Source organism: Dermacentor albipictus, chromosome 5 (genome assembly GCF_038994185.2).
Source record: "Dermacentor albipictus isolate Rhodes 1998 colony chromosome 5, USDA_Dalb.pri_finalv2, whole genome shotgun sequence".
Lineage (NCBI taxonomy): Eukaryota > Metazoa > Arthropoda > Arachnida > Ixodida > Ixodidae > Dermacentor > Dermacentor albipictus.
In genome coordinates, this window is record NC_091825.1 from 63,053,682 (window position 1) to 63,179,311 (window position 125,630).

Here is a 125,630-nt window from a genome sequence, read left to right on the forward strand (position 1 = left end):
TCATTCCCAGTACTCGGATGGAGTCAACCCTGGGGATTGGGTGACCGTCTCTGGTGCGGACAGTGATGTTGCGCTCGGTGGGTGGTTTCCATGTGTTAGGCCTTTTGCCTCTTGGTTTGGGCTGTACAACAACAACTCCGATTTGGCGGAGGAGCATTTGAGGCCCGTGTGGTCGAGGTAGGATTCGGCAGTTTCGACTGCCTCCTGCAGAGCGGATTCGATAAAGCCATCCGACCCCGCGGAGCACCAAATGGTGATGTCGTCCGCGTATACCGTATGGTTGAGGCCTTGTATCTTCGACAGGCGTTCGGAGAGCCCAATCATCACCAGGTTGAACAGCGTCGGCGAGAGGACGGAGCCCTGGGGGGTGCCACGCTGTCCGAGCTCGACTTCTTCCGACGTGAGGTCTCCGACACGGAGCACGGCCTTGCGACGGGTTAGGAAGGAGCGGACGAACTCGTAGAACCGGCGCCCGAGCCCTAAGGCCGTGATCGCCTTTAGTATTGCCGAGTGCTGGATGTTATCGAAAGCCTTCTCCAGGTCAAGGCCAAGTATGGCGCGGGTGCCCCAAGTAGCCCCGGCGTCTATGATTTGGTGTTTCAGGAGAAGCATCGTATCCTGAGTCGAGAGCCCGGCTCTGAAGCCGATCATGTGGTGTGTGTAACAGTCCTGGTCTTCGAGATACCGGCCGACTCTGTTGAGTACGACATGCTCGGCCACCTTACCCACGCACGACGTTAGCGAGATGGGGCGAAGGTTATCGACGCCAGGCGCCTTGCCCGGTTTCGGAATGAGGATCGTCTGGGCTAGTTTCCAGGCATCAGGTAACTCGCCCCGCCCCCACACGTCATTGATGGCGTCCGTGAGGTACACGACCGAGGGGTCGTCTAAGTTCCGCAGGAGCTTGTTGGTTATGCCATCGGGGCCTGGGGCGGAACGGCCGTTTAGTTCATGGAGAGCCCGGCGTATCTCTTCGACGGAAAAATCGGCGTCTAGGAGACTGTTGTCGGTACCGGTGTAATCGGGATATAGGGTCGGCGGGCCTTTGGGTATCGGCAGGTACTTATGCACAAGCGTTGCTGAGAACCTCATGTTTAATTTGGAGAAGGACATCCTGGGTCAAAAGCTTGGATCGGAAACCCAACATACTATGGGGAACTCGCTGATCTTGGAGTTAATTCTGTATGTGCCATTGCCGCTGCACAGCTGTCTCATGCTCCAGGTCCGTCGGCTGGTCCACCCTATTCTGCATGCTACCGATATCCAGCCATGTGGCAAACCGCAGACGATCGGCCAATCTGTTTTGCCTGCCAGCGTATCGGTCCCGCTGCTCGCCATTGTAACATCCTGTGATAACAGAGCGACGTGACTGAGTTGGCTATCTTGTGCGCATGTCTTCCGTGTTGAACCCGTCGCACGTGTGCCGATAAGCGATAAATCGCGCTTACATAAACCCTTGTTTTTTGTGCAATAAAGCAATCTTGCAAAAGCTGCTGCTCCGTCCACATCGGTTATTACACATCCCTACTGTCTCCTCTCCTCTACAACTGCCATTCACCAGTCATTATCGCCCCTATCAGAGCGAGCGTCATTACCAGCCTTCATGGGCGCCGCAACTGCCAAACAATCACGCTCGTGCTGCTTGGAACAGTGCCTCGTCGTCATTCCGACGTCTCCAGTCCCTTTAGCCACCAGGCCGTCCACCATCATCCCTATCGCAGCCGGCTCGTCGCCCGTCGTCCCCAATGCAGCCCCGACGCTCATCTCCGGAAAACTAAGCGATGCAGCTCCCAGAGGTAATGCTGCATTGACGACACGACCGCAAAACCATCCCACCAGTTTGCCGACCAAGCAGAGCTTGATGGACGTTTTAGTGGATGTCGTCAGTTCCCCAGCACTCACTGACACTGGCGCGCACTGTAGGGGTTGAGCGACGGACTTCGGGATGAAAACAAACTTGGGAGTATTTATTTTACATTTTGTACAGAGAGGTGAGAGTCAATGAACCGTCGTACAGTCATTACGGGCCGGTAGCAACTCGGACGCTGCGGCCCGCGGCAAGACGTTCGAGAGAGGTGAATCAGGGGAATCAGGGAATCAGGGAATCGCCTTGGTCTCTCTGGAATGCTTCTTTTAAACCCTTCGAGGACTGGAAGTCGCGTCATGTGTGACCAATGGGAGAGTCCGCTCAGATGACGCCATTTTCAGCCAATGGTTGGCGCCCGTATCGCGTTGTCACACCCGGCGGCTCTCTGCGGTCTTGCCTCCCAGACTTGCAATGCACTTCTTCTAAGGTGGAGAAGGGGGGAGGGCGCTCATGCTTCATTGTACGAGGGCCCACCTGCTCCCGGTGGTACGGCTCCGCAGTGGTGGCCAATGCCTTCTTCAAAGGCGAAGAGGGGTGACGATTGGGCTCTATTGTCCGGGGGCCCCTTCTAATCCCGGCGGCGTACGAACTTGTTTGCAAGCGTCCTGCCTCAGGAATGTGGCACCTCTGCTTCTGCATTCCTCAATTAGCTGTGCTGCGATTCGAAGTGGTTTGGGGAACTCGAAGTAGCCTCAGGAAACGGCGCCATATCTAACAGCTCGCCCTCGCCCCGGTTGTTCTGAATGGCCGGTGAACTCAATTCGCTGGCCATGAGGAACGCTGAAAGAACCTGTAGGGTATTGGTGTCGAGCCTCGAATGACGAACTTCGGTATCCTTGGCCCTGGAGAACAGACGTCAAACAAACAAAACAAGACAGCGCTGCACCACGTGCAAGCGCAGGCTATTCACCCCTGACTCGCCAGGCTATTACTGAGTCAAAATGAACCCTGATCTTTTATTTCCCCAATTTTGACTAAACAGTTCCAACCACCCTTCCAAACCGCTATCCATTTCTCCCCGAATGCCGACAAGACCAGAGTACTATTGTTGTTGCAAAACAAAGGGTCGTTAACGATGCAAACAACAAATGAAAACAGCCAAACATAACTTAAGTGGCCTAACTACACGAACAGCATGTTTCCAAGCTATCGCAGTGGCGTACTTATCGCACGTAACGGTGCCACTGAACAATCTGGTCAACCTCACAAGTACGTAATAACAAGTGCACTAGCCTTGTGGTCACTAAACAAAACGCGTACTTGCGTTGTAGGCAAACTTTTCATTTACGCTTACTCACGTTTCTTCCCTGAAAGTCCTACATGACACGTGACTTAAACGAACAATTAAACTCGCGGGACTTCCACACTCCGCAGAACTCTTAAAATGATGCGTCTTCTACTAACTCTTTCCACGCACGCTCACTAAAGAAGTCAGAATACGGCTGCCCTCAACACACACCAGCAACGCAGTCATAAATCTGCTTCCTTCCGTCCACACAGGACACGCGCTATTGGAACTAAGAACGCTTCTCAGTGCAAATTATGCACTCACTGAAAATCTACGCGCTTAACCTTAGAAAATTCAAAACACTTAAAAAGAAAGAAGGTTAATAACACACGCGCTTTACCATAGGCCTTTCGACGATAACCTTGACCTTCAGGTTACTCACACACACACAAAAAAGCCTATCTACTCATTAATGAGCATCTCGCGAGACTACATGTTTACTTAAAACGCATCTTTCAAATATCGAGCTTCTCAAACCAAAACATAAACAAAGCTCATACCTTAAACGTTGAAAGAAATCCCAGTCTCAAATCGCGAAAACCTTCCGATGCTCAAAATAATAATAAAAAAAAACACTTCATTTCTACGGAAGCGCTCTTGGCCTACCTTTCCAAACGTTTTCGACTGACTCATACTTTCAGTCGGACTCGAGGTGGGCGCGGTTTCAAAGCTACTCTGGCTGCCGAGGAACAACAAAAGGGCTGATTCCCTATCAGCTCCCCCAAGACGTTACGGTCTCCTGCCAATTTGCGTCCTGGCGCCCCGCTTTCAACATGACCTCGACTGACCGCGTCGCTATTCCCCACCTGGTCTCATCTTGCCACCTTGCGCTTCTTTGTACTGCGCGCTGAGCTTCGAAGAGAACGACGGAACGACGAGGAATTTAACTGCCCCGTGCCCTTTGTCCGCGTCCGTGCAGAACAAGCTTCGCGGTCCCCCTTTGACCGGTGGCTCGAACGTTCTGGATGCGTCAACATCGTCCTTGACGACCGCACCTTTTTCCTCGCGCCCTGCCTTTTTGGGTTTCTCGCCATCTTTGGCGGCGCTACATTAGTTACCGTCTTTCGGTCTTTACCGCGCTTCTTTTTACTGCGCTTTCTCTTTGCACTCGCTTTCCTGTCGCCTTCTCGTGCCTCGTGCTGGCCGGTACACATTTCGTCGGCCCGGATCGGTCTCTTACCCGCACAGTCTGAGTGATTTACATTTAAATCAACACTCTCTCTGCCTCGACTGGCGGACAGCTCAACCGACTCTGGCACAATGCAGCAGGCTTTACTCGAGTTAGACAACTCGCACTCTTGCGAACTGCCCTCTGCTACATTGCCCAGCTCACGCTGTGCATCGGCACACTGCCCGTCGGTATCGATCGCTGTCTCACGCGCACAGTCCGAATGATTAATAACTGAACCATCCCTATCTAGGCTATCTAGACTGGCGTAGAGCCGCACCGATCCCTGAACAATGCAGTTGTTCTCTCGTGGACTACGGAGCTCACCATCCCGAGAACTACTCTCAACTGCATCGTCCAGTTCGCACTTCACTTCTGCACGCAGATCGGACCTGACATGGGTGCTCGCGTCTGTCGCGTCAACAGTACCCTTTTCTTCGCTAGCAACCTCGCTAACATTACCAGCGACGCACACGCGCGGTAACTGTGCCAATTTGTTCGCAGCTGGCCTAGCTGTCTCTACAGTCATCTGTTGGCACAGCACCTCGTCGCTCTCCTTGCGGCTTTTAACGGCCTCTGTTGCCACTAAGGCATCGTTAGCAGCTAGCCTTTTCCCTTCACTTATGAATCTGCAGCCAATCTCACAGGCACTACTCTTTTCGTCCGCTTTTGGCGAAAATCCGCTCGATGCTGCCTCATTCTTTCGCTCTGTACTACCAACGGAATTATCAGACAGCCGTTCTCTCTGTGCCATCAACTGATCACAATACTGTATTGCTTTGATCAGTGCTGCCTTCTCTCTCTCATACATTTGCTCACGCTCACGTTCGCGTTCATTCTCACGTTCGTGACGCTCACACTTAAGAGTAAGTTCTTGAAGCTCATGCTTCCGTTCATTCTCGCGTTCTTCACGCTTACGCTCACTCCTAAGTTCACGACGCTCCCGCAAACGTTCACGACGCTCACGCTCCCGTGGCTCCTGTATCACCTCCCAAGCAAGCTCAATGCTTTTGCCATCATTGCCCCTATCGTTAATCGTCTTTATGATAGCTGGTGTTTTCATCCGTTCGTACGCCTCAACTCCCAAATCGTCGCACACCAACAACAAGTCTAACCTCGTCAACCTTCTAAGATCCATGGTAGCTGCCCCGGCCGGTGGCTAGAACTGTTTTCCTTAATTTGTGCAAACACACAATGCAACAAACTCCCGATTCCCAGAAATATCAAAATGAACACACAACATTTGAGTCTGGCGAATCAAAAGGAAAAAAAAAACCACGCGCTCACTTACGGTTGCAGCACCTTGCCATCCGGTTCATTTGTCCGCTGTTCCCAGTTCCTCCAGACTCCCTGGGTCGAAGGCTCGCTCTTCTTCGCTACTCCCAGTTTCTTCGGACCTCTTTCGACGAAGGCTCTCTCTTCTTCGCTCTTCCCAGTTCCTTAGGATCTCTCTCGACGAAGGTTTATCCGTAGCGCTGCCACCAACTGTTGCATTCGGAGGCGATCTCACCACTGCCAACCGGATGTAGGGGTTGAGGGACGGACTTCGGGATGGAAACCAAAGCTTGGGAGGGTTTATTTTACATTATATACAAAGAGGTGAGAGACAAGTAACAGTCGTAAAGTCATTACGGGCCGGTAGCAACTCGGACGCTGCGGCCCGCGGCAAGACGTTCGAGAGAGGTGAATCAGGGGAATCAGGGAATCAGGGAATCGCCCTGATCTCTCTGGAATGCTTCTTTTAAACCCTTCGAGGACTGGAAGTGGCGTCATGTTCGACCAATGGGAGAGTCCGCTCAGATGACGCCATTTTCAGCCAGTGGTTGGCGCTCGTATCGCGTTGTCACACCCGGCGGCTCTCTGCGGTCTTGCCTCGCAGACTTGCAATGCACTTCTTCTAAGGTGGAGAAGGGGGGGGCGCTCATGTTCCATTGTACGAGGGCCCACCTGCTCCAGGTGGTACGGCTCCGCAGTGGTGGCAAATGCCTTCTTCAAAGGCGAAGAGGGGTGACGATTGGGCTCTATTGTCCGAGGGCCCCTTCTAATTCCGGCGGCGTACGAACTTGTTTGCAAGTGTCCTGCCTCAGGAATGTGGCACCCCTGCTTCTGCATTCCTCAATTAGCTGTGCTGCGATTCGAAGTTATTTGGGGAACTCGAAGTAGCCTCAGGAAACGGCGCCATAGCTAACAGCACGTATCCGTGATGAGTGCCCACTTGCGATGACGTCTGCACAAAGTTCTCACACCCGCTGCATCATGCACACTCCGCGTCGCCGACGGAGGAACGCCTACCGTGCTTTTTACACCCGTAAGCAAACGTATATGGACCACGGGGTCGCCCAAAAAACTGAGTTTTTCTTAGTTAACACGCATAAGCGGAAACTGACGAGTGCACTAGAAAATTTATAACGCCGAATTTGGACCACAGTATTTAATTTCTAGTTGCGTTCAGCGACAGAGGAGAAAATGAGTTTTATCGCACACTCCCTGGTCCGTATATTTTTGCTCACGGGTGTATGTGCACCACTCGCATTCGCATCGCGGGGTGCCTGGCGGCTTTGTTTGCCGTTTTGGAGCAATTCCCTTACGACTTTCACCTCGGCTTACTTTCTCGACTTTTTATCGGGCCATTCAGCCCTCTTTGACTGCGCGTGTAGTGTCATTAAGGTTGAACTGCCCCACGGCTGTTTTAGTCCACCACTCACACAACCACAATTATGCTTTCCGAAAGACATCCGCCTATCGCCTAAAGCCACTACGCACGTCATTTCACTGTCGTTCCCATCTGTTTCTGACAGCTTCTATTACTGTGTCCCACCGCTGACGTACTGCTTGAAAGAAATTCGGTCATTCCCCATACCACGCTCACTGTTACAGGCAATCCGATTTCGCTCCCTTTCCTTAATTTTAACTGCTCGATTCAAATTCTTCCCTTGGTGGACATCTCACCTGTAATCGATTGCAAGATATCGGCTCTTGACGCAGAAATTCCGTAGCCCTCTACTAAAACATCCGACTCCCTCTCTCACAGACAAAATTTGCAAGATAATTGCACCTGATCATCTTCCGATACATGGTGCTGACTTCCGCTTTCTCTTGGAAACTTACCACGACATCTTTTTTTACCTTGTCTGCCGCCCTTTAGCCCAGACGTCGGGGGTCACCCATCGTGTTTACACCGGAGACGCTAATCCGATATGCCGCGAGCCGTACCTTGTTTCACAGGCTGAACGACAATTGATGAAACGAGAAGTCGATAAGATGTTGACTAAAGGCGTTACCGAGCCATCTCGCAGTCCGTGGGCGTCCCCGGTTGTCCTTGTCAAGAAGGACGGAAGTTGGCGCTTTTGTGTGGATTACACACACCTCAACAAAATCACACGCAAGGATGTCTGCCCCTTGGCGCGTGTTAATGACGCTTTAGACTGCTTGCATGGCGCCAAGTACTTTTCATCGATAGACCTCATATTGGGCTATTCGCAAGTATCTGTAGATGAGATGAACCGTGATAAAACTGCTTGCGTAACACCTTACAGCCTCTGCTAATTCAAGGCTACGCCATTCCGTATTTCTAATGCATTGGTACCTTCGAAAGGATGATGGACTGTTTACTTCGCGCCTATAAATGGCCCACATGTTTGTGTTATCTAGACGACGTCGTAGCCTTTTCACCAACTTTCGCAAGTCTCACGCGTCTGTCGGCTATTCTGGCTGTTTTCTGACGCGCCGGCCTGCAACTGAGCTCGTCCAAGTGCCACTTTGGACGCCGTCAGATTACCGTTGTCGGCCATCTCGTCAGTACCGCTGGCATTCAACCCGACCTTGACAAGATTCGCACTGTCCAGAACTTTCCTGTTCCGTTTTCCTCCGCAGACGTAAGAATCATTGTTGGGCTATGCTCTTATTTCACTCACCGATTTACTTAGGAAGGACGTTGCTTTCACATGGGCCTTCCTCAAGCCAAAGAATTCTCCGCCCTTCGCTCCCCATTGCTGGCTCATTATGATCCATCTGCTGCCACTGGACTTCACACGGACGCCAGCGGCCATGGAATTGCGGCCGTACTTGTTCAGTGGCGGCGTAACCTGGTGCGCCTAATTGCTTACGCCAGTCGCCTCCTCTCAACCGCCTAGAGGAATTTTTCAATTACCGAATGGGAGGGGCTGGCGTTAGCTTGGGCAGTTGCCAAATTCCGCCGCTATTTGCGCAGCTGCACATTTTGCATGGTTACCGACCACCACGTCTTTAGCTGGCTCTCCTAACTTAAAGACCACACTGGACGATTGGGTAGATGGGCGCTACGGCTCCAAGAATATTCATTTGCTGTTTTATACAAGTCAGGCCATTTGCACAAGGATGCCGACTGCCTCTCCCGTCATGCTGTCGACCACACCGAATATGATGCGCATGACAGAGAGTATTGCGTCCTGGTCATTTCTGATCTGCACTAGATCCGCACTAAACAACGGTGAGATGTCTGCTTACGTGCTTTTATCGATCGTCTTAATTCTCGACATTCATAGCCCATGCTGCGCGTGTTATTGCTCCGCGACGACGTTCTCTGCCATCGTATCTTGCGCCCTGAAGAACCAGGATTTTGTACTCGCTGTACCACGCTTGTCAACAACTCGAAGCAAAGAGTTGCTTCAAGTTGTTGACAAGTTCAACTTGGCCCTGCCATGTGCTAGTCACCTGATTAGCTCAGATGGTAGAGCGGCTGCCCCGGAGTCTCGGTGGACCCATGTTCGAGTCCCCGATCAGGACAAATTTGTTCGCAAACTTCGCGGCTTTTCTTTCGAGGAACCCGTATGGGGTTCCTTTGTAGAAATTGCTACAATTGGGTGGATGTCTCATTTTTCCTTCATTAATTACCTCTCTCCACCCTGCAGGTTTCCGGAGAACTATTACGTCAGTATATATTTATGTCAATTGTATATGAAGGGTTAAAAGGAAGCGACAAAATGATATTTCAGGCACGCCGTGCTTGCCTATGTACTATCTCCGCAGAAAAAAATCTGAGCCCTTATTTCACCGAAATAGCGCTTACTCTAAAACTCTTCTTACGAACACGTGCCACCAAATCGCTATTTAGACATCATATTACGGAACGCGGTCAGCCAATGGAAACGAACACTTAGGAAAGAGAAGCTTTTCTGAATCCGGCCACTCGCCTCGTTCCAGTTAACGTGCGCGGAACGTTGCTTTAGCTGGAACCTGTTTCGACACAGATGAAGAGCGTATACGTGTAATAACGGCATTCCTGCTGCTCTTAGCCACTACATATATTTGTTCTCATTTCCACTAAATCTTATCTACCTTAATCTTAAAATAGCGCATCGTTAAATAAGCGAACGCCACCACAAGAGAATATCGAGAGCTCATCCTTCAGACCGTACAATACAAATTGTCTGAAAGGTGGCCACAACTTAGTGCAGGATGTCGAGCACCGCTCTCTTTAGCCAGCGATAGCCAACTGAGAAAAGAATAAATAAACCCTAGGTGTTTTCCTTTCATTAACAGTGATGCGTATATAACTCACGATCGTGCGCACGAAGAGACGAAAGCAACGTACTTTTTTTTTTGTAAACAATATACCCGCCATGCCGCGCCGCTTTCGGCGCTCCCATTCATCAGCGGAGGCGAGCAAAACTTTTCATCTGAGCCCCGCCGAAGCCGCGCCAGCGCTTGCGTTGTTCAGCGAGCGGCAGCCACCAACCAAAGCATCTCTTCTTCCCGGTCCGCAACTTTGTAAGCGTTAACACAGAAGCCGCGGATAGGCGGCACGAAGTGCCTCGCGTTTTTCTTTCACAGCGTAGAGCATGGAAATGAGATCGTCGTGAGGGCGCCAAAAAGGGGGCGGGCACTCGGCCCCGCGTCCTCTTCCCTTGCGAGTCGCTTCTCGCATGCATGCACTTTACTGCTCGCGCCTCACTGGGCGGCACCGCTAAGCACGAATGCACAGAATGCTCGAGCCCCCGCTTGTTGATGCAAAGCCCCAATACACAACGTAGCCTTTGTGAAGTTGAGCGAAAAACTTGGCGCTATGCGAACGGTAAAGAGCCGGCATTTTGATGGCGATAAGCTCGGAATTCTTGCCACAGAGTTGTTATCCGCTTCAATGTTCTTTAATACGCCCTTTGTAGAACACAGGTGGCGTCATTTGCGCAGTTTAATCTCGGTGCTTTATATGCTATGAGCCTGCAGAAGCTCAATGAGGCCGTTCATTGGACCTTGTCGCTTCTAAGTCCGCGGCGCGTGAATGCGCTCATTTTTGGCTGGATTATTGTGGCGTTGTGATCGTCGTGATCTCGTGAAATGCTTCGTCAGCGAACGAGAATATAATGAGCTATTTGTTCGGACAGGCTACGAAAAAAAATAAGAGATAATCGACGGAGTTAATGCGCTTGTGATCTTCTAGTGACCATGGAAACGTGCTGCTACATTGAGACACGCTGCTGAAAACAAGACATTCACAGTGGTATCAATCGCGTACTGTCTAACACCGATTTCATGGTGTCACTTACCACTCAGTGGTATTCCACCGCCTCTATTTTCATGAGTTGCAGCTCCGTCGTATCAATACTTTCGTGTTAGTTTGGAGTGCTTGATTGCAAGATCTGGTTTCCTTTCCTTCATTTGAGATGTGCGTGACGCGAGCTCTGTCGAATTTGCGTCTGCACGGGAACACATGCAAACAGCCGTTGAATCCTAAGGAGACCTGTTTCCGGCCATCGCCCTTGGTTTCAGCTCAGCCGACTGTATGGCGGATTGATGACTTAATCCACGTTATTCAGTAGCACTTGAGCGAGTGTTCACATCTTGAGGAGCCCAAGCCTAGTATACACACTTTCAATAATACGTGTATCAATACTTGCCGGCTCAAAGTCATAAGCCTAAGTACGTCAGGTTTGAAATACCGTGGCCCATTGAGAAATAGGTATCGCACAGAACAGTGTAGAGTCAAGCTTCAAAATGGCAAGAGTAGGAAGGCATCTGAGCTCGTATAAGGTATGATACAACAGAATGTCCTGCGAATATACTAATGAGTCTCCTAAAGTTAGTATCTTGTCGTTCATATATACCGTCGACCACTAATTTATCGTCGCCTACTGCAGATGCCGCCATCGAACCTCCTGATCCAGGATATATTGGGAGAGGCGGTTGTGGTTGAGATTATGGCGTAAAAAAAGAGGGTCGCTCCAGCTTACGCCATGGGTGTGTCTCGAGATCGGCTTAGGCTACCTGGGCGTCGCACGGAGGCTAAGCAGGCCCACGCCGTTGTCCGTGCTTTATTGACGAGAGTTGCTTGCTTAGAGAAGAGTTGGAGAAGAGGCGCTTAAAGGAATAAAACAGGGGGTTTACTTACACTTGTACAGGCGAATTAGAACAAAGTTATCCACTGTGTAAGGCATCTGGGGGGATACGTCAAGGGTATTCTGAACGCCGATATTACGCTCGAGCCGCACCAGTGTCCCAAGCCGCGTCATATGCAGGCAGCACATGGTGGCGTGCGGCCAGGCGCAAAAGGTCTCAAATTTTGGTTTACGTTCAGAACGCACGGCACGGTTGAGAGCTGCCAACCATTCGGTGGAACAAGAGTGTTCGAGGTCGGACTGTTGCCACCAGGAGACGACACTGACACAGTTTTCGTCGATGCGGATTCAAGCTCCCGCGTTATAGCGAAGACGCTATACTTATACACTGTTGCATTCCGTCCTGCGACTCCACGTGTTGCATTGGCAGTGCGACGCACGTTTGAAACACTGCGCAGTTGGTATACCTGCCCCACTTCTTTTTTATGTATTGCTGCCCCATCATGTTCCACCAACATGTATCGCTGTATACGCGGGGTTGTGTCCGACGAGATGGCGCACTTTTTATAGGTATGCCAGCGACAACTAGCTAAGGACGCGCATTCGCGCGCGCGCACAAACACACACACACACACACACGCGCGCGCGCACGCGCGCGCGCGCACGCACACACACACACACAAACACACGCACGCACGCACACGCACACACACACACACGCACACACAAGCACGCACGCACACGCACACACGCGCACACACACACGTTTTAAAGGCAATGAGTAAGCGGTGTGTCGTGGCACAAGCGTTGCACGCCATAGTGCCGTGGCACTGACTTTTCACGCCCTTCATCTGATGGTTCGATTATAGCGGAATAAGCTGTGTAGATGCACATGTCACTTCTCTTCATCACTGAGCACGCATGCTAATCTTCAAGTAGGGCTTGTTGATTTACTAGCACTTTGCTGTGCACGTTTTTTCAATAGCTGCAAAGTTAAAAAGTTAACCTATCATTGATTACAAATGATTATGCCTCACATTGAAGCAATGTGTATGTATGATAGTGACTTTATGCAGAGATTCTTATCAAATATGTCTTCAAGAGGCAGAAGGTTTGTATGAAAAGGAATAATAATTCATATTCATTACATTACCCATATTTAGCACTGAACTCACATAGTGTGCACGTATCTTGTTCAATCTTAAAATACCACAACTAATACTAGTTCTACTATTTCGCGCATGCTTTAAGAGATGACACAGGTTAACGGGGAGACAGCGGGCAGCAATGCCAGTGCAAGAAAGCCTGGGAGGCCAATATGCTGCCCCTTCACTACTTAGCCATACCCCATTACGCATTTCTGAAAAACGGCACACGAAGTCGATGACTTCATTGCCACACGACCCTCGCGTAAATAGAGCCCACTTCCTGCACTTCGTCTGCTTCCGTTGGCAATCACACGCATTAGAGAGATCAGGAAAGGCACAGTGAAATGCTGTGTTCGACGAATGGCTCTGCGGGTGCTGTATAGCTGCAGTAAAATTCACAAAAACACACACAATATAAGAAACTGCCGCTGCAACCTAGGGTCCTAGGCCTCGCGCTCGAGCTTCGCTTCGAAGAAGCGTAATGTTTATGTGGTTGCTACAGCAGGCAAAACACAGGCAAAATTTGCCGGCAGCTTTTCTTGACGTCAGCATGGTCACATGAACGGTGGGCCACTCATAACCGCATGCGTGCAGTGCGGGTTGCGGCATGGTACGTCTTGAGCGTATATCGGCCTTGAGGGCACCAAGCTACATTCTTCTGGGAGGCAACACGCAAGATGTCTTCTTAACTGTCACGCGCATTCATCGTATCACTACGTTATGGAAACAAGCGGTATTGCACCAATAAGGTTGTGTGTACACGTTGCAAAGCACCCACCTCCAATAATGAGAAAGTTCACGGAATCATACGCGCCACCCCAGACAATAAGAGCGAGCTCAATGACACATGCTAGCCTGAAAGAACGCCACTCGCCAGAATGGCCAACCACTTTACTGGTTGAATGAGTTGCCTTAAAAGTGCAACGCTTGGCGTCAGCAATTAACATACTCTTGGGTGCGGCAGGCTCGGTCGGCTTTTTGAACAAACCAAAAAGCGCTTTTTACCACTCCTTGTGCTGGAATCTTTAGCAGAAATCATGGAAAACGTCTCGACGTGGCTTTCTCACCATTAACCCCACCGAATAACCGGCATCTGAATGTCACACAGGCCTGGGAAGACGAACTTGGAAACGACATCGTGGGCGAGTCACTTGAGTAGAACGAAGACACACCCTTCATGCTGCAGGAGTGACGAACTTATCAGCTTTTCAACGTTCATGCTGGCTATGTGGAATGCTTTTCATTTTGATCATTTCAATGACACTGGCATCTGCCGTCCGGCTAACGCGCCAGGGCTAACAGGCACCAGAACGTGAGTAGCAGCACACCATCTAAGTGTTGAGAAGGCCCTACTGGTAGACACTACATCCCATTTTATTGCCAACATTTGTATTATTTGCTGCAGGAAAACGATATATCGAAAAATAATAATCGTATTGATCGACAGTTCGGTCAGTTGGCATCGTATCATATTTGTTGCTGCCGAAAAGGCGTCTTTCGCGCAGCGACTAATATGCCAAATAATGATCAACCGTGTCATAATAGAAAGGAGTCCGAGTTATACACTACAACCGAAAAGAGCGTTACATGGGTCATACGCGGAAAGAGCAATCTTCAACATGGCTTGAAGACAATGCAGCAATATTGTACCGCATCGGCTTGGGTCAACTGGGAATGTTATTTTCCAACTGCATGGTTTCTCTGACCTTTCGTTTCAAGCAATAGCGTAAGATATGCCTGGTTATACTGTTCATTTTATCACCATTGTGAATAGCTAAACCTGCCTCAAAATTCCTCGAATGTCTTCACTTCAGCAAAAAAATTACCGACGATTACGTTACTTCCTGATGCGAAATTTGAGTGCAGCAAATGCGAGCCTTTGTTTGCGTTTGGACTCGGCCTCGGCCGCGCGAACGGTAGAGTCTTCTCTGCGACGGCGATGAGCTTCTGCTTCAGCCTCGCTTACTGCTGGTTGCTCTCGACGGCTGCGATGAGCCTCCGCTTCGGCGGTGCGAACGGCAGGGTCTTCTCGGCGGCGGCGATGAGCTTCTGCTTCAGCCTCGCTTACTGCTGGTTGCTCTCGACGGCGGCGATGAGCCTCCGCTTCGGCGGCGCGAACGGCAGGGTCTTCTCGGCGGCGGCGCTTAGCCTCTGCTTCGGCGACGCGTACTCCTGGATCATCTCGACGGCGGCGACGGTAAGCTTCTGCTTCGGCGGCACGCACCTCTGGATTCTGACGGCGACGGCGCTGGGCCTCTGCTCTGGCAGCTCGTTTAGCAGCAGCAGCAGCAGCAGCAGACGGAGGACTTCCATCGGTCGTCTCGCTCATGGCTCAGAAAGAACTGGCAGATAATTTCGCAGTGGCGAACGGCAGCGGCAATTTCGGCTCGGGTGGTGCACATATACAGATCCGCTGCCACCGATCTGGCTCTCTGATTGCCACCGCACAGGGCGAACGACAGCGGCAATTTCGGCTCGGGCGTGCACATATACAGATCCGCCGCCACCGATCTGGCTCTCTGATTGCCACCGCACAGGGGTTGCATTGGAGGAGGAGCGAAGAAAGGAATTAAGTTCGAGCCGGCGCTTTGACAACCGGAGACTCGCAGGAAGAGGGGGGAGGGGGGCGGCGTGTACACCCAGCGGCAAACGATGGGGGCAGAAGCGCGCGCAGCAAGCGGACAACACGATAAAGGGAGGAGGGAAGAGATAGCAGCGACTGACTGATGCCGCTGACGCCGATAGTGAGTCAACCCCAGCTGCGGAGTTGGTTTCAGGGACAACGCCGCCGATGCCGACACAAACAATATGATACCCTCGCTTCCGCAGCGCTAAGAACCAGGTCTAGCCGTGGGAAGGTGGTCACGTATTCGTCGACGTGCCGGGGCCTACGTGAAATAACCGGCGCGTCGGCAACTGAAGAGCACCCTATCCGCCACACAAGAACAGGGGGGGGGGGGACCCTTTCCTCCTCTTTCTGCATGGCGGCGACGGTGTTCTATGCAGTCACGTTATCTTGACTCTCTAGCGGCGTCAGCGGCATCCAGCGGTATCAGTCGGTCGCTGCTAGCGCTGGGGGGATGAAAGGGGGGCGGAGCTGGTTACGAGGCCGACGACAACGCCGACGACGACGCGAAACCCAGGAACGGACGCTAAAGAGCTGCGCTCTAAAAAGGGTCGCCGTGTCCATAGGTCTCACAGGAGTTAACGACCACCGCAGGTTCCAGCTTAGCGAGCCACAGGGCCGCGTCAGCCTCTAGCACGCCGCTGCGCGCGAGCTCAAGCCGCAAGGGGCTACCGAGCAACGCACACAAGAACACGGTATTGCCCTGTGGCGACGGAAACCGTTTATTGTCAGGCGGCACCCGACACTGCACGAACGCCCGCTCCTGGGCGGTGGTAAATCAAAGTGTTCCCGCACCAAGGGCGAAAAATACTCTCAGGGGCGCCTATAGTACGTCGCTGCGAGAGCAAAGGCTCAAGCTGAGTCACGCCGCTCCGAAAAGACCCGGTGGCTACGCTACTTGCTGTCACGATAACAAATGGGCCAACTCGCGAGAGCTCGGGCAAACGCCTTCGGCTTTTGCTTCCGATAAGTGCGGCTCGGCGCACTACGACCTCGCGCGAGCACTAGGCACCCGTTCTTCCGCTTCGCATCCGGAAACAAACAACACAAGGTACGCCCTCCCCGAACGGGCAAAGGTGGCCGACAAAATCCCCAAATAGGCAGATTTTGTTGGTGGGAAACTGTTAAAGAGCCCTGGAAATACTTTTACGAATATCAGACACGAACAGGCAGTCAGAGGCAGGTGGGGCGACAACAAACGCCCATCAATAACTTTCCGGATAATGTGTCCACGACAACCAAAAAATAATCTCTAAACCTGCCTTCGACTTCTTTCGGCTGCTTGCCTGAGGGGCCGGCAGTAGCCACCTTGCTCGTCGGTTCCTATTCATACGATCTTTTGGCGCCCGTTGACCGGTTATTCGCCGAATCGAATAATGCCACACCATCGCAGTGTATAATGACCGAACATAGATTCCAGAAGATTCAAAAAATTTGAAAATTGATCATAACGAGCTCGCCACACCGAACTCGACTATCACGTATACCATGACGGCGGCACGTTTAATGGCTTACAGAAATAATTTTGAGTACAATTCATGCACTTCATTGACATTGTAAGAAGTAAAGACCGACGCAATTTTAAACTTGCCGCATACCTCTGCATGAACAGGAAGTGTCCTATAATTGCTCTCATTATTTTACCTACACGCCGAATGAGGGATCATATTTCTATAGCGCTTACAAACGCGTATAATCGGCTGTCGTCGTATTTTGCGCCATCTTCACATATCCAGAAAAGCATGGCAAGTATTATGACATTATTTTGACACAAGAGCAAGGCAAGGAACCAACTGTTCAGAAAAAAAAAAACTTAATAGCACTCTTCATTGCAAGGGGACTTACCAGTTACTACTTAATTACAAAATAGTCTATACTTGTGTTATTAAATACATTTTGCTGGCAAAACAAATACGATTGCCCCTCGCCTAAACAGAGGTGCTGAAAAATTTGCACACACCGAAGCTGAGTGCAAAGCAAGGTAACTGACCAAAAAAATATTTGAACTCAAGCCCTTCAGTACAAGTATTTCACCGACACCAGGCTGCCCTCATGACGAATGGGTCGAGTGACGCTGCTGCTATGTCAGTCCACTCAGGCTTGCACAGAACTGGTTTAATCATGGAAAATGAATGCCTGCTCAGAAAATGAAGCTACATTCTTGTGCTCACCTGCTGTCATTAAGAAACATGAAAAACTTCACAGAACTGGAATTTGTGGTGTTAGAACATCACAGAGCCGCGCGACACATGTCATCCAGGGCTTTAGCTATCTTCGTCTAATGCTTGGTTGACCTGGCTTCATGCGTCTTCCGTTCGTTGCACGCTTGATGAAGCTTCTCAGTCTTATTTTTCCCATCATCATACTTGGGATTACATCCAAAGCAGACGACCAAGCGCGATCCGAGCTGTGATATTGCTGGGCGAGCGGCCAGGGTGAACAGAGGTAAACTCGACGGACGAACGAATACTACTACTTCCCGCCCTTTGCTCGATTTAAAATTGACGAAACGAGAAATAAAAGAAAAATGTTAGAATGTCCGGCAGTTGCTTCGAGCGCGCATGTTCCTTGAAACCGAAACTGTCTATCCATAAATTTTGCTTAACAAGAATGTCTGCAAATTCAACACGCGAAATTATGTATGGTGCTCTTCTAAAAGCTTAACACTTCCTTAGTGGTTAACTATGAAGAGTAGCAGTTTACATGTGGGAAGAGGTTTATTGGCGGCTCCTAATGCAAAGGCACAGCGACCGGGAACGGCTAGACAGCCCGAAGCACTGTCCAAAAAGACGCCAGCAATAGACAGCGTGATCGGAGCCGAGCCGAGCCACGTGTTGGCGATGCGACTGTGCCGCGAGACGCGTCTTCTTCTTCACAATCTCCCCCCGGACAAAAAGAGCCATCCTGACGCTTTAAGAGAGAGAGAGAGAAAACATTTATTAGAACCATCGAGGTGGTTGCTCTTGAGGTCGAGTGGGTGGTGTCCTCATTCCAGGACTCCACTGGCCATGGCTGCTCGACGTACTTGCTGGACGAGAGCTTCTTGTCCCGCCAGGGTATCGCCGGTCAGCTGTACCTCCCACCGCTCAAATTGCGTGCTAGGCGTCTTTAAGTGTTGAGGTTTGCCCCCGCACCCCCATGAGATGTGGAAGAGTGTAGGGCGTGTGTCGCCGCACCAGGGGCAGATGCCGCGATATGTATGTGGGAACATTCTACTGTATTTGTGTAGGTTAGGAAATGTGTTTGTCTGAATAAGTCGGAGAGCTACGGCATCTTCAGTGCTGAGCTTTCTGTGAGGCGGAGGATACATCCTGCGGTTGAGTCGCTGGATCTCGAGTCGGTCGCAGTAATTGGACGGCAGGGGCATGAAGGTAAATGGTGGGGATTGATGAGACGATTCGTCTTGCCCCTCTCGGTTGATTAGCGCTCGAGCTAGGGCGTTCGCCCTCTCGTTCCCCTCCAGACCCGCGTGGCCCGGCGTCCACGTGATTTGATGGTATTCTTGCAGCCTCGGGCCTAGAATCTGAGCCGCCAGCAGCGGTGTTCGTCCATTGGTAAAGTTACGGCAGGCCTGTTGCGAGTCGGTAACGACATGGACTTCCCTGCCTACCCTGTCTTCTTGCTTTATTACCAGTGCCGCGGCTATGGTCTCAGCCGCAGCTGGGGTCTCTGCCCTTACGGAGGCCGCGAGGGTCAAGGAGTTGTCTCTTCCGTTCACGGCGGCTACCGCAAAGAGGCCCCCTACAGGGTACGCCACCACGTCCACGTACGTTACGTACGGGTCACCCTTGAATTGTCGGCGCTGTCTGTCGACGCGAGCCTTGCGTCGTCCTTCATGGAGTTCATGGCTCATGTGCTTCGGTATCGGGTTCGCCTTGATTTTGCCTCTGACCTCAGGCGGGAGTGATCGTTGCCCATCGAGGGCACGGAGCTCCGTTGCCGTTCCGGTCTGACGCTTTAAGAATCGGGAGGCAGAGGGTCGTGGTAGGGCTTGAGACGAGAGACGTGAACAATGTCACGTCCACGCCGGCGCGAATCTTCAGGTGGTGACAGTGGCTCAATTAGAATGTTAACCGGGTATGTTTGCTCTGTGACTCGGTTGGACCCTTCGAATTTGGGGACGAGTTTTGAATACCCCGGCGTTTGGAAAGGGACAGACAACCACACAAGAACGCCTAGAGCGTAGGTGGTGTTTGGAAGCGTCTCGGTGCGGTTTTCTTTCTGGCGCTGCTGTTGCTCGGCCGTAAAGGAGCGCGCTAGCTGGCGGCATTCTTCGGCTTGTCGGGCGACGTCGGACACAGGTAGACACTCTGAGGCGTCCGGACGGTATGGAAGGAGCGTGTCGATGGTATGCGTAGGCTCGCGGCCATACAGGAGGAAGAAAGGTGAAAATCCCGTAGTGGCCTGGATCGCGGTGTTTTACGCGAACGTGATAAATGCGAGGATGCGGTTCCAGTTACTATGATCAGATGTAACGTACATCGAGAGCATATCACCAAGTGTGCGGGTTAATCACTCTGTGAGCCCGTTAGGTTGGGGATGGTATGCCGTGCTTCTCTAATGAATAATATGGCATTCCAAAAGAAAACTTTCGATGACTTCGGAGTGGAAGGTGCGGCCTTGATCACTGAAGAGTTCTCGAGGTGCGCCTTGTCGAGGCACGGGGCGATTTAGGACAAAAGAGGCTACATCTCGCGCTGTAGCAATTGGTAAAGCAGCAGTTTCGGCGTAGTGTGTCAAATGGTCAACAGCAACTACGATCCACCGATTGCCGTCTGGTGTCATATGAAGCGGGCAGTATAGGTCGATGCCAACGCGATCGAAGGGTGTGGCAGGGCACGGGGGCGGCTGCAAGGCGCCAGACGGGCGTAAAGGCGGCCATTGACGCCGTTGACAATCAAGACAGCACCGAACAAATTTTTGTACTAAATTGTACATGCCGCGACAGTAGTAGCGGTGGCGAATTCGTTCGTACGTTTTGAAGACTCCGGCGTTGCCACACTGCGGATCGTTGTGGAAAGAGGCACATATTTGTGACCTTAAGCTGTGGTGAATCACCAGAAGCCACCGACGGCCTTTAGGAGTGTAATTGCGTCGGTGGATCAGCTGGTCACGAATGACGAAATGAACTGCTTGGCGTTGGAGGGTTCGGGATACAGGGATGGTTGCTGATCCAGATAGATAGTCGAAAACAGAATCGATCCAAGGGTCACGACGTTGTGCGGTCGCAAAGGAGTCCATGTCGAGAGGTGACACGGAATGTGTGGAAGTTGTTCCGCAGGCCGAGTCTGGAGGTAAAGGTGAACGGCGCAGGGCATCTGCGCCTGAGTGCGCGCGTCCGCTGCAGTATACGACACGAATATTGTGCTCCTGGATGCGTAGTGTCCAACGGTCCAGGCGGCCAGTGAGACCTTTCAAATAGGCGAGCCAACAAAGCGCGTGGTGATCTGTGACTAAGTTGAATGGGCGCTCGTACAGATACGGTCAGAATTTGCCAAGTGCCCATGCTAAGACCAATCACTCTTTTTTAGTCACGCTGTAATTGACCTCAGTCTTCGTCAGCGAGCAACTCGCACAGGCGACTACGTATTCGGGGTAGCCGGGCTTTCTTTGGGCGACGACGGCGCCGAGACCGAACCCGCTGGCATCTGTATGTACACCAGTTGCAGCTGACGGGTCGAAATGGCGAAGAATAGTTGGGGAGGTGAGAAGACGCAGCGTAGCAAAGGCGGAGTCGCATGCAGGTGACCAGGAGTAAAGGGCGGCGTCACCGCGTAGAATCTGAGTAAATGGCACCATGATCAATGCGAAACTCTGAACAAAGCGCTGGAAATATGAGCATAGGCCCACAAAGCTTCGAAGTTCTGTGATGGTCTGATGTCTCGGAAACTCAGCAACTGCTCGAAGTTTTGCAGGATCGGTTAGAACGGCGTGCTTGGACACAACGTGGCATAAAATGGTGAGCTCTCGCGCGGCGAAGCGGCACTTCTTGGGGTTGAGTTGGAGGGCAGCATTAGTTAGGTCCAAACATCTCTGAGTCGGAGCAGGTGAGTAGGAAAATCAGCCAAGAAAACCGCGACATCGTCAAGATAACACAGACACATAGGCCATTTGAGGCCATGCAGCGTGTTTATGAGTCGTTCCAAAGTGGCAGGGGCGTTACAAAGCCCGAAAGGCATCACGGTAAATCCATATAAGCCGTCAGGCGTAATGAATGCGGTTTTCTGACAATCGGCCGCAGCCATCGGGACCTGCCAGTACCCTGAATGCAAGTCAAGAGACGAGTAGAATTCTGCTCCCTGAAGACTCTCGAGGGCGTCGTCGATGCGCGGCAAAGGATAGACGTCTTTGCGCGTTACCCCATTTAACCAACGGTGGTCGAAGCAAAAGCGAATAGACCCGTTCTTCTTGCGAACGAAAACAACAGGAGATGCCCAGGAACTGTGCGAAGGTTGAATAACGTCACGGCGCAACATATCTTCGACTTGGGTGCTAATGACACGACGCTCTTCGGCAGAGACGTGGTATGGTCGTGACGTAACGGCCGGTGTGAACCGGTGTCAGTGTAGTGCTGCACTTCCGACGTGTGGTCCAGGTGAGGTTGTGAAACGTCGAATGAACTTCTAAAGTGGTGCAGGAGATCAAGAAGGTCGGCGCGTTCAGCAGGTGTAAGGGTATCGGCAATGGCAGTGGAGAACGCATCCCTGGACGCCTCCGCAAGCGCGGAAATCGACGATGCTTGGCCGGAGTCGACATCAAAAGAGTCTCCGGGGACGTCAACCAAAGACAAAGTGCCAAGGAGTTCCAAGAAGCCATGTCATTCACCAACGAGCAATGTATTAGGCGCACAGAGGGGATTGCAAAAGTATATATTGCTGCTGCTCCCGGCCACGTCAAGCGTTGCGAAGGGTAGTGGGGGACATTTAGGGCTCATGAAGACGTCGGCCGGTGCGAAGAGGGCCGTTGCATCAGTGATGGCATCGCAAGAGACGGGTACGAGGGCGAAGGAGCCAGGTGGAATATCTGTGTCCTCGCGCACGGTAACTTTAGAAGGGCGGTCACAATCTTCGTCCAAGGGTGCGTCACAAAGGGAAAATTCAGCTGCGGCGCATGCGTAGTCGATCACGGCTTTATGTCGGGATAAGAAATCCCATCTGAGGGTGACGTAATGTCAGCAGGAGGGAAGAACAATGCACTCCACGATGTAAGCTATGCCTTGAATAAGCACACGTAAAGTACAGGCTGCGTGCGGAGTGACGTGCTGCGCGCGTGCCATACGAAGCGACAGTCCAGAAAGCGGCATTGTCACCTTGCGCAGCAAATGACACAGTTTGGCGGCTATCACAGGAACGGCTGCGCCGGCATCCACAAGACCGAATGCAGGAAAACGTTCTACACAAATTTCGACCCCGTTAGCAGGACAGGCGCGAGGACTTTGACAGTTCGAATGGGGCGCAGTTCTTGCCTCTTGAACTGCGACGTTCAGTTTTCTTGGTCAGGTGGTGTGGGTCGCTGACGCATTGGAGAGAGCGAGCGTCGGTGAGAGGGTGGCGAGTGACGCGAAGGAAATTCTGGGAGGTCAACAAGAGCATATGGTTGGGGGGAAGGAGCGGCGTATTGTCGAAAGGGCTGGCTGCTGTACTGCAAGGGCCGAGAGGCATCGCCGAACGCTTGAGGGCGACGGCGGCAATATCGGGCGACGTATCCGGGAGTGCAGCAAGAATAACAGATGGGACGATTGTCAGGCGTCTTCCAAGGATAAACTCTTGGTGCGGTCCAAGACGCAGCATGGGATTCCGGTGGCACCGGTTGGGACTGGGTCGCGATAGACGCCGGCGGACGCCTGCGTACTGCCTGCGCATACGGAAAAGACGCGGCCACAGGCAGTACTGGCTGCGCATAGATGAGAGGCGTGGCGACAGGCTGCACTGCCAGCGCAGCGTTGACATTTGTGGCTGCAGGTGGATGGTGGCGTGCAGAAGGGACAACTTCAGCGACCTCTTCGGAAATGAGAGAGCGGAGCGTGTTTGGAAGACAGGAGGTGGGCTCATGGGTGAAGGGACTAAAGAAAGTTGGCGGGAAACTTCCTCAAGCACGATGTCCTTGACCCGCTGAAAGAATGAGGAGTCGTACATGCTGTCAAGGCTCGCCAACGAGTCGGCGCTTCCCAGAGCACGCCGAGTCGAAGCGCACTGCTTTCTTAACTCATCGTAACTTTGGCATAGGCTGACGACGTCGGACACAGTGCGCGGATTCCTGGCGAGGAGCATCTGGAATGTGCCGTCATCGATGCCTTTCAGTATAGGGTGAATTCGCTCAGCTTCGGGCATTGCGGCGTTGACTCGCTTACAAAGGTCCACGACGTCTTCAATGTAGCTTGTGAACGTTTCTGCCGTCTGCTGTGCTCGGGCGCGCAAGCGTTGTTCAGCGCGCGGCTTGCGAACAGCGGGTCGGCCGAGCACTTCCGTAAAGGTTGTCTTGAAGACTGACCATGTGGGTACGTCACTTTCGTAATTGTGAAACCAGAAATTGACGTGAGTTAACTTCGCTGGATCACCCCACTTGTGCGCGCTCACCCGTTCACATGACGCGTACCTGTCTTCTACGTCTTCGTCGTCTGCACCGCTAAAGATCTTGGGGTCCCATTGTCGTGGAACGTTGGTGCAGGTAACGGACTGTGGCGTCGGTGCCGTTTGGGATGAGCTGTCGCTCATGGTGGGCGGTTGCATTCTTTATCGCGGCTACAAGGTCTTAAGTGACGGGGTTTGAGTCCCAGCACCTCCACCAATTGAGAAGAGGTTTATTGGCGGCTCCTAATGCAAAGGCACATCGACCGGAGACGGCGAGACAGCCCGAAGCACTGTCCAAAAAGACGCCAGCAATCCACAGCGCGAGCCGAGCCGTGCCGCGCGTTGGCGATGCGGCTGTGCCGCGAGACGCGTCTTCTTCTTCACACATGGAAGAAAAATCTTCGTATTTGTTGTCAACATTATAAATCCGTGTTAGAGATACACTGCCCAGCGAGGCCTTCATCATTGTTATTATTTGGCGAGTTGTTTTAGTCAAATGTGGCCACTGTATCAATGCGTAAAAAGAATAGTCAGGTGCGGATTTTGTACGAAAAGGCTTGCTACTCCTTTCGCCCTTCTTTGAAACAGGAGAAAACGCACAGGCTGTTAACACGACGGCGTATCATGTAGAGGATGCATATACTTCACGAATACCATAACAGCAACCGCCTGAAAGAAACTTTCTTGGTTAAGATCGAACACCAATCAACTGCACGCGATGAAATGTTTCATAATGGCCCACAATAGGCTCTATCGACAATATAGCACATTCATGCCACAACGGAAGCAATCAGTTGCTATGGCGAGGCGCGCATTGTTCGCTACACCCAGCAGTTCACTACAACTTCGAAATGAAACCATAAAGTAGTTCTTTACAGCGCCAATTACACCTTGAAGGCCCCTCGCCTTCGCTCAGGGGGTCCGCGAGCTGCAACCAGCACAACAAAGGACCAGTGGCGCAAAGAACAGAAACCGCTTTAATTTACGATGTAATGAAGCATTCAAACAATTACCGCAGTTTCGCGGCCGATAAAAGAGAGCAAGGCGAAGAAGCAAGTAGCAGAAGAGCGAGGCAACCGAATGTACAGGCAAAAGGGAGCGACGAAAGAACGGCCGTTACAAACTATCAATCACCACAATCTTACGGTCGATAAAAGAATGCGTAAGGCGGAAAAGCAAGGAATCACCGAACCGGGCGCGCAGACACAGTCGCAACAGCGAACAACAAAACCTCTCTTTCACGCGTACACAACGCAAAGACGCTTTTCCCTCGCTCCGGACGCTAGGACGGCCCGCGATATATTACACGTGTGTGTTTCATTTGCAATATATTGCATTACCCTCGTTACAATACCTGTACATTCCGTGTCACTTGCTGCGGAGATTCAATAAAAACAAACTCGCATTTCGGCTGTTTACGAACTCGCAGAAGGCTTCGTTGCATGTATATTCCAACTCGTTGGATCTGGAGCGTTTTTTTGTGTGTTTGCTTAGAAGGCTTCTTGATTTTCTGCTCACCCCAGCCGACTACAACTTCTTCATATCCTCGTAGATGGTACATGCGTTGAGGTATATCATCATCAACATCACGGTCATCAACCAGTGCCGAGGGCTGCGACCGAAGAAGACGACATCGACGAATCTGGCAACCTCCCCTCTGTGCCCATTCTGTGCATTAGATGAGACCATAGATATTTTTTTTGTTATATTGCCGCCGTTTTTTTTTCTTTAAGCGAAAGCATTTTAGAACCAGCGTTCACGCAACATAGTTTAAATTTTACATTTTAAGTATCATTTATTTAGATGCCTCCTCTCTTGGAAACTACCATAGGGGTGTCTGCTCAGCCGTGGAGGAATTCATACTTGTTTCGACACGATTTTCCTAAATTCTTCCTACATATTTTTATCCGATTCCGCATGACACTTTTATCAGTTTTTCTAATGCAAACATATCCCCAATGCGACCTAAATCTTGTCCAATCCCTCACAGTGGGTACGCGCCATCGAAGACGGCTATACTATCCCATCGTGCATGGTCCGGCACAATGAGTCGCCAGGAAAATCGGGTGAGGCGTTCTCGCTCGACGCCGTGCCATAGGTCGCCTCCTCCACTGCAATCCTCTACACGTATCCGGAGCTCCGCGATGACCGCTGCATCGGAGCCACCCGCAGCTGTGCCCTCCGGCAGCCGACAGACACCGTTAATCGCGCCCACCGACACAGATCCCTTGGCAGAGTTGTCGACACTGATGACGTACTCGGAGGAAATGTTAGACCACCTCCCCACTGCCGAGGAGGCCCTAGCCGCCGATGAGGTCGAGGATGTTCAGATGGTTGAGCAGATGCAACGTCAGGCAACATCGCTGATCTGGCGATTGGAGTACGCCAAAGACCTTCTCGAACTGGATGTGCGGGACCTCGACTCCAAGCGCAGTGGCTTGAAGCGCGAGAATAAGCACCTACACGACGCCCTCTGTCATGAACGCGAGAAGCTGCTGGCGCTGCGTGAGGTCAACAACGATATCGAACCGAGCGGTGGTGCTCAAACTCCTCCTCGCCCTCCCCCTCGGCGTAACAAGCGGGACAAGCCCAAGTAGGTCCGTCACTGCCTGTGGACGCCGCCGACTCCCGCCCACAAGTGAGAAGTAGAAGAGGACTTTTATTTGTTTGGGAAGGTTCGACGGATCGATCGGCATGCGGGATTCCAACTTTGGCCTGACTTTGCAGTGGATCCTGGCTGACCGCGGCGATATGCTGTATTGGGAATTCCACCTTTCAGGAGCTCCAACCAGAGAGATTGTGACAATTTCAAGAGCGTGAGACCGGTCAGTCGTGAGCTACCCAAGCATCTTTAACTAGACAGGCTCTCCGCATCGGCCAAGGACACGGGCGGCAGTTCACAGGAATAACTGAAAGACCGGGACCAAAGCTGCAAAGCTAGCTACTGAAACTTGGCTAAAATAAAAGATGAAACACAAAACAGCTTCTCTTTTTATTGCGATAGAAATCATACGGACGCTTCAGGGTTGCTCGCAGTGCTTGCGTTGGCACCGGCGATACCTCGATGTGCTGTCCTGGCAATTGGGGGGGGGGGGGGGGTTAGTCGATATGTGTCCACCTAGTGGAGGACATGTCCATTTGGTCTTCTCATGAAGTTCTGATTACCCAGGCTGTAGTATGCGTCAGAAGGATACAGGCGCCCCCAACCATTCAGCACTTCAGCAGGGGTGCTATGCAGGATGCGCCGTGTTTCTCGTTCACCCGAGTTTTACCCGAGTTTGCTCGACGGCAGTCAGTGAACCGAGATCCGTGCAGGCAAAAAAATATGTAGACAAAGAGCCGCGTATGACAACATGAGCGCACCCTGCGCGGCACGCTGCTCCCACGTTTCAAGCGCAGAAGGCTGCACAACGAAACGCGCCAGCGCCACGTATTGTTATCAACGGATTATCGCAACTTAGCGATACCGTGACTGTCCCGCTGTCTGTCTGCACACTTGCCGTGAGCCGCTTGCCACGCCTTTCCCGGGCGCGTCAAGGGCGTGCCTTTTCTTTCGGGCGCTATCTTTCTTTCCTCCATCGAATGCGAACAGGGTACATGCGGCGCATTCTTGCACCTACACTTTCACTCAAACGAATACGTTAAAATACAACAAATAAAATAACGAACAGTTTTATTTCTCTAAGTATCTGTTTTTTTGTTTTCAACACTAGAAATTTGTGCTGACAAACGGAGATCGAGCAAATTATTAAATTTTGCACTTCTTGCCGTGAGTGGCGACAGTGAGGCGAAAGCTTAGAAGCGGTACATTGAAGCGGGTCGAACGCACGAGGGCGTTCATACGGTGATAAGTCGCCTAGGGGCGCTGCAGAGCTATTCTCAATAATGTCGGTCATGATCCATGGAGGGTCATGGCCACACTTTTTCTATTAGGGGAATAGAAACGCAGCGCCGCGGTACGGCTGTTCATCGCAGGCGCTTCACTAGGCCATTAAGGCCCCCGCTTTACCAACTAAAAACGACACAACGGCTGTCGCTGCGAAATGGCGGTATGTTATTTTAGAGTGCGTAGTGACGCAGTTCAGTGAAAATGTACCAGTTTATCTTTGTCCGCGAAGCCTCTGCGATACATTGCGAAAAGTGCGTGCTTCCCCAGCGACACAATTCATCGCTTGTCATCGCTTGCCCAGTGAAGGTGCCTCTGAGCGCATGTACGCAGTATATGAGTGTGTTGTGCAGTCGAAGGTGCTTGCAGATTACCTCTGCTGGAGCCAGCAGCGATCGCAGATGGATATCGTAACGACACCGGAGCACTCGCATTTTGGCGGGTGAGGGCTCTTGTGTGCAGTTATGAAATTAATTTCGAACGGAGATAGGTGTTGGAACTGTTGAGTGCGCAGTGCTTGTGATGAAGAAATGCCATTGCACTGGGTCTAGAAGAGCGAGCGATTCTCAGACGCTGATCGTGTTCACGACGCTGTGGCTCCGTTTCATCACCGATGACAGAGCAGCCATCTCAAACGACTGCTGCAATAGGCACTCCTCAGCATCGTCGTCCCCCTCGCCGCATCGACGACTTGTAAGCAGCTACAGTGACGTGCCGATAATTATTTATTGCGCGCTACGCGCCACAATGCAGGCCATGAAACCGTGTTGTGCGGCCATCTCAGCCCGAGAAGATGTATGCATAAGCCAGCGACAGTCAACGCTTTGTTTTTGATAGTGGTGCTCAGTACATCACCGATGACAGTGCGTTGTGCGCGTTTTATGTCGGCGGTCAAGATTGTTGATGCCTCTCAGCTCGACACCGCGTCGCTGTTGCCGGAAGATAAGTTGGGCGTGGCCCAACTGTAGTGGGTGCGCGCACAAGAGTTACATGCCTCGCGCGGGGCGTGACCTCTGGTTTTGATTGACAGGCGAACTCGTGCTAAACTCGTACATCGCGAAACCCCCTCCGAGTTCAACTCGGGAACATGGCGGCGGCAGCAGCAGCCTGTTTCATTGCATCCAGCGGCAGCAAGCGTCACTATATATGACCGTCCGGACCCGTTCACCTACATGACCGACGGGGAGTTTCAGTGTACTTTTCGCCTGTCGAAGACATCAGTGCGCTGGCTGTGTGACGACCTAGGCGACGACTCGTCTGCGGAGACAGCGTGGCGGGCTTCATTCGCTCACCGTCGTAGTGCAAGTCATCTGTGCGCTCCGTTTCTACGAGGCTGGCAGTTTTCAGAGAAGCGTCGGCGCCGAGCGTTACATTGGACGTCATCAAACTACTGTTAGCCACTGTGTCAGAGATGTGTCTGATGCGCTTATCGATGCGGCAGTGCGTAAGCGGTGGCTAGCATTCCAGAATACTGCGGCTGAGCGGGCATATATAAAAGAATGCTTCCTACTTCGTGGGTACATTACGAACGTAGTCGGGTGTGTCGATGGAACGTACGTAGGAATTAAGGCGCCTTCAATGTCAGCGTTACTGTGATTAACATTGAAGCAATGTTTAGACACGCCATATTGACAAATTCGTCACTTCTGTGTAGCCGACTTAAATTTTGTGTTAGCGTCATCTCACACGAGGCTGCTTATGAAACTGACTTTTTCGCTGGTTGATGACTTTTTGCCGATTGTTCTACTTGTCTGTCAGGGTGCCTTCCAAATGGCTCACTTTCTCGGGAAAGAGGTTAATTAAGTATAAATAGATAAATGGATATCACAAATTGTGTGAAGCAACCTATGAATCCTAATCTCATGAAGAACTTGCGGTTCTTCATTGGTGAAGTTACTTAGTATGCACAATGCTGAATTTTGGTCATGCGTAATCTATCAGCCGCACTATGAAACAGCGAGGCATTACACAATTTGTTGCAGCGCGAGATGTGGATGTTGCGCCAAGCCGGTTGTGCCTATGCATTTGTGGCGAAATGAAAATGCATTGAGAATCTTAGTGTGTTGGCTTGCATGAAGAAAATACTACAGATTGTTTGCTCTGTTCACCGTCGATGCATGTGCCAGAGGTTCAGTGTATCTTATTCTTTTTGGGGGGGGGCAGCGTTATTCTGTATGGATAAATTGTATATTTTCGTCTCATAATGGGGCTCTCATTCTTAAGCAGTAGAATAATGCACATCCAATGCCCTGCAGAACTCTCTGTACGTGAAGATGTCATGAACCACCAAGGCAAAATTACACATCGGGAGAAATGTGGTGCAGATGCCAATGAAAAGTGGGTCTTTAACCCACCATAATAAAAATAAAAATTGCAGAGCAAATAGACCATTTGTGCAGCTTTAGAATAATGATTACACAAAACGTAATATGCTCAAACAAGTAAACGCTTGATGCAATGCAAAAGTAGGCTGAGCAACATGCAGCGTATATTGACCTCGAACATGTCTCGTAACCTTTATTTTTATTGTAAGCCCTCGCTGTCACACCTTTCCCTCCGGCACTCCCCTTACTGAAACGTGGCACTGTCTTTCCATTGGTGTCAGGAATCAAAGGGGCAAGCATTAACCAGCCTTGCAGCAGCAAGGCTGGTTATTGCTTGCCCCTTTGATTCCTGTGAGTTTAGTGGTAAAGAATATGGCACGTGCATACATACACCTGTGCTGCAAAATTGAGCATTTGTGATTTTTTGGAGAGCTAATTTGTGTTGGGAAATTTCAAAGATGTGCACCATTGTGGCCTAATAACTAGAGCATTGGTGATATTAAAGACTGGGTGTATTGATATAGTAGCTTGAAGTTTAATTGCACAACAATTCGACGGGACACAAGGAAGAGAAATACACACAGCAGAATGCTTTGCTGTGTGTGTTACTCTTCTTTGTGTGCCGTTGAATTGTTGTGCGCTCCAACTTCAAATAGAGCATTGGGCTTCCTTGGTGCAGGACCGAGGAAGTGTGAGCTATTCGACAACATGCTAGTGCGTTGCCACACAATTATGGAAGTCGGAAGGTTTGCAAACAAAGCTTTGCTTTCAAATCCACCTGCTCATGTTATACAAGCACTGATTGAAAGAACCATCATACAAAAATAATGGTGATATCAATGGCCTGTGAAAAGTGTAATTTGTATATTGACACTGTTGACATAATAGGTGCCATACCGACCTCAAAATTGTACTGGACAGAGCAGTTTGTTTCCTATGTGAAGCACAACCTCCCATTACATGCTGTGCAGACAACCAAGCTCAGTTTGTTTTGACGTGCTACACAACATTCACTGTAATCTGTTTTTGATTCTAAAGAAGTGCCAAACACCACCTCTTTTTCAAGGACATCATGGGAATATTTGGCGAGACCTTTTGCAGCCCCTCATAATGTAAGTGTGGCCAGCCAGCTTTGCTTGGATGCCTTTATAGATTTCTGCTCCTGATCATTGTGTGCTATCAAGTTGCAGAAGTCTATGCAACTGGTGCAAGGCGTTACGTGTTTCTATGGTCGGATACAACTTTAGGAGGCTGCGGAATCTGCACTTTAAGGCAGATGAACACAAGCCTGCACCGATGGGCACGCACTCTAGACTGACATCGTGCCGCCGGACAGACTAATACCTGCTCGTTGGAGAGGGACTATTTCTTTAGACGTGGAGGCAATCGGCTGCTGCGTTTTGGTCATCTGGGCGGGGCCTCTCCTGTCTTCTGAAGTTTTTTCCGACTGTAAAGGATGCTGCTTTTCATACAACACAAAAGGACAAAGTGTACAATTATTTGGCCTATGAAATGGATACATCAGAAGTGTGCTATGCAAGGGCTTAAGATGTGTGAAATATAGTATATGCAATTATAAGACAATGTTAAAGAATATGTGGTATCGAACATGCATGTAATGGCACATTTGAATCGGGATGTGTTCCAGTCATATGCACAGTCTATAGGTGATAGCATTATTAAGCTCCTGCTGTTTCCTGTCTTCATTGTGAATTATACACACCGTTCATCTTGTGGCTAATCAACACGCACTGTATTCTTGCACATAGAAAGAACAAACAGCACAATGACGTGTATGCTGCATTAGTGTATGTTTTTCATTTACATGGTCCAAAAGTGGCACAGGTTGTCTTACGTTTTTGCCTATTTTGAAGGGACACCAATGCATGGTACAAGTCTCCTAATATGCACAGCACAATGTTTACTGCAATAATTTTATTCATGTTCTTGAATAATCAACAAAATATTAAACTGAAAGCTCCTTTATAAGGTGCCTTCTGTGGGCTCGACAGGAGAGCAGTGAAGGCACTGATACTACTGTTGCAGAGCAGCCCTCTGGACCTCTGGCACACTCTCAACAGCACGTGCCTGGCGCTCGCCTACTGCCACCAGGCAGTTGAGTGCCTCCAGCAGCAGAATGTTTTGCTGCAAAAAAGTGTATTGGAATGAATCAGCCGTATACAAACCATTATTTACAAAGAAAAATGCTCATTGCACTATTAGTACTAAGTGCCCTTAACTGTGGAAACCTCTAGTGTAGTATGCATAATAAAACAATGCGTTGGGACAACGTTGCATTATTTTTCGTAACTGTGGTTTTCTTTTTCATAGCCAATTGTCATGTTGATTAGTGTGCCAGCAGCTAAGGTGGCCCTGCACCTTCACGAGTCTCTACTGTCAGGACCACAAACCTAGGGCGCTATAACGTAAAACTATTCCAAACTTTTCTATTCCAATTCTGCTATCAGCCCTCCGCGATTGGTCAAAAACTTTTTTCGACCACCCTCCACTTCACCTGTCTGTCACGCGACGTTACAAAAACCGCAATACCTCCCCACCTGATATGATGTGTGCACACTGATTATGCATGATTTGACAGAAAAAAGACAAACACTTATTTCTGATTCGACCCCTTTTCGCCATTAGCCCTCGGCTATTGGTGAAAAGTTTTCGGGCTGCACCCACTTCACCTGCCTGTCACGCGACGTCACAAAACCGCACGAACTCACCGCGTCAAAGTGACGTGTACGCGATAAAGATGCATTAATATGCCGAACAAAACTGAATTTTTTTCGGAATAGCCGCAGGCTGCCCCGTTCCGGAAGGAATAAAAGATAGCTGCCGCCGATCGCTGAGACGCTGGCTACTCGCACCTGCCGGAGAGCATGGGTGTATTTGCGTATAATAAAACTTCTTGCGTGACCGTGTAACGTTTTCAAGCACTTTCGGCACGTTTACTACCTCATTCTGCCAACTCTTCTTTGCTGAGGGTCAATTTTAGCGTCATTCTTAAGCTTCCGTTGCATGCCGCCGCGATTTTCGACCAGCCACCACAAGCTAAGTAAGGGAAAGCCGACCAATCGCAGACGCCAGCACCACCCTCTTCATCCGGTTATCGGTTTTCAGTGCAGTGGCTCGGCCCCATCGAATCCCTCTCCACTTGAGCGTTCTCCTCGCTTCTTGTGAGCCAATTAGATACAACAAGCCGCTCAGTGTAGGCAATGTTATTCGTTTTTCAAGCAAACAAAAGGGACGTCCTATGAACGAGGAGAGCGTTTGATTGGTCTGTTCCGACAACCCTATGGGTGACCGCCCGGTGCTTGCGTCGGTGGTTACGCAAATTTGACGTCAGGAAATTGGAATAGAAACATATTGGAATAGTTTTACGTTATAGGGCCCCTATTTTTGTTTGCTGCAAAACAAATGCCTCACCCTACAATCCCTTCTTATACGATCTGATTGCATCCTATGCCTACAAACATCATATTTTTGTCCCATTACGCAATTTTCTACCACCCTTCGACTGTAGTTCTCTCTCCTTGACATCCATTCTGTAACGCTTATGTAATGACCTGTTATGAATTGGCAACAAGTGATAGATTACGCGCATGGCCTACCTGCCGATTCCTTTTTTTTTCTTAATCTCAACTAGCATATTAGTTGCCATGGTTTACTACGCCAGTCTTCCTGCCTTAATGCTATCTCCAACAATTTTTGTTACTTCGCTTTCTGCACAGTCATTAACATCTCAAGTTTCTTTGTTGACCTCCAGGTTTATGTCCCATATTGCATAACCGGTAGAATGCAATGATTCTAAACTTTTTTCAAGGATATCGGTAACGTGGCGATCACGATTCGGTAATGCCTTCCATGTGCTGTTCAACCCGTGAAATTGTTGTATAAGTTTCCTGCTTTATATCAGTACCTGCTATTGATATTTCACCTGGATAAAGATACTCTTCCATAAATTTTGCGGGCTTAATGTCACTCATGAATTTCTGTTATCTCACCAAGTTAGTGAAGGTTACCTTCATCTTTTCCATATTTTCGCGGGCCCACTTGCATGTAGAAGCACGAACACTCATTGGTTCTCACTGCCTTCTTTAAACTGCTGGACATTCAGTTCGTTACTACGAAAGCGACTTAATCCGTGCACTCTAATTATGCTAAATATGAAACAGTAGAAATACACTTATCTGCAGTTTGTCGATGCCTCCTTCACTGTGTTGGTAGCGATATCCATCGTCGGTGCCACCTCCTTGTCGCATCGTAGCTATATAGGATGTAATGTAACAGTATGTAATGTTCGTGACGCTCGCAGAAGCAGCACCGGACAAGTTGTTTCTTCGGCATTGCGCCGTGAACAGTAGGTGCGCGTTGCGATCTGTAAAATCGCCGATGCTATTGGCAGTCTTTCGCGGTGCACGGAAAGATTGCTCACGGAGGAACAGAACTATCCAAGAAATAGTGGTCATCGTCGAGCCTGATCACTACGTCGCGCACTGCAAGCTCGTTGTAAGAGTTTGTTTACACTGGGCGCCTCCGATGCTTAGCCGCCATGCTCGCCCGGTGAATGGATGTGATGACGCCACCACAGCGTTCCCTCGCGGTATAATGCGAAGCGTACTAAATTACAAATTAGTCTAATGCACATTCAGTGTACATGTTGTAGGCTTTAAAATGCTTCTAAACCACGTTAAACTAACATAATATTGTACTAAATGCGTTTGTTTTATAACTCGCTTGTGCATGTAATGCACTCGGTGGAACGACAAGCAAGTGAAAGAAGGCACGACCATGCACCTACGGTATGATCACGTGAACCCCTGTTTGTCGACCGCCCAGAAGGCAACGCCCAAGGAATGATAACCAGCCAGAGTGAATCTAGATAAACCAATGAAACTGGAGGCTTGTCGAAAGATAAACTGTGTCTCGGCACCATTCGTGCTTTCTTCTTGGGGTGTCGCCAGAGCTCGTGAAGATCCCGAGTTTCGCCAAACTCGGCGCATCATGCATAGCACCCCAGTAGACGAAATCGTCTTGCCTACTAGGTGGATACTTGCACAATACACCCCCTCTCCCCTTGGTGTCAACGCTCACTCGTGACCGGCGCGTGGAGTGTTAGAAAGCCACCAAAGATGTGCAGTGCCTTTGTCTGCAAAAGTGATGAAACCAAGTGAATCCACCGTAACATTCCACTCGGTCGGCTTTGCCACAAACAGGGAATCGGTCTGGCTTTCGCTGCTGGCGTCGTGCGAACACACAGTTTTATTCCAGCTAAAAATCTATGTGTACGCCGAAGAGTGGTGCATACACTGGTCTGAGTTTAAGACGAAGAGGACGTTAATGTATATTTGTCTAATGCTTCGTTTGCGCGCTGAAAACGCCGACTGCTTTCCTTAGGTATATTTTTGTGCGCCATCGAAGGTGGATGAATGCTATGAGCATGCCCTTTGAAAGGGGGCGGTTAGATGCGCCACCAAACACTTCCTATTTTGCCTAATGTCCTACTTCTCATCAAACAAAAGCACAAACGAAGAGTTTCCAGCATTAAACTTTCATAACCACTTTTGGGAACGTTGTTTTTGTACGTTTCGGTTGTTTACGGTCTCCCTAATTTTCTGCCATCAAGTGTCAAATCGCATCTTACCGATCTCTGTAGCCGACATATTAACTTTCCCCATGATATCCCTCAACTCAAGGGCTTCAAGGAGTCCAGCGGAGCCTAAACCTACGGCTGGGTAGATATCTTCAAATTCTTATAAAACATGTCCCATAGTTTCCCTAGCTTTATCGCAGATCTAAGGTATGCCGATCATGCTCAAAAAGTAAACAGCTTCCCTTTGACTTACTAAAATAAATTTTTTCCTGATGTTGTTTTTACCAGGGGGTTGTCTCAGCCTCTCTGACTTTGCGTTCCACGTTCTTTTTGCGATGTTGCTTACTACACCGATCGCGTACTTGCTGATAGGCTTCCTACTTCTTTTCCTACACAATGAATCAATATTTTTCTTGTGCAAATACTTGAACACTCTCGCAACGCATTTACTTTGTTTCATGTTCCTCAGTCGTTATTCGCAATCAATTTTACGCTTAGCTTCCCTCGCTTCGAACTTGTCCAGCCCATATACATGTGCAATCTCTACTGCTTTATTTGTAGTTTTCGCGTGAACGGCCAAGGCAAGGTCTCCAATTGACCATTGGTTGCCAACGAGATCTGATTGTATCGCTGACTTCAATCCAACAACCGCGTTTCCAAATGTAAGTCTTGGAACCCTTACACCTTTCCGCATGCCCCGGAGCACATCGTACCTAAGGTATCCCAATAGCGCTCTGTGTTTCATTATGGCCACATTTCTCTTGCCCTTTCCTCTAATTTTTTTCCCTGATTCCATATATCTATTTCCTTCGTTTGTCCATGTGCCGAGGTATTTCTATTATTTTACTCGATTTACTTGCTGGTCCTATATTGACACTATATGTTCACTGTTTCAATTGAATACCATAAGACCTGATTTTTAAAGCGAAGCTTTCTTTGCCGCGTTCTTCGACTTTCCCGCTGAAGCTGCTGCTGTCCGGCACACCGCTAATGCCGGCCACGTCAGGACGTGGTCAAAACGTGGCCATGTCACAAAAACACAACATGCATGCGCTGTCGGTGTTTTGTTTCATTACATTTGTTTATGAGCTGTAATTCTCAAAATTACGAGGAATAACTTCGTAAAGAATGTAAGACAAGGTATGCACCACGTGGAAGGCCTGCGCGGTTGCGGTTCAGAATGATTATTTGTCACGCGACGCCCGCAACGTCTACACGAGATTTTGTGCGACAAGGGGCCCTTCACCCTATCGCGTTAGTACATGACAGGGGTGTGGCACAAAGGAAAGACGACCAGAGAAGCTCGCGTCAAGATTTACGCCGCGTCGCATGCCCTCTGGACGCCTAACTAGGCATGCCTCCTCACAAATTCTGCGCAGGAGCTGCCGCGCTTGTCTCCGTACTCACCCGCAACAGTGACGACAGTAGAGGGACGAGGTGGGAAGAATGTTACCGAGGGAACAGAGAGAGAGAGAGGAGCCAGTTTTGGGAGCTACAACGCTACAACCCAGAATGGTGCCGAAGTGTGCACTTAGTGCCGACGAGACGACGGCTCGCATAAAGCGTTGAGCAGAGCAAGAACAACAAACGCAAGCGGAGCAGGCAAGGTAACATTTCCCATCCCGTCACGACTGTCGTTTTCCGTCAATATATCGCCGCCAAGTGAACGCCAACAGCAGAAAAAATTCGCTAACATCGATTCCCACAGTACGTGGGATCTGCATATTTCTAACGCTAAATTTTGATCCTAAGTTCTCACCTTCCACTCAACAGATATTAGGCAGACGTTGCATATCACTTTGCCAGTTCGCAAGTAACACAATGTTGTCCGCACGAAACAAGCCTGGAAGCTGCTTTACTATCGTGCCTAGCAATTTGCGTGAGACAGTCAATCCAATATTCATTTCTTCTAGCGCCATTTCTACCCTTCGCATGTACATCAAAAACAGGTGGTGCGACATCAGCAACACCGCAAGCACCATTCCTTATTATGTGAGCATTCTGCCACACCTCAGCGCAACGCTAGAACTGGCATCGATTTCAAAGCGTCGACCTCGGGCGAAACTGCAAGTTGTTTTTTTCTAATGAGTAGATATGTCACCCGGGCTGTGACTTGGTTACTTCTAGATGTTCCCATTCCGACAGCAGGTGGTCTTCTGCTTCCCGTTGTTTAACGACAGACCACCCTGTTGTAGAGCATGTGCAACGGCTGTAGGAGGCAGACAAGCGCTCCCGCCAGGTACCTAACCCTAACATGGATACAAGCGTGCGCCCGGCTAAGTATTTCGCTATTATGGGACCTCAAGGCTTGTAACGGGGCGTTTCTATCCAAACGGAGGGCGTGCCCGGCTAATAGGTGCTTTGTGACTCCACTTGGAAAACTGCCACATTGAAACCAGCCCAGAACCCCGTTCCACCCCACGCCCCATATGCAAAGACAGTGATTCGTTGCTTTATAGCCGGCATCGGCGGCCTTCACCGGGAGACACATTAAAACAGAAAAAGACACGCGCACTTACGCACCTAATGTTACGATGCTTTGCTTGATTATCTCTTTGAAAGCCAAAAATTTTAGTCCAAATTATGTATTATTGATTATTTTTGCTTTGTTTCGCGCTTTTTTTTTGTTTCTTCTAATTGCCATACTTCTGAAGCTTACGCATCCTCCTACCGCCCAATTTCTTGCCAGCCCTCGGTAGTGAATCCGAGCCCACAACAATCATCACCTTCGTGGCCATCGTCAGCATCATTGGGACCAAAGCGACCAGTGAAAGTCCAGTGCTCTTACGGTTGGAAAAGCGCGAGGTTTCTAAGCCTCATGTTCAGCATTGTAATATATATACATATATATATATACACATATATATATATATATATACACATATATATATATATATATATATATATATATATATATATATATATATATATATATATATATATATATATATATATATATATATGTGTATATATATATATATATATATATATATATATATATATATATATATATATATATATATAAACACTAGCCCGGTCGGCGCACGCAGCCATTGAGAATGCTGCCGCCATATTATGTTGCTTCCCGCCATCAATACAAATAAATAAGCGTACAATAGGTCTCATAACTGCTTCATACTCACTTCTAGTATACGCACTTCCAATATCTGCTGATTCAGGCAAATCGGCATATATCTCGAACTAAATCCACGACTAACATCCTTCTGGGCGATAAAGACACTCGCACGCCAGAAAACGAAGAAATAGAAGAACCATACCGGTCTTCCCTGTCTCGGTGAACGTATCAGCACGCAATTCTTGGCCAACTGTTGTGCCATTCTCCAGACCGGACATCACATGCCTCCTGTCGGAATTAATGAGGAGTGCGACGAGAACATACTGGGCCCAGCCAGACGCTCGTCACGTCCGCCTTAAAAGGCTGGATCCCGATATGAAATTTCCTATTCTGCGTGGAATTCCACGCCCTCATACATGCCTGATACAAAAACTGCGATTAGGCGTCGCCTTCACGCGCAAATATTTGCACATTATTGGACGGACAGACTCTCCGGACTGTTCAGTGTGTGGCGCTGTAGAGACTATAGAACATGTGCTCGTGGTGTGCCCTGAGTATGCGCGAGAAAGACTGACATTGGCAGATACATTGAGACATTTCAACAATGGACCACTGTCGGAGGACCTCTTGCTAGGCGCGTGGCCACAGAGTTGGCAGACGACAGAGACAATGCGTGCACTTTCACGTTTCCTAGGTGACACGGGCCTGGACTCACGCCTGTGATACCAGTTGTGTAATGTGTCCTTCACCTCGTTCCTCCCATTATCATCCGTCATTGTGACCCCTTTTCTTCCCCTCTTCCCCCTCCCTTACGTAGAGTAGCAGGCCAGATGCTCCATTATCCGGCCGACCTCTCTACATTTTCCAATCATTAAAATACTTCCTTTGGCCAATCCCCCAGTGTGGGTATGAGCCATAATATGAGGCTATCATCATCATCATCATCATCATCTGTCTCGTTTTTGCCAGCGCATTAAGAAAATGGCCGGAGCAAGTGAGTAACAATGGCCATTCTTTATTGAATGACTCAGGTTTCGTTCTTTCAATTGACGTAAAAGTGTGTGCACCTCAACTTTCGCCGTCATATAGCCATGAATATTCTCATGTTGCCGTCAAAACTCGGCTAGCACTTTGGCATGGTTCAGTTTTCACCATCCTCGCTCATGGCGACTCATCTGGCTACTGTAATCAATATGTCATGATAAAAGGCGTTACAATCGGAGTTGGTACAACAATAATGAACCGCACTCCATGGGGCTGAGGGCAGAGGGGGCGGGGGGGGGTAGGTCTTAAAACCCTTCACTTTATTGAGACCTTCCATTAACAATGAATGCGCAAACGGGTAATGCAGCAAATACAAGAAATCAAAGCTGTAAAATTACTAGTTGTTGTAATAGAGTAGATAAAGAATAAGGCAAAATGAGCTGACCGAACAAAAAAAAGATATGGTGCATCGCTCTTTCACAGGGATCGGTAGAACACAAAAGTGAAACGTGTCTTCACAGAAGCTGTTGCACGTTTGCTGCGTGAACTCACGGTCCACTGCAGCGAAGCGTGCACGATTTGTGGGCAGACGCGCATGTTGCAGGCATGCTTGGCGCGCGGCGTACCGTTGGCGAGTTGCTTCGGCGAAGGTGCGAGCATTTCACACCGGCTCCGTAATGTATTGTGCAGCCACTTCAGTTGAGATGGGGTCAGCTACAGGAACGTGAGTGGCAGAGTTTGCAGCGTGCGCAGGGAAGGCGCGAAGGCGTTCCGCTTCACGCTGGCGTGTGCATCGCAGGACTAAAGCCAGAGTCGCGCGTCGACGTTGCTGCCTGCAAAACAAGCATGAACTGGACAAATAAAAAGCACTTCATCAATATAATTACAAAGCTGTAATTGATAACGCCGGCTAGTGACACAATTTTAGCGCACCACCGCGGGGAGCGTATTTATTTGTTTGCGTCTCTCATTGTTTCCTCCTTTTTTCAGACGTGATTCCCGTCCTTCAAAAAGCTGGTAAGTGTGTGATGACACGATATAGCCCTGACTGGGGCACTCTTGCAGAGCAGGAGTCCGCACCCATTTGACGGTGTTTCAAATGGCAATCAGGCGGAATTAGTTATAGGCAGCAATTCTGGCGTGATTCTAGGCGAACCTAAAATGCAAAGAAAAGGCACCCGCTCACCACATTGCGGCTGCGAGTCTAATTCTTTGCAGAGGACTGAAGTTTTGAATTCTAAAGTAGTTCCCTCTCTTCTTCGTTTTTTTTTTTGCGAGGGCAACCGAGTCGTTCTATTGGCAGGTGAAAGTGGGTAGGGTAGGCAAAAAAATGCCACCTCATTTAAAAAAATAAAGCGCGAATATTGAAGTACCTATCGATATCTCTCGTGTTGTTGTGTGCGTCATAGCGCCTATATTGTGCTACTCTGTATAATCCCCCAGACCAAATGTGTAGTATTTGGATGCCAATAATGAAGGGTGACAACATTTTTTTTAATTCCGGCATTTTACGCGCTAGAATTACAATGTAACGCCTTAGTGGCAGACTCCGGGTTAATTTTGACCGCTTGGTGTTCTTTAACGTGTAGCCAGTGCAAGACACACGAGCGTCCTAGCATTTCACGCCCATCGAAATGCGGCCGTAGCGGCCAGGATTTAATCCCGTGACCTTGCGCTTGTCACGTCATAGCCACTAAGCCACTACCGCGGGTGGCAAGGGGTGGCGATTTGGTCCAGTCGGGTTAATGATGTGTGCAGAAATGAGCGCTTACAGACGTGCGCGCACTTCGTGTGTGCTGTGTCGTTTCTGTTGTTGTCGTTCTGATATTTTTTAGTGCTTGTCGGACAGTGCTAAAGCCTGATCATTTGTTGCACACACTATGGCCGCAATAATTGCGAGATGATCTATATACTGCGCGAAACTTTTTGTCCGCTCCTCAAAAGTAAGTTGACTTAGCATTCAAGCTAAAACACTAAGACATATAAAACACCGCACTGAATCCCTATATGCTACGCTAGAGGCCCATCATCAGTGACTGAGCATGTTGCAAGAGTATACAGTCGGTGTCAAAAGTACGTGGGAGGGGAGTTGCATGAAAATGGCCTAATTTTAGCGCATTGTTATATTGCAGAGGGCAAAACAATATAGTTAGAAAACTTATAGCTCAAAAAAGACACTGGACATGGAGAAAAAAAAAACGCACCACATGCGCTCCGGTGTTCCTTTCCTACGCCTAGTGACTTTTCTTGCATTACCAACTAGCCCACGTATCCATCCCAGAACAGCATAACAATATGTTGGTGGCGTACACTGTGTTACGATAACAGAATATGTGCACCCGAACTCGTAAATCCTTTAGCTGGGAAGTGTGTTTCACCTTTAATTGGCGGGCCGCCTTCGCCAGTAATATTGTCCACCATCAGCATTGGCTAGAATTTGGTCTTACGCACAAGATTAGCGTAGGAGCATACGAGCCCTAAATCAATACTGTGGATCAGGGACATTAAAATATTGAACTTTACTTTTCTTCTTTTGAGAATCCGTGCCCCTAAAGCTCTTCGCCCCGAGGCTACCATATTTAACCGCATTTACTGGTTTGCCTTTCAGTGTCCGGAAATGGGTATTTGTTCCCAAAGGGGAAAGAATTTGTCACAAGACGTCTGTAACCAAGTTACACAAATAAGCTCGATAAAGCCATGCCTGTGTACTCGTAAATATGCCCAAAGGAATAAAGATTATGGCACAAATGTGCATGCAAGCTATTTCTATATGTAGCCCTATAATGCCCAATGTATCATATGCGCTACGCGGCTTTCAGGCATGAAAATTTGGGTTGAAGCACGGAAAATTGAAAGCCTAACCTGCATTATCGTTCTTCTTCTTTGGCACGCTGGAGCCTCTTTTCAGTAGTGGATTGTCCAGGCAACCAGTCAATCAATAAATATTTACTACAGCAATTAACCCATAGCTGGATAAACATTCCATTGCTCTGTGTGCAAATGCCGGAGAAGGAGGAGAAATAGACAGAAAGACAGGGAGGTTAGCCAGTTCCCAGACCGGCTGGCTACCCTGTGTTTTCCATGGCCAGAAATAAAGCTGAATAATTTAGTCCGATTTTTCTTGGTGTGGAACTACCTGGACCTAACAGACATAAGTAGAGGGGAGGAAACGCAAGAGGGCACACGAATAGCTCACGCAAGTAAACTCGCGGCATTTTACCCACCACCGTGTCACCGTGCCGAAGTCAGTTTTCCCAATTGATCTGCCATAAAATTCACTGCCCCTGCCATTCATTTGTACGGCATACGGCGGGAAAGTGGTGTCGCATGCTACACAATCAGAAATCCCTTAAAAAATTCAAGCCCGGCGATTAAGCGTTCGGTCCAGCAAGGTCAATGTACCATCCCAATTCGATAACAAAGGCTGCATGCAAGTGGAGGAAGGAAGTCCCTCTGCCAGTCGCTGGTGCACTGAATCAGGTCACGTCCACCTGTCTCAACGTCTCCTCCGCTCCAGAACATCTCCTTATTTCGAACTCACTCGTAGTGAAAACCACCATCACGAAGTGTCGAATGTCTCGCTGTCAAATTGGGTGAAGAGGGAAATGTTTTAATTTTCTTTTTCAGTTGCCACGCCAGCCCCTCCAGCAGCAGGTATGCATTGCCGATGGCTGCAATATTTTTCTTAAGCGTAACGCCGCAAGCGCAAATAAATAATTGCCGTCTTGGGAGGGCACAATGTTCGGAAAATTCGATGTCTTCCTTGCTTTTGTTTTTTCAGTTCCACCACCAATCCGTCCGGCAGCCGGTAAACTTGTGATTCCCGCCAAAGCGACCGTAACGTTTAGTTTATTAGCACACTGTTAGAGTTGTAACACCACTAATGTATACAACCCTTTCCTTTATTTAAGTTACCATCCCCGCTGCTCCTAAACCTCGTAAGTAGGTGTAATTATTCCTCTTTGTCTCTTCAGCTATACGCTAACACCGAGCACAAATCATTCGCGGTTGGCCATAGGTGCACAACCAGACAGAAGGGCATTACAAATGTCTTTTCGTTCCTTTCTTTCAGCCGCACCGATCGTCCCTCCTCAACCTGGTAATTGTGCGCGGTCCTTCTCATACATTTATTTGACTTCTACAGACGTGGTGGTGGAGCCTAACTTTATGCCCTCTGCTCCGAGATCTATCGTTAACCAACGTGTTGCTTCCTGTCTATGTTGTTTTCAGATGCCGCACGCGTTGCTCCGAATGCCGGTAAGTGCATCGCGAGCCTTCCGGCCTTTCCGAAAATATGCAGCTCTCCCACCTTATCCGCGTAATCGCTAAGTGACGATACGCGAAGAATACTGTTGGTGTAATTTTTCTTTCTTCAAAAGCGCATTTTTTTGTAAAGGTGGCAAGATAATACTGCTTGCTCTAGCTGAGAAATAAAAGTAAACACAATTCATTCCTTTTATTTTTTCACGCCCAAGACGCAGCGCCACAGCATTGGTGCGACGTCGTGAATTTTAAAACATTTCCGCCTTCCAGGAAGAAAGTTGTACTTTATTCCAGTCGAGTATTCGGTACGTTTAAATTAAGTCTTTGTTAATTAATGAATTGCTAATAATCTCAATCAAGTTAGTGCGTCTTGGGGATACCTCACGAGGACTACTGTGGAAACTTCAACGACGCTGCCACCAGCCTTTCGCTTGTGCATCTTTATTGACTGTCCGAGCCTCTCACAGTAATATGACATATTGTGGGTGTCATTGACCTAATACTTCTTCTTTGGCATCACTTTAAACCCGCGGTACCTTAGTCGCAAGAGTTACACGCAACGTACTTTTTTTGAGTAAACACATATTTTCATTCTTGTAAAGCGAACGAAAACCAAAGCTCCTTAGTTGTACATGGAGGGCTCGTGACTGAACTGTGCGGCAAGGCTTTACACGAAGGCGCCATGTTGACTTCACAACTATCGTCGCCACCGGCCTCTGTTTCGGTGTCATGCAGGAAAAAAATATGACTTCGACACGAATCGCAGCGAGTTACGTACGGCCCCAGGTCGACTGCTCGAGCATTTGCGACGCGCGCATGCGCAAAGTGCGGTCCTTCAGCATCTGACTGCGTGGCGGCAGCTGCGCTTCGCGTGAGGTTGTGGTGTGGGAGAATGAATTGATTTGTTTCCTTAGAAAAATGGCTAGCGGTAACTACGGTGCTAGTGTCTACGATAGCTGCGAGTATGGCGGCTCGACTGGCATGACAATGATGGTCATTGCGTGAATTTGCGGAAACTTCATCGTGTTGGCTTCACACAGCTTTGCGACATCGCATTTTGATAATCTTCAACAAAATATTGAGTTAACATCCGAAAAATTCACAATCATTACGCGTGTGCTCCGGGAATAATCGCCCTTGCTGAATAGAGAAAGCTGTCAGTGCTTGCAACTACGTACCACCGCTAATCTTAATAAATGTCGCCACAAGCGTGCACGTATGCAGCCACAAGCACGAAGACTGGACAAATATATGTAGCCCACTTTATAAATTATGGAAAATCTATGAATTAGCATAGGTAGCCATCAATAACATTGTAGCTGAACGGTCGCCATGCAACGACATCTTCTTGTCATCTTTGATGTAATTTCTATAGAAGAATGTGCAAAGAATAGGTGGCAGCGCAGAGGCAGCTTAACTTGGCGCGTGGTTAATAGGACAAAATGATCGTTTGTCTCAGTTATTATGAGCGCCGTACATTTGTAGGGGGATAAATGAACATACATAGTAAGGTGCTGACAGGGCACGGCCGGTAGGTCAACTGCTCAGTATACTTTAATCGATTAAGGACTTCTACGGTGAATATATTTGCAGTAAACTTCATGCAGAGTTGAGCAGGTCTGCGATGTATTCGTGCGTTGAAGTACCATAGCGCATGTTACGAGCCTTGTAGTCACGACGTAGTTACCCCATTGAAAAAAAATACCAGGTCAATATTTCTATGTACTTCTCTGGCCTGAAAACGCGACAATGGCGTAAATCCTTTCAAAGCAGGTTTTTGATTACCACCTGTTACCTTCTTCTGATACCCCGATTAGATATTAAAGGCATCAAGGTAAGGAAAAAAAATAACGCTGTATTCGTGGCTACTGTTTGCTTAAATTGTTTTCTGTGCTTAAGTACTCAGCGATAAATGTGTAACAGTACATGGCAAAGTGGTGTGTAAAAGGCTATACTCTGACTATTTATGTCAGCTCACGAATATGGAAAAGCCGCACTTTATGGGTTCTTTTCATCGCCCGCGGCAAACACAACAATATATATCAAGGTTGCTTTATTTTTTTGCGTGAGAGTTTAGACCAAGAGTATGATGATGAAAAACGTTTATTTTCTCTATTTTGCAGTGATTTTTGCGGCATCAGATGGAGTCTTCCATCTTCTCTCCAGGGTCGGTTCCCCTAGTCCAGGGCTCCGCTGAGGGTAGCTGCCCTGCGTGCACGCCTTACTAGTCCTTGTTGGACTTTCAGGGTGTCGCTGGATAGCATCCTCTCCCACTGTTCCGCACTCGGGTTTTTTATTATGGCTAGCCCTTCTGTTTTCTGGCAAGCCCATGTGGTATGATATAGGGTTGGTTTGTCTCCACACCATGGGCACTTGCTCTCGTACTGCGTGGGGTAGATCTTGCTGAGCATGTTTAGGCACGGGAATGTTCCCGTTTGTAGCTGTCGCCATGCTACGGCGTCTTCTCTGTTTAGTTGTTTGTGAGGGGGTGGGTATTTTCGTCTGATGCCTCTGTAGTAATTGAGTATCTCTGAATAGCTTTGGGCTACCGGCTCGGGTTCCTCAGTGGGGTCGGGAATGTTGGATGCTCGGTTTGTTGCGTGCCCTCGAGCTATCCTATCGGCCTCCTGATTTCCCGTAATGTCGGTATGTCCCGGCACCCAAACTATCGTGTGTTTGGCCTGGTTGTTGACGGTTTTGCCACTTGAGCGGAGGATGCGGAGCGCGCTGTGGCTGATTCTGCCGTTTAGGTAGTTGCGGCATGCTGCTTGTGAATCTGTGAGTATGGTTAAGGACCTGTTGCATCGGTAGCCCTCCGCTGCCGCTAGAGCCACGGCTGCCTCTTCGGCCTCAACTACCGTACAGTTCCGAATTGATGCGCTGGTGATTTCTTTTAAGTCCGAGTTGATCACCGTTGCGACTTTGCTTTTCTTGTGGTTTTTGTCCTGAGTGTAGGTAGCGGCGTCTACGTACACTGTGTCATGTCTAGTTGCCAGTGTTCTTTGTACATACTCTGCCCTTGCTTGTCTTCGTGTCATGTGTAGGTTCGGGTCCATATTGCTGGGTATCGGTGCTACTTTGATGGTGTTTCTGTATTCGTCCGGTATCGTCTCCGTGCTTTGTGTCTCCTTTATGGTAGCTTCACCGCCGTATCTACTCAGGAGTCTTCTGCCCGTTGCCGATAGCCTTAGTCTTTGCATTTGCGCGATTATCTGCGCTTCTTGGAGCTCCTCGAGACTGTTGTGTAGCCCCAGGGCCAGGAGTTTGTCGGTCGATGTTGACTGCGGTAGGTGGAGCGCCGTCTTGAGGGCTTTCCTCAGGATTGCGTCCGCTTGTTGCATTTCGTGCTTCGTACAGTGGTAGTACGGGAGGCTATACGTCACTCTACTGACCACCAGGCTTCTGACCAGTTTGAGTGTGTCTGCTTCCTTCATGCCGTGTCTTTTCCGTGAGACCCGCGTTATCATGCGGGCCACTTGGTTGGCTGCAGTTTTAAGTAGTGTTAGGGTGTGGGTACATCGTTGGTTCGATTGTATCCACATTCCTAATATCCTGATGAGCGTCTTCTCCGGGATTGGCTGTCCCTCGAGGTGGATGTTCAACTTCATGTTTACTTCCTCTGGGACGGTGCGATTCTTCTTGCCTCGCCATACTCTTAGGAGCTCGGACTTCTCCGTTGAGCAGGCTAGGCCTCTTGCCTTGACATATTTCTCTACGCATGTCGCAGCTTCTTGTAATCTTTCTTCCTTTTCCCTGAGTGAGCCTTTGGTGACCCATACAGTGATATCGTCGGCGTATATGGCGTGGCGTACGCCGTCGATTTGGTCTAGTTGTTGGGCCAGTCCAATCATAGCAACATTGAACAGGATGGGTGAGATGACCGATCCCTGCGGTGTGCCTTTGTTTGGGGTGGTGAACTTTTCGGATCTCAGCTCGCCCAGGCCAATTGTTGCTGTTCTGTTGGACAAAAATGCCTTGACGTAGCTGTGTATTTTCATGCCGCAATTTAGGTTGTCTAGTCCTGTCAGGATGGCTTCGTGGCTTACGTTGTCAAAGGCGCCTTTGACGTCCAGTGCCATGATGATGTGCTCTCCGTTGGGCGGGATATTGCTCAGTACCTCTTCTCTGATTTGCAGCAGTACATCTTGGGTCGAGAGCCTGGCTCTGAAACCAAACATGCTGTGGGGGTACAGCTCGTTTTCTTCCATATGATTTTGTAGCCTCCTCGTAACCACTCTCTCATAGATCTTGCCTAGACATGATGTAAGAGAGATTGGTCTGAGGTTTTCCACTTGAAGTTTCTTGCCTGGTTTCGGGATCATGATGACTTCCGCGTGTTTCCATTCTTCTGGTACTGTTCCCGCTTGCCAGTGTCCATTGAGATATTCGGTTAGCTTTTCGACTAGCTCGTCTCCGAGGTTGCGAATGAGCGCGTTTTTGATCTTGTCCGCACCTGCGGCTGTGTTCTTTGTTGCGCTTCTTATCGCCGCGTACACCTCTTCCCGGGTGATGGGTCTATCCAGCCTTCCATTTTCTTCTCCTTTGTAGCGCTCTGTGTAGGCTGCTGGGTCACCGTCGCCGTAGCACTTTTTGCGTACTTTGTCCAATAGTTCCGAATCTGTTCCCTCGTACTGGTGCACCAGTCGGTATATGACTTTGTTGTTTTCGGTCTTTGATTTTGCCGGATCGAGGAGTGCCTTCAGTACACGCCATGTTTTTGCAGTGCTCATGGTTCCGTTTAGAGGGTCACTAAATTGTTGCCAATTTTGCTTCGCTAGCTGCGCTGCGTATTCTTCAGCTTTTTTCGTGATTTCCGCGATCTTTAGCTTGAGCTTTCTGTTGTATTTCTGTCTTTTCCACCTTTTTGTGAGCCCCCTTCGGGCTTCCCATAGTCTGAGAAGTCTAGAGTCCACGTCCGGCGTCTGCGGCGTACGCTCAATTTCTTTGGTGAATTTGCGTTGTGTTTCTTTGAGCATATTCCCCCAGTCTGTTATAGATTCGATGCTTTTTATTGTATCGCCACATGCTTCTCTGAACGCTTTCCAGTCCGTTATGTTTGCTTTCCCTATTTGTCGTCTAATTTTGTCTGCTATTGCGATTTGCGTCTTGAGGATATAGTGGTCGCTACCTAGGTTTTCTATTAGGTTGTCCCACTCCGCTTGCCTAGTTCTTTTGACGAACGTGAGATCGGGGCACGTGTCCTTGTTCACGCTGTTCCCGATCCTCGTAGGGGTATCGACTTCCGTGATGAGTTCACACTCGATATTGTCAGCTGCTTCGGTTACCGCTCTTCCCTTTTGATCCGTTCTCGTGTATCCCCAGCTCTCCTCTCTGGCGTTGAAATCTCCCAGTATGACTAGTGCATTTCCTTTAGCCAGCTTGTCTGCTCCTTTGAACAGCGCGTCGAATTTCGCCCTGCTTTGTCTCGGGGGGCTGTATATATTTACGATGAATATGCTTCCTCCCTTCCTTTTCTTTTTTGGTATGATCTCGACTATTACGTGCTCTACGTCTGTGTCGGCTATCCTGTCATGGCTTATAGCGATGAGGGTTTTGTTGACTAGGATTGCCGTTCTTCTCCCTTCCTCCGGATTCTCGTAGCACGTGTAGCCCTGTAGTGTTGGGGTAATCCCTGTTTCTTGTAGAGCTATTACGTCGGGTGGAGTTAGTTGTGTGTTGATGTACTGTTGTAGTAGTGCTTGTTTTCTTCTATATCCTCTGCAGTTCCACTGCCATATTTCTAGTTTTTCTTCTTTTTTAGTTCTTTTGGTTGTACTGTCCATGCTTAAATTTCGGGGTCGTCGTCTCTAGTACTGTAGTTTTCCAACGCCGGACGTCTCTGGTTGAACTTGTCTTTGACGCCGTCGGTAATTTTCTGTTTTCGTAGGGTGCGGATTTCTGTTCCCTGCATGGTTATCTGCTGTTCCATTCTTTGCATAGCTTGCTGTATTTCTGCTATAAACTTGGTGAGGTTGGCCTGAGCCATTTCAGTAGGTTGACTTTGCGGGGGTGTTGATGGCGGCCTGGGAGCGCTACCTGACCTGAGGTCCTGTACTTCCTGCATTAGTCTGTTGATTTTTGCGTCCTGCTCTTCGCGCGCTCTACGGCTAATTTCTAGCTCTCGCCTGAGTGCCCTGTTTTCTTCCTCTAGCTGTTTCTCTCTATTGTTCTGGTTATTACCCGAGTGCGGAAACAAAGTTTTGGGAGGGCCTGCTTCCCAGCTCACCTTCGTGCCACCCTTGGGCTTCTTCTTTTTCTGCTGCTGCTGCTGCTGGCCCTCGATGGCCGGGGGCGACAGGGGTGGGAAGGACCGGGACCGACTCCGTGAACGGCTCCGTGACTGGCTCCGTGACCCGCTCCGGGATCCGTTCCGTGACCGGCTCCGGGATCGGCTCCGGGATCGGCTCCGCTCGCCCTCCGAGCTGAACCATCTCGGATGGCGTTGCCTCCGTTCTTTCTCCCTGCTGCTGCGCTGCTGCTGCTGCGACTGGTGCTGTCGACCTCGCAGTTCGCTGACTTTCTTTAGGCGATCCTTGCAGTCCCTGGATCCGGTGGCGTGGTCGCCTCCACATATCAGGCACTTGGTTTGGCATTGGTGATTTTCCGGTGGATTCTGCATTCCGCATTGCCTGCACGCCTTGGCATTTGGCGTCGGGCAGACGTCGGAGCGGTGGCCCTGTTGGCAGCAAATGTAGCACACCTGCCTCGTCGGCCGGTATGGGTAGCACCTAAACTCTGCGCCCGCAAAGATCACGTATTTGGGTATGGTGGAGGCGTCAAAGGTGATGACCGCCGTTTCCGATTTTCCTAGCATTCTTGCGGTGAGCACCACAACCCCTTGGGTGCGGACTCGTATCTTCGCCTTGAGCATTTCCGTCGGCGTTCCCGCGGGGACTCCGTGTATTACGGCTCGCTTGACGTCCTCCGGCATGGCCACGTATCTGTTGACCTCGTAGGCTTGGCCTCTGACTCGCAGGTTGGTTATTCCGAGCATCATCTTCGCTACTTCCTCGTTCGAAGTACTTGCTATGATGATGTTCGACCCTGTCCTTAGTCTGACTATGAAGTCTTCATCCTTGAATTTGTTGTTGCATGCCTCGATGATGGCTTGCACGATTTCTATCGCCTTCAGTGCTTTGATTGGTAGGCCATTCTTTGGTCTGATAATAATTTTGGCGTCGCCCTTTGGGAGCGGTGGCAGCCTTTGTCGCGGCTGTCGTTGTTCTTTGTGCGCACCTTGCGCGCCAGCTGTCGTTCCGCTCACACCACCTGCTGCCGAGGTGGCCGGCGCCATCTTTCTATTATTCTCCCCTCTCCGGGTCTCGTTCGAGTTCAAAATTGCAGCGTTCCACGATCCGCTCCTCTGCTGTTTTATGATTTTTATGATTTTTATGATTTTTTTATGATTAAACCCCTTACACACGGTTCCGTATGTACCCAAATGAACATGCGAGATAAACGTTTGGCTTACTCTCATCTGAGTTATATCTGGAATGGATTGAGGGCGATTTACATTGAAAACGATTAAAGAAGACATCAAAAGTAGAAGTGGGACAAATCCAAAACGTTGCTTATTTCTAGCATGGATAGACCTTTCTAAAACTTACACTCTATTTTGCAGGTGATGGCATGCGTCGCGACCACACTACATGGATGGGAACAAAAGGTCGGCGCTTTGTTTACCTACTGTGGCGATGAACGTTAGCTTGAGCCAAATGAGCTCTAATTTTGTAAGGCGCACAAGAAGTTACGTCGTTATCGTTGAAGTGAATACTTTGGATCTTGTTCGTCAGTTCTAGCATTGCTTATTGGTTCTAACTTGTTTACTGGGCAAAATAAATCTTAACAACCATTCGTGCGTCGCCGCAACGGCGTGTCAGTTTAATTGTTGTGCCAGCACTCATCGAAGACGGATATATAAAACGGACCTGCTAAGCACTCACTGCTTCATTGACGCATCCCTCCCCCCCTTTTCAGTCATCCAATCAAAACTGAGTCCAAGGTCTTGTTATATTGATGCAGCTGGACCACACAACACTATAGGAGATGGAAGCTTGACAAAATGGCTGCCGCGTACTTGAAATTTGTTTGCCTTTTCTTTCATTCAGGCCTGTTATCACATCAGGAAAACGCAGTAGCCGAAAATTAGACCTCTCTAGACGAACAGCAAACACTAGCCACTTCTCTGGCACTGAACTGAGTCACTGCGGCAGCAGCAAACGATCCCAACAGAAAGGGTTGCAAAGTACTTCGTATTTCCGATGTACACGACGTCATTCTCGTCCGCTGTAGCATTACCTAAAATGAGCTCTCCAATACGTGCACAAGTACAACCACAATGTGTCGAGCATAAAACTTCGCACAAATTAGCGAGCTCAAATTTTTTACGACAATCGAGTGGTAAATGCGTATGGTTTCCATATTTACTATAGGTTGCCGTGGCATTATGCAGTATTGAAAAAAAATGACTACTGTAACGCAACAGAGATGCTGACAATTATCTCTGGTTCTAGTAATTTTCGGCAACGATTCGCAACGGTAACCAGAAAAGAATTTTCTGGTTACCCTCTGCGTGGTTTACCGACGTCTGTACGTAACAGCTTATGAGTTTTGGCGGATTAGTAGTTACAGTTTTAGTGAAGCTAGTGAATACCTCGATGTCTGTCTTTTCAGGACGTGCCCATCATCGTTACATATCAGGCGACCACGTCGTGATTTGATGCTTGATTCACTTCCGCACCTTTGTTTTACAGAGCTTTAATTTCAACATTTCTTTCTCTGCAAATAAAAATACACAAGAAATCACTGTCACTTCTCCGCACATCAGATCAAAAAGCAACTGCGTTCAAGGTTTTTTTTTTCCCTGGTGTGAGGCACAAATTCTGCTTCTCTATATACAGGTCAACCGGTTCCATCGTCCTGGTTTTTCTGTAAGTTTCTGATCACAGTAACCAGCCATTATACATTTTTACTCAAAACTGAAAGCACAAACCAACACTAACTGTTGAAAACAATCAGATATACCATCCGATAATATTAAACCAAAGATCTTACTCTTTATTGAAACAAGCCGCTGATACACTAAAAACGCATTCAAAGTGACAATTGTGTCTATTTATTTGTTCTTATGTTTGTTTGTCTGTTTTATTAGCTTCCTCAAGGTCAGGTTGCAATCGATGGAGAGCTACTGTATATGAGAAAATTCTTGGTTATAAAATAGCAGGTCACTACGGTCCTCCTTCCAGGTAAAATTTCCCAAAAATATCATGTTCTTCGCTGCTAGTTTATCAATTCGGATATGATACCATTCCTCAGAAACCTTTTGGAACAAATTAGTGAAGGCAAACTTTTGTAAGAGATGTGGTACGTCAGACACCTTACCGATATGAAAAATGCATGGACGAACATAACTGCGTGAGAAAATTTGATCGTAATAAATCTGCAATAATAATCTTTTTAACAAAGACCACATATAAATGTTCACGACGGGACGTAGGGAGGAAGGGCAGTTGAAGCGCTTTTCTTCAATAAAATATTGGCTTTGCAGTCTCTGTAGTTAGCAATAAACTTAGTGGCGTCATTCTGAGCAAGTTCACTTGTTCACTTTACAGTCGCAATTACAAGGTAGACACCGTAGAAAAGCCACAGTTTCAATATCACATCTAGAACCCGGCTATGGGCTGCAGACCATAGGCCTGTCTACGGTGCGACTTCTTCCTTCATCCTTCTCCAAGCTGCACTCACATATCTACCGCACCTCGTGTGAAATCAAGGCGCCACTACCTCTCAAAGGTGGAGCTACACCCAAGCAGCAAACCTGATTACGATCCGTGGATCTATGGTCCCCACCATAGATGCTTGTTATATTTCATCGGACATAACCAATTATACATGTATATATAGCTTGCACGCGCAAACGTCGTATGCCGCAGGGTAGACGTTCAAATAAAAGTAAACGAAAAAGATAATTGCGGAGCGTGCCTCATGTGGAGTGTCCATGGTTCGTTAATTCTTAGCTTTTTTTAGTTTGCGCGTAAAGAGTAGTCGCTGACGAGGTTTATTGTACCCGTGTTCGTGAAGCGTTAATATATAGACTGTCATTTTTCTATAGTCTCCATTTTCCCTAGGATATACGCTGATGTCTTCGATGAAATACATGGTTGGCAGCAGAATGGTATATATATATGGAGTTCATATACAGCGTCCTTGCGGTGCACCCATTGGACGTATAGGGTGATAGGGGAACTCATATCAAAGCGTAAACGTGCAGAATGAACTGATTATTCTGCGATGTTTTGGTCGCGCTTGCTGCGTACCGACATCGCAGCGCCAAATAGACGTGGTGACTCGAGAGGTAGATGCGTTGACGAAAATACGTTGCAAAAGCAATCCGCGCGTTAGCAACGTACGGCGGAGGTCCTGCCCGTTTCCAATCGACCATGCGTATTCTTTCGCATTTTACCTTTTCTACTCGTGAGAGACACACGAACAGGCCAAATTATACATATTCTGCTAAAACATACGCGTGCCAATAAACGTGATGCTGGCGCTGTTTCTCGTTTTCTAAACTCTCGTTCTTTCTTTTTTCTTTTTGTTTTTGCACAGCCATGCACGACAGGTAAGTTTTGGATGCATAGCGTTTACAGTTTCCGATAAATTCAAGCGACCGTTTTCGTATCTATACGCTTTTTATCTCCCCTCCGCGCACCATAACACGAAAATATCGCTCAAAATTGCTCCCAAATAAACAATTCAGAGTGACTTGATAGATCAACTTATTATAAGAATATCATTTAGCTGCCCCCCCCCCCCAAATAGCACTTTCACGGTGATGTTCTATAATCATAGCTGTTCAGCGACTACGATCTTGTAACACAGTTTAGGTGGGTTATTTTTTCTTCAGAGACACGATATTTAGCCTGTTCATCGTGGGACAATACGCGTTGCTCAGGCCTGCGCTGTCTTATGCGAGGGTCGTACAGGAGCACTAAGGTTGCGACGTGTTCGTTTGCGACTCAGCGCTTGCGCTAAAATGTCGTCACTTACTTGTAAGCCTTTTGCTGCAAGATTTCGGTACAACGCGAGTCTCGGGACCAGTGTGCACCGGACTGGAATCCATCCTAACCTCCAGCATTATGCGGTATCTGTTTTTCCAGTATTTTCTTGCCGCTCAACAAATGTGATTGGTCAATTTAGCGTACGTACTGCTATAGCCGAATTTCTCAGCATGCGCTAGTATAGCCGGCATTGCGTGTGATCTGTAACATCGAAAACCACCGCTCGAAGGTTCTGAAACGCCAGCGCATCCCCCCCCCCCTCTCCCAAAGACACGCCTAGGCCGCTTCCTAATCTCGGCGTAACCGTAAGAGGTCTCAGCAGTTCAGTGGCAACAGCGTTGCCCTGCCAAGCTGGATGTCGCTCGTTCGATGCCGCCAGCTGCGGCGGCGTTTCGATGGCGACGAAACGTAAAAAAGACACTCGTGTAACGTGCACTGGGTGTATCTTAAAGAGTCCTAGGTGGCCAAAGTTATTCCAGAGCCCACTACTACTGCAGCGAGCTTCATAATGAGTTATTATTATAACTACGCCCAGTCTTTCATTGGGCGTAGCCGAGCACAACACTCCTTCCCAGTGTACGCCTTCCGAACTGCGCCAACCCGTTGATGTCTCCTTTATGTTCAGTTTATGTAACACTGAACTTTAAAATTAGGAATATCTTCTTCATAAAATTTTACTCACCATATGTGTAGAGCAATCAGGTCTTCTTTATAAAAATGAATAGGTGTCTCGTTCGTTCGTTTTTTTTTCTGCAGGGCTCGCCTCGTCCATGCTGAAGCAACCGTTGCTCTCGCAGTGGCCATCTTCCTTCTCATGGTCATTGCCACCGGTCTCCTGCTCCTGCGTGAGGCCCATAAGCAAGCAGTGCTTCTTTTCTTTTTTCGAATTTTTTCCAACAGATGTTATTGGTTTATGTGTGGGGGGGAATGGTCCACACCTTTTCTTTGTAGTTAGCCTCGAAGCATTCATGAACACATGTTGAAAGCATTAGCCGCGAGTGTGAAGCCGCCTAAAAAGAAAAGTCGGCACTGAACGAAGAGCAGAACGAAGCGACAAAGAAAGGCAACATGGCCGCATCAAAAAACTAAACCTTGGAGTTCAAGAAAAGATTTACAGAAAAAGAAAGACGAATGCTCGAATTAATTCAGTACTGCCCACGTAAACATTAAGAGCGTCAATAATGAACACAAGAAAAAATGAAATATGCAAGCTCATGCGGCAGTAATTTACGTCTATGAGTGCCATCTATTTAAATATCAAAATTTACACTTTTATAAAGGTTTTCGCACTCAGTGTGTACGGCGCTTTAGAATAGGCATTACACTTCATTCTGCGGCACTATATAAGAGCCCCGAAGTCTGTGTCCACGCAATATTTCGAAGGTGTTCGTAATTTCGAATGAGCCAAATATAAAAAACTCGCGAATATAAACTCCTTCACAGTATTATACCTTCCGGTGATTTACTGTTACGTATAATTTTTAGGTTACATACTCCGAGAAGGCATAACGTACGTTCACAACATAGCTCTCTCCCTCTGGTGTCTACTCTTAGCTAGTTGCTATTCATACGCTGTTCTGCCTCGTGTTTATGGAAAAAATGGAATTTGAAGAAAGCCGCTAATTGCTGAGCGGAACCTCGGCATAGAGCTGTTCTTGAATCCAAAAAAGGTGCTTGGTGTGTTTCATATAAATTTAGTTCCAGGTGGAGTGACTGAAACGGAATTTTTGTGTTGAGCACAATCTTCCCCCTGGACGTTTTAAGCTTTCTTTCTGAGCACTTGTGAAGCGCAAATATTATCACTGTACACAGACACTGAATCAGCTTTAATGAAGTTTTCTTGTATTGCCCAATAGATGCAAATGTTTCTTTCACGCAGTCATACATCTTTAGAAATGTCACATCGCAGTATTAGAAATTCCTTAAATTCGTGCTTTTTGTGACGGTAAATATTGCAAAATGTGTAAACGTGGCAAGATTGCATTTATATTTCCGTACAATGTGTTGATACACCCTAATCTAAGCTCTAAATCGCCAGCGCTTCAAAATGGTTCTTGTTTCTCCCGCACAAATACCATGTTCTATATTTGTCCTTCGGATACTTCTTTTTTCTCGAACTATCTCAAAACTTCTCAGAGCTCCACATCAAATAATCGCAGCCCACTCGCGGTATCTTATGATTTTCTATATTGCTAAACGTGCTAATTTAGCTTGAGTGCCTTCCGCGATTTCCTAATGGGAGAATTCGCACCTTGCTCAAGTATGCGGAACCTCTACAGGTATTCAACGCTCAAAATGCTTTTGGAACCACTCAAAATGTATTGGAAGGATAAGTCCGAGAAATTCCTGTAAAATGGAGTCATTGGTACAAGTGTATTAAAAGCTTTGCGTCAGCCTGGTCGCTCCTAAGGCTGCCATCATGATTTTATTTTCTGTATTGCAGCGTCATCCGGAACGACAACGACAGAGGCTACCTTATATCCCTTTGTCGATTGGTGTAAGTCCTTCTCTTTGGCCTTTCACTGCATAGCCTACTTAGCATTGCAATGCCGGTAGGTCACAGATGGATTGCCATTGTTGCAAAAGTATAGTTTAAAAATATTAACTGTTACGTGAAAAACTTCATTGACAACCGAACCCAACAACTTTACATGTCGCCGGATCAAAACTGTTGCACTTGCGACACGCTTGAGCCAGTCGATTTTGCTTGTAAATTTTTTGCAGAAGTAGTGTCCGCCAGGTCGAGTAGACCGGCTTATAAACTATCTGATAACTGCCACTAGAACCATTGAAAGTTTTTGAAAGTTCTCGTGATACACCCGATATATATATATATATATATATATATATATATATATATATATATATATATATATATATATATATATATATATATATATATATATATATATATACAGCCACATCACCAGTCCAAGAGGCGCGCGCTCGCAATTGCCTGAGCCACTCTGGCTGAGAGACGCTGCCTGCTGCTCCCTTGCACTGTGTGCATATTAGGTTCTGGTGGAGGTGCTGCGGTTTTGCCCCCTCCTATATAGAATTACGCACCCTAATTCTGTCATACGGCATGCCTGACGACCCCAGCCCGACATCCCCATCGGTTACTCCAGCCATCGTATGTGCCGGTGCTCAGCGTGAGCGGGATCCTCATATCTTCAGCGGCACCGATGAGAAAGACGTTGAAGATTAGCTGGAATCGTATGAACGCGCCAGAAACACCGACAAATGGGACAATCCCCTCATGCTCGGCAACGCGATCTTCTATTTATCGGGTATCGCCAAGCAGAGGTTCAAAAACCACGAAGCCGATCTCTGCAAGTGCGCTAGCTTAAAAACCAGCATCGCAGAAGTTTTTGGCCGCCCTGGCGTGCGCAAACTTTGCACTGAACGACGCCTACGAAGCCGATCCCAGAAAACTGGTGAAACATTCACCAGCTACATAGAGGACATCGTCGACCTCTGCCGGCGTGCCAACCCGACGATGGCGGAGGCGGACAAGGTACGTTACATCATGAAGGACATTTCCGACGATGCCTTTCATATCCTGCTGTCCAAAAACTCAGGCACTGCCTCTCAGTTCATTGTGCTTTGCCAGAGTTTCGACGAGCTCTGCAGACAGCTTCTTCAAACGCGGCGCACCCCTGCGTCCGACGAAACCCTCGCAAGCATGACCACGGCTCCTGAGATGGACTCCCCGCTTGGCCAGATAAAAGAGTTCGTCCATGCTGAGGTCGCTCGTCAGCTTTCGCTGCTGTCCTCAGCCACGCCACCACCTCCGCCTTTGCCGGCCAACCTTCGCCAGCTCATCCACGAGCAAGTTTGCGCAGCTCTCCCTTCTGACCGCCAAACTCCGGCGGTGCCGACTCCCTTTGCTTTTCTCGAGGTGACTGCACCTCTCAGCTACGCCGAGGTTCTCGCGCGGCCACCACCTCCGACCTTTGCGCCAACCCCAGCAGTCATGCCACTGCGTCCAGCTCCTCACTTCGTTCAGCCGCGGTACCCACACAGCACTAGATAATGGCGCACTCCTGACAACCGGCCAATATGTTTTGCGTGTTGTCTACCTGGCCACGTTGCACGATTTTGTCGTCACCGCGCAACATCCTACCGCCGTAGCTTCGATACCGAATCATACGTTTCCTCATACCCGTCATCCTCCGTGTCTCAGAACCATGGCCAGATGTCTTCCTACTCGGACCACCGCCTTCTTGTTGACCACAGTTCGCCATCGCCTCGACGCCACTCGCTTTCGCTGATGCGTCGTCGTCCTTCTAAGCCGGAACGGGAAAATTAATCGTCGCACTCCCAGAGTCAAGAACTGCGTTCACCCACGAACAGACCAAGGCATCTCTCTTCTCCGACCAATGTTATTGATGTATATGTGGACGGCGTCACCGTGCTCGTCCTCATTGACACTGGCGCCTCAGTTTCAGTTATTGGTGCCAAACTTTGACGTTCTCTCAGAAAAGTTACGACGCCACTCTCAGACGTGTCACTTCCTACTGCCAGCACAGACCGCATCACGCCTGCAGCTGCATGTACTGCTCGCGTTGTGATCAACGGCCTCCTCTAGATCATCGAATTTTTGTTGCTGTGTTCTTGTTCCCACGATTTTATTTTGGGCTGGGACTTCCTTTCAGCTAATAAGGCCGTCATCGACTGTTCTCTTGCAGAAGTAGAATTTCAAACGCTGTGTCATGCCCCAGTCCTTGACGCCCGTGAACCTGAAGATAATGTATTTGTTGCCGAAGACGTTGCAATTCAACCGCACTCATCTGCCCTTGTGACAGTGTCATGCAACATTGTTGCTGATGCCAGCGCACTTTTTACGCCATCTGCAATTTTCGCTCGTTGCAAATGTTCCCCGCTGCCTTTCGCTCTTTTGGACGTTCATGCCGGCGTGAGCAGACTGCTCGTCGCCAACCCATTGTCCTGTCCACTTACTTTGCTTCGTAAGGAGTGCGTCGGCCATGCCCAGTGTGTCGCCCTTGCTGCCATTACTGACATGCCAACTGGTTCTATCACCACTCATGAGGTCACCGGAAGGACCTGCAACCCCGCGCAGTAGCCGACTTCGCCCGATGTCTTACAAAGCTCCATCGCCGACAAGTTGACTTTTTCTACACGCGCCCAGCTTCTACGCCTTCCGCTCATCTTTCGACTGCCAGCATGTTCCCTTGGGCCGCACGTCAACTGTTTGTCATCGCATTGACACGAGTACCAGTGCACCACTGCGACAAAAACCATATTGTGTATCCGCGACAGACGGTGAAGTAGCTGACATGCTCAAACGCGGCATCATTCAGCCTTCGGATAGCCCCTGGCCATCTCCCGCTGTGCTTGTGAAGAAGAAGGATGGGTCGATTCGATTCTTTGTCGATTACCGTCGTCTTAACAAAATAACTCGTAAGAATGTTTAGCCTCTTCCGAGAATGGACGATGCCCTTGACTGTCTTCTCTTCTATCGAATTACGCAACCGCTATTGGCATGTTTCCATGGCACAAGAAGGCCAACCTGAAACGGCCTTTTTAACACCAGATGACCTATGTGAATTTGGTGTCATGCCTTTCGGGCTTTGCAATGCCTCCGCAACATTAGAGCGTATGATCGACAACCTTTTGCGTGGTCTCAAGTGGAAAACGTGCCTTTGCTACTTAGATGATGTGGTTATTTTTTCGTCCGATTTTCTCACCCATCACTGTAGGCTGGAGGAAGTGTTACAGTGCCTAACTGCCGCCGGCCTACAGCTCAACCTGAAGAAATGCCACTTTGGCGCAAGTTCACTCACAATGCTTGGCCATGTCGCATCTAAACACGGTATTATTCCTGACAATGCAAACCTCCGTGCTGTTGCTGAGTTTCCCAAACGTTAATCCATAAGGGAATTTCGCAGCTTCCTTGGCCTGTGTTCTTACTTTTGCCGCTTCATTCGGAATGTTGCGTCCATCACCGCTCCCTTGAATTCGCTTCTACGGAGCGACTTGAAAGATTAAGCCTGGTTGTCCGCTTGTCACGATGCCTTTCAACAGTTGCGTCGTCTACTGACCTCACCGCCTATACCACGTCACTTCGACCCGGCAGCTCCGACTGAAGTACACACCGACGCCAGCGGTGTTGGACTCGGCGCTGTGCTCGCGCAGAGCAAATCTGGATTCGACGAGTACGTCGTTGCATACGCAAGCCGCACCCTCACCAAAGCCGAGAAGAATTATTCCGTTACGGAGAAGGAATGATTGGCCATAATCTGGGAAACTGGTAAATTTCGACCCTACCTCTATGGCCGCCCCTTCGACGTGATTACAGACCACCACGCACTTCGTTGGCCATCCACTTTAAAGGACCCCTCAGGTCGATTAGCTCGCTGGCTTTGTGGTTGCAAGATTTCAACGTGCGTATTGTCTTCAGGTCTGGCCACCGCCACACCGATGCCGACGCACTTTCCCGTTCGCCCGTGTCAACCGAAAGCGATGCCTGCCTCTCTGCCGTTGACCAAGTACTTTCGTTCCCATCAGGTTGGAGAATGGCTACGCAGCAACGCAAGGATGCCTGGATTAGTGCTCTTATCGGCTTCCTTTCAAACCCGTCGACTGCTCCTTCACCTTCTCGAGATTTGCGCCGTCAAGCATCTCACTGCGAAATCCGGGATGGACTTCTCTATCGCCGGAATTAGGTCTCTGATGTCCGCAAGTGGTTGCTAGTCATACTCCGACATCTTCGCGGTGAAATATGTTCTGCCTTCCATACTGATCCGCAGTGTGCACATGCGGGCGTCTTCAAGACGTACAACCGGCTTCGCTCCAGATTTTATTGGCGTGGCATGTACACCTTTGTGTGCAAGTACATTCAGTCGTGCCCTCAGTGCCAAAGCCGCACGGTGCCTGCTTAGCATGTCTCTTGTCCACTCCAGCGAATCCCCTGTCCTGCCAGGCCTTTCGATCGCATTGACATTGACCTGTATGGACCCCTTCCGAGCACGGCTTCCGGGAACCGCTGGATAGTCGTCCCCATCGACCATATGACGCGATACGCAGAAACAGCCGCTCTGCCTGCTGCCAACACTCGTGATATAGCCTCCTTCCTCCTGAAAAACTTTATTCTCCGTCACGGTGCACCTCTAGAAGTTTTGAGTGATAGAAGACGTGTCTTCCTCTCCGAAGTCGTAAACGTGCCCCACTGAATGTCGCATCGTTCATCGCGCCACCACCGCCTACCATCCTCAAACTAAGGGTCTGACGGAAAGATTTAACCGCTCCTTTGGCAACATGCTCTCCAAATACGTCGCCTCTGATCACACTGATTGGGACCTCATTTTGCCATTCATCACATTCACCTACAACACTGCACAACAGGCGACCACAAACTTCTCCCCATTCTTCCCCTTGTATGGCTGCGAACCTTCGAATACCCTCGAAACCATTCTTCCGTACAAACCCGACTCATTCGAATGTGCGCCCATCTCTGCAGCTGCCCGCCGCGCAGAGGAATGCCGTCAGCTCACCTGTTCCTTTAGAGCCGTCAAAAAATCTCTGCCTGACGACGATCACCCGCATTGTCACTTTCTTCCGGACTCCCTTGTGCGGCTTTGGTTTCCTTCCATGCCTGCAGGACTGTCATCCAATCTATATATATATATATATATATATATATATATATATATATATATATATATATATATATATATATATATATATATATATATATATGTGTGTGTGTATATATATATATATATATATATATATATATATATATATATATATACATACATATAAATACGTACGCGTTGTAGATGAACTACAACGCATACGTATTTCGTCTCATACTTTGGGAAACAATATCTCGGATGTGGTGCATTGCCGTAGATTCATTTCAAGTAGAGTGTCTTGCCAACTCACCAGCCATAATTTGTAAATTGCAATATATGCCATGAACTTGTGAATTGCGTGGGAAGTTACCTAGTGCTCGTTTTATTAATTATTTGAGCATGTATTTCGATTTTTCGCAATAGTTATGTCCGCATCTTCTAATGAGCTCAAAGACTCGAATTATGCTATCCGCAACATGCGACTATGAAAATTTGCTGAAAATTTAAGTCATCTCCCGGTACTCCAAGCGATTACATACGCTAAAAGCTAAATTTTATCGATTATCAAAGTTGCATGAGAAAATGATAAGATGCAAACGTTAAGGACTGTGCTTATACAAGGTACTTTGCGATTCATGCTCACAGCACAACTACACCTCACTGAACTACAAGAGTCCGTATAGGGAAGTCCAAAGCTTCACTGAAACTTAACAACCACGTGACACACTACACTCGTCTGTTGCGCTGAGTGATAGAGAAATTATTTTCGAAGCCTTCATGCTTTGAAATTCATGTTGTTTGTTCTGTTCTCCGTATACTTAGCGTCGCTAAATCCCAAATCACATGCCAACTAGCTGAGTCATTCTAACTCGCTCTTCTATCTTCAAAAGCTACAATGCATGCACATGTTCATGAATGCAGCTACCACGACGAAAACTCCGGCGCCCACTGCGAGCCCTGCTACGACCAAGTCAACGCTCGCCAGCCCCCGGATCGAGTGTGAGTTGCCTTTCTACACCATGATAAGATGAGTAGAACGCTACGAAGATTCTTGCGAAAGCCCCAAGCGTTCGGGTAACGCCAAATCGCCATGCTACAGAAAATGCTGCCCAGGAAATTCGGTCCTGCTCCAGTGAACTGGCAGCCTCCCCAAGAACGTAGCGCGCGCCCTTCAGAACTGCAGTGCCGACTGTGTAATGAATGGCTGACTTTGCTGAGGCCAGCACACTTGCGCAGGATAGTGACGACAGTGACCTCTTGAAGACTTCCGTACTTAAGAGTAAAAACCGATAGCAACAAGGGAAAAAAGTTTCTGGTGTGTGGCCAGGCAAGTTCGATTAAGGGTGCTGTCATCGTGTACTATTTTTCTATATATTCTTGCTTCAGAAATAGATATTCCCGCCACAGAAAATGATCAATAGACTATTTTCTCTTTTTCTTTTGGTAATTTCGCCGTTCGTCGTTAGATTCGTAAGCCCTTCGCCCTTGACCCCCGAGATCGACACCTCTAAACTGGAACTAGAAATTATAGCCATTACCGAACACGGCTTTCGGTGTTTTCATCGAATAGTACGATAGCGCGAAAGTCTTACAATGTCTAAATTTGCGTATGTCAATTTTTGCTTCAAGCTCCTGTTTGACAGATATAGGGTAAATGCTTACGAACCCTAGCGTAGTACAAAAATCTTCTGTCCGAAATACCCTCTCAAAATGAGAAAAACGAGTTCCAAAAAGAAGACGGGGAAGATATATACCTCTTGTGAAGAAGAAACTCTTCCTGTATTTCTAACTAGAACCTCATGGTTATATCAGTAGCATCAACTTTTAATGGCCTTTCCGCGCATCTCGACACTTTTGGAGAAAGAAAAAGGTAGTATCGAGTGTAGTTAGCAAACTAACCCTCAATTAGTACCACTTTGCTTGCTGTTCACTACCATCAATAATTCAGAGCTATAGTAAGCGTTGCCTTTATTAATCAGTCGGTAGGTTACACACAATTTAGTAAAGGCTAATACCACCATCAGCTATGGTGCGTTCGACCGTGTAGTGACGGTCCTAATATGATGTTTAGATAAGCTATAGTCTATATAATTGTAGCGTTCCTATTTAAAGGACACAGTAGACGTAAAGCATTGCTGTGGAACTGGCGTCCATCTTGTCTACATTTTTATTTCCACTTCCTTCTTCTCTTCTCCTGTCTCCCGGTTCTCGCGCTTCTTCATCTTCTATTCGAAGGCTCATACCGCTTCACCCTTCCAGGTTTCTTTTGCTAACCCCTCCTGGGGTAATACTTGAAAACGTTTCCAATCGAAGCACATTCAACTGTGCCCCGTTCACCAATGTACCACACAGTCTTCAATATTCCTTTCTGAGTGGCTGTCTTTGTCACAGAGTAAGGACCATAAAATTTGGCACTGGATCCTCTTACTCCTTTCCTAACTAGAATGAGGTCGGTGACTTGAATGTCTGGGATATCTAAGCAATGTCTCTTGTCAAAATTTTGTTTCATTCGTTTACGGTACCTCTCCTCCTGCGATTTTTGTTTCCTCTCCTCGACGATCTTGAGATTTTCTAACAGCCCCAATTCACGGTCCGCCTGAAGAATAGGGGTCTCTCCTGAAGAAGCGAACTGCGGGCTACATCCCAAGCCACCGGTGTAGGAGCGATTGTGATGTCGTACAGCTGCTTCTAAAGAGCATTTCCAACCACCAGGGAAACTATCGTACATCCTGATGTATTGTTTTACATCTCGTATAGCACGCTCTGCAAGCCCATTCGCTGCGGGATGGTATGGCGCACAGAATTTGATTGATATATTATGGTCTCGAGCCCATCTTGCTAGCTTTTCACTCTTGAACGCTGGACCGTTGTCACATACAATCGTCCTGGTTGTCCTAAACATTTCCCGTTCGAGAAGGGCGATGACACTATTCGCATCTTCTTTTCCTGCCCGTGCCGCGACCATCCTGGTGCATTCATCTATGGCCAGAAGAAAAGCTTGCGTTTTTCGGACTCCTTCTCGTTTCTTATTCAGCTCGGCAAAATCAAGGTGTATAACTTCAAAAGGCACGTTCGAGTGGCAAGGTATTATCATGGCGTCCGTAGGCTGCTTATATTTCACTTTGTTGACTTGACAAAGGTGGCATGAACGAACGTATTGCTTGACGTCTTCTTTCATATGAGGCCACGTAAATCTCTTGACTAGCTTGTTGTAGGTGCGCCAAAATCCGTCGTGTCCTCCAGATTCTGGGCTATCGTGGTACAAATAAATAACCTTTGAAATCAGCGTTGGCGGGACTTGATAGCGACCTTCCATAAACATCAATTGTTCAGTGCCTTCCCACAATTTTACTTCATTGATTTCTTGAGATTGTTCGGCCTGTATCATCAGTCTAGACAATGCATCTGCATCAGTCAAAAGGGGTCCAGGTCTGTGGGAGATGGTGAAATCAAATTGCTGCAAATAGTTCACCCATCTGGCGATACGTCCCTTAGGTTGGGTCATATTCAAGAGATGAGTGAGGGCCTGGTGATCGGTGAACAAAGTAAACTTCGCACCTTCTAGGTACGTACGGAAGTACTGAATTGCTTTAAGGACTGCAAGCGCTTCCTTTTCAGTAGTGGTGTAGTTGACTTCAGGTGGCTTGAGAGTGTAGCTGTAGTAGCCTACTACGTGTCGCTTTTCTCGGCCGGATGCTTCTGGACATTTCTGGTACAAGACTGCACCTGTTCCATAATGTGAGGCGTCGGTATTCAGTTCAAAGGGTAAAGTGAAATCTGGTATGCGTAGAATAGGGTCAGCAGAGATTCTGTGCACCAGATCACGGTAGACTCTCTCACATTCCTCATCCCACTCAAATGGAACTGCTTTCTGCGTTAGGCGCGTGAGGCATCTTGTTTTTATGGCAAAGTCTTTTATGAAAGGTCTGAAATGTCCTGCTAATCCCAAAAACACACGCAATGAGTGGACGTCATATGGTTTTACCAGTTGGGATATCCTCTCAACGGACTCTTGTTTCGTGCTTTTGGTAGTCCCATCAAAGACTCTTCCAAGAAACACAACTTTTCTTTGAAAGAACGCACTTTTCTTAAAATTAACCTTGAGGTGTGCCAAGCTCAAGGCATTTAATACCTGGGACAGGTGTTCCTGATGCTCTGCCTCTGTTTTGGAGAAGACGATAATGTCGTCGATGTACACGTTACAAAAGACACCTAGGAAAGGCTTCAGGACTTCGTTCATTATCTTCTGGAACCATGCTGGTGAGTTTTTCCAGCCGAAAGGAAGCCGGTTATACTCGTACAGGTCGAAGGGCGTGATAAAAGCAGTGTACATTTTTGTTTCTTCGGTTAGCGGGATCTGCCAGAAACCTTTGCACAAGTCAATACGTGAAAAACATCGGCAACCACCTGTCTCATCTATAATCGTGTCTATCTTCGGCATGGGAAATGGTATAAGCTCTGTCTGGCGGTTGAGAACCCTGTAATCTGTGCACAGTCTGAAAGTTCCATCTTCTTTCGGCGCAATAGTTATGGGAGAGGCGAAGGGTGACACCGAAGGCCGGATTATATTCGCGTCTAGCATCTCCTGCAATTCCTTCTCAACCATATCTTGCGCTCTCTTGACATGTTATAAGGCGATTTTCGGATGACAGTCTTGTCGGTTAGTTCGAAAGGCACCTTGTGTGACGTCATCGCTGGTGGGTAGCTTCCTGTGCATACCAGTTCAGGATAGGTCGTTGCAATATCCCTCGCGCACTTGACAACTCGCAGGTTATCTTTTCTATCAGGCTGTGTCTCTTGCCTTGATAGTCCTTCCACTAAAACAGCATCGTCCCAGTAAACGTTGATTTTTAGTTTCTTTATATCTGGTCTGGATAGCAGAAAGTCATACGTCACCCCCTCAATCACCAGTACTTCACTCTCTATTTGATGACCTTGGAACTCGATGTTTACTGAGGCCCATTGATTATGCATTGTCACTTTTCCGTCGTAGCCTTGCACCCGTAGTACTCTTCCACTATGCAGGTGACTTGCATCTACCAGCTTGGCATTAATTATAGACACAGAGGCACCGCTGTCAACCAAAGCCATCATATGTCTGTTTCCCACTTTGACAGGGATGTGAAGTAGGCTAGAGCAAGTTAAATAAACAGTCTCAGTTGTTGTCATCGGGTCGGACTGATTACCCTTGTTTATCAGTTTTGTTGTCGTCGGAGCCTCTTCAGCGTCCGAAAGGAGGGGAACGGGGTCGCTGTCGACGTTATGCACCCGACCTCTGGGAGCGCGCCAACCCAAGTTCTCTGTGCCGCCTGCAAGGCGGCGCGGTTCTCGCTGATTGTGGCTTGACCAATCCGCGCCGGACCGTGTGAAGCGACCGCTTGAGCTAGTGTTTATATTTTCTTCTGAAGTAAATGATATGTCGTGAAGGCACTCCAGGAGCCCGTCCATAGTTTTAGGTGACCGTATTTGCACTTGCTTCAGGACTTGCGCGTGCAGTCCGTGCATTATTAGTGCTACTACGGCAGACGGAGGAAGCAGAGGCTCGGCCAGCTTTAAAAGGCGGCATTTGTCAAAGAAATACTCGACGAGGGAGCCTTGCTTGAATTTGAAATTAAGCGCGGCGTCCCACCTTTGCACTGGGTTGCTTCGGAATGTCGTCAAGAATTTTTCTTTCCACTGATTTCAAGAGTTGCCAGCCTCTTCAATAATGTGCAAATCATACCACTTCCGTGCAACACCGCTTAAGTAACTACGCATGTTAGTAATCTTGTCCTCATTAGAGTGCCAGTTGTTCTTCCCAGCAGCATAGTCATAGAATTCAAGCCAACCTTCTGGACTTGATGACATGCCGTCGAATGCATCGGGTTCTACAAATTTAGTCACTGACTTCTCAGCGTTTAAAGAGCTTATAAGCGATGTCACCAGCTGGTTTTGTTGCGAAATCTGTTCTTGTTGTAGCCGAAGTGCTTTCAAAACGAGGCTCACCTCTTCCGTCGACGACTGTGATCCAGAGTCCTGTCGACGCATCGGTTGAAGAACTAATTCGTCGAAGATCACCAGAGGCAAGTTCACGTTCACAGCACCCTTCCGACGTAGTTCATCAGGGTCCATGGAAGCCTTCTCTAAAACCAGGTTCATGAGTTCTGCCGAGTTGAGTTCGCGAGGTAGTTCCACCGCTGGTTCATCTTCAGCTTGGTATCTCGAAAAGATGATCTTGTCCGCGGAGGTCTCCTCAAGGAAAAATCTCACCCACATGTTGGAGTTCGCTGTCGGCTGCGCCAAAATAATGTAGCGTTCCTATTTAAAGGACACAGTAGACGTAAAGCATTGCTGTGGAACTGGCGTCCATCTTGTCTACATTTTTATTTCCACTTCCTTCTTCTCTTCTCCTGTCTCCCGGTTCTCGCGCTTCTTCATATTCTATTCGAAGGCTCATACCGCTTCAATAATTATGTTTCTTTATTATGTGCTGCGCTGTGGCGCACGTCAGTGCAAACAGTACGTTGTAAAAATGTACGTCAATAACTTTTGTTATATTCCAAGCTCACAGGCTTGCACTGGTACAAACTGTGCTCCTAATGGTTATGGGGACATACAGACCCTTTTCGCGGAGAAGTTATTAGACCTTATTTCTTGCTCTTGTCCGACCCAAGAACTACCCAGAGAGCAATCTGGGAACTTTTTTGCTGGGAAATGTTGTTTCTGCGTGCGACTTCACCTAGGTACTACGGAGGACGACCCGCTTGACTCCAGCGACTACTTTACCTTCTGTGCAAACGAGATCATAGCGGCCGACACATAACCTGCAAGGGCAATGCGTCAGTTGTTTGTCGTCAGAGGTGGGCGTTCGTCACATGGGGTGCACGTAGGATAACGTTGGCCCCTGCGCAGTTCATCCTCAGCCTACGACGAGAGTATTAGGCGCCACGTGGGCAGGCTATGCGTGTGCTCTGACCAGCCATGAACAAGAAATGCATTATAGGCTGCAAGTGAATGTTTTGAAACGAATGAATGAAAAGGATTTCGCAGTACACCAGCCTGTCACTAATTATTAATTTGTCTGCAGCTGCTAAAGCAGCATCTCTCTAAGCCTTCACCATTCCCTCTCGCGCTTCGCTGCCATTGGCAGAGGCCATCCGCGTTAGGCATTGTGGTGAAGCAAAGGGGAAAAACATCACCTGCAAAAGACAACGGGGAATGTGATGAAACAATGCAGAAATATTAAAAAGAAGAAACAATAAAAAGTTTACAGAACTCGCGATATGAACCAAAAACGATGATGATCCCAGTGCTTTGGCCCCGCAACACCACAAACGAACGGGATTAGATAGTTACCATTAATGGGAAAGTAACTGAGGCGGGAACATATCAACCCGCTCCTGCAAAGTGATTGGCAACTAAAGAGCAAAAGAACAATAGAGACTGATCTTGCTTTAATTGAGGAGTGAAAATTTTGGACAGCTTGGAATAGATTTATAATCCTCTTGTACAAGCACGTTATACGCCGTCGCACCGTTTGGACAAAACGTAAGGAGCTTCAAAAAGCGCTTACATGACCTTTGAAGCTGAGGTCAAAGCTTCGTGTCTTTCACGCAGTCCCCGTCTGCCATAACCACCAAAAGAGATATTATTTTCCTGAGTCACAAAGGCAGTGTCATGCACATCCATTGTAAAAACGGAGGCAACAGAGACGGCTGAGGCAATCAATGGCCGTAGCACCACGTGATTAAGCACGTACGGTGGCACCCACTGGAACTCCTTGAAAAGAGTCTATACTCGTAAGGTTGCTCATCGAAACATCTCGCCTATAGTATCCCGATCACTGTATTGAGTGATGCATTGTTTCTTTATGTACAGTCGACCAAAAAAGTTTACGGACCACGGGATCTCAGAAAATTCAAAATATACGAGCAGACTTCGAAAGCAGCCAGTGAAATTGTGCATCACAATGTTGTTCGCATATGCCGCAAAAGGCTGGAAATGGGAATAACAGGCTGTGTCTTGAGACTGAGGAGATATTCAGCTTTTTGTCAGATCTCTTGGTCCGTAAACCTTTTTGGTCGACTGTACAGTGGAGTATATTTCACACAGATTAAGGTTCGTGTAATGACCCTTACGTGCATATAACTGATGGTCTTATGAATGTAAGTAGACTGTGTGGCAATGTGGTCCACGTTTTACTTTCTTTCTTTTCGTATAGGTATTTATAATGCGCTTTTAAAATCAAAGTGACCTAAGTGCTTGTGGCAAATGGAGCGCCGCCTCTAAACAAAAGATGCCCCAGTGGCTTAATTGGTTAGCGAATGCCACTGTACTGGTGCCATTGTTATCTATGGTATGTAAACTGATACCTGTGCTAGTCTACGCACTACCTCGTTTGGGTAGAAATGAGTAGGTAACGAATAATTATATTCTTTCTTTTCTACAAGATGGATTACTTTTGTAGTCAATACAAGAGAATGGTCGGTCGTGCGTTGTTCTGAGTGCGAGCGTTCCTACACGTCGGGAGAAACACGGTTTGAGTCAGTATGCGATGCAAACAGAGCCGTTTTTTTTGTTGTTGTTGTTGCGTAGGATGTGTGTGCTGGGGTCGCGTCTAGACCGCCTAGAGAAAGAGAAGGTTAGCCTAGCTGAGCAGGTTGTGGCGCTAGAAAAGGAATGCAAGAGCGAGCAAGAAAGAGCAGAGGAAGGTGTTAGTAGATAAGGTAGCCAATGCAGAAATGAAGGTGAGGGCCGCCATTTTGCAAAGCAATGGCGAACGCTTCGATGCGAGCACTGCAAACGCGACTGGCTTCGAAACGAGAGCAGGTAAGGTAAACCATGCCCGAAAGCAGAGGCGGACGCGTCAGTGTTGGTCACGAAGGGTCTACTACCACTGACGTGCCGACCGGGAAAGACAGCAAAGAGAAGGAAGAGGGTGAGACGGGGAAGGAGGGCATTGCAACCTCAGGTGTAGCTTTGGGCGACGAGGAGGACGAAAAGCGTCGAGTCGTCTTTGTTGTAGATTCAAGCATGCGCAAAGTAGAACTGGTGCTAATAGAGAGGTTAGGTGAAGGGCAGCGAGTCTAGAAGATTAGCACACTTCCGGGGAAACGGATTAGGGGAAGTAATAGCGAAAGCCAAGCAACACATGTGGGACGCCACAACGGAGGAGACGCACCTAGTGGTGTTAATAGGCGGAGTGATGACGTGCTGCACGGACTGGGTACAGGGATCGTGAATAGCCACAGCGGTTACATATCTGCGGAGTGTTTCAATGGAGGTGTAAATCACAGTGCATACGGTGCCAGATGTTGAAATGCAATGACATGCAATTGAAAGGGCAGTGCTTAAAGAAGTAAATTTGGACGCCAGCCAAGGCAATGCATTTTACGAGAGTCGACATCAACAGAGAAGTGCACCGAGCAGGTCACTAACGTGCTTTCTGTGCGGGACGGGAAACATTTGAGCGATAGTGCAGCAAGAGCGTTTGGACGTCGATTCGTAGTACGGGCAGTAGCTATTTTAGGTGGGCCCCTGGCAATCAGCAAGGTGATAGCATGTAGTGGCACAGCAGTAAGGAGTAGAAGTATATCGCAAAAAAAAGATGCACAAGGGGTAAGTATGCAGATGGTACTATTTGTTTAATAAATATGCACGGAGGTCGCAAGCAGGAAAAATGGCTGAAAGTTCAAGCGCAGTATAACAACGAAGCTGTTACTGTGTGCGCATCCAGGAGATTTGGATGCTGCCGCCTGTTTTCTATGGCAGGGGTGCTACAGAATGACTCGGTCAAGACAAATTGGAGGCGTAGGCATGCTAATTAGAGGAGGTATGAAGTGACAAAGGGTACAAGAGACATGTGGGGAGCATTATTCGATTATCGGTGTATCGGAACGCAAAAGACGTAGCTTGGTGTAGCTTATCTATGAACAGGTAGTGATAGCAGAGATCAAAAATAAAGAATTGATTGATTACATCATAAGCGATATTACTGTGTTCAAGAAATCGGGCAAAGTCGTAGCAGTAGAAGATATGAATGCGCACATGGAGAATTTAGATGATATACTTACTACAATGGTTCTCTAGTACTGAATCTGTGCGATGAACAGAACCTTGTAGTACTTAACAGGGAGAATAACTGCCATGGACAGTTACCGTAGCAATGGGAATACAGGTGGTCATGTACCGACTACGCTTTAGCGTCAAGACCGGTCTACGATGGGTTATCCCAAATAATGACGGATGAACATGGAAAAGATAGCCTTGGTAGCGATCATCAACGTATAACCTGAAATTCTGGGAGAGATATTAACGCGAAACACGAACAAACAGCATCAAAAGCTCGGTGATATCCAGAATGGCAATGCAGTCTAAGCTATAAAATTAGGACTGTCGAAGTGGGCAAATAAAACTTGTGTACTGTGGGAGCTAGAGAATGGACCCAGACCAATCAGATGCTTATATGATAGCATATTTGTAATACCTCAGTGCCTAGAGATTTTAGTAGCTCAGAACAGGCCTTTATGGATAGCATTTCCTTATATTAGTGCAGCCTACTACAACGTAGACAAAGAATTGTTAGGGGATATTCTCAAGCACAAAGGCACAGGTGACCACTTCATGCAGATGCGGAGGGAGATATAGATATATGGAGACAACTGAGCACAAATTGTATGGGATGCCGAAAGTGTAATGACGTAGCGGAAATCCAGAGGACTGCTGAACCCATTATGTACTATATATCCCCATTTTTTGTTAACGCTTCATCTTAAGAACATAGGAAGACGACTAGAAGACAGTGAGTTAGGGTCTGATTTATCATACATGCCTAATAGTCAAATGGTGCAACAGAAAGTCCCTGGACTTGTGTACGCGAACGACATAGTGTACTAGCGGACAATGAATGCAAAGGACTTTCAGAGATTTCCGAATAGGTGAGGCAACGCAGAGACAAATCTAAGCCTTAAGTTTACCACAGAGAAATCGGGAATTATGATCTTTAATGAAGAAACAAGCAGTTACGTGGTGCCTGTTCAGCAGCAAGTCAAATTCATAGTCAAGCACTATAGATACTTCGGGGAATACATAAACAAAAGAAAAACTTGCTCAAGCACCCACCATAATAACCTGGAAAGAAATTTCAGGATACCTAAATACTTCTTATGAGTTGAGAAAGCGAAATATTAATATCCAATTAAACGTCGCTGAGCACGCTTTCGAGTTATGAACTCGTTGTGGGCCAGCGATTGAGTTGAGACGCTTGGCGCCTTTTGATTTGGCCTTGCCGGGGCACAGTTAAGCCAGGGATACGTGGAGCGAAAAACCGGCGTCCAGGTGACGAAAAACGCCCGACGGCGAACGCTAGCCCCTCGGCGTGCAAAAATTTTACTCCCGCCGGCTACCCGGACCGATCGCAAAGACGCCGCTTGGCGAAAATCACCGTCGGAAGTGGCGGGAGTGCCTCGCGCGCTCACCAGGCATCGCGACGATCGATCGCCCTCCGACTTCCGGCAGGTGGTTGGGTTTTTTTTCTGCGTATTTTTTGCTTTTCCATCGAAGCGTCCGTCGTGCGGCTGCGCTGAAGTGACGGAATGCGGGCGTTTGGGCTAGTTTGGCCGCGCACTTTCGGGCTCCTGCGCATGAAAGGGACACCGTTCATCATTGTAGCCCGATATAGAATGTTTAAAAGTACAAATTTGTGTAAGCTCATTTTTCGTCTACAAACTTAAGTGAGGCGCTCACGAAAGAGATAATTAGTCCGGTGCAGTTTTCTTACTAATCCGATCGAAGGTTATGTGGCACAATATAGTGCGTGCATTGTACTTCTTTTCTTATTGTTGTCTTGTTTGTGTGTGTGGCGCCGCCCATATGGGTTCGGGTAAAGGGGACGAAAATGTTTCTCATTCGCGGTGCCCGAAGCTGTAGTTCTTGAATTTGTTGGGATGTCGGCACTAGTGCTCGTAAAGCTTGGTTTTGATCAGAAACCACCACGGCTCTACAACCACAAGTCCCTTCTGCTCGAGTGCCTTGAGGGAAAAGAGAGAGGACAGATTGTAGCTGCGTCGGCCCGCGCGGCTGGCGGAATGCATAGGGCGTCGAGAACGAAAGCCGCTGACAGGCCCATTTCATGCCAAATACCGATCATTCTATCCTCTCCGGCTGCAGTAGTAAACGCTTGTTGTTGGAGGAGGCTTCAAAACAGGATGTGAAACTGAAGTAAGCATGAATAACCACAATGTACCTTTTACACAAAGCAAACTAAATTCACAGTTGGGGAACCACAAAACCTTCTGCAACGCCTGCGCTCCGCGGTGTCACCGCTCAGCGTAGCCAGACGGCGCAAAGCCAGCCCGCTAAAACGCTTATAGCTCAATGAAAGGTGCAGAAATCGCTTGTAAGCGCCTGTATGAAACGCTTTTGTCAAGTTGGTTAGTCGTTAGCAACAAATAATAAAATAAAAGGCTATTTAATATTTTTTTCTTGTCCAAAAACACATTCCTAGGGCCTGGCAACACTGGCAAATACGCGGCGAGCGCGCGGAGGCGTCCGGCTGTTTATCGCTGAATGTAAGCTATGCCAGCGAACCATCGGCGTCGTGCCGCCGCGTCTATTTGCGCCGGGCGATGTTCACCGTGAAAGTTCGCTCCATGTATCCCGGGCTGTATAAACTGCAGGCGAGTGCTTGCGCATACAACCAACGCGCTGATAGCACAACCTTCCGAGAGCGAGGGTGACGTGGCGTCGCGGCGACGCCCTCTCCCCTCACGCAACACATGGCACGCTAGAGCGGCAGCAGCTGTACGCTTTCGCCCGCCGTGATCCGCGGAGGCGCGCTTGTGAGGTAGCGTCGCAGCCAGTGGGAATTTACCCGCATTTTCGTTGCACAGACTACAGACGCCGGCTTATTCACCCAGTTCACCCAGTTCACCCAGTTCACCCAGTTATTCACCCAGTTATAACCCAGTATGGGTTATTCACCCATAAAAAGAAAGGGAGAACGGAATGCAGCAATCTAGAATCATATAGTACTGAGTGTCACATTAAATTTGTGGTGGCGCTTGGAAACTGGAAATGAGTAATGGTGCCAGTGCTAAGGTTCGCAAATGCCGTTTTGCGGTTGAAATGAGACTTATTGTGAAGGTTTGAAGTTAAATAAATATAGGCAGGGCGGTTGGCATTGGAGGGCCACGGCCCAGCAGCGCAAGGTGACATGCGTTGTGCCTCTTTTTAATCCATAGAAGTGCAGAATAAGAAAGACGCAGGAAAACTGATGAAAATAAATGGGCGTCTAAAGTGCACAAATATCTGTACCTGAGAGCCACGGACGCAGAATGGAGGAGGAAGTCAACAATGCTGGCAATAAAGTACAGGGTAACTTAAAGTATATATAGACGACCAGGAGTTATCAAAATGAAAGTAACAGAAAGAGAGAACGTAAATTACAGTAGCAGTCGAGATGAGCATGAGACGCTTAGTACATTGGTTCCAGTACAGATACTTGTGCACTTTGATCACCCGTTTATTTGGATCCATGCTACCTAGTTTTTATTCAAAAATAATTTACTCTGACTTCAAAAGGGGTCCAACCCATGTCACCCTGCACGAAGCCGGTGCAATAACTCATGGTGCGACAACTTGCGCCAACGTGGACGTAAACCCACTGGCTCAACTACGCAAAATTGGAGCGGGCGCCGTGCGCCGGCAGAGTGGTGCATGGAGGCGGAGCGCCGGTTGTTCTTCGCGAGCTTATTGGGATGCATTCAATGTGTGGTTCTTTCCCTTTTTCAACTAGGTGTGTGGTGAACGCTTTAGGATAGCGGGAATGCCAAAGAATAGCAACACCGCATCCTTTATAACACTTACCTGATTGCTATTCCCGTTTTTCGCTTAATAGCTACGAAGAAAGTTCGAGTAACGACGCCGTCGACGACAACCACAAAGCGTAAGTTTTTACAGCAGTTAGTATTCTTGAGATACTTGCCGTTCACTACCTATGTCACAATGTCAGATTACGTGCCACTCTTCATAATAATCATAACGTGTAAAACATACAATCACCTTGACATAATAGTTCTGCGCAAGGCCGCAAGGTGGAGTAGTAATTAATCAAGGGAAAATCACACATCCACCCGTTCGTAGCAATTGCTAGAAAGGAAGCCCATACCGGGTGAAAAATTCAAGATACCCATACGGGTTCCTCAAATGGAAAGCCTCGCGGAAGAAGAAATGTTTGTTCTGGTCCGGCACTCGAACCCGGGCCACCTCCTTTCCAAGGCAGCTGCTCTACCATCTGACCTAAGTAGGCGGCGAGCAGGTAGCCTTCTTTTTTTTGTTTTCTTTAGCCAAGCCAGGTTCTCGAAAGCGAAACGACGCTTTTGCACGGGATTGGCAGTTGAGCGTGGGGCCGTAACCACGCGTGTGCTAATATTGTAGAACTGGCGCCCAATGACGGCACAGCAAGTTGACGGCATTTTGTAGCTTACAAGGAGCCAACGCAAATCGCAAATTCGCGCGCTTACAAACAGCATGTGCGCCACCAAGCTCGATGGGATACGTGAGCAGCTCGATAGCACGGACTCTTTGTACTTCGCAATACATACAGAATAAAGCGCAGGCGTCGAATAATACACGAACTGCAATTTTAGTTATATAAGTACACTTTACTTAAAAGCAGCCGACTTGAGTGATGTAACGCCCGCTGTGGATGCTTAGTGAATATGGTGTTAGACTGCTGAGAACGACGTGGGGGGATCTAATCGCGGCCACGGCGGCCGCATTTCGATATGACTGAAATGCGAAAACACCCATGTGCTTAGATTTAGGTGCACGTTAAAAAAAACCACGTGACCCAAATTGTTCCGCAGGGGCCCATTACGGCGTACCTATTATCAGATCGTGGTTTTGACATGTAAAATTACATTATTCCATTTTATTATTTGATTATTCTTTTGTTGGGGGGGGGCGTACTCAGCAATTTCTTACACCACGTCGGAGTAAAATACTTTCACCTCCACGCTGCGCGACTTACTCGTTATTGAGACTTTCTTTGCTAACTTAAAATTATAATTCCTACTTAAGTCACGAACAGAGTGCTGGATTCATACCATAAATCATGGTCAGTTCCTTTCCACCAAGGTCTCACAACACATTCTGGCCAATTGTAAGTCCCGTTCAGTTTTTGAGTTAGACCTCTTGTCGTGGTGCGCCATTTTTACAGTGGGGACGCGTACACCATTCAAAAATTCCGACACCTTTTGGAAGGTCAAATGTTTCATGTTCTAACGGACCACAAGCCTCTTGTCTGCATGTTTCGAACCAATTCCTCAAAGCCCGTCGCTCGGGAACTTCATCACTTGGCCTACGCGTCCGAATTTACCACTGACATACGGTACATTAAGTATCCACACAATGAGGCTGCTGACAGACTCGCCTGCATAGCTGTCACCATCTTCACTGCGCAAGCCATAGACTGGGAGAGCTTCGTGACGGCGCAGCTTGAAGACGCCGAGTAGCAGGCGCTACGTAATGACTCCCGTTCTCTACGACTGCAGCTGTTACCTCATCCGTGCGCATCAAGTATGATTTTGATATGACACATCAGCGAGCCTTCCTCGGCGTTTCGTACCGGTAGCCTACAGCCGTGCTCTGTTTCACGCTTCACACAACATCTGCTACCCTGGTATCCGAACAACGCAGCGCCTCGAAGTGGAGCGCTACGTCTGCCCTCACATGAACACCGACATACGCAACTGGACCCGTTCTTGCATGCCTTGCCAATACACCAAAGTGATGCGTCACAGTAGGTTCCTGATTCATCCTTTCCTGACTCTCTGCTGGAGCTTCGACCACGTGCACATCGACGTGGTTGGACCACTTTTTTCCTCACGTGGTTGCAGCTATCTGCTTGCGATCGTGGACCCCTTTACGCGTTGGCATGAGGCAGTGGCCATGCCAAACATCCCTCCGAATCTGTTGCCCAAGCCTTTGTGTCCACCTGGGTCTCATGCTTCGCCTGTCCCGGGACTTTCACGATAGATCGTGGACGGTAGTTTGAATCCACCCTATTTACGATCTTCACTCATCTTCTCGGCAGAGGCCACTGCCTCCCCTCCCCCACTGCACCAATGGCATGGCCGAGTGACGGCATCACCAGCTGAAGACTGTCCTTACGCACACTTCGACCGCGAACAATGGGTTTACCATATTGTCACGTGGTGGTGACGTTAAGAACACAGTAGCAATACTGTGATAGACAAAACTAACTTTTATTGGGCGAACCTGTGCACACAAAACAGGCTACACTTATAGCACAACGATAGCGGCGAACACGGTCGGCGATCGTCGAAAATCTGATCAGCGGGTCAAGCGCGTCGGCTTTTATAGAGCAGTCATCGAATGTTCCAGACTAATCGTTCGGACCCGTGTGCCTTCCACAAAGTTCTACACCATTCGCGTTACGCGATGAAATCAGATAACACAAGGTTCGGCGACAACATACAGCCGGGTAGAAGCATCGATAACTTTCCAGAAACATCGGATACATTCAGGCGCGTCCCTCGCTGTGCGATTACAGTTGTTAAGCGGCGAAACGTGGTCGCCCGATAAAGATAAGTACACGTGTCAATACCCCCCTCTCAAAAAGCATCGACCCGATGCTGCAAACAAACGAAGGTAATAAACAAAAGCACTCGTAGCGAAGAAAAGAACAAAAATGAAGAAGTTCGTCAGGGTCCGTAAAAGGGTTTAAGGCGCACCACGTGGACCACTTCAGATCGTGCGCGGCGCCGCTGTGAATGCGAAATGCCGTCTGGCACGACCTCATAGTCCAGAGCGCCAATACGTCGGATGACCTTGTAGTGTCCGAAATAGCGTCGGAGTAGTTTCTCACTGAGTCCTCGTCGGCGTATCGGGGTCCAGACCCAAACACGGTCGCCAGGCTGGTACTCGACAAAGCGTCGTCGGAGGTTGTAGTGTCGGCTGTCGGTCCTCTGTTGGTTCTTGATCCGTAGGCGGGCGAGCTGTCGGGCTTCAACAGGCTACACTTATAGCACAACGATAGCGGCGAACACGGTCGGCGATCGTCGAAAATCTGATCAGCGGGTCAAGCGCGTCGGCTTTTATAGAGCAGTCGTCGAATGTTCCAGACTAATCGTTCGGACCCGTGTGCCTTCCACAAAGTTCTACACCATTCGCGTTACGCGATGAAATCAGATAACACAAGGTTCGGCGACAACAGACAGCCGGGTAGAAGCATCGATAACTTTCCAGAAACATCGGATACATTCAGGCGCGTCCCTCGCTGTGCGATTACAGTTGTTAAGCGGCGAAACGTGGTCGCCCGATAAAGATAAGTACACGTGTCAATATCGTGTTATCGATGCTTCTACCCGGCTGTCTGTTGTCGCCGAACCTTGTGTTATCTGATTTCATCGCGTAACGCGAATGGTGTTGAACTTTGTGGAAGGCACACGGGTCCGAACGATTAGTCTGGAACATTCGACGACTGCTCTATAAAAGCCGACGCGCTTGACCCGCTGATCAGATTTTCGACGATCGCCGACCGTGTTCGCCGCTATCGTTGTGCTATAAGTGTAGCCTGTTGAAGACGGCGGCTTGCTCGATGCTCCGGGACTTCGTTGGTGTTCTCTCAGCGGTCCGGGCTTGGATCACGGCTTGTCGGGGGCGTCCGGTACATGGACCAAAAACACCTCCACCAGATGTCACGTGGTGGTGACGTTAAGAACACAGTAGCAATACTGTGATAGACAAGACTAACTTTTATTGGGCGAACCTGTGCCCACAAAACAGGCCACACTTATAGCACAACGATAGCGGCGAACACGGTCGGCGATCGTCGAAAATCTGATCAGCGGGTCAAGCGCGTCGGCTTTTATAGAGCAGTCGTCGAATGTTCCAGACTAATCGTTCGGACCCGTGTGCCTTCCACAATGTTCTACACCATTCGCGATACGCGATGAAATCAGATAACACAAGGTTCGGCGACAACAGACAGCCGGGTAGAAGCATCGATAACTTTCGAGAAACATCGGATACATTCAGGCGCGTCCCTCGCTGTGCGATTACAATTGTTAAGCGGCGAAACGTGGTCGCCCGATAAAGATAAGTACACGTGTCAATATTCTCCAGGCAGTGCTTTATCCGCAAATGGTGTGGCAATGAACTAGGCGGCTCGGTGGTCGAACTCCTTTTCAGTGCGCCCTTGCGGGCTCCTAGTTACTTCTTTTCCTCGAAGGACGCATCACCCCTGCCACAGCACTACATTTGGCTCCTCCGGGGCTGCGCGAAAGTTCTAAGCACTGTACTTCCTCGCATGTCAGACCGCAACATCTTTGTGCATACTGGCCTCCCATCTGACACTCACGTTTTTCTCCGGCGCGAGGCCCTCAAAGCACCTTTGGTGCATGCTTACGACGATCCGCTTCAGGTTTTTCTATAAACAGCGAAATCGGCAAATGATTCTTCAGAATGGTGGTGAAAAATCGCCAGTCTGGATGGTGTAAAACTGACCTATCTAGATACCTCTTACCTTACCTGTGATCCTCTATGTCACAATAGTTACTTCCCCATGTACCTGAGATCACCTCGTCCCCGTGTCCGTTTCGACAACCCGTCAAGGAGGGACGCCTTGTAGCGCTCTCTTCCCACAGTTTAGGGAAGCTTGCAGAATCGGTAAGCCTAAAAGAAAGAAGATAGTCAAGATACGCAGTTTGTGGCTTACGCATGATCACTAGACAGATGGCAGTTAGGTCAAGGTAAACATACCTGGTAGCGGGACTTCGGCATATGCCCATACGTTCAAAACACGGCGTTTTATGAGTTGTTCATGGGGCTTAGCTCCATCTGTGTGACGAGGGGACACTTCCTGCGGAAGAAAAAATAATGTGAAGTCATATCCGTTGAAAACTGAAATGACCTAATTTTGGTCTCAAAAGCGCGAAATTTGTTTTGATGGCCTTCCATTGGAGCGGTATTTTCAAGTTCCCCGAAACTCGACCCGACGGGCGTTTTAAGCTTTCGGTGCGGCAAACGATGCAGCGATAAATCAGCCGTACGCGTGTCGAAATTGCACCCTCGCACAGAACATACTTTCTTTGGAGGCCGACTAAAGCTTCCAGTGCAGAGTGTTGGTCGCATCGTCGAACACCAAGCCCGTCGGGCCACGCAGCCGCACGAAAACAGCTAAGCAATTATCTGGCGGTCAAACTCATTACGTTCAACTGCACAGGTTAACAAAAGATGAAACCACCCGCGCCACCAAATTAAGACAAACGTTGACAAGCAAATAAACACAACGTGTAACGGAGGCCTATTTTTCCAGGTAAACATTAGGAGCGTGCCTTTCTGCACACTTCAAGAGCTGCATTGCATTGCATTGTGAATGACAGTGGCGTCGACGTCCCCCTGCCTTTTATGGTCTCTGAAGGAGAGCCATTTATTGATAATGCTACAGTAAATTAGAGTTGTATTTCCTTCCATCGCCACGCGTATCGAAAACTGATTAGTGATTTAATTTTCATTGAATGAGTGAAACGGTGGCTCGTATTTTAAAAAATTATTTCTCAATGTTTGTTCCCTCCTCACATAGTCGCACTTCAATCGCTGCTCCCATCACCACACTTGCTGATGTCGTTGGCAATGGCTTCTGAGCCGATTTTTGCCCGAAGCTTCGCGACCTATTTGGATCGACATTGGTTAGGTTTTGCAGTTAGACGTATGATCCTGGTGTGTCGTTCCTACACTTCATTAATCCAATTCTGCTGCTCAGCGAACTCAACTTACCTTTGCGTGTTTTAGACGCTCATGGGGACGTCACTGTTCTGGAATTGCGCTTTTGTCAAACATTGGAAGCATATTAAACAAACAGATTTACACACATGTACCATCATGAGAAACGTAGTTTTATCTTAGAAGCCATTGGGTCACAAAGCGCTGCAATGTTCTACCGCACCTAAAGCCGTTTTTAAAGGCTAGACTACACAATGTTTGCCACTTGCACGCTTATGTTCTCTTACTGTTACTGTCCAACCGCGTAAATCAATAATACATTCATTTGTTCAAAGTTTCGTTGCAATCGTATCACTTTCGGATTACTATCGTACGGAGTTGGATCACCTTGTTCTTGTTGTTCTTTTCATTACTCTATGGTGCATCTACCAGCCGTGGTTGCTCAGTGGCTATGGTGTTGGGCTGCTGAGCATGAGGTCGCGGCATCGAATCCCGGCCATGGCGGCCGCATTTCGACAGGGGCGAAAACACTTTCAAAAGGCGAAGCGCCAATAGTGACGACACACAAGAAGGAATACAGACAGGAAGCGCCTTGTCCTGTCTGTATTCCTTCTTGTGTGTCGTCACTATTGGCGCTTCACCTTTTGAAAGCTATGCACCAACTAGCCCCACAACATGTTTTACTGCGAAAACACACGTGATGGTCAAAATTTCCGGAGTCCTCCACTACGGCGTGCCTCATAAACAAAAAGTTGTTTTGGCACGTAAAACACCATAATTCAATTCTTTTTTTCTATGGTGCATCTCGTTTTTTAACGCTCGCGGTTACCGTAATGACGTTAGAAAGAGTGGGGAAGCAACATCCAAAGAAGCCCGAGAAAACTGATAAAATTAGAGAAAACATTTGCAGCTCACGCCTCCGTAAGCTGACACAGTAATATTGTTCAACCTAATGATGTCTATGTACTGCTGTAGAGAATACAACCTTGCACTTCGATTCTTCAAATCTCCAGGATACCAGTTCACGACACCGCCATTAATCTGCGTGTACGGCAGCGGCTTCAACAATACCCTCGAGTTTCCCGAGGAAGGCTTGTGCGACCTCACCGTGTTCGATTCGCTGTACAAGGACCACCGGAACCCGTGGCCAAAGCCCGACAACGACCTTCTGCACTTCCTTAGCGGAGCTAGAACGCACAGGAAGTCGCAGTTTGGTCTCTCGTTCGATTTCAAGTGAGTATCGCCAACTTAATTGCGCGATAGAAGATAGCTTTATGAAGAGTGCAGTGACTGGCGTGTTGTGCTTGAATGCTCCGACAAAACTTTTACTTAGACCTCGTCTTCTCGTGTTCCAGCATCGTAGGGTGTTGTAGTTAGCATTTTATTGGTTCTGATATCGCGTTTAGTATGCTTGTATAATCAGGGGAATACAGACAATACAGCGAGCGCTGCAAAAGTTGGTACAGAAGCTGCGGTCTGGTGTTCCATTACATACAATGTGTCTGCGCTGCAAGTATTTGCTGGTTCTGTGTGGAGAAATCGTAATGATGAAGATGATATTCATTGGGTGCCCATTAAGAAGCCATAGGCACCTAACTTAACCTGGAGACTCCCTCCCCCCTCCCTTCCCCTACGGTGTGCCTCATAATCACATTGGTTATTGGCTAATTGTTATTTTGGCGCGTAAAGCCCCAGTTTTTTATTTAATTTTGTGTTTTTGAGTTCGCGTTCTAGTGTGTGCTTGTGTGAGCCTGTGTAGAAGACACGCACTGCTCAGCCCGGAAAAGCAGATTTACAATATGCCATACAGTCTCAATAAGATGATGTCATATGGTTGTGGGAGCACTGCGTACTAAGATAAAACTTACGACAAAATAAAATGGGAAAGGTTGCCAGCTATTCAAGCAAAAAAATTCGCCCATTACCGAAACTGAGTCCTCTGCGATGACTTGGCAGCTGGATGTGGCCGTCTACTTCCTGTTATTTGCTAGCTAAGTGCAAGTTTAGGTGATATATATAATATACGTTTGCGTTTACGCGTACGAGAAGAAAGGGAACGGAGGGGCCCGATTTTTGCTATCATATCATAAAAGCCAATAAACGAGGACACCAAGGACAACATAGGCGAAATCACTTGTACTTACTAATATTTGTTTTTAATGCGAGGGTAAATGCCTCAGGGCATACAGGGGTCTGGGATGGGGTGAATAAGTCTGATTAAATGAATGAAAAAAGATTTGCTTATCTAATGAAGTCCAAGAGGGATCGATAATGTGGTCCCTGCGTCCAAGCAGTGTAATCGCTTGAAATTATGCGGCGAGAGTCCCGCTGCTTCAAGGTGCCGGAGCCTCGTCGGTTTCAGTGCAGGGCAAACCCACAGCAGGTGGTGGATGTCATGATAAATTAATGGAAAATAAAGTGAAAGAACAAACTGACCGTAGGTAGGATACGGAACCATGTCTTCACATTACGCGAGCGATGCCCTTACGAATTGAGCTTCCGCGGCGGCGTTTTCCCGTCCCCTTTCTAGGGCATTTATGCTTTACTACTAGAACTAACCCTGGGAGTGTTAGGCAGCGTCGCCATTCACAGAGTTGGCTGCGGTTGTGGAACATCCTTTCTGGTGCAGGCGTTACGTGTTCGTGATTTGGGTGATGGCTAGTGGTCAATAAACCGACACATGGTACTAAAGGGCATGAATGTTACCAGATTCAAGACGCTCGTAGTGTAATGAAGGAGAAGAAAGGGAACCGTGGAGCCCGATTTTTATCAATCATATCAGAAGCTAACGAGCAGCTACCAAGGACAACATAGAGGAAATTACTTGTACTTACTGACCAAATTTAAAAAATGATAACCTAATGCAAATTAACACACACACACACACACACACACACATATATATATATATATATATATATATATATAAATATATAGTGTAATGAGGAAGAAGAGCACAAGAACAAGGCCAGCCAGATCGTCTCCTCCATGCCTGCTGTGCAACCAGTGGGCCAGCCGGATCGCCAGAGTGCTTAGGACGAGTGTGAGCCGTTCGGGGAACCAACTGTTCCTGCTATGCGTCACCTGCCTTCTCGGCTACGAGCAGACGTTACCATCGGAACTGTTCAGTACTCCCATTACAATTGGTGGAAGTGCGGGGTATTCGAGAACATCTACACCCTGGAACTCCGGTGTCGGACTCTGCCTCCTGTCATGCCTGACTCTCCCCAGCCGACGTCGCCGCCACCCGCCATTGCCTGCTCTGGCGCTGTACCACAACGCCATCCAGCGGTTTTCAGCGGTACGGATGAACAGGACGTTAATGACTGGTTGTCTACCTACGACCGGGTGAGCTTGCCCAATCTACGGCTCGATACCGCCAAGTTAAATGCCATCATGTTCTACCTTGCGGGAGTGGCTCACCTGTGGTTTAAAAACCACGAAGCCGACTTTCAGTCCTGGTCCGCGTTCAAGGCCAGTTTCGCTGAAGTTTTCCGTCAACCCGCCGTCCACAAGTTGCGCGCCGAGCAGCGGTTACGAGAGCGAGCGCAACAACCCGGTGAAAGATTCACCTGTTATCTCGAAGAGGTTCTCGACCTATGCAAAAGTGTGGATGCTTCTATGCCTGAAAATGACAAATTGAAGCACATTTTGAAGGCCATCGCCGATGACATTTTCCAAATGTTGATCGCCAAGAGTCCACGCAGCGTAGCAGAGCTCATAAACTTGTGCCAAAGCTACAACGAGTTGAGGAGACAGCGCGAGTTGACCAGGCGCCCATCAGTGGCTGACGAGGCTCTCTCTTCCATGACAGCCTTCTCTGATCGCTCCCCCTTGCTCACACAAATCCAAGCTTTCGTGCGGGAGGAAGTTGCACGTCAGCTTTCTCTGCTACCCTTCGCTGAGCGACCCCAACAGCAAAAACTGCGACAGCCTCCTACACAGCTCGCTCCTACGCTTCGGCGGGTTATTGAAGATTAAGTTGCTGAGGCTCTACCAATGCAGCATCAGCAGTACCCTGTCGCCGCGCCACTTACTTACGCAACCGTCGCCGCGCAGCCTCCTCGCCAACCTCTCGTTCCGCAACAACCTCGGCCGCTACCACCCGTTCGTCATCCCGTCCATCGACCTGCTCCTGCCTTTACTAATCCTTGGCGCACGCAAGACAACAGGCCGATGTGTTATGCCTGCGGTATTCCCGGCCATGCTGCACGACTCTGCCGCCGCCGTATGCTGCACTCTGATGAGTTTGTGCAGTCGCCTCTACGCCGGCGTGCAGCCTGTCCACAACACTTATATTAGTCGGCAGTCGAACAGGCCACCAGCCGAGCGCCCGGTCCTTACACGTCGTTAACCTTCACCGCGTCGCCGCTCGTTGTCCCCCACGCGTATAATATATATATATATATATATATATATATATATATATATATATATATATATATATATGCGAGGGTGGGTGTATATGTATGCGCGCGCAAGGTTAACTACGCGGTTTAATTACAGAGAACTAAAATTGTTACTGCCAATGCAGTGAAAAAACAATCTTCAATGCAAATTGATTTATTGTACTGAAAGGTCATACAAGTGCGCGCGCATTTTCTTTTTCTTCGTGCTGCAGAAATTGGCGGAACTTATCCGAAGAATTGTCGAACGGTAATCCCGTCGAGAACATTGACGACTACTGGTTCGATCGCATCTACCACTACGGCATGGTTGACATCTCTCCCTACGGCGACACAGAGGTCGAAGTAGCAAGGACTGTGGCGCTATTCGAGGTGAGCCAGTTACCATGATTATGACCACGCGATATCAAATATTTCGTGACTGGCTTGGGCCAAAGGTTTGGCGCTCTGCACACTAGACACGACATCTAGTCATATCCCCTTCTCCCCCGTGATACTGTGCTAGCAATTACGTGGGCACGCGAGCTGCGATCACGCCATTGGCGCCGCCGCCGTGCTGTCCCGGCATTGACGGTGAAAGCGCGGCTCGCGCATGTAGGGCTAAAATCTATCCAGAGACGTGAGAGACGCGCCATGCGGGCCTCAATTAGGTTGTCGTTTGCCCTATACCGCCTTGGTTTGCCTGCGTTCATTCGCTTACCTATTGACTGGGGAAGGCGGGCGGGAAGGGTGGTTGTTTCCCCACATCGTTCCATGCCAGGCATACCTGCCAGAAAGAAATTCCAAGGGAGGGGATGGGTGGGGGGGGGGGGGGTTGTGAGCCCATGCCTCCTTCTATCGCGGCTATTCTAGGCAATGGAAGCCTCAACGCAGCAGTGAACGACATCCAACATTAAGACTTTATTGTTGCACATGTATTTCGTTGTTATTATGTATGTACCACTCACTTCTGTAATGACTTGAGGCATGGAAAGCATTTAAGTAAATGAATAGCTGTGAGGCTGGTGTTTATGCTGCACAGAAGGACTTGCCTTACGTGCTGCATGTGCCGCCACCAACATGCCACCCCTACCTTTTCTTAGAATACCGTCTTAGAAGCTGCCACACAATGCTAAACTTTGCTATCGATTTCCTTGGTTCACCATTCGGGCAAAACGACCTTTTCTTTCTCTGACGGAAATTTGCGCATAATGATGCTTGAGTGGGACCTTGGAGGAAAGAAAGGAAATAGGAGAGGCCCTGACGTCTTGTTTTTGAAGCCAGAAGACCAGCCATGTTGGCGTGCCATCTCCCTTTGCGCCTACACTTAGCTCGCTCGGGAAAATAGGCGCGGACTTTGAGTTTGCATTGCTACGAGCCGCCGGAATTGTGTGCGGCTGACGCGCGTCATAACAAAGCCTACGAAACGTTTTTAACAGTTTTAGTGAAGCAGATGCGCTCCTGTGTTTTTCCGTGGCACGTGGAAGAAGACGACGAAGACATGCGCAGTAATTGCTTGAGTCTCCCTGTTGGTGGCTGATACTCACACTCACAGACCTAAAATACAACTTCTAAGCTTACACACCTCACTCCAAAGTCAGCTTGTCTTGCGAACCGTATGTGTCACGAAAAAGACAAGGACCGAAAAATCGTATCTCACTTTGCAGAGGCCGAGAACAGCAGCGAGGCCTTCAGGGGCGCGGTTGCTGTGGCAACGTTGACGTTTGGTCCACCAGTCCCAGTTCTAGTTTGCTAAAAACACCATGTGACTTCCGCCACAAACACTGCAACTGATTCAGGCGACCCGGGTCCTCTCCCACGTTTTCCTTCGTCCATGAGTGGGACTCTGCCGCTCCGCCACTGCGTAGCCTCATCTTTAATGTTCAAATACCATCGCAATGGTGCTAGCAGTGATAGATACGGCTATGTGCGGCCAAAAGGTGAACTCTGTTGATTTACAGCGGAAAAAGAATACGCCGGATATGATACTCTGGACAGTGCCAAATTCCACCATGTTTGCGTTATGAGTCATAGGCCCCTCACAGCCTTCTGAGCCAATCACAAAAGACAAGATGGCTGATTCAACGGTATGGCGGAGTTTGATAGTGTCCGGAAGCGTACCCCATAATAGAACAAGCGAAATCCAGTTCATCTTATCTACAAGCTTGATCTCAATTCGGCAATCAGTGTTTTTTTAATAAGGACCCCACTAATCAAATCAGTTCGGCAACGGCCCTACCCAGCACCAGTGGGCTTTACTTTTTGTACTTGGAATTTTAAGTAGGCTATTTCCTATTTCTGAATGTGCTGCAGCGGGCTGAACGCAAATTATTGTTAAGTTTGTAAAATTCGTGAAGGACTTCTGTGAACACTGTAGCCTCTGCACAAATTGTTATCATGGCCCCTCTTTGGAGCACCTTCGGCCTAGTTGAACTGCTTAAACTGCTTTTTATGCACCTTGTGCGAAAGAAAAAAATAACAGAAGAAGCGTTTCTCAACAGGTTGCTTGAATAATGTATGAAAGTATTCGTAGGCTCATAAATGGGAAAGCTGTAGGGTGATTGATGAGTGATACGCGATACGTTAACGCAATGGGGTGTGCCTTCTGCGCAGACGCTGTACAAGCTGCTGGAGAAGAAGTCGTACGAAAGCGGACTCGGCCAGCACACGCTCATTTTCTTCGGATTCTCACCGCTTAATCAGAAGTGGATCTCTTTCGTGCCGTCACTCTTCGCGTAAGCTATGCCTCGAATGTACCACGGTTTCTTAAAATTCCTCCGAGGTTATTGCAATACACTGACCACTCGTAGAAGTTAACTGAAACTCCCTTTGCGCGGAGAAACATAATTTGCATTTGTGGCACCTTTGTTTTATTGCTTCTTTCTGTCTGTATGTCATGACTATTAATGCAGGATCGCATTGAAGTCGATTGAGCCGCATGACGTGACTTAAAATTCAATGGGTGACAGTGAGCCAATGCTAGCTTAATTGAAGTAGCTGGAACAAATCTATGCACCAACGCATGTATGTGGCACTCTAAGTGAAGCAAAACTTATGCGTATGGTGTCCTTAATAAATGCTTTACAACTTTTTAAATTCAATGCTATACAAATGCCTTTATTTTCATCCTATATGCAACATGTGATCTCGCTCAGTGTTTATCTATATGCACCGGACAAATGACAACTCTAATCCCACACGTATTTACGCTTATACTGTTGAGAACCAATGCCGAAGCTATGACGCATTCACATCGCCAGAAGTAGACGCAGTGATGACACGAGGACAAATGCGACCTATGATGTTTGTCGTTTGGGACCAAACTGAGGAGAGGTGTCACAGAACATCTCTGAATACGCCTAATAATTCTGCGCCACTTGGGTCCCAGTGGCACATATTCATGCCGGATGATCTGCCAAGAATATGGACATGGCCAGTGGCCCATGAACACTCTAAGAAAAGTTTACACCCTTGGAGTCGTATCTTGCCACAAAATAAACCTCATCTGTCTTGTCCCGTTTGCTTTCTTTAAGGCTGCGAGCCCGGTACTTCCCAGTAACGAACGGCATGTGCGTTATCAGCATAAGATAGCATTCCCGGCAGGAAAGTAGTGGGCGCGGCGTTTTCAAGAAAGGAAGCGCAAGCAAGGCAGATGACGATTATCGTTTTGTGGCAGATAAGCACCCCAAAGGGGTCCAAACTTTTTTTAGAGTGAACGCCTCGTCGAGATATAAGAAATTTGAAAAATCAAGGAAGCAATTTAATATCATCTGCTATTTCTTTAAGAGGTCTGCTTGGCTTAGGTATAACCATGAACCGACAGTAAATGTACCAGTTCACCGAAGATCGTGATTGGTCATTTTATTAAAAACATAGATGCGCTCACTGGCACTTTGTTGCGAAAAATTCAGTGTACAAGCAACATCCACCAGTCCTCAGTGAACACTCTTGCGTAAAAAAAATGCTTTACAAATTATTAAGTGCTCCATAATACGTGTATTCGCATTGCTTCTTCATTTCTGTGGCTTTCAGCTGTTTTTCGCCAGTGTATGCACTCTTCAAAGCATTCCGTAGGATGCTTATACCAGTGTTGGTGCTGAAATACTTGCAATAGTAAATTAGCTACATTTTTTTTCGCTACAAGCTGTGCAGCATTTGTCCCCCCCCCCCCCCCCCCCAATGCTGTTACGGCTACTGTATTCTATAGTGTTATTCCGCCTATTCACAATGAGAATTTCCCGTGTATAGGCCCACACTCTCTGTGCCTACTTGTTTGCCTTCTCCACTATTTACCGAATCGATTAGCACTCCACAAGCATCTGCGGTGGTGGTGGTGATCATTACAACGATGATGAGGATGAAGCTGATGATGATGGCTAGAAGCATTGCTTTTTAAGCGGGGCGGCATCACTTAGCTTGCATGAGCTATTGCGGCAACTATCGCAGTATGGAGTTTCGCCTCTCTCTCCTATATCTTCGCTTTCTTTATTCTTTCTCTCTCTATGTAGTGTGAAGTTGCGTATGCCTCTAATTTGCATATTGCTCTAGTTACTCCAATTCTATCAATATCTTCCCCCTTTATTTAAAAAATGCTCTAATAGTTTCTTAATCATATCGACTGCGGACCACTTGACCCTTACGTAAGTTCTATAGTCCAGCGTTTTCGGAAAGTAGACGATGCCTGCTGTCCTGGCTGTGTGATCACATTGGCATTGCATTACGATGGAATGTCCCTTTTACTGAGCCGAGTAGTTAGTAGTGAATGCGGAACTTCGGCTTAACTTCACGCTTCGTGTTACCCAGTATTTTTTTTTCTTTTTCTCTTTCAGGATTGAGTCTATGAGGAACAAATCAAATGTTTGCCCGTCGCACGCTATATAAAATGTTCAATCCAAATGTGTTCGTCTATTGTAATTTCTTTTGCAGGACATTCAGGCCTCACGTGTTCGTGATTCGAGGACATTACTCGCTCGTCAATCATAACGCACCAGACTGCAGGATAGTGGCGCCCACATTTCAGAGTCGAACGGCGGGGACTTACTTTTCGCTGGTGAGTAATTCATTTAGAGGCTAAATTCTGGGTTTTCACGTGTTTAAAACATGGTCTCATTTTGAGGCATGCTGTAGGGAGGGGAGAGGAGGAGGAGGAGGGGGGACTTCGAACTAATATTTACATCCTGGGGTTCTTCAACGTGCACCTAAATTCAAGCCTGCGAGCGTTATTTTGCATTTCGCCTCCAATCACAATTCGACCGGCTCTTCCGGGTTCGAATCCGTTTTCTTCAGCTCAGCAACACAACGCCATAGTCATTAAGCTACCGCGGCGGATGTTGGTAAGTCACTCGGACACTTAAAATCTTCCTTGCACGCTATATATCCGTGCTATCAGCGCATGTCTTTTCAACAGGATATTGATGCCGAGGTGTCAGACGTACACTGATATTTGACCGATGGCCGGTCAAATTGTTAAGATAATAGAAACGTTGCCGGGAACAGTTTCAAGAAAAGAAGAAAAAACATAGAGGAAGCGCGATCCCCTTTTTTGCAGTTTCATTTTGAAACTGCCTTCTTATCAAGCCTTTAGATATATCGTGTCCGCACCTTGCTACTTCATTATACTGTACCACGTCATAATATACTATACTATTCTATACTATACTATACTATACTATACTATACTATAGCAATACACATCGCTCAAGTTTCGAGCTCTTTGGGCTTGTTTTGCAGACAAAGCGAGTTCAAGGCGATGTATGGTTCCTTGCATCTCGGTATATTGCCTCTTCAGTGAGGTAAATCTATTTATTTGATGCCTTCTACTGCACGTGGGACACCGAAAAAGTCGTCAAATCGAAACTCGGAACGAAAAAGACGCATAACATTTTTACTAATCTAAAACTCGAGAAATAGGTGTACAACTCTTGACTATTTTATTATTAGGCTACGTCATCATATCTAGCGCTATTGTTACCCGAGGTCCGCAAATGTTGCTCTGTCTGATGACGTCACCATAATGTCCATGACTACATGCCCCGCTCTTCGAGACCAATATTAGTATCAGTTTATTATATCTTGTTAGTGTTTCTCAACATTTGCGTGCATGCAATGTATCAAGCTTTTACGAGCGAGAATCATGTGATGAAATTTCCACAATTTCGAAAATGCGTGTGAATACTCATTGAAAAATCGGCTCTGTACCAAATCTTTCGGTTTGGATCAAGAAAGCTGCCACGACAATCTGTGTATATACAAATTCTTGGAAAATGAGAAATGTTATTGTCCGAAAGAATGGACGCATAAACACATTAAAAGTTAGAAGCATCAAAGAGCCTCGGATAGAGCAACTACAAGGGGGCTATTCTCTACGTCCTCTTTAAAAAAAAAAGCCGTTACTGATCGCTTGAGGCCATAGAAAATATTGGCTGCATATGCTTATATAAGCGTATCAGATGTTAAGCTTTCGCAGGTTAATTTCAGGTGCAACTGACGGTGCTTTCATTAAATTACATGTAAAGTTTAGGAAACACGTCAGCGGCTACTCACCGAAGTGTATTTTTTTCCTGTATACATCCACGATAAGCCCTTTCGCATTGCTTGCATGCTGCCAGTATAGGTCGACATAATAAGCTAATACTCACTCATATTCACCCACATTTTCGTACGCTATGTACTCGTTTGCACTCACACTCGTTCCCACCCATGCTCAGCAACACTCGCTTGCGTTCATAGTCACTTCGCTTTACAGTTACCAGCTTTACACTTAGGTCATGCCCGCGTCAACTCCCACTCACCGGCAATCACCCAAATCTATTATTACGTCCGCTCCTAGCCACTGGCGTTCACTCCCTTTCATACTCATGTCCCATCACACCCTCCGTTACTCATTAACGCTCTATCTAACGCGTTTTGGAGTTGAGAGTACGAGTTAGCGCGCTCGTGAGTGAGCATGTCGACTTGTGGTTGCAATTGTCGTGAACCGAAGAGCTTACCACACGTACCTTTGACGACGGATATCTAAAAACATGCCCATGCCAGTCCTATTTCTAGAACATGTATCATCGACGTTCTCATCAGTCATGGTGCAGACGTTTGTGTACACGACTTGATTTCTGCCAGTGTTATTGACGGCTGGCATGGAAAAATAAACCTCCGACTTTGCGCCGCGAGTAAATTAAGCACCCTGCAGGCTCACTTCCAGTTCAGCGCGCTGAGGAGTACTACTCACGGACACTTTAATGAAGACACAATCTTAACCGACGGCGTGTTCGACTGGCTGTATTCTGTTCGCAATGTGGAAAGAATTGTATTTTTTTTTCTAGAGATACTTGCAGTTCATAAATAACTTGTTCATGTGTGTGAGCCGGTAAATTAGGTGTCTCACTAAAAAAACGCGACATGATTGACTTTAGGCGAAATTGGTATTAGTTTGTGCTGCAATTATGAGGACTCGCTAGAAAGTGCAGAAGCACTCATCCTGTCACCTTATATTTTTTATGAAGACTGCAGCGCATTAAAATAAAATTGCGCAAATTTCAATGGAAATAGGGAAATTCATTGATTGAGTCGGCTACGAAATTTAGAGAATAAGGAACTTCAAATATTGATTTGTATGTCAAGTGTTTTCTCATTGCCAATCAACATAAGATACTATAAAGTATTCGTGGAAACCGTCTAATAATGAAATATGGCTTATTTACATTATTTCTTACATGTACGTAACGCCGTTCTCAACTGGAGGTCTGGTCAAATAAGGATGTCTAACCCAACCACATGTTCCATCACTCCTCGTCGTTGAATGAACTTTCCACATCCTCGGAACCCCGTTCTCAACAAGGGCCGTTGGTCCGTCCCACATATGCAATTGCCAATGAGAGTTAAATGTTTGGTAAGCCACAGCCCAAAGCAATGGGCTTACTCTTAAAATTACATGTACTGCAATACAAAGCTGTTTCCTTCTTTCATGAGCTATGTTTCGCTTTCCTATTCCCACATAGTTAGTGACGGCCTGAGCGAAAAGCGCTAGGCACGCACAATTTATTGCCAGGCCAAGCGAAACCTCGGCGGCGTCGCTAGCCAGCAGAGGACTCGGGAGTCGGTGCCACAACCGCAGTCCCGCTCAAGGTTTGCCTGCATTGAAAAATTACGACCGTCGGCAGCATGCGAACTCGGTGTTTACAAAATGACGTTGCCCGAATGTATTCTGCGCATGCGTGCCGCGCTTCTGTGGCGCGCACTGACTAGTTCGTCACTCGACACCACGCTGGCGTTCTGGCACCTCAAAAACACAAACGGTTGCCACCCGAAGGCGTAGGCGAGTAGACCTCCGCTCGTATACATAAGACGTGGTCAATATTGCTTGACACCCTCCATGGTTGCTCAGTGGCTATGGTGTTGGGCTGCTGAGCACGAGTTCGCAGGATGGAATCCCGCCACGGCGGCCCCATTTCGATGGGGGTGAAATACGAATACACCCGTGTACGTAGATTTAGTTGCACGTTAAAGAACCCCAGGTGGTCAAAATTTCCGCAGGCCTCCAATACGGCGTGCATCGTAATCAGAAAATGGTTTTGGCACGTTAAACGCCATGATTTATTTAATATTGCTTGGCCATTCTAAGCCTCGGCGGCCTCTCTAGCCAGCAAATGACTCGGGAAGCGGGAGCTACAACACCACGTACAACATCCCCAATCAAGGCTTGTCTGGATTTACCAATTACGGCTGTCGGCGGAATCCGATCTCGGTGCTTTCAAGAATGCGTTTTCCCAATCCGTACGTCACCCCTAATGCATGCACAGTGACTCGTCACTTAACACCACGCGGGCCTTCCGACCCCTCAAAAACCACGAAGAAAGCCCAAGCGGTTGCCGCGCGGACGCGTAGAGGTGTGATGAACCCCTCCCTGCACGCATGACACGGGGGCAACTGGCGACACTGCGAAAGTATCTGAACCAGTCGCGCGGCATAACAAGACCCGCAGATGGCAGCGGCAAGCGCAAGCTCAGTTCGAACGTGTTGATTTCTCGGTGTTTTTTGAATCGAATACTTCGCTAAAAATAGCCAGTTTGTTAAGTCAGAAAGCCGTTCAAAACTACGCAGACCAAGTTTAGACAAGTGGCTGAACCGCATCGCTGGCGATTCCCGTAGTCAATAAAGCTCCAGAGCTACTTGCAGTCGTGTTTTTTTTTTTTAGAAAGCGTTATAAGGTATGCGTCTCGACGTTGTACACCCATGTGCATGCAGCACAACGCTCATGCGGCACTCAAGTTCGTGAACACCAGGGATCCCGGAGGTGCAACGTCGCTCTCGCTGTCTGTGAGCATGCAGGGACGTTGGAACAGGCCCAAGGCCTACCTGCAGCACGAGGCCAGCAAGTACGGATTCCTCGAGCCATGCATCAAGCTGCCCGCCGGTGTGCAGCAGTTTGGAAACGTCTACGAGGTATGAAAACGCACGACCAAAATTTCTGAACCAGCGCTGCTCGACGAACAACGGAGCTTTATTTTTATCTTCGGCCACTCAGTGTGCATCTATGACCCGGCTCTTTTTGAAAAAAATGGGCACCAAGAGAAGCGAAGCGCAGTCGAGGACGGCAGAAGATTAGGTTGTCTGACGAAATTAGGAAATTTGTTGGTGCTAGTTGGAATTGGTTGTCGCATGACCGGGGTTATTCGAGATCGCAGGGAGAGGCCTTCGTCCTGCAGTGGGCATAAAATAGGATGATGATGATGATGATGATTATGATCAATTTTATTTTAGGAGCGTGGGAGCGGGCCTGTAAATGTGACTATTTTCTCAACTGGACGCTGAAAAAAAATCTCAACCCGCCTAGGACTCTCTAACCCCAGTATAAGTGGAAATCTAGCGTTTTCCTCACTGATCTCGCAAAGCGCGACGCAAATTAGTAATGCCAAGTGCGTCATCGCTTCCTGAAATTCCAGCACGACACATTGCTCGACGCACAAAGATATGAGCCACCAACGCATGTGCCAGGGCCACTGGATCCAAACGGAAAAACCTGCACCCTGTTGCGTGCGCCGCCAACGTTGAGAGGCATCTGGTTTGGTCGTATTTTACGCACATTATTTGCATCGCTAAAGCTATATTGCTACTTCGAAGCTCGTAGGGAGCGTGGTGATGAAACTGTCCTTCCACGGCATTTTGGTGAAGGTTTATAATAAAAATGACACGGGTGGGAGTACGGAATTTCGACGTGATGAAAATTTCCTGATTTTTTTTTATTATTGCGCAACTTTTGACGACCGAACAACTTATATATATTAAGCGTCTGTTCGTTCCACAACGATGGCAAGATGATCAGCACATAAAGTAGCATATAAAAATATCAGTATTATTTTAACTGTTACAGCAGGTGAAGAGAAAACTACCTGAGGTACAGGTTACACAGCAAGCCCGTGGTCACGCAACCTTTAGTGGAACACAGCACTGTGCTCATGGTGGATATTTACACTGCCAACTCATACTATGAATTCCTGACTATGTGCTCAATTTTCATTGTAATGTAGCTTTCTTTTCGGAACCCATGTCCTGCAAACTTCTGTGGCTCATTATATAAAATTATGGATTAGTGTTATAAAAGTAGCGAAATCTGGTATACCGAACTCTAAAAATTTGTTATTTTTTCTTACTTTAGAACAAAATACTTTGGGAGGGGTCTAACTCTGTTTGGATTGTTTATGCCGGATCTCTTTTTAGGCATACTGTCATAGTCACGTCACTCAGGAAGAAATCATGTCAAATAAAAAGCGAAATTTTCAGCTAAATATCAATCTTCTCCCTCACTCGTGTGACAACTTAGGCTACAACTCTATAGCAACTTCTCTGTTTTCAACACATAGTCCGATTTTGCCTCGTTCACAATGCCCACTGCTTTCACGTGGCGTCCTGTGTCTGTCGTCCTGTGACTCATGTGAGCTAATTTCTCCTGTTCAGTTAGGCTTTCCAGAAAAAAAAAAGATCTAATTCTTTGTCTCCAGATAGTGCTGCTTTCTCAAGTTTTCCCGATCACAGCAAACATTTTTGTAGTTACGACTAACCATGCTGCAATTTAATCTCTGCCATGCAGATCTGTAGCCAACCCAGCTACCAGGCAGTTTATGACAAGGCGTACAAGGCCGAGTACCGATACAACTTCGCAGAAGGACTTTCGTTCACCTACGACACGTTGCAGTCACTGAGAGAAAAGGTGAGAAACTTGCCGTGCTGTCAACGCGAGTTAAAATTTGATATGAACACCGGTTTTAGAGCGCAGCTCCTACGCGCCCGTTCCTGCGGCAAGCATCGACCTTGTCACTCGTATCTGAGCGAATTGACACAGCGAAGAATGCAAGCGAGCGCGGAGGGCAGCGGGAGATAGAAGATTGTGATAGCGAAGAGAGCGGGAGGAGAAAAGCGGACCCGGCGGGTATGGCTAAAGCGTGAGAAGTGTAGTGCCGCGCAAGACGGGCTTGGCAGCGACGATGGCTACGAGATTCAGCCAGCGTAGCGTGCGTCGTACATATGGAAATAAAGGGCTGCAAGAGTGGAGGTGTGTCCGCCGCTGCTGCTCTGAATTGGGCCCACGCGTCACCCACGCGTCACCCATGCGCTCCCTCTCGAGATCTCCTGATTAGCGAGGCAGTCACGCTACTACACTTCTCTAAGTTTGCAACGCGCCGCACACGAAAAATTATCCACACTAGCCAATATATCGCGGAATGAAAACCCGTATAGAGCTGCGCTCAAATTTTGCATTAGGGAGTATCGTAATAGCCGTTGAATGTTGTCTTCTTCTATGGTGCATGCTAAGCCTGGGCGTATTTACCACAGGGAATGCGAATTAGAGCGCTCCATGGGCCGTGATTCCTGGCCTGACTCGGTACTTGTGTTTACCCGCCTTAGCCCAGCCCGGTGATTCAAAGAGAGTCCCGTGCCCTGCCCGAGCATGACGATAAATTTCACCCTCTCTACCGGGCCCTGACCGACTGCAAATCAGGTCCAACCGAGGCCCGAACGTGCCGTTAAGAGTGTTGGGACCTCGTTTTGGCGGAGGCAAGGTATACACGTTCCGACAACTTGACAATTGGGAGAGTCGAATGACTCTATTCAAAAGTAAATGCAGGTTTGCTGAGTGGTTATGGTGGTGCCCCAGTCGGGCAGCCGCCTTTGTTCCAAGAGCAGGGGCAATGACCTCTACGGCGAGGCACGGCGAGGCACGGCGCGGCACGGCGATGCCACGGACGGTTGCTGCAAAGGCCCCCCCCCCCCCCCCTTAGAAAGCCGTAGGCCTGGGTGTGAATAGTGGAAGAAATGAAGAGTTAATGTTCAAGATAGGCTGGCTTCACGCGGTCGCATGACACTGTTTCTTTTTTGCCACGAACGTCAATCTTCAAGGTTTTCTCTGAAGGCGGAACCCCACGAAAGGGGCCGTTGCTTGGTAGGAAGGAGTCAGTAGTGGCTTGATAGAGTCGCGCCGCAGAAAGACGTGCGTGGTTGTACGTGGGAGTGTAGGTCGAAGCTGGTCGAGCTAGGAATGTAACCTAACTGCTGCACCAACGCTGGCGGAGTACCTCTCTGGCTGCCGAAAAACTGGCCTGGTGGAATGCGGATTGCTGACCCATAAAGTATCTCGGCTGCGCCGACTACGAGGTCATTCTTGATCGTTATTCTCAGTCACAGTAATACTAGGGGTAGCCTTTCCACCCAGTGCTCTCTGTTGAGTGTGGCAGTCAAAGACGCCTTCAGTTGACAGTGGAGACGCTCGACTGTGCCGTTGCTCTGTGGGTGGTAAGCCGTGGTGTCATGAAGCGCGTGCCGAGCAGTCTCGCCAGGGCAGAAAGAAGTGAGCTTTGGAACTGTCGGTCTCGGTCAGCAGTTATACGCAAAGGGTAACCGTACCGCGGCACCCTCGTAGCAACAAATGCTTCCCACACTGTTTCGACCATGTCTTGTAGAAGCGTCGCTTCAGGCCACCCTGAGTACCGATCTAAGCACTTCAATATGTACTAAAAACCTGGGCAGGGCGGTAGAGGCCCCAACAAGTCTAAATACACGTGATTGGAACGGCTGCACCGCTCAACGCGTGTGCCGGGTCACTTTCACGGCTTGACAGGCCTGGCAGCTTCTTGCCCAGCTTCCAACACCTTTGTTGATTCCTGGCCAGACGGAGCGGTCTGTGATAAGCCTCTGTGTGGCTCTGATACTGGAATGGCTTAGTCCGTGCAGTGAATCGAATACTGGCCACCGAAACTGATGGGGCACGAACGGCCGAGAAGTTGCCTGCGACGTGTCGCATGTGACCAATGTTGATGTGTAGGGAAGCGGCATCTCTGCAAGCCGGGGCGACGAGCCTTTTTCCCGCAATTGCCGGCACTCAGAGTCGTTTTGTTGTGCGGAGGCTAGAACTTGGAAATCCACAGGACCAGCGGGCACACCGCCGAACCGCGACAATGCGTCAGCTGCCTGATTCTTGGTCCCAGAGATATGGCGGATTTCCGTAGAAAATTTGGAGAAATAGAAAAGTTGCCGAAGCTCACGCTCTGAGTACGAGGAACTGTTCATGAAAACGAAGGTTAACGGCTTGTGGTCGGTGAGAATGTAAAAGCTACAGCCGTCAAGAAAACGAAAACGCTTGGCACCGGAATAGATGGCAAACATTTCCCTCTCGAAAGTGCTGTAGCGAGCTTCTGTAGGTCTGACGCGCTTTGAGAAGCCCAGCGGCCTTTAGTCTGTGCCATCGGGCTGCTGCAGTACTGCACCCACTGCCGTGGTCGACGCGTCTACTACAACGTGAGTGGAAGCGTCGGGCAACGGTTGGATCACGAAGATTGCAGTCGCCAATCGCGTTTTGGCTCCCTGGAAGGAATTTTCGTGCTCCGAGGATGAGTGGAAGGCAGGCGTTGTTTTTTTCTTTTTTATGCGAAGCATATTACGAGAGCTCAACCCAGCTCCTCAGGCGCGGCGGTGTCGACTTGAAACCACGTGACACCGTGACGTCACAACAGAGGAGAAGTGGCTTTGGCTCAACTCTTGCAAGACGGGCTGGGTGGGAATCGAACCAGGGTCTCCGGAGTGTGGGACGGAGACGCTACCACTGAGCCACGAGTACGATGCTTCAAAGCGGTACAAAAGCGCCTCTAGTGAATGCGGTGTTGCCTTAGAAACGAGCTGGTTCTAAGGCGTGCGTCTCTTGCTCAGGCGCACATTTCGTTGCCGCGCCGAACGATGCTTTGCTCGACGCTCACCGCGTCCAATGCGGGGCGCGTAGTCGCTGCCCTGTAGCCCATTGTCTTACACCCCTTGGCGGGTCGACGGGAACGCTGTCGCGTTCCACTCTTGAAGGCGAAGCAGTAATGCATGAGTTGTTTCTTCGTCTAGCCGAACCAAATATAGCCAAGCAACAGCAGTTCACCAGGCTAAACAGTGGTTCAACAACTAAAATAAAGGCTAGTACGCTTCGCATCCTGGGCTTAACCTTACCTAAGCCACAGCCATTTTTTTGGTCGTGACGCAGCAGGTCAGCAAGCGGCTGAAGCACTTGCGCACAGGGTCATATGAAGCGCCTCTGAACATTTATGACCCCAGAAATTCGCGCGAAGCTTGGAAGAAGGTTGGAGAGGGGAAGTCCTCGATTGCCCTCACCACTAATTCCAGTGGCTTGGTGCCTTGGGGTGAAAACGCGATGTCCAAGAAAATCCATGGCTTCAACTCCGAAAATGCATTTCTGGGTCTTTAGGACCATACCGTGTTCATCCAGTCGCTCATACAGAAAGGGAAGCTGCTCTTTGTGCTCTTCGTCTGTGCAACTCTCAACGAGAATCTCGTCGAGGTAGACGAAAATGAACGGGTGTCCACGCGTAACCGGGTCCGTGAACCTTTGAAAACTTTGCGTCGCATTCTTCAAACTCAAATAGGCCAAGTGGAGTGTTGACTGCTGTCTTCGGAGTGTCGCTGGGTTCCACAGGAATTTGGTGGCACGCGCTCATCAAATGGATCTTGCTGTATATTTTGCTTCCTGCGAGACGAGTGCCAAGGTTATGTATGTGGGGAAGGGAATATTGATCTGGAGTAGAGAACGCATTCAAAGTTCGGTAATCAACACAGTACGCGAGTCGCCACTGTCTTGCTTGGGCATCGCCGTAGTTATCAGTATTCCTAATAAAGCGTAGCTGCTCGTCGCCTGGGAATGACATCATCCTAAGAGCGTTTAGTCGGGACGAGCGATGATTGATTCTGCGCATTTGATACGGTTCTTTTTTTTTCTTTCTCTTTTCTCTTTTCAACAAGAGTAGCCGTCAGAAGGCCTCCATGGCAGCCTTTCTTCCGTCGAAAATTGAAAATTGAGTACAAATTTTCGTCGTTTCCATAGGCTTACATTGCTGAACCTTTAGCCACAAGGGGAACAAAATTTGTGCTTGCCAGAAAGTGATCACTGCATTTGACTCGTGTGGATTGTCTTCCAGAACATGTGTGTCACCTGCTGTTGAGAGTTCGAGGAAGGTGACAGCCGGCACGCGAGACAATTTGTTCCACTCCTCATAGCACGAGAATCGGTACCAGCCGTCGAATAATGACACCGTAGACTGTACTGTATTTATTGTAATGGACTCCACGCCCAAAATCACACTATAACGACTGACGACCAGGCATCTCGCTTATACGTGCATTCGTCTGACAGCTGCCGGGCGCTGGCGTCGGCCGCAGGACCTACGTACTTGACCTGTCTTCAAGACTTGCCGACATTCTCGCCTTATTTCACACCATCGCGTTTCAGCTGAACTGCTTCAACAGGCAATTCATTTGTGCCGAAATTTCGCCACCCTGTCAACGTTATGGTTTCTTAATTTTAGGTCATCTTTATTATTTAGGCCAATGCTGTCCTGTGATTTCAAGCGGTTTCCCCTTTCCCAAGATTCCCGCATTTTTGTCGGCCTCTGTTCATATCTTGGAGGATTTTTATTAGACGTTGAAACCATAGCACGTCCCTCTGACCTCACTGCTCTAAAAGTAGTCTTATTTCTCTGAAGGCTTGTGCAAGCTTCTGCCTTCTTGCCGTTCATCAACCTCCTGATTTTCCTGTCACTTGTATCCCATTTTGACAATTACAATCCCACCGAAGTTAGCAATGATATAAGGGCCATGGGATTGAAACCGTTTAAATCAATTCTACCATGGACACGAAAGCCGCTTTTGCTCACTGCGAATGCAAATATTACATTAATTAGCGCCATTCTTAAGCATATAAATTCATAGTCTGAAATTATGCGGCTCCCACGCACTGCGCGAATCGATGTAAGCCAAGCTTTCTGAGCTGTTTGTTTTGATTGACGTCAATTAGCGGTAATGCTGACTGCGAATATAAGATTTCTTCAGCGAATAGTACAATATGGTAGCAGTGAATTGATGGAAAATATTACCTTGCGTGCACTACTCCTGTTTGTCTGCATAGTACACAACATACAGCGAGCCGTGTTTGCTTGAGGCGTTGTTGTACGCCATTGTTTGTAACCTATGAGAGGGTTGAGCATTGACGTTGCTTCACATAGCACATCGCATCGAAGCAGATGTGTTAGCAGAATTATGGTGCTCTACGTGCAAAACCACAGGCGGATTATGAGGCACGCCGTATTTGCGTACTCCGGATTAACTTTCATACCCTGGTGCTCTTTAACGCACTCAGAAATCAAAGTGCACGACCGTTTTTGTATTTCATTCCCATTGAAATCTGGTTCCCGCGGCGGGGATCGAAACCGCGACCTTGTGCAATGCCATAGCAGTCAAGCTACCGCGGCATGTTGATTTGATGTGCGACCACTTCAGTGTCACTTATACCGATACCCTAGGGTAATTAATTGCGTCTTTGCTTCCGAATGCCCTGCGTCAGTTGTCCCTTTGACAAATTTGCATGGTGTTTAGTTTTTAGCAATAGCATAAAAGTACAGTACCATGCCTTCAGCTTGCCCGCAACCACTGTCGTGTCTGTAGTAGTAGGGATTCGTTATCTTCTCTCGTCGTCTTTTCCCTGTCCCGTCCCCCCCCCCCCCTGTATGAGAACTGTGAGCGAAGAATGGCAAGGGTGTTATTGACTCGTTTTGCGAATACCCCGGTTCTACCCATTCTCCACCTCTTCTCGTGCCCCCTCTCTACCATTCTATATACTTTTCTTCAGGACTTGCATGTTAGGATAACGGTAAGCGCTGCAGTTTGTGCAATGCCTTTTACGGGGGGTCACGGATAATTACAGCTGTCGAGACGCTAATGTGACGTCGCCAATGGAGCTCCAGAGGGCACTATGCACATGTGACGCGATGCAAACGTCCAAACGAGTTTCTTGCGCCACCTTTCCTCATTTCCACGCTCCTTCCATCTACATGTACGCTCTGAATCTTCCCCCGACACGGCGTGCAAGACAGCAACAGCACCACTGGAAAATTCACAGGAAGAAGCAAAGAAAGCTTCACTTTCAAAAAGTAGTCTTTATTTGTTGGCGTACAGTGCCGTCTCGTCGTGGCGTCATCACGTCCTTTGCGGGATTTCTATGTGGCGAGAGCCAACTGGCCAACTTAATTGGCGAGTAGACTTCCTGCCTTCTGGAGCGACTTTATAGTGTTGCCAAGGCGCGATTCGATGTATCCAGTTCACTAGAGACCCACAAGACTGTTTTATAGCCTATTCATTATTCGCGCCCTCCACAACTATACTGTGGAGGGTATTTCCTTTTTACTACACTGCATTAATAAGTGAACTTGTTTTCGAATTATATTCTCTAATAATGTTGTATTCTTCCTACCGCTGTCGTACGTAATCTACACAGAGTACTCAGGCACCCTCTAATGAAATGCGTTAAACTTTTGTCTGATTACGCCCGTTATTGTGATGCAAATACACGTAACTTCAACACATTTTCTCAAATAGAAACGTTGAATGAAAAGCCGACGTCATCCTGAACAAGATCAACAAGCGCCGTAGTTTTCGATCTTATGATGCCCCCATTTTCAAGCTTATTTTTATGTTTGATACTTATTTTTTTTGGGGGGGGGGATGTGCTCTTATACCGTAGAAACGTCCCTCGGATGTCTCTGATGTGATGGACATGCTAACCATTACATTACCACCTATATATTGTCACCTTGTAGTGATGTGACGAAAAAAACGCTTCGAAAAGAGTGAGTTACGAATATAACTCTTTATCAGGTGAGTTTGCTCTGCAAAACACTGAAAGCACTACGATGGCAACGCACAAAGTAGTGCTTCCTCTGAATTTGAACTAGGGATCAAGGCATCGATTCCTCAGATTGGAATGTCCGTACATTGCAGCGCAATCTCGGGTCCTCAACTGCGATGGAGAATGTAAGCCAGTATTGGCTTCAAGCGCGCAATCCGATAAGATAACGCTCTTTCCCTATTGAATCCGTGACAACATACTGCATATTAGAAACACATGCAGGCGTGTCTTGAGCTGACCGAGAACTTTGGAACAGTAGCTAGACGCTAAAAAAAAGCTCCCTCTCCCCCCCCCCCTTTCCAAAGAAAAATTGTGTGCAGTTGCTTTGAATATTAGCTGAAACAAGGTGCTCGTGGTAAAAAGGGCCCCCAAGGCTGCACAGCGGCGCCGACATACAAAAAATTCGAGACCTAAACACTTTCCAATTACTGGTATTTATCAAACCAGCATTTCGTGGTTAAATGTAGCCCTGTAGTCCAGGGGCCAGTTCCACCACGGATACTGTGTCGTAGCTCATAATTCATCTCAGCTATAATTGTCACAAAATCACACACAGTACTTTTTCTTTAGATCTGAATATTAGACAGGCAAAGTACGTGCAGCGATACCCTCATCCTAATACTTCAGTACTTTTCTTTCTAACGTACATGTCCGCCCTGATCCATATGTTATAAAGTACTGAAAATGTATTCAATGCTTTCCCCGAGGCAGCTGTTTTTATTCCTCATGATGCCAGGAAACCGAGCCTGATGCCACTAACACTCAGAAATCTAATCGGGAACGCACACAATGCTTTCGCACACTTTGTGTGAAGTACAGTAGCGCTCGGGAGCTTCGTCTGTAATGTAGGAGAATCGGTTATGAAGGCACACGTGCACGGTTGGGCACATGTGCTTGAGGTCATGAAGTTGATTTCAACAGATAACCTGTCCAAGCATTTCACACTTGCTTTATAAGAAGCCTACAGCACCACCATTATGCCGGCTGCTTTTAACTGCACAAACAAAGCTAATAAGCAATACAAGTGTTGGTGACATCATTTTATCATTCGAGTGTTCAGAGAGGCAACCTCTCGATGCGGAGTAAGTTGAGAAGTTGTGTGCGCCATGAAGAAAGCTACGTCAATTAGATTTTCAGTATTTGCTCTTACGTGGCTAAAGAAAATCAGGAGTTTGGAGCCCATCCTCGAGATTATCCAGCCGACAGAACTAATTTATATTAAACCTGCTTCTGTAAGAGCCGTGCGAACAAAGATTTTCCAAGTAAACGCTCTTGGAAGGCGTAACTGACGCAGAAAAAGCACATCTGCAAAGTCATAGAAAGAACAGCGCTTCAAGACGGGACACAAAGGGGAAACCACACACTGCGCTGACAATTTGAAGCGCTGTACTTTCTTTGATAATGAAGCAACTAGCCCGTCAGTCAATCCTTGCAAATCTGTAAAGTCGACGTGACCACACGTAGACTTTTGTGAGGCTGTCATCAATAGTATAGCCCCATGACCAAGCTCCGTGTGGCCAGTCCGCGTTCGATTGTAATGCACGTTGTTTTCTCGAAGGCAAGGAGTTTAAAGTTTTTTAGTGTCAATACAGCAGTGAACGTGTGCTGCCGAAAGCTTCCTTGGGTCCCAGAGGCAATGAGTGACGGAATGATGGTGCAGATTTAGCGCGTCGTTGGCATCACGAGAATGCACTGCCGCCGAGGGAAGGAAGATAACGAACGTGAGCAGTTTGGTAGCTGCTCATGGAGCCTTGCCGATGGCGACGGTGCATCGTGGCGAAATCTGTGGTGGCAATATTGACGGCTGAGGTTTTTTTTTTATTCTTTGTTTTATACTGCGAAGCCATTACGAGGAAGTTTTAGCTCGGGCCCAACATCGACGCGGCCTATTCAAGCAGACGTAAAACGCAGAAACGAATTTCTGAGATAACCCCTTGACCGATTTTCATGAAATTTGTTGGATTCGAGAGAGAAAGGTGAATTCTAGTGACTATTGGAAGCGGAATATCTATTTAGGGCCTGAATTTTGATACAAAGATTTTCTGAAATTGGAAAGTGCGTAAAAAACTAGCAGCATGACATTTTCAAATCATTAATTCCGCATCACTAACCGATATCGCTGTTCTGTAAACCGCATCCATTAGATAATTCGAAGCGGACAATTCCAATATGTCGATTTACACCTTACGTTAATTCGTTGCGTTGTGCACAAAGCTTCTGCAAAAGCTGTATTTCCAGATAGTTTTTTTATAGATTCATGTGTAATATATCAATTTTGTCCGCTTTAATGTGCTGTTAGATACACTGCACAGAATTGTGATATTTTTCATTGTCGAAAGACAGTTGTAAGCTTGACGGTTTAGTTTTCAGAAAATTTGCGATTATTGCCAATTTTTAATAAACAGCTGAAGACCTAAATCAAAAATTCGAAACAAACACCGACTAGATTTTAAGTTTTCTTCTTTTAAGTGCTACAAACGTCGTCAAATATGGTGCATGCAGTAGTTGCCGAGAAAAACGAATTCTTCTTTTGCATGTATTTACTCGAGCTAAAGCTTCCTCTTAAGGGCTACTTCCCCAACTATCGTGTCCGCGTGTAGAACAACATCCCGAAGATAGTGGAATGCCGGGCCGACCCGCGGTAGAGGTGCAGTTCTCCATTAAGGGGCACACATACACAGCTACACTGGCTATACTTCTTCACAGAGTGGAAGGAAACTGCATTTTCTTTTTTTTTGCAATTTATTTCACTTTGAGAAAGAGATAATGCTATAAATGCAATGTCATTCGTTCTTGTCTCATAGACTTAAATATGGGTTTAAATAAACTCTACATCCCATTGATCTGGAAGAGGAGGCGTAATCGGGGAAATGCACCCTAGCTCGCTTACACACACGCGCGCGCGCGCGCTCAGTCGCACGAACGTTCGTGCACACTCACACAAACGCACACACACAGACGTACGACACATGCTCGCCCGCATTCACATTTACACGCGCCCACGCATGCACACACGCACGAAAATGCATGCGCGTACTCACGCACGCGCGTTCGCACACCGCAGAGGTACGACGCACACTCGCGCGCATTCACATTTACACGCGCTCACGCATGTACACAAGCACAAAAGTGTACGCACCCACGCGCACGGAACTGCACACACACAAACACGCGTATGCTCGCACACGCATAATCGCACTTGTGGGCACGCATATTCTAATACCGAGACACAACCACGCGCACACACACAAGTACGAGTACGCAGGCACCCACGCTCAAGGTGTGCACACCCTCATACATTCGCTTTCCTTCCCTGTTGCCTCAAAAAAACATACGCGTGCAAACATACTGAATGACACTCGCTCTGTAATTACCGTTGAAAACGCCAGCTGTAATAACTAGCTTTATGATTTAAAGTTCGCGCATCTTCAAGTCAATGTGCCCTTTGCTTAGAGGGTGCAAGACCATTTGCTCCTGTCATATGACATAATCGCCCTTCCACGAACAAAACACTGCTTTTACGCACAACCAATGTTCCAAGTGCCATAAATGCATGCGTTGTTACAAAAGGCTAACCTCTTGGCGCAGACAGTTAAAACTTGTTGATACTCGGCTATTATAAAGAAATAAAATTGTTTAAACTTTCTCCCCTTCAGTTACAAGTGTGCATTGCCGTGAAGTTTCACAGGATGGTGAAGGCGCAATGTCCAGAATTCCTGAGTATGTCCATGCTACAAGGCACAATAGTATCTTTTCATTGCAACAAAAAGATATGTGTATGCTTGTTGTTATGCTGTCCAAAAAATAAAAATCCGGTAGCAAAAGCAATGACTTCACAAATAACCATCCCATTCCTACGTTTTAGGAAGTAAAAATAGCAAATATAATATTTGAAGAGTCCTCCTGAAAAAACCAATACTGAAACCAAATCTTGAGTTTTGTGTTTCGGCGATCTGGATGAAGACTGTTGAACTCAGTCCTACGTGGCGTTAAAAAAAGAATCACGTAGCAGGGCATCGAACCGCTGCCAGCATTACGGGAAACGATAGGTGCGAGCGATTGAACGACTCGGCTACGGCCGCCAACGTTCGCGCAATAGATACGCTCGGGATAGGCTAGCCACGCGGACTTGCACGATTGTGTGTCACAAATCGCTTTAGGGAACAGTGTTACGTGACGTGTAGGAAGTCGAGATAGGCATCAATCGAAAGCCAAGTCTCCTGGCAACATACGCTGCAGCGACTTTTACGATAGACGTCGTAGTTTTATCGCAGCTACCGCTTTTGTCTCGAAAACTGAGTACAAATGTTTCTCGTTACCATAGGCTCCCATTGCTGAATCTTTGACCACTCCAGGAACGAAATTCTTGCTAGCCAGAGAGTGATCACTGCATTTGGCCTATGTGGATTGTCTTCCCGGACATGGCTGTCACCTGCCTTTTTCAATAATCAACTTGCAGCTTTTGTTATTCGCGAAATACCCGCTCGTTACATTGAAAACGAGCTTGCTTCGTGCGGGGCCGCTTGGGGCGCTAGTTGTACGAGTCCAGAAATTCTGGATATGTGTGCGGGAAAGCGATTAGATACGGATATAGATACATACAAACATACAAGCATAGAAAGTACCCTAATAATGCTAACGCATTAAAAGTGAGCCCCTTCAGGAATCAATAAACAATCACTTTCTACCTCCTATTTCACTCTCTCTTTATCTCACCTTTCCTTTTCAGTTGTGCTACTACAAGACGAACCTAACGAGCGTCCCCTACGGATTGGCCCTGTTCGACATGCAGTACGAGGACTGGATCGGCTTCTGCTTCTCGGAGAAATTTGCCCGCTTGCGCGCCCTGCGCAAGCTGCAGGACTTCATCACCCAGCGCTTCCGCTTCGCCTCCGATTTGACAGACTGCTTGTTCAGCACACGGGCCGCGTGAAGAACCGCTGCGGCGTGCACGTTCGCGAGCCTGTCGACGCCGTGTCTCGTCGTATTCGCAGGACGAGCTACAAGTGAAAAAAAAATTGAGAATAAGACGAGCAAATGGTAAACGAAAAATTAGAATGAGGAACTCGTTGTGCCGTTCTTTCAGTTTGAATTTTCTTATATGTTAACCCCTCGTCTAGCGACATGACTGTCTAATAAATCAATTAATAAATGCATCAATCTTTAATTACTCCTTATACGTACAAAGTACCGAGAAAAAGATTATGGCAGAACCCGTCTCACGTATAATGTCCGCGTTACTGCGCTCAGCATTGAAGCCATGCAGCGACACATCGTATTGCCAACGCCGAAACGTCTCATTATAAGGCGTCTCATTATAAACGTCTCAGTACAAAGTGTCTCATTATAAGGCCCCCAAAATCAACTTACAAACCGATATGTGGTTAACTTGCAACTACCACAAGGAGTCTGATTTTACTCACAGAATGATATTTGCGAACGTTAGCGCTGGCCCCATAACTTCTTTCGAAGTTATCGCACCATCTCAGATTTATTGTAGCCCCAAAATTCCCTTTGTCCCATTACTGCGGCATTCCGCTTCCGCTGCATTTAAGACTATCTTGGTGGATGCTTGAGTAGGTCTGTAAACACACAGGTACTTATATTGCTTTAGTATATGTATGATTTGCTGTTCCATTGCTACCACATCATTACTCGCCTTCTCATTACCACTCAACATTCCTGGTCTCTCTGGGCTAAACATAGGGCCAATATTTCTCGCTTCATTGCGACACATATCCGCTACTCTCTGCCAATCGCTTGCATTGTCCGATAGCACCACTATGTCAACCGCACAACTAGCCCAGTTCCAGCATACATCAGCCTATTTCCATCTGGGCATGCTGCGCCATCTAGCGATGACGAGAAGTCTACGCATGGCCTTCAAGAAACGTGGCTCGCCGGTGCGCGCGTAATTCAACATTGCTCTCTCGCGGACTCCCACATCTAGAGGCACATACCTAGTAACCCAAGCTGCCGTGGAAAAGCCTTATTGAAGACCGACACATAGCCAGGGCATTCGTGGCACAGCTCGCTAAGCTAGCGGCTTGCTGCGCTTGAGCAGCCCGTGTGACCCATACAGCAGCTATGGTTATAATCTTCTGCTCCCAACTACAATGTAGTGGGATTGATTCGTGATAAGTGGGGAAAACCTGCACAGGAACAATACTCGAATACCGATATAAAACCTCAATAGACCGGGACACTTTCCGGGGAAGTACACCAAGTACTAAAATACGTTCAGGTGTTCAGGTTGCTCCTGCTGCAACTGCATATCTGCGTTGGGGGTAGAGTCTAGGTGCGTTGGTGGCTCGTAGCTTTCTGCGTGCTGTGTGTTCTCCGTGCTCAGTTTACGTTGAAATGATAGAGAACACGAAAATCACTTCGCTCGCTGCTGCTGCCGGGCTTGCTCACGTCAGCGTTTCGACGGCGAGTGTCCGCGGTCATGATGTTTGAGCATAATATTTTCATTTTTGTTTTGCGCGCTGAGACGATGCTTGTTAATTTAGTTAACAAGCGAAGGTTTACAAGTTTATACGGCGGATAAAAGTGTTATCCTTACTTCCTATGCCTGTCTGCTAATTTGCTATGGTAATCGATGCTTCGCCTCTTGTAAACTGCGACTTTCGTCTTCAGCGAGAGCGTCCAACTTTTCTACTAGACCCTGCTCTTTCAAGCCTCCTAGTAGAACTCGGTATAAACCCACACTTATCCATGGTGCTCCAAGCCACATATGTACGTCCGCACATGTCAAATGCACATCACGTTCGGAGGAAAGGATCTACGACTGCAAGCAAGCCAGAATGGTCCCACTTTTCTTTCTCGCATGGGCACAGTGTATGCAACTCAGTGGCCTTGATAGCTAGTCTCGTCAATAACTTTTGAACTCATAAATGGTTTTTTCGCTAGAAGACGTGGACGACCCTGAACGACTTCACACCATGGTATAGTAGAACCCCGTGCATCATACACTACCGTAAACCGTACGCTCAATACACGGTATTTTTGTGAAACCTCTGGCACTTCGCAGGTGAGTGCCCGAAATGAAAATAAAACTATGTAATTGCGGTAAGGTTTAAGAGCTATTTGGAAACCTGACGGATACCCGTCATGAACTACTGTAGCAGGCGCCGCATGGCAGATGATGCGAATCAAATAGGTGTGGTGCTTTCACAATTCGTGACATTCAGGGGCAATAAAAGGACCATTTCCAGCAAAAGCGATTCAGACGCCATGGCACATAAGCTGAGAAAACTACTAGTACGCCCGGCCAACGTAAAATGAAACCTGCAGTTGAATGAGATAGTGGGTGCCGATATGTCCATTACTGGAACCATTCTGGAAAACCGGGACAACCAGGACAATAAAATTTTCTGGGGCACCAAAACGTCAATTCCAAAGGTTTCGGGACAATCAAGAAATTTGGGGCAAATTAAGTGCAGGAATTTTTGGCGGATTGATGTATACGCAGCTGCTGCACTAACGTCTAATTCTGAAAACCAGGACGTGCTCCGTAAATATAAACTTTATTGAAGAGTGAGACAATTAGGCGACATTAGGGGGACAATTATTACCAATACATTGTGGTATATCTGAGTGGTCGTTATAAAGCACACCTGCAGCACCACGATTTCTGTGTAACTGCTGGAACACGCTAGTGGCAAGCTAGCGCACGCGGTACGCCGTCATGACGGTGCGGGAGTAAATTGAGGCTTTATTAAATTCATCGTATTTTGCGGTTCATGTAATATTTGTAGTGGTCATTCGTTCTGAGCCAGGACTACTTGAAACCTTCAGGTCGCCGATATGTTTGCCTATACCTTCTGCCATAATTCTTATGAATGTCATCTGTGTGAGGTTGAGGATAGGTAAGGGATGTATTGCTTGGTTAAGTTCCCGAGTGAAAAACAAACAAAATAAAGTCTAAGTTTCGCTCGAAAGGCGAAGCATCGATTTCGATCGCGAATTAGTAGGCAGCTATAGGAAGTAAGGATAGTAGGTTTATCGGTCGTATAAACTTGGAAACGTTCGCTTACTAACTGAAATAACGAGTATGGTGTTAGCGCGCACAAGCAAACATGAAGACATCATACTCGATGAGCGCGGACACTAGCTGTCAAAATGTTGGTGTGAGCAAGCGCGGCAGCACAGCGAGCGAAGCAGCCTTCGTTCTTTCTGTCACTTCAACTCAAAAGCGGCGAGAACGCAGCAGGCACAGAGGTATGAGCCGTCTGCAGATCCCTTTCGAGATGAGGCGCGCGGCCGTGCGAAGTTGGCAGTTACTGGCGGTGTAGAAGCCCCTCCGCCCCTGACACGTGACAAATGGCGCGATATGATGATATTGATGGGGATGGCGATGAGTTAATGGCAGAAACTTTGGAATGGGTCGGTGACAAACAGTTACTTGGCCTACTTGATTTAATCAGGTAGGTCAAGTAACTAACGATAAGTAACTAACGATAAGTGATATGTATATATCACTTATCGTTTTTCGTTACTGCATGGCTTTACATCTCCATAATCTTTTTCTTCCTCAAGACATTTCTGCCTTGTACCGCTACCTGTACATCTGCTACATGGTGTGCCAGCTCGTGTGATAATATGCAACTCTCATGCAAAGGGAGGACGTATCGACGCTACGCGGCGCGCATGTCACATCGCATGTCTCCTCGTGCGCTAGGACGCGATATAGGACATTTTCCCACTGCAAACTAACACGCGCTTGCGTGTAACACGCGCTTGCTTGCGTGTCCTGGTTCGGTTGCGGCCGGGAACAGGGTATATTTTTTCTCCAATCTCGGCGTTACATGCGACACACACCGAACACCGGCGTCACGATCGGACAGCATCGCCAACCGAAACGGCTATTGAAATGAGCACATAACAGGTTACGCTGTGAAAATTCAACGACTATTATGATGCTCCCTAGTGTGAAATTAGAGCGCCGTTGTATAGGTGTTTTGAATGCGTGATATACTAAGGCAAAGAATTCGAATCTTAACGGCAGGGCCCTCTCGGCGGCGGCGGTGAGCCTCTGCTCGGACAGGTCATTTAGCAGCAGCGGCAAACGAATCACTTTTACCGGTTGCATCGCTCATTGTTCAGAAAGAAAGCCTGAGCACGGGAACGCGTGGCTCGCACGGAACGCGTTCTCAATCCGTAGCGGTGCAGGCGAAGAAGCGCCTGCACAGTGCGTCCGAAGCAAACGCCAGCATTTTGTTTCCATAATGTTATCGACGGACGTGCTCGGCGCCGGACTTAGTAAATACAGCATTGGCGTAAAGCTGACGCCCCCTAGATAGTGCTATCTAGGAGGCGTAGGTGGAGCACATCTTGCGCGACACTCCGCTTTCTCTAAACGCTCTCGCCAGACTCTCCTCCTCCGCTTTCCTCCTCGCGCTCTCTTCGCTATCGTCGTCTTTCACGTTGCGCTCCGCGTTAGCGCTCTTTTCATTGCAGCAGCAATTATACGTACAATACAGGCGCAATTCCGCCGTTGTCGTCGCCGTGGTGTTCCGTATAACATCCAAGTACCGTAACATCGTCTTCGCCCGTTCTATGGTGTATGTGAGAGTGAAAGCGCATCAGCGTGAGTCCACGATGAGGGCTCAATCTCGCGGGCGCAAGGGGGGAAAGCGGGGAAATAGTGCGTCGTCCTCCACGGCGCACGAGGTAGCGGGGGCGGTGGGTAGGCGTTCTATTCCGGCGACGGCCGCGTGTGGCGCGGCCGCCCAGGCCCTATCTCGAAAGTGACCTGCGATGTAGACTGAGTGCGCCGAGTGCTGAAAGTTTCGTGTGGGCTGTGTGCTCGTCGCTTAACTGGCGTTGAAGCGAGAGGTAGCATGAAGGTCAATTCGCTCTATTCTTCTGCCACCCTTCCCCACTCCAGCGTTTTGACAGCGAGCGTGCGCGCTCATTGGGTGAGATATGCTCGTGTTTGATTGTGCGCGCGAGGCACCATGCTTGTTAATTCATTTGGTAAGCGAATGTTTACAATTTTATACGGTCGATAAAACTACTATCCTTACGTCGTAGAGCTGTGTGCTAATTTGCTATCGCAATCGATGCTTCGCCTTTTTGGCAAAACCGCGACTTTTTTTCATCCTTCGGTGTGCTCGTTCGTTTCCCAGTCATATTAAGTATGTGGCGTCAGCTCTAGTATGGACAAAAACGGATGGATGGATGGATAGAAAACTTTATTTGGTCCTGCAAGTAGTGATAATCAACCTCTAAGCGGGCTGCTCCCACGTCGGGACCGGAAGGCCAAGCCTCACGGCCACGTCGTGAGCCTGCTGGACCGCCCAGAATTGTTCATCCAGGTCCGGGCTGCGAAGTGCAGCCTCCCACCTGGACGCATCTTTGATCGCCGAGTCTTCAATTTTTTCGCAAGACCAGAGAATGCGCTCGAGCGTGGCTAAAGCACCACAATCTTGGAAATAAGGCTCTACATGCGTCTCCGGATAAAACATGTTCAGTCTCCGTGGGCAAGGATAAGTACCAGTCTGTAGTAAGCGTAATGTAAGTGCCTGAGCCCTGTTTAGTTAAGGATGCGGCAAACCGTAAACCCTGCGATTAAAAAGGTAATACTTCGTGATTTCATTGTATGTGGAAGGGGAGTCTCTGTTCTCGGGGAGTATCGCCACTCCGTGGCGCGGGGCAGAGCGGAGGGTAAGATCTCGCGCTGCCTCATGAGCGGACTCATTGAGATTCGGAGGGGCTCCCTGAACCATCCCAAGATGAGCAGGGAACCAACATAAGTAGTGTTGAGAGATCTCACATGTCTGCATAATTTTAAAGGCAACCTTAGCCACCGAGCCCTTCTCAAAGGCCCTAACGGCCGACTTTGAATCGCTATATACAAAAGGCCTGCGCCTGTCAACCAGGACGAGCGCAATAGACGCTTGCTCCGCGACCTCTGGCCTATCAGTTCGAACGGTAGCAGCGTTAGCGACACTGCCCTCATCGTCCACGACGACTATGGTAAACACCTTTCCCTCCTCCTCAAAGAAGCATCGACCAAGCCAACCTTCTGATTCTCATCACGAATGAGTCTCAGCAGGCAAGCCCCCCTGGCCTCTCTTCTACCCACATTTCGCTCCGGATGCATGTTCCTGGGAACAGGCTTGACGTGATACCGATTACGGACCTTCAAGGGAATGCTGACATGAAGCTGCGAAATCTGCTCCTGAGGAACACCTAACTCTCTCAGAATCTGCCGACCCGTGCTAATCGTAGAGAGACGCACCATCTGCGTCCTCTCCTGAGCCTCAGCTATCTCATCCAAGGTATTATGAATTCCCAGCTGGAGAAGTACGTCGGTGCTGGCGCACATTGGCACTCCCAACTAAAACGGAAAAGACCAAATTAATTTCCCTCATGCGAAAGAGCATCAAGAAAGTGCTAGGCTTGCGTATAGCCATGAGCTCCGACAGGCTAGATCAACTCGGGATGCACAATAGCATAGACACGATCATAGAGGCACAGGTCACTTCCCAGGAGGTTAGGCTACCGTCGACCAAAGCTGGCAGGCGAATTCTCGACGAGGTTGGCATGGCTCATAGGATAGTGGTGGATCTACGCATAACATTGACACGAGAAACGAGGGCGACCTACCTGGTGAGGCCGTTCCCACGAAACGTGCATCCACAGCACAACGAGGGCAGACGTAAAGCCCGTGCACGAGCCATATTGAAGAAAGAGATGAAAGAGACTGCGCGGTCTTTGTCGATGCGGCGCAGTACGGGAACAGGAGAGTGTTCGCGTCGTCGGTTGTGGACGGACAGGGGGTGCTTCGCTACTGGGCCTCGGTCAGAGCGGCCACCGCGAGTATAGCAGAGCAAATTGCGGTTGCGCTGGCCTTGTGTGACCCAGAGCATTCTTACATTTACACCGACTCGAGAGATGCAATCAGAGCTTTCGAATCGGGTAACCTCGCACGAGAAGCGGCCTCTATTCTAGAGAAAAGGGCTTGCCCCAGTTCCGATTTTATCACGTGGTTCCCCACACACATGGGGACGAACGTTCTCGAGGGCTTCCCAAACACCAACGAGCTGGCCCATGACCATGCGCGAGAACTCACGCGCCGCGACGGTCTGGAGGCTCCGGTGCGGCAGGATTGATTGATTGATTGAAAGCATTTATTCAAAACAGGAAGAGATGTAGAGTCCTTATGGGGCTCCGCAGTGGGTGGAGTCTCTATTCCGGGACCCCATTGGTACGAGCCGCCAGCTTAGCCCTCTGGACCAAGGCCTTTTGGGCCTGAAGGTCCGAGCAACCGAGCAGCGTTGGCTCCCACTCCTCTCGGGTTGGGTTAGGGTTGAGGGGAAGAGCTGAGTTTATCTGACAAGCCCAAACCATGTGGTAGGTATCAGCCACCTCCGCACAGTATTGGCACTTGCCAGTGAAGGAACTATCGAAATGTTTCAAGATTGCCGGGCACAATAAAGTGTTAGTGAAAAGTCGAATCAAGATCCGTTCATTAGCCTTGTCAAGCCCTTTTGCAGGAGTTGGGTATTGGCGATGCCTATCTTTGTAAAAGGTCGTGATATCTTTGAATGTTACAAGATAAATGCCTTCGGATTCCAGGTACCCACAGTCTAACTGGGACGCCCGGTATATGAGTGCTCGAGCCGCCGTGTTCGCGGCTTCATTCCCTGCTAAGCCCTGGTGGCTCGGAGTCCAGACCAGACAATGGGGAGTGGGATCAATTCCCCCGTTGCTGTAGTTCGCCAATATTCGTTCGGCTAGTGGGGTGATCCAACCAGCTTCATAATTTCGACAAGCCCCGCGAGAGTCGGTTATGATATATTGAGACCGGGGGTCAGAGGCAGCCAGGGCCATAGCTACCTCTTCTGCATGTGTTGAGCCCGAGGCTTTGAAAGTGAGCCCATCTACATGCTTTTCCTCGTGAATGACTGCTGCCGTATACCACCCCCCGCGGCGTGGACCGGCCACATCCACGTAGAAGACTCCGCGTTTGTTGCCGTAGTGGCGTTGCAAGGCGTCCGCCCTCGCCTGGCGACGACCACTGTGGTCTTCCCTATCCATTTTTGTGGGGAGGGGTCGAACTCTGATGGCGCGTCTCCAGAGTTCGGGCACTCGGACCCGCTCCTGAATGTGAAAGGTGTGATTCAAGTGGAGCCGGTCCAACAAATGCCGTCCCGAGTTTGTCTGAGCTAGACGTGTGTACTGGCTGGTAAGGTGGGCTTCCTTGAGCTCCTGAAAGGTGTTCACCACTCCCAAAGCGAGAAGTCTCGCGTTCGAAGTTGTGACAGGGAGGTCAAGGGCCCTCTTCATCACTTTGCGGAGGATGACTTCGAGTTTGGCTTCATCATGTTTCCGCAGATAGAGATACGGGACCGAATATAGAATTCGGCTTGTTACGAAAGCATGAGCTAGCCGCACAGCGTCCCTGCTTCGTAATCCCCCTCTCTTGTTGGACACACGCCGGACCATTCGGCCCACTTGTTCCCCAACCTTGCGGAGCTTTTCTAGTGTTGTGTCGACTCTTCTTTGATTGTGGATAAAGAGTCCGAGAATTCTGAGCTCCTTGGCCTCGTGTATGGGACCACTAGCCAAAAAGAGATGTATTTGTGTAGTGTCCTTAGGTGTTGGTCTAAGGTGCACAAATTCTGATTTGTTTGGTGCACACTGAAGTCCACAGCGCTCTGCGTAGCGATCCACTACGTGAGCGGCTGCTTGCAGGTTTTCCTCTATATGCCCTATGTTTCCCTCTGTGGCCCAGATGGTGATATCGTCGGCGTACAGCGCATAGCGCACGCCTTCAATACCGTTTAGCTGGGCCGGGAGATGCACCATCACAAGGTTAAATAGCAGCGGGGAAAGCACGGCGCCTTGTGGCGTCCCCCTGGTGCCCATTTCGTAGGGTCCATATTCAGTGTCTTGGATTTTGACGAGTGCGGCTCGATCCGTCAAGAAATCCTTGATATAATTAAATGTGTTTTTGCCACAGTGGGTCTCACGGAGGTGTTCTAAGATAATGCTGTGTTTAACGTTGTCGAAAGCTCCCTTTAGATCTAAGGCCAGGACAACTTTGTCGTTGTGAGGGTGCTCCGTTGGCTGTAATATGTCGTGATTGAGTTGTAATAATATGTCTTGTGCCGACTTGTGTGGGCGGAAGCCGAACATGGTGTCTGCAAAAGTGTTACGCTTTTCCAAATATTCGGAGAGCCTATCTCGCACCATCGTCTCCATTAGTTTGCCCACACGCGATGTGAGCGAGATAGGTCTCGGGGCGGCAGGAAGGGACTCAGCAGAACGATCCACTCTTCACATTTAATGAACTTATTAAACATTACCAATTTGGTCGGGGAATTTATCCACTGCCTCACCCGAAGCTCCGTAGATGTCAGTCAGCTACTCTTAGAATATTGCAGACGGGATCTTTCCCGTCGCGGGGATTCCTCAGCAGGATGTACTCGGGTGTAGACCCTAGTTGTGCCGACTGCAGTGAAACGTTTTGTTCGATGGCTCACATGCTCTGGCGATGTCCCGCTTTGCCTAACGACTTCCTCTCCAGAGAAGCCGAATGGGAGGAGGCCACCAGAAGCACGGTACTCCAAAATCAAACCCAGGCTATCCAGAGGGCCCAGGAAAGGGCGGAGCGTCACGGCGTTCTGTCCTCTACGTGGGCGCGGCCAGCGGCTACAAAGGCCTCCCGTTAGGAGGTCCTGACAGTAGCTCCTCAGGATTAAACAAAGTTCGTTGTCCGTCCGTCCGTCCATCTCTCTGTCTGTCTGTCTGTCTGTCCATCCGTCCGTCCGTCCGTCCGTCCGTCCGTCCGTGTGTCTGTCTGTCTGTCTGTCTGTCTGTCTGTCTGTCTGTCTGTCTGTCTGTCTGTCTGTCTGTCTGTCTGTCTTGTCTGTCTGTCTGTCTGTCTCTCTGTCTGTCCGTCCGTCCGTCCGTCCGTCCATCTGTCTGTCTGTCTGTCTGTCTGTCTGTCTGTCTGTCTGTCTGTCTGTCTGTCTGTCTGTCTGTCTGTCCGTCCGTCCGTCCGTCCGTCCGTCTGTCTGTCTGTCTGTCTGTCTGTCTGTCTGTCTGTCTGTCCGTCTGTCCGTCTGTCCGTCTGTCTGTCTGTCTGTCTGTCTGTCTGTCTGTCCCACACACTCTGGGCAATCGATGTAGGCAATGCTTTTGTATGCTGTTGCTTTGATTGACGTATAAAGTGCTCAAAATTCATTTAATGATGGGGCAGTTCGTAATTAAACCATTTTATAACTGTATTTATATATACATTCACGGTCTGCACCAGGTTCCGCTACGTAGCGAAGACGCCCTTGTTCCACGCGAAGCTCCTTTCGGGCTTGGGTGTCCTCGACGCTTAGTGCATGCTGTGGAGACATTTTGCTGGTGCTTGTTTACGTGCTCAATCTGCATACATGATCAGCACGCTGTTGAGACGCCAGCTCCAAGCGCTTTCTTCTGGCTATGGACGATTGTAATGTTTACACAGCCCAACACGCGACCTCCACAGCCCAGTGCCTGAATTCTCGCATGCGAAGGCAAGCACAGCACGTGGCATACGCGCAAACTTTGAAGCAGTGCTACGGCAGCGCCGACCAGGATGCGCGCAGGCGAGTGCCATCTGGTGGTGTTGCAAGAAACCCAGCAGTGTGCGCGAGCAAGACCAGGAGGCAAGCACCATCTGGTAATTTTGCAGGAAACGCAGCGGCCTGCGTGAGCAAGAGCACAGCCGCAGAAGCGTACGGAAAGTCTCCAGAAGACATGAAAGTCGAACGGAGGACTTCGTACTCATGACCGCAATGAACTACGAAGTCGGGAGCGACGAAACACTAACGGAAAGCGAGCCTATTATGGAGTATCCATCTACCGTTACACATAGTGTAGCTCGTCTAGAAACGAACGGAGCAAAGCGCTTTCCTTTACGTAGTACCTAGGCGAAGGCAGATTACGAGCGGTAAAGGTCCCCAGATTTCACAACACCATGTCAGACACATACTCGTACAGCCCACGGGTTCGTGGAGGCACGCTTGCTCTCCTACTCTCCGCGTACGCGCGTCTATGATGACATTTGTGCAAAGCCCAGATTGGTGTTTTGCTTGGGATGCAGGGCCAAAAATACTACTCGTCCCCATTTGCTCGGCGACTGTTAAACTGGAGAAGCATTGCTGTTTTGCTCGAAAACTACTCAGAAACAACAATCCACTAGCGGTAAGTGGTAAGGCGCCGATAGTGTTCTCTTACCATAAGCCCGAAACTATAAGCTTTAGTGCGAGCCTAAGCCGGCTGGAATTACAATAGCGAAACCATGTTATCGTGACCATACCCACTTAATATATAGCAGTGATAAATCTGTTCTTACTGTATTTTTAGCGCAGCGAAAGCCTTCTAAGTGAACCAGTCAAATATGCTATTAACTTATGTCGTAAAATTACGTATACACGCGTATTTCCTAAGGTCACTCAAGTCATGTCTGTTCCAATTAGGCTACAACAGACAGCGTCTTTTGTATTCATTTGTTGTAGATCCATCTGTGTTACAATTTACGGCATCTGCTGTAGCCCAGTTGAAGCTATAGAACGTAAAAACTCATCATTTGCTGACTTACGATGGGCAGTATTGTTCGACTGCGACAACGATTGAAAGATCTTAATGGTGTCGTCTGTGTCCGTCCGTCCTGTCCGTTACGCTAACGACGACGACCGTTGGCCTCAGGTCAGCATTGGATCCTCAGTTTCATTCTCACCACAGTAAGAGCAGAAAAGCACTTTGACCATCCGCTAAAGTGCCACTCAAACTCATTGCTCTACCCTTTTATGCTGGGTATTGCATTTAGCCCTCTATTGACGACTGTTGCTACAGGCAACATACCAATTTTTTTTCTTGCCGAGTACGAACTTGGTGGCTAAGTGTATTTGGCCAAACTTAATGACAGGCAGCAAGCGTCATTTGCAGGTTTAGAGCAGGAAGAGAGGGAGGTCTCTCTCTCTGGAGGACACTCGCATTTGGCAGCGCCTCCAGGGAAACAATAATACATCCCTTTATTGGATCTACTTAACTCAGATGAGCGACTATAACAACGCCCTCCGCAAAATTTAAGGAGAAAGGTACGCTAGACCATGTAATATGGAAGTGTACTGGCTCCCCAAGGGCCAAGGAAAAGAGTGACAGTAGAGAAGCCTGGGAGGCCTTGCTCCAAAGCGAGGCTAAACACGACCAGCGTCGAGCAATCCTGGCCGTTGAGGTCGTGAAGGCTCACCCTCCTCAACGCGCGACGAGAACTGCTTCGTCCTCCGCCAGCTACCTGTGTGTAGGCGCGCACCCCAGCTCGGTGGAATAATAAAGTTTTCAATCAATCAATCAATCAATCAATCAATCAATCAATCAATCAATCAATCAATCAATCAATCAATCAATCAATCAATCAATCACTCAATCAATCAATCAATAAATCAAAGAGCAGGAACATTGTACGAGGAAGAAGATCGGCACGCGACTCACTGTCTTGTGAAAGCAAGATCAGAGGAGACAGGACAATGCAACATATCCAGCTTCTTGTCATGTAAACCAAATAAAATGCGTCTATCGTTCACATACCATGAGAGCTGTCTATAAAAATTGAAAACGGAGCCTTAGGTGGCTAGGGGTGAAGCGCACCTCCAGTTTTCTGCCTGGGGTTTTCCCCCTATTGCTCAAAAAATGTCCGCAGCAATTTTTTTTGCAGTTCATTGTCTTTATGATTGATATTTTTGCATATTTATATAGAAATACATTTTTTTCTGGATATCTACATGTCTCATCGTTGAATGGTTCATAACGCTAATTCTTACCGAACTGGAATACACGAACGTGTGAGTTGTTGACCTGAAGCAACTCTCGACCGCCTGTTGTACACTTGCCTTTACGACATGCCGTCGAGCGCATCTCGCTTAATAGGCTGCAGCAAACCCACTGGACTCCAGAGCTCCAGAACTCGACGGCATTGAACACACCACATACGCCGATGACATTACAATCTGGGCTGCAAAGGGCAGTGACGGCCAAATCGAAACTGCCCTACAAGACACCATTGACGTCGTAGAAAATTATCATGAAGGCACGGGACTCCGCTGTTCCCCTGAAAAGTCGGAGCTTCTCCTATACCGCCCCAGACTCCGTGGACGCCCCCCGCGGGGCTCCACAAATAAACGCCAAAACGAGGAAATAGAGCTCAACCTGAAGGATGGCAGACCTATACCCGTGGTCCCTTGCATCCGAGTTCTTGGTATGACCATAGAAGCCAACGGAGCTAAATCTACGGCTATCTCAAAGATCCTTCGACAGCCCACAAATACATCCAGACTGCTGAAACGAGTGACCAACCGGCGAGAGGGTATGAGGGAAGACAGCCTCATCCGCCTTGTCCAATCTTTTATCGTCTGTCACATTACTTATGTTGCACCCTTTCTCAACTGGTACAAAGCTGAGAAGACTAAACTGGACATCATCATTAGAGGAGCCTATTAGCAGGCCTTAGGACTACCCAACCACACCAGCACGGAACTTCTACTACAATTAGGTATCCACAACACGCTAGACGAGTTAATCGAGGCCCAACGTCGATCTCAACTAGAGCGGCTTACGCTCACGGAAACGGGCCGCAGCATTCTAAACAAGCTTAATATCACCTACCACCGTCAACATGGATACAAACACCCAATACCACGCGACATTCGGCAATGGATACACGCCGACCCTATTCCGAGAAACATGCACCCAGACTACAACAAAGAACGCAGGAAGGCACGAGCTACTTCCCTCATGAAAGCTTACGCCAACACCGCGGGCGTCACCTTCGTCGACGCAGCTGAGTACCAAGATGGACGGCGCTTTGCGGCGGTTACCACAGCAGGCGGCTTGCTCCGACATGCTGCCAGCATCATTACCAAAAATGCCGAGACGGCTGAGGAAGTGGCCATCGCCCTGGCCACTCTTGACCCAGCCTGTCACACCATAGTGAGCGATTCTCGCGCAGCAGTCAACAACTACATCAAAGGTCGTATTTCTCATCAATCACTCCGTATCTTACGACAAGCCCCGCATTCGTCTGAAAATCAAATCACCCTCGTCTGGATCCCAGCACACGCCGGCGTTGTCCACCCGCACCTCACCAACCTCAACGAGGTTACACACTCCGTAGCATGAGGACTAGTTAACCGTGCCGGAGACCGTGCAGGTGCACCCGCAGGACGCGACCATCTTACAAGATACAACGACCTTGTAAAGTCCTTTTACCTCGCAAGAAGAACCTTCCCCACCCCTCACCGCAAGTTAAACAGGGCACAGGCAACCACCCTTCGCCTGTTACAGACGAATACATACCCCTCCCTCACACGCTATCACACTATATACCCCGACATCTACCCGAGCCAGACATGCAAGGTCTGTGAAACTGAATCGGCAACACTCCCCCACATGCTATGGGAGTGTAAACACCAATACCAAGAGCTTAATCCCGTGAACCTCTCGTCGAGATGGCACGCCACCCTGCGCAGCCATCACCTCGACGACCATCTCTGGGCGACCCAGCAGGCCTACGAAGCGGCGAAGAGGCAAGACCTCGACGTCCCATCGTGGGAGGCCTAGGCCCAGCCAACTAAACTGTTCACTCTCTCTCTCTCTCCACATCCATCATGGTCGCAAAACGATATTCATGCACCGCTACATTTTTCGAGTGTACCGGCCTTAATGACCATTCGTGTAGTCCCGTTGGGCGTCTTGTTGGGTGCACACTTAGCTCACTCACTCCCTATTTTCCTGTTTCTTGTTACCCCTTGCCTCCAGCACAGAGTAGTAGAAAGGTGGCTAATCTTATTCACCGTCTTTCCCCGCCTTGCGTTGTCTCTCTCGTGTCCTCGCAGCATTACGCAGTTAGGAGCTGGTCGCGCTAGCCGCTGCGCTATGTCGTCAGGATTTCCGTCACTTCGTAACTTGGGCGGAACGTTTTTGCACCACGCGATCTGAGTTTGGTGACGTCCGCGCACGTATTTCGTTGGAAGCAAAGGGCTACAGACCGAAGCAGGGGAGTCGAGGTCGAGGTACATCGTAGAGCGGTAACTGCTCTCAAGATGATTTCGTTGCCGGCTGCGAAAGCCCCCTGCTACCGCAGTAAATGAGTTTCGGTAAACAGTGTATTAGCGAGGGGAAAGCACAAGTGCAAAAAAAAAGGACAGTGAGAGACACACGCAGTACGAACAATCGCCAAAGTGTCCTCATTTTATTTATAACGTTGGAGGTACAGTTCGAACACTTTGTATGCGGCCATCTTTCACAGGTTACAGGAGACAGAGTTTATTACACTAAAACTCCATTGTTCTAAAGGAAATTGGTTTTTTCGTGCTCGGTGAGAGCCTTATAAAAACTAGTATTTTGCAGTCGCACTCAACATTCTTGTTTCAAAGGCACACGGTGGTGGCGTAACGGAAAAAAAGCTTGTTTGCTGCCAAAGTTATTATGTACCATAGTGCATTACCCCTCTGCATTACCACCGGTCATATAATTACACAAT

The 125,630-nt window shown here is 48.3% G+C and overlaps 2 protein-coding genes across 3 annotated transcripts; both read left to right on the forward strand.

Moving 5' to 3' along the window:
* Positions 1-39,819: 39,819 nt before the first annotated feature.
* On the forward strand, positions 39,820-54,814 carry LOC139060468 (uncharacterized). Of its 2 annotated transcripts, none has more exons than XM_070539601.1 (10): positions 39,820-39,859; positions 40,840-40,866; positions 43,477-43,503; positions 43,631-43,657; positions 43,761-43,787; positions 43,922-43,954; positions 44,080-44,106; positions 51,734-51,778; positions 53,013-53,042; positions 54,718-54,814. In XM_070539601.1, exons 1-10 carry the CDS (start codon positions 39,847-39,849, stop codon positions 54,732-54,734), a joined length of 273 nt encoding a protein of 90 aa, XP_070395702.1. In that variant the 5' UTR covers positions 39,820-39,846; the 3' UTR covers positions 54,735-54,814. The 2 variants fall into 2 exon arrangements, with proteins under 2 accessions (XP_070395702.1, XP_070395703.1); XM_070539602.1 differs by having other exon boundaries at positions 43,922-43,948; positions 54,718-54,790.
* Positions 54,815-55,925: 1,111 nt separating this feature from the next.
* LOC135911695 (uncharacterized) lies at positions 55,926-110,259 on the forward strand. The gene is made up of 11 exons (XM_065444048.2): positions 55,926-56,014; positions 57,613-57,666; positions 63,692-63,769; positions 76,647-76,694; positions 83,512-83,731; positions 87,120-87,276; positions 89,497-89,618; positions 91,810-91,933; positions 96,124-96,321; positions 97,967-98,086; positions 109,833-110,259. The coding sequence occupies exons 1-11, from the start codon at positions 55,984-55,986 to the stop codon at positions 110,034-110,036; spliced, it is 1,356 nt and encodes a 451-aa protein (XP_065300120.2). The 5' UTR covers positions 55,926-55,983; the 3' UTR covers positions 110,037-110,259.
* Positions 110,260-125,630: the final 15,371 nt, after the last annotated feature.

Excerpts from the sequence above, each read along its gene's own strand:
- LOC139060468 (XM_070539601.1), top strand. Across the intron at positions 43,658-43,760 it reads ACCAATCCGTCCGGCAGCCG|TTACCATCCCCGCTGCTCCT; the intron begins GTAAACTTGTGA and ends CCTTTATTTAAG. Across the intron at positions 51,779-53,012 it reads TACATGGATGGGAACAAAAG|GTCAACCGGTTCCATCGTCC; the intron begins GTCGGCGCTTTG and ends CTCTATATACAG.
- LOC135911695 (XM_065444048.2), top strand. The coding sequence starts at position 55,984 with ATGGTCATTGCCACCGGTCTCCTGCTCCTGC. Across the intron at positions 57,667-63,691 it reads ATATCCCTTTGTCGATTGGT|CTACCACGACGAAAACTCCG; the intron begins GTAAGTCCTTCT and ends TCATGAATGCAG. Across the intron at positions 89,619-91,809 it reads TTCGTGCCGTCACTCTTCGC|GACATTCAGGCCTCACGTGT; the intron begins GTAAGCTATGCC and ends TTTCTTTTGCAG.